The 144,179-nt window shown below is 39.9% G+C and overlaps 5 protein-coding genes and 1 long non-coding RNA gene across 8 annotated transcripts; 3 read left to right on the forward strand and 3 right to left on the reverse strand.

Moving 5' to 3' along the window:
* The first annotated feature begins 7,968 nt into the window (after nt 1-7,968).
* On the forward strand, nt 7,969-38,274 carry LOC114003910 (granulocyte-macrophage colony-stimulating factor receptor subunit alpha-like). The gene is made up of 14 exons (XM_027751306.2): nt 7,969-8,057; nt 12,850-12,979; nt 13,071-13,246; nt 13,993-14,132; nt 15,281-15,319; nt 16,077-16,200; nt 26,938-27,067; nt 27,159-27,334; nt 28,648-28,787; nt 33,047-33,085; nt 34,086-34,215; nt 35,411-35,507; nt 36,369-36,450; nt 37,957-38,274. Exons 2-14 carry the CDS (start codon nt 12,852-12,854, stop codon nt 38,029-38,031), a joined length of 1,476 nt encoding a protein of 491 aa, XP_027607107.1. The 5' UTR covers nt 7,969-8,057; nt 12,850-12,851; the 3' UTR covers nt 38,032-38,274.
* A 12,760-nt stretch (nt 38,275-51,034) lies between these two features.
* LOC114003908 (granulocyte-macrophage colony-stimulating factor receptor subunit alpha-like) lies at nt 51,035-63,718 on the forward strand. Its single transcript, XM_027751303.2, has 11 exons — nt 51,035-51,149; nt 51,319-51,455; nt 52,444-52,564; nt 53,851-53,980; nt 54,072-54,247; nt 55,399-55,538; nt 58,061-58,087; nt 58,811-58,940; nt 59,539-59,632; nt 60,289-60,370; nt 63,127-63,718. The coding sequence occupies exons 1-11, from the start codon at nt 51,062-51,064 to the stop codon at nt 63,217-63,219; spliced, it is 1,218 nt and encodes a 405-aa protein (XP_027607104.1). The 5' UTR covers nt 51,035-51,061; the 3' UTR covers nt 63,220-63,718.
* Nucleotides 63,719-64,773: 1,055 nt separating this feature from the next.
* On the reverse strand, nt 64,774-69,336 carry SLC25A6 (solute carrier family 25 member 6). The gene is made up of 4 exons (XM_027751305.2): nt 69,160-69,336; nt 67,739-68,225; nt 66,863-67,003; nt 64,774-66,421 (listed from the first exon to the last, which is right to left on the reverse strand). Exons 1-4 carry the CDS (start codon nt 69,268-69,270, stop codon nt 66,264-66,266), a joined length of 897 nt encoding a protein of 298 aa, XP_027607106.1. The 5' UTR covers nt 69,271-69,336; the 3' UTR covers nt 64,774-66,263.
* Nucleotides 69,337-73,408: 4,072 nt separating this feature from the next.
* ASMTL (acetylserotonin O-methyltransferase like) lies at nt 73,409-98,501 on the reverse strand. 2 transcript variants are annotated; one of them, XM_027751291.2, is made up of 13 exons: nt 98,301-98,495; nt 97,195-97,326; nt 95,384-95,431; nt 94,729-94,793; nt 92,035-92,096; nt 89,873-89,981; nt 86,332-86,758; nt 84,358-84,520; nt 82,426-82,610; nt 80,328-80,457; nt 79,081-79,224; nt 78,418-78,540; nt 73,409-73,659 (listed from the first exon to the last, which is right to left on the reverse strand). In XM_027751291.2, the coding sequence occupies exons 1-13, from the start codon at nt 98,391-98,393 to the stop codon at nt 73,445-73,447; spliced, it is 1,896 nt and encodes a 631-aa protein (XP_027607092.2). In that variant the 5' UTR covers nt 98,394-98,495; the 3' UTR covers nt 73,409-73,444. The 2 variants fall into 2 exon arrangements, with proteins under 2 accessions (XP_027607092.2, XP_027607091.2); XM_027751290.2 differs by lacking the exon at nt 73,409-73,659 and adding an exon at nt 75,517-76,777 and having other exon boundaries at nt 98,301-98,501.
* On the forward strand, nt 98,187-101,499 carry LOC114003906. The gene is made up of 2 exons (XR_003546405.2): nt 98,187-98,430; nt 101,004-101,499. It is a non-coding gene; the product is annotated as an uncharacterized LOC114003906 (long non-coding RNA).
* Nucleotides 101,500-109,807: 8,308 nt separating this feature from the next.
* On the reverse strand, nt 109,808-137,240 carry P2RY8 (P2Y receptor family member 8). 2 transcript variants are annotated; one of them, XM_027751293.2, is made up of 2 exons: nt 137,155-137,240; nt 109,808-111,639 (listed from the first exon to the last, which is right to left on the reverse strand). In XM_027751293.2, exon 2 carries the CDS (start codon nt 111,569-111,571, stop codon nt 110,498-110,500), a length of 1,074 nt encoding a protein of 357 aa, XP_027607094.1. In that variant the 5' UTR covers nt 111,572-111,639; nt 137,155-137,240; the 3' UTR covers nt 109,808-110,497. The 2 variants fall into 2 exon arrangements, with proteins under 2 accessions (XP_027607094.1, XP_039244754.1); XM_039388820.1 differs by having other exon boundaries at nt 137,183-137,224.
* Between the last annotated feature and the right edge of the window lie 6,939 nt (nt 137,241-144,179).

Genomic DNA, 144,179 nt, shown 5'->3' on the forward strand with positions numbered 1-144,179 from the left:
TAGATTATTTCCTGATGAAGTGCTCTAACAAAAAATCCAAGTCCATTCTGCAATAAATCTATTAAGCATGTAGTTTCTTTTAAAATATTATTTCTGTCATTGCATGAATAAAAATTAATCCAGTACAAGTGCCTTTACTTGGTGCAAAGTTTTGCTGCCCAGTATAGGCTTGTGTGACCTGGAGATGTCTGTTCCTATCATGACAGTTGCAAATATATAGAACCAGGTGTTTCCATATTTGAGTCACAGTCTGAAGTAATATCTCAGAAGCATGAGCTTTGGAGAGAGTTTACTGCAATCGTATTTTTTAGAATCACGAAATCACAGAACAGTTTGGGTTGGAAGGACATTTAAACACCAACTAGTCCAACATCCCTGTCATCAGCTTGCTCAGAGTTCCACCCAACCTGGACTTGAACACTGCCAATGAAGGAGTGTCCACAGCTTCCCTGGGCAACCTGTTCACAGAGATTGGGGGTTGCCTTAACACAGGTGCAGGATCTTGCACTTGGCCTTTTTGAACTCCATGAAGTTTGCATGAGCCCACTCCTCAACTCTTTCAAGCTTTCTCTGGATGGCATCCCTTCCCTCTAGTGCATCAGCTGCACCACTCAGACTGGCGTCATCCACAAACTCACTGAGGGTGCATCCCACTGTCCATGACATTACTGAAGAGGTTAAATAAAAAGGTACTACAGAAGAGATTTACATAGAGATAATTTGAAACTGAGTTTGAAACGTGTGGGCAGAAATGCCCAGTGTAGAGAAACCTGTACTTTAGAGTTTAATGCATGGAGTGACCCAATGCTGCTACTTAGAGAAAAATTTTCCTTCCGAAATTAGTGTGTTTTGTCAGTCTTTGGCAGGGGAGGGGGGTAGGGAGAGAATTAAAGCAGAACAAAACATACACAAACCAAAGAGCAAATAAGGAATGACTGAGTGCCATCAAGAAGCAAAATTAAGCCCTCTAAAGCCTTCATGTAGCCTTCATCTTGCATGCAGGCAGTACCTTGCTGTTTCCAGGCTGAGTAATCAGCCTTTGCTTCTGTTACTTGGGAAGATTCTCAAAGTGGCCACATGATGGTAGCCTAGGATCAGAGATAAGCTAGTTAAATTACGAATGTAAAGGAAATAAGGAGAAAAAAATGCTTCTTCTTGTAAACTGAAATAAAAATATATGTCTGGATGGGTCACTGCCATAGAGTGAGGAGCTGAGCTATATTTCAGCTTCAAGGTATTGTAATATTTAGGACAAGACTACCCTGTGTACCTACTGCATAGCCCTATAATGAAATATCCTTACGTATTATAAGCTCTCCACTCTTTCAGAAAAATTTTTATCTCGCAATATTCTGCTCACACTTTCCCTTCCATGTGACGTCAGCATATCATCAGCTGCACTCTCCTACATGTTCCCCTTTTCTTCTAAAGTGCAAAACAGAAGGTTTAAATAAATCTCCTCGCTATGGTCTTAGAATGCCTTATTCATTAGAAAAAACAAATAGCTTTGGCTATATGCCATAAATAAAGGAAAGGAAGGGTTTGTGACAAAATCAGTTGGTTCTGTAATTTGAGAAAACCTCGTGGTATTTGCAAATACCCTGTTCCTTCTCAGGGTATAAACTCTACTTGTAAGATTTGAAGCATAGCTTGGTTGTGTAAAAAGGTAAAGACAGTGTTTGTGTTCTACAGAAAACATCATGGGCCTGAAGCCAGCTTGGGGCTTGCTTGGATAATTCGACTACACAGAACTGAGTATGTATTGGTAGAATTAAAGAAAAAGAAAAAAAGAAGAGGAAAAAAAAGCAAAAAAGGGGGGAAAAAATGAAAAAAAAAGAAAAAAAAAGTGCAAAACCAGTCCTAAATTATATATCACTTGTTTTCTGCTTCTGATACCTCACATAAAAGATGAGTAATTTAAAGTAGATTAAGCTGGAGAGACAAAAAATAAAAATGGAAGATTCTATTTTACTAATAATCTTTTCATTACTATAATTGCAGTGTTCACTCTTATCATTATCTACAAAGAAGACTAAATGCGCAAGTCATATAAAGGTTATACAATTATTCTGGTTTTAAGAAGAGTACAGACTGACCCAAAAATCTGTGGTAAAATATGTTGGCCTTGGATGCCTTTAGACTGGCATGCAACTCCCTTCCCTTTCATTAAGTAAACCAAATCATCCTTCACACGGCACAGCAGCTAAGGAGAACTTTATCATCAGGTTGTCTGGTTTGGTGAAAACATCCATGTTGAGGTCAAACACTGATTATGAGACTCTAATTGACAAGATGAGATGCATATATAGTATCCCAAATCCTCTCCTGAGGTGATCTTGGGCATTTTGTGAATTATCGTATCAATTTTTGTGAACTCCATACAGTTAGTTAAACTGCCTGCACTGAAATTAATAACATATTGTTTACCTTGTATAAATACTGAAGATTTCAACTTTTCCAATCTATATGAAATTTTTTAATAATTAATGAACACCACATGAAAACAAATTCAGGTTTTTATCCCAGCACAGTTTCCTGTATCCTAATTCACTGTATCAGTTATTAGCTTCACTAATACTGGGACTCAGGCTTCCAAAAATAATTCTGTTCTTAGAACAGAACAGGGTCCAGTTTCCAGAATTAGAGAAGTTGAGTAGTCACAAAAGTCTCGGCACTATCTGAGTACTGTAGCAGGGCTCTTTCAATTCCTCTGCAGACCAGTAATCAGAACAAAAAAATTGTTTCTTTTCTCCCATTTCCTGTTTCATGAAGACAATATTTGTACTGAAGATCTACATTGGCCCATAATTCACAAAGTCTTTCAGCCTCCCAACCATAATGCAATTCATCAAAATAAACTTTTGTTGTAATAGTGGACTTCTGTTACTTACCTTCTGTTTATGGACATGCTTGATGCAAATATTCTGTTATGAACTATAAACTAGCATAGCTGTTCTCAGATCAGTGCCACAATTCTTCCACATGTGTGTGCTTCAGCCCCTCACTTCCTTTGGGATGATGTTTCTCTTGCTGAAGGGACTTTTTGAAAGACTAAGTAAGCATGAATTTTGAAGGACTAAGCAAATTCTGTGTCCTCTTACTGGCATCCCTTGGCTTTCTTAGCAGATTAGTTTTCTATCAGGCTCAACGAGGCTCTCTTGGTTTTCTATTTGAAATCACATTAACCTTTCTTCATATTTTTATCTTGTGAAATGTTTTATGCGATATTCAGTTCTAACATGAAGCCACCACTGAGGGAGAAACAAAACCTAAACCATAAAACTCTTCTGATATCCATCTCAGGAGAAACCTTTTACCAAAAGACAAACATACACTTGAAGTGCCAGTTTTTCTGGCGAGTTCACATTAAATCTCACAGAAATCAGTTTGCTGAATGCTTCTTCACACCTCTGAAAGTGAAGCATATGTTTGATTTTGTCTTTGGCTTCTTTCCACTGTTATATTTTCACAGTTATTATGTGTATATTTTTCCATCTGTTCCCATAAGCCTCCAATGAAAAATCCCTTGCGGGTCTTTAATGCAAAATGATACTCTTTAGAAGGAAGGGAATAAACAAGGTGCAACACTTTCTCTTAACTAAGAAGAAACTAATGACTGTCCATATTCAAACTGCATTAGTTCAGCTGTTGTTAACCGCAATATGTGCTCAAACATCATCCATCTCCCTTTTCTGTTTGTTGTACAGGAAGCTAATCAGAAAAATGAAGGAAAATAATTATAAGTCAAGTCTAATTCCTCTGTAGAGTAGCTACTGATTAAAAAATTTGCTCTGTTTCCTTTATTTCTCTCTGTACTAAACATTTTGATCTGTTTCACCAACCAAATTTCCCCTTTACAGTGAACTTTGACCATTTTGCCATTCATTATTGCAGGGAAAGTGTCACAGCCAAGGCAGCTTTACAATCACTGGGTGGTGGAGGAGCACATTTTAAAACTTTTTATCACCTTGAAAACTTACTGAGGACAGATTTCAACCACTTCACTTGGAAATGAATTGCAAGCCTAGAGAGAGCATGAACCTGAAGTAGGCAAATAGCGCAGCAGTTCTCTGAAACACTGACAGGTTGTAACAGTTTGAGCCACATTAGAAATCTAAAATCCAATTTTTAGGCTTCCCCCACTCCTCAACAATTTATCCTAACACCGGAGAGAAACTTTCAGGCCAGAGGCTTCTGTAGGGGAAGGGGGAAATATATACATTTATTTACACAAATAAATACTATACAAACTAAAGGCAACTATATATATATATTACATTACTATCAGTCAGTCCTTTCAAGCCCCTCCTTTAACTTTAGTCCAGGAGCAGCCTTTAAGGCTGATATGTAACACAGTCTTTTGCTGTGGGAGTGTCCTGGGCTCCTGAACACTCCCTCCTCACCAAGTTCCAGCAGTTGTTTGTTGTAGTCCCTCCTCCTCATGAAGTCCGAGAAGGTAGCTTTGAGTCCTTGCTCTCCTGCTGGTGGTGATTCCTCCCTCTCCGTGTCCCACCTCGGTTCATAAGCTGCTGTAGTGTAGCTTAGCTTATCAAGCGTCCACGTCCTGGAATCTTCATTCCTCCACATCAGTTCTCAGCTGTCCCCAGTCAGCTTCAGCAGGCAACTCTCGAGCTCTTGGCTCATCTCCAGTTTCACCTGGGACTCTTCTCCCGAGCGCCGAGCTGATTTATCAGCCCGTCCACTTGGCTCTGCTCAAGTGCTGAGCCTTAAAATCCACCCCCCACCAGCCTAAATGCAGTGGGGGGAAAGAAGCCCCCCTCTACAGCTTCACTGTAGAAAAGGAGGGGGAAGAGAGGGCTTGGCTGCAAAGCCTGCCTCTCTCCTCTTACCTCAGGTGCTGTGAATTCTTCTTCCACAGCACACACTCCAAATGCTGACTCTATCTCTAGCCAAAGGCTGAGTTGGGGGTCGCAGGGCTCCCCTCTCCCCCCCGGAGGGGAAGAGAGGGAGCCCAGCCACCCCCTGGCCTTGTCCACCTACACGCAGCAGACACCAACAGCAAAACAACCAAGGCTGCACTGCCAACAGCTTCTGCTGCTGTGATATATGATTTTGAGCAGAAGCGAACAACATGGACAGTGACTGGCTCTCCAGGGAACACTGTCCTGGCACCCAGTCACCTCTGAGCCCCTCGAACTCTCAAGGGGGGCCAATTTAAAACTATGACACAGGCACAACCAATTCTGCCTGCTGAGGTCCCGGGAATCACAGGTGAGTGTATCCTAAGCCTTTCCTTAGTTTGTGGGAGAAACACTAGAAACATGAGACATACCTGTAGCAGCTGCATCCATTGAGATGTAGTATTGTTCTATGGACCCTCAAAGAGGTTTTGAGGGAAGCCATTCCAGGGACTTGCTTGCCAAAGCATGCCCTTCCAGCACACGTGCTCAGGATGTAAAAACACTGACACAAAAGAGAAAGGTAATGAAATTGGTGCTATTTTTGCAGCACTAGACTACCACCTGATGCTGGTTTTTTTTCTTTATCTCATCAGTGAATACAACTTGAGTAACTTGCATTCTGGATTGTCATGAGAGCACTTGTCTTACAAAGTGTTAAAGCTGATCTGGAGCCAGTTTGGCATCTTGCCACAGATGCTAGAGAGGAAGAGTAGGTTTAACTGAATTTTCTCTAGTCATTGCAATATTTCCTTGGGGCCCAAATGGAAAATGCACATTAATCCCAAGATCACCAGTTAGCTTTTGTTCCAACTGAACATAATGATACAGAATCACATTTCACAACTTGACTGTTCCCTTTCTGTATACTATAGAACAGTAAAAGAGAAACAGTGCTGAAAACTTCAGTTTCTGCAAGACCTACCCATTAGTCTGAAAGACATACCAGTTTGGTCCTTATCTAGAACTCCCATCATTAAAACCATTTTGTTTGTATTTTTGCAATTTAACTTATTTCCTGAGGTTAAGTAGTGATTTTTGGACTTCAGTTACAAACAATCCCTAGATTTTTTCAGGGGACATATAGTGAGGGCAACTTATGTCAAAGTTCACCAGGTACCACATCTTGGAACTAAATTAAATATCAAGGTGTGAATCAAACTTCAGGACAAGTCCTTTATCTGTCATTACTGACAAAGAAAACATCCACAGTGTTATTCTGCATGATCCTGTTTTCATGAGTGATGTCACCTGAAGGTTCATGTGTTCCGTGTTAGACTACCTAGTGATGCCTATAGTTCTGAATCAGGTTCCATATTTTTCCTCCTGGTTGGCACGTAGAGAGTGCATGTCAAGTGTCCAATTGGCTGGGATATTTTATGTATCACTGGTGGGATTTGGATCCTTTTCTGCTCTGGCCTTTCTAAATCCTTCCATTGTTTTTCTTTTTTTTTTTTCCTAGGCAATCTGCCCTTAGCAGGTTTGAGGACATGATGGCAATGTGCTTTGTCAATAGTTCATTAAAAGTGAACGTAGAGTGAACTGACACTTTGTAAAGTAGCAAGCCTGCCAGAGGACTAAAGAACGTAATTAAAAAAATCCAAGAAATCACTGGACCAATACGGTCGTTTTCCTGGATTCATCCCTCTAACAGTGGTAAGTGTTCTGAGAAGTTCTCATGTATTAAACTAGAAAATAAGAGTCACAGGATTGAAGTGTGTCCACTACACAACACCTAATATTTCCTGACATACTGGAAATCTTTGTGGTTGCATACTTAGGCCTTTCCACAGAAGACCAGTTTCATTCTGATACATTTATAGATGCATATGAGAATCAGTTGTTTAGCTTCGAACCTACACAGCATTATTGTCAACAAGCTGGGCGCATTGTGCACACCTTATGGAAAATGAGGTTTCATGTTCACTGAAACAAATCTATCCCAAAAGCATAATTCACTCTAATATTACAGAATTGTCTGCATCAGAAAGTGAGAAAGAGAACAAAAGGCCTTACTTCTGCAGGTCCTGAAATGAAGTGTCTTAACAGGGAATACAGTAGTGTCCTGCTGTTTACTCTGTGAATAAAATTGAGGAATTGAGACCTGAAGAAGAGGAAACATCTCAAGAACCATCCCCCACATATTCCTTCTCTGCTGAGAAGAGCAACAAGAATAAAGGCTGAAGGGAATGAAGCTGTACAAGATACAGACAGACAGAAGGACAGATTTAATTTGATTTACCACTCCTCCAATGAGAAATAACAGATACATACAGCAAGACTAGTACACTCAGTGAAGACTATAAGTAATCAGATTTAAATACTGTTTTCTACTTTAATAACTTCATTTTTGTGTTAAAAATATTTAAAGGTGAGGCAAGCAGAGGACTCTGTACTCAGACTGTACACAAAAAGATAGGTGCAATGCTTCTCGGTTCCAGGACACTAGCACAGAAAAGTGACACTGTTTGTTTGATCACTCAGGGCATTTGCATATGTGAAGAGACTTTTCCTGTTCTGTGCATTGAATTCACCCAGCCCAGAAAAATGTGTATATGTGTCAAGTAGGAAAGTTGTTGAGACTGGTGACATTGGTTTGTTACCCATCTACAGGAAATGAGGCTGGCTAGTGCAAAGCTGGGAACAGCTGTTTGAAGGCCAAAACACTGGGCTTATACTCCTGTGCAGGGAGGTGATCCAAAGCAATTAGCAGAAAACAGTGGCGTGGCTTTAAGCAAAGGTACCTGATCTATACTTGAGGCATAAGGAAGACTCATATATTCATCTAGTTTTCAGGTGGTGCCCTGTACAAATATCTATATGAAAAATGTGTGAGAGAAATGAGTGAAAATTATGTGAATGAAGTCATGAAAAGTCCTTCTATTCTGACCTTTTTGTCTGTCTGTAGCTCCTTGTTGTCTCCCCATTGTGTTACAGAAGTAACACCACATGGTAAGGGAAATGAGTAAGATGTAGGCGGGATTTTTGCACTCTGTAACATGAGTTCAGAAGAACTCAATCACGAAATCATACTCTCAAAGCGTGCAAAAATATACCACTAGGACAAATTCATAGTTTCTGCCTTTTTTGTGCTCTGTTACTGTAACGGCCACAGGGAAAGAGGTTTTCAAGGAGAAGGTAAGTTTACTTTTGTCTTTGTCTATTTTTCTTTTCTATATTCTTTTCTATTTTTCTTTTCCTCCAAAGCAGCTAGGCAAAGAAATACTTAACTTTGTTATTTCTGCTAGTTTTAATGTTAAAATAACTGTCAGGTGCGAACGGACACTACCTGCAAATGCATGCTTTTGTCTTAGCCAATACAGTCTGAAAATAATAGTACAAATATATTTTAAAATTAGCAGTTCCCAGTGTTACTAGCCTTATCCATATAGAAGCATTTTTCTTATGTTAAGACCTGCATTACAGTGTTGAAGAATGCCTAGGTCACTTTTTCTTGAAAACAGTCAGACTGGAAATGTTTGGATTTTAGAACTTTATATCCATAGAGAAAATTACTATGCAGAATGAGTCCCTTTTAGGAGTACTGTATTTTGGCAAGAGCAGAATGGGAACATGACAGTGTCCTTTCTCCTTTACAATTTTAATAGTGAAGTAGAAGATTTCACATACACACAGTTCTCTGAAAATGTCACAGGCATGTAGGCATAATTTTACCTTCATAGCACAACCAACATGTAAGCAATAATTCCATTTTATATATTCCCACTGACAAAAATAGTTTTCGAATTCTTTCAGAGCCAAAGCTGGGAAATAAATCTCAGAGGTTTAGTCTTAATTACTATACCTAACACAGATTTTCCCTTAAAAAAAATTAGTCATATAAAAAGAAGTGTATGTTTTGCAGGTTTTTTTATTTACAAACCTTCCTTTTCATTAATTACAAAAATCATAGCAGTATAAAAACATTATGAAATCCATGGTTATATGTTACTCATAATCAAAAGGCTATTGGACAAGTTTTTATCCTTATCTAACCACCTTTGTAATCAACTTGGATGAGAATAGCCACTGCAGTAGGATTTCAGCTTCTGAATTCCTAACATGACCTGTGGACATGTGTCAGAATTCAAGCTTCTGTGAGAAGTAACTGAGAGTGACTTGTGCTGTAGCATAGAGTCCAGCAGTAGCCGATTTCCATAGAAACCTTATAAGCTACAGTAAGGAAGGAAACAACTTCACACAGAAATACTCTAAGTTTCCTTAAGATTTTGATCAATAATCTGCACAGGAATTATTTGAGATGTGAAAGAAAGTTTGAAACACCTCTGGGGAAAACAATACAATTCCCAGTTCCTCCATCGCACCTGTTTTTCTAAAGAGAAAAAGCACTTGATATTTGCACAGGTATAAGAAAGAGAAGAAAAAGGTATTTTCAATAAAAAATTTGCAGTTATCAGTTGAGGAAATAATAGTTGCAGCATTTCTGTTTAGTACTTAAATATGGATTCCAGATGATGTAAAAAAGAAAAGGAATTAATCATCTTGGATTTACCTGACCCAAGTGGATAGCTCAGAGTTAGAGATTCCTCTGGGAAGGTTGCCCTGGACTATCTTTTCAGCAAATGGCAGAAAATAAATATAGTGCAACCTACATTTCTCTTGTTCTGGACTAGGTTGAATAAACCATGTCTTAAGTAGCTGCGTTTTCTCAGACAATGTTAAGGCCATATGGAATTACTGGTTCTCCTGTGAGCATATCTATACAGCTTTTGGATAAGTTTAGGTAAGATGAACTCCACCCCATTCCACCTGACAGCATCTTCAGAGTTAGGTTAAAAGCTTAAAATATTTTAATTTCCTTTTATTCATTTCCAATAGCAAGCATGTTATTTACAATCCATAAAAAATTATCTGTTCCTTTATGTCCAAGAGTCAAGAGAAATTTATGTGGTTTTTATTTAAGAATTACTGAATAAAAGTAGAAATTCTCTTTTGCTCAAGACCCAAAGGTGCGATCCTGTCCTCCCATATTAATAATATTGTCTCCCACAAAGGATTGCAGAGCCAAATTTTCTTTGCTTTGATATTTTTCTGAAGCTAATACTCCTACATTTTTCTAACGTCTGCACAAGTGATGGAGATATATTGACTCAAGAGGTGTAAATAAATAAAAGTATTCTGTGTGCTCAAAACAGTGGGTTTTTATGCAGTTGGGTGCAGTCATCACATTTCACTCAGTTGAGTAGCTTGCTTCTTTCATGGAAAGAATGTCAAGAAACATTTCAAATATAGCTAAAGATAGTAAAATATGGGAAAATAAGTTATCCATGTATGAAACAAAGGATACTTCTGAGGATATTAGCATACTTCTATATGCATTTATTATCATCATCAAATAGTATAGGAGACAATTCAGAAAGAAAAGTACAATACAGAGAAACTGTTCTTTGCATCACAGCTCACAGAAAAGGATAATGAGAGTACAATCCTTCCAAATAAGTGACAAATATTGGTTTTGTCAAAGAGGAGTGGTTCAGCAAAAGGACACTAAATAAATTTAGCTAGACCTCAGATATAAGCTGGAAACAGAAAAATGTCAGTCTCTCTTTGAAATAATGTGAGATAAATGTGTCATGAAGACTTAGTTCTATTTCAGGTGTTGCTAAAAATAAAACTGTAATGCTGACACTGTGAGTGAATACAGTAGGCTCAAAAATAAACATTACAGGAAGGATAACCATACTTATCTGTTCTGCTACACTTTCTTTGGCATAACCACAGAAATGTGAATAAATAAAAAAATGAAAAATAAATGCCCTCAAAACTTGGGAAAAAATGTCCTGTCAACAAATGGTGTAGAGAGACTCGTACATATCTGAGTGATCTTCACAGCATGTGCCTAATGTTGGTAAGAACATGACACTGTGCAGATGATCAGGACTGTTTTGTAGACAGAGTAATGTTCTGGCTGTAGAACTTGGGCTTATTAAAGAACTTCTGAGAATATCTCTATATATGCTTTTCTTGAATATAAAAACCTGAGGTCATCGCTGAAGAGTCCAAGGATGTAGTTTTATTTGCTTTTTCCTTGACCACAATGCCATTTTAGGAGTTCCTTTCACCCTGTTTCTTTGTTGCTGGTAATTCAACTGCTTGTTGATCTACAGGTGAACCAGGTTGTGAACTGATTTGAAATTAGAATAACCCTTTTTTCTTTAGATTTGCAGCACTGGTAAAGGCTTAAGGAAGCCCATCTCTCTAAGACCTTTGGACAGCACCTGCAAGCGTACTTCAGGCTGCTGCATTTGCCTGGCAATTTCTTGATAGAAAGGAAATTTATTTGTTTTGTAAATGAGGAAGTGAAGTACACAGACTTGATTGACCTAGGGTCATAAACTGAATCTGTGGCAGACCAGAGAACTGATCAAAGCTCTCCATCACCTCACCACAGTACCGTAATAACTGTACTCTCAAAAGTAGTTTGTTATGTATATGAACTCACACATAAACTGGATATAAACAACTCTATGCTGAGAGTTTTGATACATTTAGTGACTAGATAAGGGTCAATATTTCTTACAGTAGCAGAAATAGCTTAGATAGCTCTTCTCTGGGTCTTTGTTGCTTAACCCACACTGTCATCTCAGATGAGCTTGCTCCACTGTTTGTGGTAAAGGATGTTAAGCCAGGTTAAAAAAAAAAGTGCTGGGAGGAGCATTAGTTTTAATGGTGATCACATATTCAATACTACTCACTACAAGGCTCCACAAGGAGTGGCACTAGCACAGCCAAGGATGCAGGATGGAATCAGGACAGAGCCATGGAGGATGGGGAAGGACAGGAAATGCTTAAGCCAACAATGCTGTTGAAAGAAATGCTGCTGAACCAAGTTTCAACCTTCCTCTTGGAAGGGAGGAAATTTTCCAGAAATCCAGGAGTACTCTGACAGTTTTCTTGTCTCTTGAAAAATTCCTCTTTATTTCCAAAGGTGTAAAAATTGGATGTGGATTTCTAGGGCTGACTGGAAAGGTGCGTGTAAAGGTGGTACATGTGGTGCTTAAACTCAATGAAAAGTGATTGGACTTGGGAAGCTATGACCCAGTCCTTCAATTCACATTGATAGTTCTCAAGAAGGGTACCGAATGATTATCATTTCCTGTTGGAGATCTCACCTTTCGGTAGGGAAAAAACACATGAGAAATGCATTCAGGTTGTGAGTAGGTAACCTGAATAGTCTTTTAACTTAAGCAAGCTATCAACTTCTGCTTCAATTTCGTCTTGATTTTACACTAGTTATATGAATATTCAGGCCTCCTTCTATCAAGTTCAGTGCAAACAAAATTCACCCTACTCTTGAATCCAAACTACTGAAGCAGATTAGCAATCATTTCCAATTCATGATTTAAAAATATGCCATTCTGTCTTTGAAATCATAACACTTCTGCAGGTACTAGCTTCAGGAAGCAGTCTCAGGGTTAGGTTGTAATCAACCAGCTGCCGCACAGAAGAAAGCAGTGGACACCTTTTTTTAAATCAGTAGTGCTTTGTAAGTCAACCAAGAGTCGGAGCACTTAAGCACAGGAGAGAGAAATTGCCTTGCTCATAGTTGTAGAATTTATATTCCATTGTAGACTGGGCATTAGTTAAACAGGGGATCTAAACAAAGGACACCATGGTGACTGTCTTTGTTATTAGCTTCCACTAAATCACAGTGCTTGAATTTATTAAAGACTTGATTAAATCCCAGTCACATCTGGAACAATGGTAGATAATCCTCATTGCTCAACAGAAATAAAATAGTTGCCATCTTCAAGTAAGTACAAAACTACAAGACCCAAACAATATGCAGTTGGATTTACTAAGCAGGTAGCTAAAAATTATTAAATGAGCCTGCAGAGATTTGCGTTACTTGAGCACTTATACAGTCTTTCTGCAGAGTGGACATGGGATATTCTTTCTGTGTTTGCAGAAATGAATGGGACAGCCATTGAAAATTTTGTCTGTGTCATTTTTAATGTGTCCTTCATGAACTGCACGTGGCATGTGGGCAGGACTGCTACAAGAGATACCCAGTATTTTCTGTACTGGAGGCCCTCAGAGTAAGTAGGTCTGTTTGAATCTAGGGAATTTTCTTTCTGGTCTGATATGTTACATTGTCAATATTTAGCTGATACGATATTTCATGTAAAGGAAAGAAGATGTCACAGGGTGCCAGAATTACATCAAAGATAATTGGGGAAGGAACACAGGATGTCGATTCCAAAATGTGACAATAGCATATAAGTATGCTTATTTCCTGGTAAATGGATCTAGAAGTGGACAAAACATTCAGTCATATGAGAAGAAGATTATGCTATACAAAATTGGTAAGGATTTTTTATTATTATTATTTTATTTCTAGTTTTATGCTAAAAGAATGAGGAATTCATGCCTGGGAAAAAGCATATGTTTTTAAAATACTGCTCCTCATAACAGGTGTTTTTTTCCTTTTCTCCAGCCCTGATGTCTGAAAAGTCTAAAGTATAAAAATGAACAAAAACTAAGGAGTATAGAGACAATCATGGGTTGGAGAATCATGAGCATTTCAGTACAATATTTATTCTGTGAAAGAAAGGCATCATCTTTTGGGATTAACTAGTTAAGGATGCCTGAGTGGGACTATCTAGATGTTGGTCTTATTATCTCATAATTCTGTGCATCTACAAATAAAAAAGAACCAGTTACCTTAACAATGTGAGCAAAAGCCTTCATTTTTTTTTAAATGGAAGAATGTTGTTGATAAAAAAATATTATTTCTATTTTATATGAACACAGTATTAAAAAAGACTAAGAAAAACAAACACATACAGATTATATGTTGAATTCAGTAAAATCTAATAAATGGCTTGTGTTTTTTAATTTTACTTACTGTTGTTGCTGATGCTCCAGTCTCCTCAACTGGAGTGCTAAACCAGGGAGTCATGCTTCAAAATATGGGGAGAATATAGTAATTCTGCTAAAGCTGCATTATATCTATTTAGACCAGTTGCTTGAACATCTACCTATATTTTTAAAAAGGCAGAGTGAAGAGAGCTATTATTAATCAATAGTATTTCTGATTATATTATCGTAGAAAAACTCACCCCTCCATTAAATGTCACTGTGAACTGTAGAGAAGCTTCTCATACATGTAATATTCAGTGGCAACCACCTCACACAAGTCATGTGAAAAGAAGCAGTTGTTTCAAATATGAAATTGTCATAGAAAACAAGGTAAGAATAATTATGACTTTTAATAGTATTTTATTATGTCTGTATTCCCACACATAGCACCATACAACCAGTACTGTGTTCTCTTCGCCTACGTAACTAATCTCTTGTTTTTATGTGTAGTGCCTCTCTTACACATGAGCTGAGGACTGCTATTACTCACAAAGAGGGGCAGCAAACTGAAGGAATGCTTTCAGTCCACTGCACAGTTGGTGCTTAAAACAACTGGGCAAGGAATTCCCCATACTGAGGGAGAATACCTATTCTAGCTCATATAAGAGAATGGAGTCTTAGATATCTCCACCTGGGTGCCTGTACTTTTCATTTTGTCTTTTGTGTATCCAACCTTGCCTTCTTCTCCTATTGCCTCCATTTACTGACACCAGCCTGTGTTGCTGAAGGACTTTAGGAGTTTATGTTTCTCTAGAGTAAGCCTGCAGCATACATAATCAAGATGGTTGCACCACAGCTGTCACAATCAGATGTAAGAGGCAGTCACAGAGCATCTGTTCATTGTGGGGTTTTAGTAAGTTCTGAGTTCTTTGGTTTTTAACTTAAAGTGGCTTTCCAGGTCTCAGCTGTATACAGATGTCATTATAAATTTCAGTACCTGCAAGTATTTTGAAGTATTACATCATTAAAAGAAAAAAAAAAAAACAAACTTCAAAATATTTGTGGAAATATTTGTGAGTTTGTTGTTCCAACAGTAAAAAATAAAAAATTTAAAAAAAAATTTAAAAAAAAGGAGACGTAACATAGCTAAACTAAATGTTTAAGAGTATAAAAGCCACACAGGCAAAAAAACTAATGGTAATAATATTGTCTGAGTTTACTAGTAAGTTTTAGATACTTTGTTTTGTACAAGTAAAACATAAAATTTTAATTGGTTCTAAACCTGAGCCTTTTTTGTTTAGTGCTTTGATACTCAATTCTGTAATCAAATTTAAGAAGTACAATATTTCAAAGCAACTGTGGTGAGGAAAAATCATGTAGTGGAAGAATAGCTTAACTTTGTGGTCTTTAAAAGAAGGCATTTAAGATATTAGATACAAGTTTTTTTCATGAAAATCAAATATTCATGAGAGAGGGCTCGTTATTATACGGTAGCAAAATAAATAATCTTAAAAATTAAACTTTTCTCTTTTTGCTAGGCTGATCCTGAGAAAAACTTCAACACCACATCTAAAACAGTAAGTCTATATTAATCTAACATTTATTCTTTTTTGAAACTTCTTCTATATTACAGAATCCTCCAAACAAATTGGTTTGGTTTCACATTATCAGTTTCAGTGTACTACATATGTTCTTTATTGATAAGTTTTCTAAATCCAAAATTTTAAACTATCGTTTATAAAACATGGTACAAAAACACCTGCAAATGTGGAACTTCATATTACTTCACAAAATCTTCTATTTTACATTCTTTTGTACTTCCTAGAATATTCAGATATATATGTATAAATATGGATCATGATTCTGTGTAACAGATACACAAAATGTGGCAAATTTCTTCTTTATTAATGGCATCTGGAAGGGATTGAGATGGAAGAGGCAAAAAAATATCACCTGAAAGATTAAGCCAGTATATAGATGGACTTAAAAAAAATCAGGTTTTCACATCTGTATAATCTGGATGTCAAACTCTACTTCAGTTTCAAAAACATCCACAGTAAGGGAATGTCAGATCTCTAAAAAATTTTTCCCCTAAAGTCCTATTGTTTAGCATAGCCTAGGGATCCAGGGAAGCACATAGCAAATTTCATCTTCATATTATCAATAACAAAAATGTTTAAACAAAAGGAATTAGGATGAAACAATCTAACTTATTAAGGGATATTTTTCTATTTGTTATTTCACTCTAGTCTGTCCACAGAGACATAAGTGAAATTTTCTCATAATAATATAAAAATAATAAAAAATTCTCAGTCCAGTTGTTTTGCATTGCAGCACTCCTACCTCTACGAGAACTTCCGCGCAGAAAAAAGGTACAGCGTCAAAATCAGAGCAACTGACACAGGCATTTGTTTAGTGAGCCCAAGTTGGGGAGAGTGGAGTACACCTGTGGAGTTTGGTAAGAATGAAAATCACTTCCTTGACCAAGTTCGTTTAACCCTTGTCTGCCTCATTTATTACTTCATCCTTACAGATGGAAGCACATTGATAATTGCCCATTAATTTGCTAGGGCAAAGAGAGGTGGAGAACTGGCATGTCTCTTAATATGAGGGAGTTTTCCAAGCATTCTGGTGTGACAGTGCTTCTTGCAAGGGGTTAGTGAATAAAGCAGACCATTTTGAGGTCTGTTGTCACTTCTTCCATCTCTTGGATTTTTCAATACTCTGTAGGGCTCAGCTCCTCAGGTCTCATGTTACTGCAGATAGTCCACATACTGTTAACCATCCTATTCCTTCACATGCTACAGAGCAATGAGGTGCTAAAGTCATCACTTCATACAGTGCTTGACTCCTGCAAAGCAGATTGCAAATAGCTGTGCAATCATTCCTGTCCTGTGATGCTAACCAACACTTTGATGATTGTTTGACTTTCAGGAAAACAACAATTTACATCTACTTCATCATATACTTTATTTCTGATACCGGGGCTGGCAGCAAGTCTTGCACTTTTTCTCTGCACAGTGTAAGCCTCATTTCTTGCACAAAATTTTTATTCTGAAGTTAAAATAACACCTTTTCCCCCAGTGGAAAATTTCTGGCTTCTTTTTAAAGGAAGTGAGGGAGGGGGGGAAATCAACACTGAACTATACTAGGAATCATGACCTGTTGGATGTTCCTCAAGTGGGTTTTATATTTCTGATTCCCAACATTCTTATCGACTTGTTTAATATAAGACAATGCTTTCCAATACTAGGACAAAGCTTTACCTTGGTGTCACTTTCCTGACATCAGACCCTCCAATGTAGATGTGTGGTCCATGAAATTGTTTTCATGTTTTGACGATATAACCCTTCCATATACTTAAAAACCCAACTTCTTATGAGGCTTTAGTAAGTCATAAAATAAATTATTGTCATCCAAATTCTGAACAATGAAATTATAACATTGTATTCAGCCTACATAACGTTTAGCTACTTTTGACTTAGAGGAATACTACTTTTGTCTGAGAGGAATAAAATAATACCTCGGGAGCATTATTATAGAGTATGTGTTCATATGTTTGCACACTAAGTCTTTTCTTCACCAACACTTTATGTCACTGTAGAAGGGTTTATTTGAAAAAAACATCTGCTACAGTACCACAGCCAAGAGACCCATTCCATGAGGCCTGTCCAGTGGATTTCCAGGTACGTTTTCTTTCCATTTGTCTGAAACTTAAAAATTGAGGTCAAGTTCAGTCTTGAAGGTATGACCTAAGTGTCAGAAAGATGCACACAAGCAAGAATCATTTTTCTTTCTTCTTCTTGTTCCTGTGGTATGGAAAGAGAAGGTCCATATGCAAATAAATATTCTGTTTTACCTTTTCCATTATGAAAAAATTGTCATTCGTCTACATGGAGCACTGGAGAAAATACAGTTTCACCCTGCCCTCCCTATAAACCATAAGCTATCACTTGAATAGTGCTGACCCTAAGCTTCTCAGTGCAATAATAATGCAGAATCAGACAGGGAAAGAAGGGACAAAGAATTCTACAATCATTTTGCCGTAGAAGGTGTTGAACCCCATGTTAGTATTTGGTAATAATGCTAGAGGAGGAAAAGTTTCTACGGTATGGTAAGCAAGAAAGTAGAACAGAGAGTTCAGAGGTGCTTACTTAGGTAGAAAGCTGGAAGGACTAGTGAGAAGGAACAAATACACAAACATTGCAGGAACTGCCCATCTAGACAGCATGTTCCAGTTTGTTTTAAGTTGGCTACAGGCAGGTCTGGAAACTCAAATTTGTCCACAGGGACACACTGAAGTACTGGTGAGCCTTTATAAATCCTTTTAAGTCCTTTTCCTTCATCGTGTTAACTCTTCTATGTTTTAAAATAGGAGTTTTCTGTCTTTTGCGTTTGTAGTGGGTTGACGCTGGCTGGACGCCAGGTACCTACCAAAGCCACTCTCTCACTTCCCTCTGTAACTGGACAGAGGAGAGAAAATGTAATATAGGGTTCATGAGTTCAGAGAAGGACCAGGAGAGATCACTCACTGATTACCATCATGGGCAAAACAGACCCAAAGAGGGGATATTAATTAAATTTATTACTAACAGAATCAGAGCTGGAGAATGGGAAGTAAAATAAATCTTAAAAAATCCTTTCCCCTGCCCCTACCTCCTTCCCAATTTCGACCTCATCCCCCCACAGTGGTGCAGAGAGATGGGTAATGGGGGTTATGGTCAGTTCATCACAGGGTGTTCCTGCCGCTGCTCAGGGAGAGGAGTCATGGAGGACACCCCCTGCTCCAGCGGGGGGTCCCTCCCACAGGAGACAGTCATTCACTAATTTCTCCAACACAAGTCCATCCCAGGAGCAACAGTTCTTCACAAACAGCTGCAACATGGGTCACTTTTCCACAGGGTACAGTCCTTCAGGCACAGGCTGCTCCAGTGTGGGTCCCCCACAGGGCCACAAGTCCTGCCAGGAAAACCTGCTCCAGTGTGGGTTCCTCTCCCCACAGGTCAGCAGGTCCCTACCAGAACCCTGCTCCAGCACAGGCCTCCCACGGGGTTACAGCCTCCTTTGGGCATCCACCTGCCATGGTGTGGGTCTCCTCCATGGGCTGCAGGTGGATCTCTGCACCCCCGTGGTCCTCCATGGGCTGCAGGGGGACAGCCCTGGTCTGCACCACAGGCTGCAGGGGACCCTCAGCTCCGGTACCTGGAGCACCTCCTCCTTCTCCTTCTGCACTGACCTTGGTGTCTGCATTGTTGTTCACATGTTCTCATTCTGCTCTTCTTTTGCTGAAATTTCATTTTTGCAATAACTTTTTCCCCTTCTTAAAAATGTTATCACAGAGGTGTTACTATCATGCCAGATTGTCTTGGCCTTGGGCAGCAGTGGGTCCATTCGGGAGCCAGCTGGCATTGGCTCTACTGGACATGGGGGGAGCTTCTAGCAGCTTCTCACAGAAGCCACCCCTGTAGACTCCCTGCTACCAAAACCTGGCCACAAAAATACAAAACCAATACAGAGTTGAAAAATCTTTTGTTCCTCTTTGGTGAGCTCAACATGGGGAGAAGATCTAGACGTGTCTATTTCGGTGTTCTCATTGACAGAGTCCTACTACAGCTTTTATATAATAACAACTCTTTGAATGACAGGAGATTCATAAATCATGACTTTGTGGCTAATCTCATGCCTGAAACACTAATGAAATGTTTTATTCTTCCTTTAATAGGCAGAATATGAGAATCTGTTAATAAACCATGAAACTGAAGAAATAATAGAGATTGAAGAAGTGATGTAATGGAATGCAAGTGAAACGAGCAACTTGATATTTTTCAAGCACATATATGTTGTTGGCAGAAGTTAACAGGCTTTTCATATTCTCTTACTCTTGCAAGCAGTGAGAATAGCATTGTCTGTAGAGACAATTCCCCAAGAGCCTGTCTTTAAAAGCCTCTTTGTATTTGATTGCATTTTCCATAAACATTTTGAGGTTTTGGACTACTTCTGTTTCTTCTTATGATAAATACTGCAGTGTTTCAGCAAAAATATTTCAGTACTGCCTTGGAAGTTATTATACTGTTTTCCAACATCATTCAAAAGAAGAACAACGAAACTTAAGGGGTTTATTCAAGATCCCCAGGGGTTCAATGTCTTGAAAAAGGTACAGCTGTATTGATACTGTGATCAGGAATAAAAATTTGTCAGCTGTATGAAAACTTACTGAAAACTAGCCAAGATTAAACCTCTTAAGAAAGATCATTTCCTCATACAAAATGGTATTATTAAAGAGCTCATGATAGTTTTCTAAGTCTACTTGTTGCCTTTAATCTGTGTTGCTACATCCCTCAGCACAGCATGTTGCTCACTGACATTTATAAAACCAAAAATTTCCTTCCATTCTTAATCCCTTCATATCTGTGTTAGATGAAAAAATTACTTAATATGTGATTTCTAACAGGTAGCAGATAATTATGTGTATATGTGTGGAGTGGGAAGTGTTGGAAATGGAACTTTCAAACTCTCCAGCGGAAGCCTGCTACTTGCTAGCTGCAAATAGTACAGGCTAGTTGAGTGGGTTTATAACACCTGGATGAAATAGAAGCATCACATCTTGAATCTTCCAATTAATAAGGAGATGTGAGAAAAACCCATCAGTTTTGACCTTCCATTTGAATAAAGTTGAATATGAGTCAGCAGTGCCCTGGCAGCCAGGAGGGCCAACTGTGTCCTGGGGGGCATCAGGCAAAGCATCACCAGCCAGTCGAGGGAGGGGATTGTCCCACTCTGCTCTGCACTGATGTGGCCTCACCTTGGTGTAGCTTGGGGCACCACAATAGTAAAAAGACATAAAGAACCCAATGGAGGTCTATTGAGATGTAGAAGGGCTTAGAGGCGAAGCCATACTGGGAGCAGCTGAGGTCACTTGGTCTGTTCAGCCTGGAGAAGGGGGGGGAGACCTCATTGCAGTTACGACTTCCTCGTGAGGGGAAATAGACAGGCACTGACCTCTTCTCTGTGGCGACCAGCGATAGGACCCAAGGAACTGCATGAAGCTGTGTCAGGGGAGGTTTAGGTTAGATTTTAGGAAAGGGTTCTTCACCCAGAGGGAGGTTGGGCACTGGAACAAGCTCCTGAGGGAAGTGGTCACAGCACCAAGTCTGCCAGAGATCAAGAAGCTGGACAATACCCTCAGGCACATGGTGTGATTCCAGGGGCTGTCCTCTTCAAGATCAAGAGCTGGACTTGATGATCCCTGTGGGTCCCTTTCAACTCAGGATATTCTCTGATTCTCAATTCCATCAGGTCTCAGGATGGTTAAAGTCATCTCAAGTAGCTGAAATACTCTCACGGTAAATAAAGTCCTCTCAGGGTGATAAAATTCCACTAGACAAGATTACCTTCAAGGTAATCTTTGAAACGAAATTTTTCTATGGTTCTGTGTTTCTAAATAAGTTTTCAATAAAAATTTCTTTTGAATATCCTTTGGAAGAAGAATCAGAGGAGGATCCTTCTACTTAAGCTCTAACTGCCAAAAGATAAAAGTACCTGCATCAGAAGTGGACAACTAAGGCCAAAGCTTACTTTAATCTAAGGGCAATTAAATAGATATAGTCTACTGGATTCTCTCCATCCTACTTCACTCAGTGTTGATCATGGCCATTGGTGCATGCCTTACATCCCCACTGCTTTCACTATGAAAGCTGCAGAGACTGCAAAGCCATTAAGAAAACTTGTTCATTACCAGCACCCATAATTACCATTATGAGAAAACCATAAATCATATCCATGAAACAGTGCAGGTGGGAGTAGGTGGGGGACTAAGGTGTCATTTTCCCATCCCTGGTCAAAGACCCAATATAAAAATCTATGGGAAAGGATGGTCAGATTTTACAACCTTTTAATCAAGTGGCTTGAATGTTCACCCATATAGAAGTCCTTTTTCTCTGGTCTCCTATAGCTGTTCCTCTGTTCTGTGGATAAAAACATTTGCCAAAAACTAGAAAGTTCTTGCTGCAAGGACTAAACTGAAGCTCTTGTCTACCATTCGTGCTTTTGTGACACACACAAAAGCTGTAACCAGCATAACAAAATACCCGTCAGTTCTTTTGAACACTCCTACTGTTGTTGGAGCAATAAATTATTCTTCAAGCTTTTGTGACTTTTAAGAAAGGTTGAGTTTAATTCTGCTCCTGCAGTGATTTTACTCCCAGTAGGGCCAAAAGTCTGTAAACAGCCCTAGCGTCTCCACCTAGGTTTCTCCTGTCTTCTTCTTTCTCTTCTCATTTCACTTCCAGCTTCTGGATCATAGAGAGGCTACTCGACACTACTTTTCTGGCCTCTGAAAGATAACAGACTTTGGTAACACCAGCAGTAACACCAGCTTTGCTTGGGAATTTTTAATTTTTTTTTAATTTGTTTGCATTTTTGAAAGCTGCAGGTAAAGACTTGCTTTAAATATAGAGAAGCAAAGAAATCCCCTAAATAGAACAGTTCCCTTTTCTGCAGTAATACCACTGTCTTTTTTTATGGGCTGTTTGGATTGTTCTACTGCAGTATATTCCAGTTTAAAAGCAAAGTACCCAAATCCTTAAAACCCAGTCTTCTTCATTTTGTTGCAGAGATATAAAATCTGAGAGAGCACACAAAATGCAATGTTACCATCACACAAAATTGAGTGTTTTCTTCCAAAGAGAAGAACACAGCACACTGTAGGGTTTTTCATTCTTTGTGATCAGAAGTCCTTTCTTCTGTCTTTACAGCACAGTAAGTGCTCAAAAAATACCTACATGGATAAGCATGGAATTTCTTTAATCTGTAAGTACATTGAAACTTTGGACAATGGACTGCTTTTTCCTCTGAATTACTGTCATAGGCCCAGCTTATGTCTTAGCTTTCACTTGCTTTTTCTGTTGACATCTATAATATGATAGGGATAGTCATAGTGATTCTTACCAAAAAGAGTTGCTTCTTTGACTAAATCTACTTTTTGGTAGAATATCCATCTATTTGCTCTTAATTCCCACTCTTAGCTTCATAACTGTGCTTCAGAAAAACTTTATCACATTTTTATTCTCTACTAGCACACGAAGAGAGTGAATGTCAATGAACTGGTCCTTATAAAGCCACCATTGCCTTAGACTTTTACCTCTGAAACCACAAAAGATCAGGTCAGGCTCTGTTGATTCTCTCATGATTCTCTCATCTCTATGGATGACTGGAGTTTTTTAAGTTCTGGATGTTCAAAGTGAGTTGTTCATCTCCTCAATCAACAAAATAGTCATTAACAGACATGATCAAATGCACAAACACAATCATACGGTGTCATTTAACAGGTTGATTTTTGATTCATGCCTGGCTCTATTAGCACATTCCTCGCTCTTTTAGTACTGCATGTGAGCAGGTACTTTTTCCTCTTTTTTTTTTTTTTGATAGAAAATAGTTTTGAAGTAAAAAAGTTTCTAATATGAATAGACTTGTGCAGTGGGTTGAACCTGGACAGATGCCAGGTACCCACTAAAGCCACTCTCTCGCTCCCCTCTGCAACTAGACAGAGGAGAGAAAAAAAAAAACAGCAAAGGATTCATGACTTGAGATAAGAGCTGGGAGAGGTCAGTGATTGATTACCTTCATGGGTAAAACAGAATCAAAGTGGGGATATTAATTAAATTTATTACTAACAGAATAAAAGCCAGAGAGTGAGAAATAAAACAATCTTAAAAACACCTTCCCCCACCCCCTCCTTCCTTGCATGTTCTCCCTCCTCCCCCCCAGCGGTGCAGGAGGATAAGGAATGGGGGTTATAGTCAGTTGTTGTTTCTGGGGTGCAGTCCTTCATGAATGAGCTGTACCCGCATGGGTCCCTCACAGGGGCTACAAGTCCTATCCGAGAAAAACCTGCTCCAGCTTGGGCTTCCTTCTCCATGGGCTGCAGGTCTCTGGCAGGACCCTGCTCTATCCTGGGCCTCCCACGGTGTCACAGCCTCCTTCATGCATCCACCTACTCCAGCATGGGTTCCTCCATGGGCTGCAGGTGGGTCTCTGCACCCCGATGGTCCTCCATGGGCTGCAGGGGCACAGCTGCTCCACCATGGTCTGCACCACAGGCTGCAGGGGCCTCAGCTCTGGAGTCTGGAGCACCTCCTGCCCCTCCTTCTGCACTGACCTTGGTGTCTACTTTGTTATTCCCATGTTCTCACTCTGCTCTTCCCTGACTGGAATTCTTTCTGTGCAACTTTCTGTTCTTAAATATGTTATCACAGAGGTGTTACTATCACTCTTGATTGTCTTGGCCTTGGCCAGTGGCAAGAAGCATGTCCTGGAGCTGGCTGGCAATTGCTCCACTGGACAGGGAAAGTTTCTAGCAACTTCTAACAAAAGCCACTCCTGTAGCCCCCTGCCCCGCTACCAAAACCCAGCCCCAGGAACCCACCACAACTTGCTTTGCTACACTTGTTCCCTTCATAATATATGAGCTGTGGAGAAGAAAGCAGGTCAGATATCCACTATATGGTGTTGGCTGGTCTCAGTGACAGCTCAGTATAATTAATATTTACAATTAATGTAAGAGAACGAACCTGGAAAAGAACTGCCCACTTATAGCTCTTCAGTCATCAATCCACACTCTAGTTGGAATCAAGGAAGCAGAAATACTCATTAGACTCATTTCTGGGTCTCTAGAAAGTAGGCCTTTTTGTCCCCAAGGAAAGTCAGCACTGCACTATCTTTAGCTTCCTCTCTTGGAAATATCTCTATCTCAGTTAGGTATGAATAGCTGACATATATGAACTATATGTTCAGTGGGATAGGAATGACTGGGGGATTTTTAAAAAAAAGCAATTCCTGGAGCATCCTGAAAGGGTGCTGGGCAGCAGGTGAATTTTTCCAAATATAGTAGCCAAGAAATGGGAGTGGTAGAGAAGTACATGGGTTGTTCTCTCTCCTATATTTCTAACTCCGAGCAGAACGGATCTGCCTGTTTTTAAGAGGAAAATCTTGACATACCTTGCTGTTTGAAAATGTCATGTTTTCTAGTGATGCTTCAATTTCAACATGTGAAGAAATAAAATTACTTTACATGGATTATAAATCTCCATATTTAGCAAATTACATTGCCTTCTGTGAAGCAAAGCCTTTTGAGGTATAAGGGAACTTTTGACATTTTATATTGTTTATAATAACCTTCTTCTTTAGAAGATGCACAGCTGTGACATGAGAAGGTAACAAACGCTCAGCATCAGGGCCTTGAGTAGCTATTTGCATTTGGATGCTTACTACCTGCAATTTCTGTCTGTTTTAGTGGTTTGTGGTTTGGCTTTTTTCATACTTGGAGAAATGGACTGAGGGCAAACCCACATCACAGTTTTTGATAGTGATATATATTATTTGAAGATTTCTGTCAAGGTTTAACCAGCACAAATTCATACCCAAGATTTGAAATCCTCTTTTTCCACTTAAAGAACTTTTGTAATTTGCATTGTCATCTTCCTGAGTGCCCCCACAGACCTGACTATTGCCACCCAGTCCTCCAGAGCTTCCCTGCTCAGAGCCCTGGACGCCCTCTCAGACCCTCTGGTCCATCAGCAACACCACAGAAGGGACAGTCTCCAGCTCCTCACAGCCCTGCCCCATCCAGCCATGGGCCCCACCGAGCCAGGCACACCTGCAGGCCCATGACCCACCCCAGTCCTAAAGGAGGTGCCTGATTGCAGGGGTTGGGGCTGCCCTGGGTCCCCTTGATCTGGATTGGGGGTGGGATGGGATGGGGCTGCTAGGTCTTGTCCTGGTGCCCTCCATGGGGAACCCCCATCCCCCACCCCCCATCCCCCAGAGATGTCTTATATTGAGAGATGCTTTGTACTTCTTCAGTATTGCTTAAAGCTAGAGAGAAATACACGTAAAAGAAAATATTTTTATGCACTTGCTGGATTCTCAAGCAGCAGCATACTCTGTAAAACAGAAAGGAAAATTTAACAAGCTAACTGCTTGTTAGTGTTATATGCAATCATGAGTTAAGCATTTACATAAATTTGCTATGAATCAGGAGGGAAGTGATGAACATTGTATTTTGCAACACTTCCGATGCTAAGACAGTTCCCCAAACACAAGGGAGGAAGACAGCCCTTTTTGTAGCTATACAGCCCTTTAAAATACAGTCTTTCCATCTTCTCTGAACCTGAAGACTATGACAGAAAGATAAATGAAATAAAGACATTTTGAAATAGAAGGTAGGTCTACCTTTTTCTTTCCAACTGTTCTGTTTGCTGAGGTATTCACTGAGACTTTAGGAAGTCCGGGACTGGAGAGGATATCCTAGGCAAATATATAACAAGGTGTCAGAGGAGTATATGGAGTGAAGTTGAATGGAGGGGGTTTTTTTGCAAATAAAGTACCTGCTGCCTGTTAAGAAAGGTCCTAGACACAATTTTTATTTTTTTACTGGATTTGATACTGGATTTGTAGAAGTTAGACAGTGCTCCTAGATCATAGAATTATGATCATGGAATGATTTGGGTTGGAAAGAACCTTGAAGATCATCTAGTTCCAATCCCACCATGGGCAGAGACACCTTCCACTAGATCAGGTTGCTCAATGCCCCAAGTGGCCTTGAACGCTCCCAAGGATGGTGCAACAAGTTCTCTGGGCAACCTGTTCCAGCACCTCACTGCCCTCACAGTGAAGGTTTTCTTCCTTGTATCTAATCTATACCCTCGAAAGCAAAGAACTAATACCCTCAGCAAACTTATATACTGGGTAACTTGAGTTGAATGATACTGATGTGACCCATTTTGATGTTTTCTTTTTGCAGCTGTTTACCCACCTGCCTGACATCTATTAATCCTAAACTTTGTATACAGCAGACAGGTAACCAATCTTTAGACCTTAATATAGTATCCACCAAATGTACGTCTGTAAGGTTTATGCATTGCTCCTGAGATCACCAGCTTTACAAATCAGCACACAAATTGTTTTGTTGCATCTATAATCATATCTTTGGAGGATTTATCCATAAAAAATTCTTCATTGAGTCTGTCAGTGAAAATATCCTTCAGTGTTAGTACCCAGAATGAAATATGTCATTCCTAACCCAAGTAATAACTAACTGGACTTGCAGGTGTCTAACACAGCTAAGCATGTGCCATGATCCTCCAGACTGGAGGAATCACATTAGTTTTCCTCATCACAGATATTCCTCTATTTGCAGGCATGAATGGGTCAGCCATTGAAAATTTCTCCTGTGTGATTTATAACATTTGCCTCATGAACTGCACTTGGCAGGCAGGAAGGGGTGCTCCAGCAGATACACAGTATTTTCTCTACTGGCAGAACTCAAGGTAAGTAGGTCTGCTTGAGTCAGGGAAGCCTGAGTTCTCATTCAACACATCACACTACCCGTGTTTAATGAAAATACCTTGCTTTATACAGAGATGATGGACAGATGGAATGTGAGCTTTACATTAAAGACGAAAACGGCAGAAACATGGGATGTAGATTCCAAAATGTGAGGATAGAGATTGAAAAAGCTTACTTCCTGGTTAATGGGTCTAGCAAAAACTCCCTGATCCAGTTCTATGATGAGTACATTGAACTGTATAAAATTGGTAAGTAAATAATTTATTTTGTCTTTATTTTCAATATTGCATGAGAAGAGTAGAGTATTTATCCTTGAGAAGGAACCATGAACCCTCTCTCACCTAGAGATGAAAGTAATAGACTGTGGCATCTTCAAGAAAAGCTATTCCCCAAGCAAAAGAGCAATGAGGGAAATTAAGCAAGAAAGCTCCACAGCTGAAATCTGCCTCAGATTCTTTAGCAATCTACCCTTATTGGTTTTAGGTTTTTCTCAAGGAAGGTTCACAAGACTTAAAAAACTGTACTTTCCCCTGATGTCCTTCCAGTGATGGCCAAATATTTTTCAACAGAGGAGACTTTTTAGAAGTTTATCTGAGCACAGATTTCTGCTTTTCATTGCCAGTGGGGATGACACAGAGTGGCATCATAGCCCTGATTAAATTAATTAATACAGATACAACAGAGCTTTCACATGTAGTGCTCTACTTGAAAGTATCCTGTGCAATTACTTCTACTGTGGTAAAGTCTCATTGGCATTGTCACATTGGTTTTGGTATTGTCTTCAAAATGTAATGTCACTCACAGCAGATGAAACAAGACTGTTCTTTGACCAAGTAGCCCATCACAAATAGGCCAGGCCTATCCCTAAAGATTGATGTGAAGTAGTAATCTAGCTGAAATTAAGCTTTCCTGCACCAGCCTTTTGTCACCCTTTCTGCTGTGAGTGACTGTCTTTTGCTGTTCCAATAATCAAGTCCTTGGCAATGATCAAAATATAAAGGTCCTCATATTTTTGCTTGTGAAGTTAGGGGAGATACATGAAAAAGTTGCCTAAATTATTAAAACTGAAGTGTCTTTCTTAAATTTGTATGGCTATTTCTTTTGCAAGGGGAGTAAACTGTATAGTTCACAACATCAAGAAACCAACACCGTCATGTGACAGAAGTATTGTTGTGAGGAGGCTTAAAGACAAAAAAGTGTATTGAATGTCTTACTTCTTACTTACTCTGGGTTAGCAGCAGCTAGTTCATCCACAGTTATAAACATTCTTTCAGAAAAAAGACAGTACTCTACTTTATTCATCTAGAAAATGAAAGGGGTTTGTATCTTTGCATGCTCCTATATAATCTTCCCTGGCTTAATTTCTTTTTTTTTTTTTTCTGATCCTGTGGACATGATTTAGAAAACATTGGTCTTCCAACTATTTCTGACAAGTCCTAAGAAAAATAGATACAAATGAGTATCTTTCTTCATAGAGGTGTTACTTGTAATTTTACTCTCATCAGAGCAAAAAGGGGTCAAGCGATTTTAATTATTTGGATTCTTGGTTGTGTCATTTCAGAAAAGCTCATGCCTCCATCAAATATCACTGTCAACTGTGATGGAAATAAAAATGATTGCATAATTCAATGGCAACGACCCCAAATAAGTCACTCTAACAAAGACAAGTGTTTTGAATATGAAATCAACATAAAGTATAAGGTAAGAGGAATTTCTTCACCTATGTTTAACATTAATTCATATGTTTGCATTTACCAGTACATATGGATGAAAAGAAAATAATTTTCTCTTGTATGGTGCAGTCTTCCTCACATGCAGCACCATATTCCTTGGTGGCTGTGCCTCTTGAGGATCCTGTTATGCCATACTGTCACCTTTTATTCTTTTTTTATTCCTGCTCTCTTGAGTGAGATATTGCTGGAGATATACTACGTAACGGAGACAGTCCCAGAGGAGAAACTTGGTTAATCAAGAGTTGAACATATCACAGCTTTATCTGTGACAACACTGAGAAAAAGCACTTCTTTCAGTAAAACCTGTTGGAATTGCCCTGGATTGGAGTCTTTCCAGTAGTGACTGCATAGCTGTGAAAGGGCAGAGCTGGGCTTTAAATAGTGAAAAGAGAAATATACATTCACTTAACAAGTTTGAGTTGATGGAGGTGAATTTCTCTATATATGAAATGCAAATAGCTTACCCAGACATAAGCATCACACTCGTTGAAGATTCATAATCCTAAATAAAAGGAAAATAAATGTGAGAGAAAGTAGAAAGGCAGTGTGATTAAGCACGGGTTACTGGGGGAATGATATAAGCTACAGAAATTCAAGACCTTGACCTTATAAGTCTTTTTGCAACAATAGGGAAGGAATGAGCTTGCTGTGTTCCGCTGCTAGAGTATATGTAAACAGCTGTAACTGTGGTATAATTGCGGCAAAAGACCACAGGGTGGCAGATAGTGACTACAAAGGAAAAACCTTCCTGAACTACTGCCAGATTTGGTCACTTAGTGGCTCATTGAAGGCCTTCCCTAGATTTCTGAAATTTGGAATTTCTTAGTCTGGATTGAGCTTGCTTTTTCATGATAAGTTTTCTTGCAAGCCCAACTAACTGCAATGAAACAGCAATATTCCTCTGAATTACTTGGCTATTGCAACAAAGAAACCTTATTGAAAACTCCATGTGGCACTGGAATAAAAGTCAATTGCAAAAAAGCAATACACACTTTTTAACATCTTTTTAATATGACTTATATTCATTTTATAAAGAATATTGAATTTCACACCTTGTCTGAACTTCTGAGCTTTTTTTAATAATAAGTAGCAGTTTTCACTTTATTAATTATGTCAAGGTCCAACAATTACTCCAGCAATTGAGCAGCATAGGCTCCCTTGAGACTATAAGATGCAGCTATAATCATGTCTTTGGAGGATTTATCCATAAAAAATTCTTCTGCAAAATTTATTGCTTTACCACTGCCTGGTCTAAACTTGTATTTCTTTACCAATACACTATGACCAACAAATGTTGTACTACAGTCGGCCTTTAAACTTTATTTTTCACAATTGAAGTTATTTGCATTGGGAGCAAATGCACACACAAAAAAAGGATAACTCCATGAGTAATATCATTTCAATCGTATTTTCTCATGTCTGAAAAAATGTTTCTTCTTCAGGTATGGAGGTTTTTTTAAGGCTTTATAGATCAGGATATCTGAGAAACCCAAAGGCAAACCTCACCAGTGAACTGAGCTAAAAAGTCACCAAATACCTCCCCCACGTCCTTTGTAACTAGTTTCCCCCAACTCTGTAAGCAACAGGCCTGCTTTCTTCTTAACCTTTCTTAATGTCAATGAACTCATAAAAAACTTTCTTGTGTTCACCTTCCTCACTACTCTTAACTCCAGCTGAGCTTTTTCTTTCTTGACTCTATTTCTATATAAGCAGATGATATCTTTGTATTTCTCCCAAATCCATTCTCCTTTTGTATAAATTCCTTTTTGTCTCTGAGCTCAGACTCAAGCTTCATGTCCTGCAATGCTCACCTGGCACACTTGATTGATTTTCTGCACACGGAAACGGACCACTCAGGTGTGTCCAGAGTAGGACAATGAAGCTGGTTAAGAGCCTGAATCACAAGTTTTATGAGGAGCAGCTGAGGGAACTGGGGTTGTTTAGCCTGGAGAAAAGGAGGCTCAGGAGGAAGAATGCCTTCTACACCTGCCTGTAAAGATGTTGTAGCGGGGTTGATCTTTTCTCCCAAGGAACAAGTAACAGGACAAGAGGAAATGGTCTCAAGTTGCACTAGAGGAGGTTTAGACTGGATATTAGGAAAATTTCTTCACTGAAAGGGTGGTCAGGCATTTGAGCAGGGAAGTGATGGATTCACCATGCCTGGAAGTGTTCAAAAAAAAACATGTGGCTGTATGTTTGGTCCAGGTGGCAGGATAAAACTGACCTCTGCCAGTCGCAATGCTTTCCCTTGAGTACCAAGGCCTGCGGCTGTATTTTTCTCAAGCTGCCTGAAGAGGGTCCAATCTGCTTCCTTTTCTCGATCAGGAGATCTGAAACAAAGACCTACTACATTAACATCTGTGCTGGTCTGTGCTCTGTTGCCTACTCACAAGTTATCTTACTGGTTCATCATTCGAGACAGAGCTCTATGCATACACAGCACTCCTTTATACACAGCAGAAGGATCAGGTTACCAAGCCTGTTTTCAAGGACACTATTGCCCCCCTTGGTGAAATGTATCCCATGTCTGCTCAGTAGCCCCTGTTTCTCAAAAAGGGTCCCAAGGTTGTAGAAGACAAAACCCTGCCTATAACACCAGTTACTCAGCCAGGTGTTGACTTGCTGGATAACTGGAATTCTGCTCAAGCCTTTTCGTCTCACTAGAAGGACTGAGGAGACACCATCTGGACTTTCTGCTCTTCACCATCCCCCCAGTGATCTACAATCACCCTTGAAACCTTTCAGATTGCCCCTAGGCATATCATTGGTGTCCTCACAGAAGAGCAGCAAGAGGTTCAACAGCCAGACAAGTCTGGCTGTCCTTATGCAGCATCCTGGATCCTAGCCCCTGGTAAGCAATAGACCTCCATCAGGTCAGGTCTGTTGATCAGTGGCATCATTCCCTGTAGGAGTTCTTTTTAACTATCATACACATTTTCTCTATTTTTTTAATTGTGGTGTCTCTCTTCTAAAGTTTGCAAAAGACCAATTGTCCTTCTGGAACTGCATTTTGTTATACTTTCACCTAGACTGATCCCTGTGCATAAGGTAGCTTGTTTGCAAGTACTAGAAGCTGTCATGGACAGCAGCTTGCCTTATAAAATCTTAGAATAGTTTAGGATGGAAGGGACATTAAATATCATCTAATTCCAAACCCCTGCCATGGGCAGAGGCACCTTCCACTCGACCAGGTTGCTCAGAGCTCCATGCAGCCTGGCCTTGAAAACTTCCAGGAATGGGGCATCCACAACTTCTTTGGGCAACCTGTTCCAGTGCCTCGCCACCCTCACAGTAAATACTTGCTTCCTAATATCTAATCTAAACCTACGATCCTTCAGCTTAAGGCCAAACCTCCACGTGCTATCACTACATACCTTGCGAAAAGTCTTCTCCAGCCTTCCTGAGGGACCCTTTAGGTACTAGAAGGCACTGTAAGGTCTCCCTGGAGCCTTCTCATCTCCAAGCTGAACAGCCTCATGTTCAGATGCCACATGAGCATGCATGCAATTATTTCATAAAACAAGTCTGGATAAATTTAGTTTTGTTTTAAAATGGAGTATTTCAAAATAATTACAAAAATACATAACTCTGGTAGTCTAATGGAGATTATAATATCTGCAGTCATTTGTTGTGTGTGGTCACCACATTACACACCAGTTATTATGGCTATTCAGAAAAAATGAGCATATTCTATTCTACTTGTCAAAAATGTAGTTGGAGGGCAGCCTAAAATAACTGTGAATCCATGTCAGTTCCCAAATATTTTCATCCAAAAGAAAACAATATTTACATAGTATTTGCAATTACATATAGTGACATTTATTGTATAATTAAAAAATTAGAAGCAAACTTAAAAGTTTATTTCACAGATTTTTATCTTCTTTTTTTTCCTGGTGTGTGTAAGAATAAGGTTACAGTTTTCATTCAGGTCTGATTTGCTTGTGTTTGAGTTTAATCACCAATCTGAAACAAGATTTGTATCTCAACTGCAATGGCAAGGAAAACAAATATTTTTTCATAGCAGAAGTAGTTACTATATAAACTTGGCATTGTGGATTAGTTAGATATTAGATACTAAATGTTGGATAAATTACTAGTTCTTCTGAACAAATTGTCAGGTAGACAAGAAAGAGAATGCAGAAAAACAGGACAGTAGATAAAAATTACTTATTATCAAAACACAAAATAAGCAATGATAATGTTTTTCCTTTTTTTCTAAATTTACAGGATAATCCTGAAGGAAAGCCCAAATATGCTTTTAAACAAGTGAGTCTGCTTGTTCTATTAATCAGTAATACATATTTGTTTCATAGTCAACTGTGAAAAGTAAATAGTATGCAAATGCCTTTAAATCAGTATGTGTTCAGTGCCCTATGCTTTATGGGATCCTTATTTATAGATTTCATGAATGTGTCAAACTGCTAAATCATCATGATATACATCATTTGTTGTACATTCAAGGGCAGAACTTTATTGTTTTTCTGTAAGTATTTTCAAAAAAACTTCTATTTTACATTATTTTCTCTACTCTCCCTCTCAAATATTTGGAACAGAATTTGAAGTTACACATCACAGAGGAGAAAACAGAAAACAGCTCCTAAGAATTTCATTTTGTTTATGAAAAGCATAGACCACAAAAGCCCTTTGGGTGGAAGGTGTCTGCAACTATGCTGAACCTCCTGCTAATCAGTGCAGCTTTAACATCCCATCTCTGTCCTGAGAGCCTCCAAGAGCAAGAGTGTTTCAGTAAATTGTAATAACACTAAGTATTGCAGTCCTCTACTTACTTACAGGTTTGGCAGGAAAGTTATGCTTTTCCTGAAAAGTCATAATGCAAAGACCAAGGCAGGTGAGGTACAATGCAGACAGCTTATTCCTCAAATCACTCAATGGTAGCATGAATGGCAGTATTGAAAGAACACAGTTCAAGATGTTTTTCTGTCTCTGTCTTTGTGCTCAGGGAAATTATCAATAAATCAAACTATATCATAAGAAACCACAGGATATACTTTTACAGTGTAAAAGATAAAAAGGTTCTAAATGTAAAAAGTTTAGTGAGTGTCAGGTTGCTTTTGAGATACACAGTTGCGTATATATATACATAATAAACATGAATACATTTATTTTTTGCTGTGGAACAGCAGTCTACTTTAACATACAATGCTTTCATAGTCTCTTAAGAGTTTCACTGGTAAATGGTAAGTGCATATTTTCAATACCTAGGCATGGAACAAAGAAAAGTAACTCAGTTTTGCTTTGTTTTTAGGAAGGGGGAAATAGTCACACATTTCCAAGGTCCAACACAAGAAAGAAATATCTCTTGAAAATGAGAACAGCTGGCAGTGCCTGCCTTGTGAACCCAGCCTGGGGGGAATGGAGTGCACCTCTTGAGTTTGGTAAGAACAAATCCGTGTCCTGGGCTACTCTTCCCCCAGTGATATCCTGTCTACCTCACACATTGCTGTGCACCTGCAGACACACATATATATAAAAGGATTGGCTAACATTTTGCTTCAATCTACACTACAGAGAGGAGTAGGAAGAGACTTAACAGATCTCTTAACATTCTAACATAGGAAATAATATAAAAAATTTACACGGAGCTGAAATGCATACCTGCTTACTGCAGGGGATGGACAAACAGGCTCAATGTTAGTCCCTCCCAGCAGACATTTCTGCTATATGTTAAATTACAGAGTTCATTTTTATACCAAGCCAAACCTTTCAGACTGATATTCACCAATAAGTCACCACAGTACATGTTTAACAAGAAGTTCAACAAGACCAAGTATAAAGTACTGCACCTGGGTCGGGGCAACCCCTGGTATCAATACAGACTGGGGGATGGAGGAACTGACAGCAGCCCTGCTGAGAAGGACTTTGGGATGCTGGTGGGTGAAAAGCCGGATGTGAGCCAGCAATGTGCACTTGCAACCCAAAAAGCCAATCGTATCCTGGGCTGCATCAAAAGCAGTGTGGCCAGCAGGTCGGGGGAGGGGATTCTGCCCCTCTACTCTGCTCTCATGAGACCCCATCTGGAGTGCTGCATCCAGCTCTGGCAGCCTCAGTATAAAAAGTATGTGAACTTGTTGAAGTGAATCTAGAGGATGGTCACAAGAAGGATCAGAGGGCTGGAGCACCTTTCACAGTCTGAGAGGGTTCTGGTTGTTCAGCCTGGAAAACAGAAGGCTCCAGGGAGGCCTTGTTGCAGCCTTCCAGCACCTAAAGGGCCTACAAGAAAGCTGGGAAGGGACTTTGTGCAAGGACATGTTACAATAGCTCAAGGGGGAGGGGCTTCAAACTGAAAGAGGGTAGATTTAGGTTAGATATTAGGAAGAAATTCTTCACTATGAGGGTGATGAGGCCTGGGCAACCTTCTCTCTGGAGAAGGTTGCCCAGAGAAGCTGTGGAACTGCTCAAGGACAGGATGGGGCTCTAAGTAACTTGTTATAGTGAAAGGTGTCCCTGCCCATGGCAGGGAGGTTGGAACTAGATGATCTCTAAAGGTCACTTCCAATCCAAACTATTCTGTGATTCTATGATCTATTCCTCTTTATTAATAATAATAATTTATGACTGTTTCTCCTTCAGGAAATGAGGAAATTATTTCTTCTTCAGTGTGGATTTTACTCGTTGTAGCATTTGTAACACCATTAATGGCAATCATTGCAATTTTGTTCTTAAAAAGGTAAACTTAATTTATGGATTTATTTTATTTCATATGGGCGTGTGGAACATCTGAAGTTCTTAAACAAATAAGGTAGAGATGTCTCTGTAGTATAGGTAAACTAGTTTTCATTCCCACTGTAATAGAAATTGATTCAAATGAGTAATCCTAATGCAAGTGCTATGATGGTAATGCCCAAAGTCTCTCCCTAGCTGATCCACACAACTTTTTCCAGGGCACATTTTGTCAATGTGGCAAGGAGAGCAATTGTATGCAATTATTTCTATTAACATTACATCTGCTCTGAATATTTGCAATGCAGACTGCCTATACCACAGGTTTTTTGATTTCTTGAACTAATGAATTTGTTGCAAACACAGGTTGATTTTATTTACCAGGAAAGATTTCGCACTGTTTATTAGAATTGTCATAGCACACTCAATGTGTCTGGAAGCACATATGCTAAGCAGACTGTCTCTTGAAATAAACTACTTAAGTGAAGAAAAAAGGATATTCTGTGGTATGATGGACTCTGCATAGAAATATACAGTAATTCAGAGAAGATACGGCTTTCCCAACTTGTTATAATTTTTACACCCACTTTTCACTGTTTGTAGTGACTTAAATAGTGGGACAAATTCTTTTTCATTTTCAAAGAAGAAACTAACTACTAGCAAATCTTTAACCAAGAATGAATCTTTTACTGTCCAAATTATTAGTGTATTCTTGATATGTGTTCATTCTCTGCTGAGATTATGTATATTTTTCAGTTCATTTCTAAAACAGAAGAGGAAGAGAAGAACTTGCTAAAGTTAAAGGGTGCAATGGTTTTGTCATATTACGGTTATTTCGCTTTTGTATTCAATACTCTTTGATTTCCAGGACTGGCTGTTGGAAAGCAGCATTTCCACAAATCCCAGGGCCAAAACCTGCTTTTTTTGGACTGCCTGATACAAATCCAGAAGTATGTTCTCTCTTTCTATTTTTATATTTAATGTGTGAAATACATACAAAATTCTACTGGATGAATTTTTAAATTGTAAGGGACTTATTACAGAGTATAACTCTTCTTTTTGCCGTATTCTGAAGAAGTACAAGAGAAAATCAGCAGGCAAGTTTGTTAAGGGAAGTTAAATGTTGTGCTCTTCCAGAACCATGGGGTTTCTCCCATTCCAGTCTCACAGGTGCAGAGACTGACACTTCCACTGGAAGATTCAGGCAGCAGGAAGAGCTGTGTGTTTCCCCAACACGAGGCACAAACATGTACAATGACACAATAGAGCAGTGATGCAGCCAGCCACAAAGACCAGCACAGGAGGCTCTACCAACATCACGTCAACATCACGGGCAGTCTCATAAATAGGGGCCCAGACGTCACAGTCCTCCTGCTACTCTCCAGCTGAGCAGGGCTGAAGTTTGCCAGTGAGATGAGCATGCACTCTCACTCTCTTAATTTACAAGCACCATACATTTGCAAGTTCCTCACATCCAGTCCCTGTGTCTGAGCCCTGTGTTTAGCCCCCAGGTCACCAGCCGTCACCTTGAATCTCTCTTACTTACACATGCAGGATAGAAAGCAAGGTAACGAAGAAAACAGTTCAAAATAGGGTTTCATAAGGAAACAGTAGACTGCGGTGGTCATACACAGCATTTGACCACACCAGCACACTGACCAGCTGTTCATTTGCACCTTTTTTTTGTCCACTATTTTATCATGTTACTCATGCCCTGTTCGATTAGCTAAACTTCAGGCCATGGGTACCTATCTACTTTCACACCTTAGTGAAGTTTATCCATTTTAATTAGTTAATTTAGCTAAATTAACTAGTTAATTTAACAAATCCTTAATTCATAGAATCATTTAGATTGGAAAAGACCTTTAAGATCATCAAGTCCAACTGTTATCCCAACATTGACAAGCCCACCACTGAACCATGTCCCCAGATTCCACATCTACATGTCTTTTAAATACCTCCAGGGAGGATGACTCCACCAATACTCTGGAAAGCCTGTTCCAATGCCTGGCAACTCTTTCAGTGAAGAATTTTTTTCCTAATATCCAGTGAAAACCTGCCCTACCAGAATTTATGGCCACTTGCTCTTGTCCTATCTCTTGTTACTTGTTACTTGGAAGAAAAGATCAGCCACCACTCCACTACTCCTTTCAGGTTGTTGAGGAGAGCGAATTTGTTTGAAATCGATAATCTACATGGTGCATTATAGAAAAGCGTGTTCTCCCACCCACTTCCAGACCCGCAAAACACCCATGTGTCAGCATTACAAAGTTGCTGAAATTTCAATGTTATGACCAGCTAAGGAGAACTTTTCACCTAAGAAACAAAGATGTGAAATACTTTATAGCAATATGCAACAACAGTTGAAATTCTCTCAGAATTGTACAGGCTAACCTAATCATATATATAAATGCACATATGCATAAAACTGATGGAAGTTTTTATTTTCCTTTCAGCTGATGGAGAGCAAAATTCAGTCAACAACATCTCCAAATGAAGAGATAATAGTAGTTGCTGACATAGCAAGATAACCAAGAAAAATAAGAGTCTAAAATTGCATTTCTTAGACAACTGTATATTCCTATAGAAAGTCTGGAATAATATATACAGGCTTTCTTCGCTTTCTTTTCTTTTTCTTGTGAAAAACAGTGAGGCAGCCATGAGAGAATGATACTTCACATGCAACCTTTTTAAATGCCATTGTATTTGCTTTTAATTTTGGCTAACTTTAATTGTTTAAGTAAGTTGTCCTTATTGGATACCTTCCATTTTGTGAATATGAAAAATAATTGGTTTATCTCATATTAAAAGCATTAAGAACACAATTTTAAAAAATTCTGGTGCCTGAATGCCATTGTTCTACTGTCAAAAATGGCCCAATTCATACCTGAAGTTTCCTGGGAGCTCTTAAATTATGGGCAACTGGAAAAATGCGAACACAAGCTGAGACACTGAGTAGTGGCCTGCAATCAATGGGATTCTCAAGGGACAGGAATATATCTAAAACCCTAACTATTCCTAGAGTTTAAGTGTGTTACAAATTAAGAGATCAGCCACCTGCTTCTGTAGGTACTTAGCTCTTTATGTTCTTACTGTTCACTTGCTTTTTACTACCTTATTATTTTAATATTGTGTGCATGACTCAGTTAATCTCGGTTTTCTTTTGTTCAACTTGAGAGCTTTACTTCTGGGCCAAACATGAGGTATTCAGAGACACAGGGTCAGGACAAGGTGTTGTGAAAACAGCCCATGCTGTTGTTGAATGCAGTAACTGGTGACGAGTGATGCTTTTCAAGGATCAATGCATAGTGCTTAGCACTAGATTTCACCCCTCTAGAACCTCAATGACAGTGACAAGCTGTGTAAGTTCAGCAGTAGGGCACCAGGAACAAGGATTTTTCAGCCTGGAGAAGAGAAGCTAAGGGGTCTAACACTATCTTTCACTGTGTGTAGAGAAGACATAACAGGCTTGTCTGGGAGTTGCACAGTGTGAGGATGAGAGGGAACAGTCAAAAGTTGCAGCAAGAGAAAGTTGAATTTGATATAAGGAAAAAGAATTATTTAAAGGTGAGAGTTGGATGGTCTCTGGAATAAGTGTCCGAAGAGGCTGTGAAATCTCCATCCTTCAATATATTTGAAATACAACTGGACAGTTTCTGACAAACTTCCTTATAGGGGAAATGATTTATTATTAGATTTCTTTTATTCCTTTTGTTCCATAAAAAATCTTTCTTGGCCTTACTTACTGTGCTTTTGTATTTATCCTGTCAGAATTCACATGCTTTCCTGTTTTCCTTCTTTTGAAAGGGCTTCAACTTCTAGAGAAATGCCTTCTTATTTTGTACAGAGCCTCCTTCACACTGTTACTTTCCTAAGGATCAAGAAGATTTTTCTTTTTAAAGAGATAAAACCACACAGTATTTAATCTGTTTGTATTATGAACGGGACACAAAATTCAACATTTGATTTAATTGTGCAGGAAGATACTGGAGAGGGCATAACCATGTCTTTATCACAATAGTGCCTTCACATGTGATGCTCTGGGTCCATATCACTGCTTTTGTAGAAGCAAAGAATATTAGGTAACATTTGTGTTGCAATAACATACTATTGGCACCTGTTGAAAATCTAATTTCTACATCCCCTATGAAGCGTAGTGATGGGCAGGCAACATAAGCCCTTGTAAGAGCTAAGTAGTCAATAGAGACCACAAGGTCAGCATGGAAGACAAGAAGCAGATATTTTCACTTCCTGGGGTGTCTCCTGATACCCTTGAGAGAGATCAGAAGCACAGCAATAAACTCTATTTTACAGGTATATTTGATTTCTGGGTTTCTTTATTGTAGAAAGAAGCATATCCCAGCAAAGAACTCAGAATCTGAGCAGGTAATAGTAGAGCACAGACAAAACTTCCAATTTCAGTTAAAGTCTAATTCTATACAAGGCTAAGCCTTGGTCTGGAGCCATACCAAAAGAGTCTTTATTGTCTGACTCCCCAGTTTGGATGGTTGCTCAGTGAACTATTTACTTGTTCCTACCTGAGAAGGTAATGATGGAAGCGCACCATGACTTCTAAGGATGTCTTAAGGTGCAAAGAGAAAATGCTCAGCAATTCGCCTCCTTAAATGAATTAACCTTTGAGCACTTCCATTCACAGGAAAAAGAACTTTATCCTCTGAGTAGCCTCACTAGTTTTAACAACATATATCTTAGTGCTTCTTTTAGTCTCTGAAATTCAGATTTTGAGGGTCGGGACTAGGATGCTCTTCCTGGAATGGGGTAAAACAACTCAAACAATGTCCTATTTGCAAAGCTATCGGTGAATGGAGAAGGGGGTGTCATGCTGCTTTTGGTGTTGAATAATGCTGAAACCTGTCTGACTCATCATTTTCATAACTGGGTGAGAAATCACTGACAATCATTTTTATGCTTTGATATATAAATGCTTTGAGAATCAAAGGCTTAGATTTTTATACTATACATTTGAACCTTGCTATTTGATTATTAGACTGCTTTTATAATGATACTAGACATTTGATTATTAGACTAAACACTCCCAGGACTACTTTCTTGCACAGAAGCCAATTGCCATGTAAGAGTCTAGATACATTTTATTAAACCTCTAACTAAGGCAGCCACTTACAAACTACCTTTAGAAATTAGCCCTGGCCTGAGCTAACCTCTGGACTATATCCAGGAGTTGTTCAGGACATTACTTGCAAATCCTGGCCAAACTAATGCTGGGAACAGTTGTTTCTGGACATATTCCAGTGCTGGGGAGCCTTCCAGTTACCAGCGCAGCCAGGACTGCACTCTCTCCAGCTTATACTGTAGCTGAACGCAAACAGCTCTTGGCACACCTAGTGCCTTTGACACAGTTAATGATTACCTTTCGGTCAAAGAATTGCCTGAGAAGCTTTTTGCAGCAGATCAGAACAACAAGGCAAATTTCTTAAAGAGGCTGAATTCCTGCTGGACACACTTGTAAACCCTCTTTGTCTTTCTCAGTGTGCAGCAATGGTCAGACTTGAAATGCTCACAATAACTTTCTAAAAGAGTGGTGGGTTTGTGATAGACTGCACTAGTTTATATAACCTTTCTCAATGTCTTTCCTCATGGGCAAAATTGCCAGAGTGTGGCATAGTTTGACACCAGTCCACCAAAACCTAGCCATGAGCTATGAACGACCATTCACTGGCTCTCTGTAAGGAAGGGAATAGTAAAAGTACAATAAAGGCAGTATCGAGACACTCAGGAGATGGCATTATGAACTTGTTAAATAGAACCTAAACAAACTCCTCATTTGTTTCCTGTTTTCTCCTGGGAAGTATAACATACTTAACTGATTTTGGAAAGGTGCTACACCCACGTTCAAAAAAAAGGCCAGAAGTTCAATCCAGAGAACTGCATGCCTATAAACCTGGAAAACTCATGGCTTGAGTCCTCCTGGAGCATATATCTGTCACATTAAGTAGATGGTCTCTGGGAATAGTCAGTATGATTTCATCAAGGGTATATGCCTGTAAAAAGTGGGTTACCACAGGGGTCTATCCTGGGGTCTATCCAGTTTAATGCCTTTATCAGTGACTTGGAGGAGGTGATGGATTGCCATCGTGTTTGCACATAACACTAAATTGGAGTGACCAGCTGATTTGCTCAGGATGAGGGCTGCAATCCAGATAGACACAGACAAGCTGAAGGAATAGTCAAAAGAAACCTTGAAACCATTTGCTCACTTGAATTTACATTGTCTGGAAGAGGAAAAAATTAAAAAAAATATTTTAAAATTATTTTACAAATAATTCAAAAAATATTTTATATAAATATAAACCCCCCCACTGTTTTGAAAAATTATGTACATTTCCTAGAACTCTGTGCTTTACAGCAGCCCTTGTTTCTTATAAAACAGCTTCACACAACATTTGGCAACTTCCTGAAGGATGTGCACACAATTCTTCCATCTACTGCTTTTTTATGAAAGGTTGGTAACATTTCTGAAGATTTTGTTACCCTGGTGTTTTTCTCAGACTTCTCCAAATGTTGCAAATGCTAATGCTAAACTGAGACATTATTATTAACAGATTTTTCAGACCATGTAGAGCAAAAGTTGTGTCTTTCACTCATGACAAGCTATTCATGAATTGGCTAGCAACATCTACATCAGTAGCATGGAGCACCACCTGCAAGAGATCCCAGCAGACCACTCTATGCTGGTGGACCAAGACCTCTGGTGTTCAAAGGGGCTGTGTTGGAGAACTGGAGAGGTCTCTGTCCCCAAAAAACTATTCTAGTGTGAGTTTCAACCACTCATATTGACAATACTGAACTAGAATAAAACACAGAACAGCATATTAAACAAAACCAAAATAATTGCTCGTTCATCATAAGTACCAGGCCGTAGACTGCGGCAGTTCACATCCTCCTGAAATGACTCTTCCCAGAAGAAGGTGAGACCTATTAAAGGAGAACACAAAAGACTCCATATGTCCCAAAGGAAGCTGGTACCCAGGAGGGTCAGAGCCAGGACCTGAGGGTAGCCATGAGCCCAGCAGGGCTGTGCTCTCCCTGACCAGGGCCCATTCACACCACCCCATGAGGGAGAGAACGGGCAGCCAAATGCTGAGAAGGAGAGAGTGGGTATCGGTGCACTCAGAGCCCTGATGAATTAAGACAGGCTAGAGTTCAAAATCAGAGAATCACAGAATGATTAAGGTCGAAGAAGACCTCCAAGATTACTTAGTCCAACCCTTGGCCGAACACCACCTTGTCAAGTAAACCATGGCACTAAGTACCACATACAGTCATTTCTTGAACACTTTCAGGGATAGTGATTTCATCACTTCCCTGGGTAGCCCATTCCAATACTTGACAACCCTTGCAGTTGAAGAAATTCTTCCTCTTGTCCAACCTGAACCTTCCCTGGTGCAGCTTGAGGCTATGTCCTCTGTCCTGTAGTTACCTGGGAGAAGAGGTTGACCCCCACCTTGCTATAACCTCCTTTCAAGTAGTTGTAGAGAGCAATAAGATCTCCTCTAAGCTTCCTCTACTCCAGGTTAAACAACTTCGACTCCCTCAGCTGTTCCTCATATGGCTTAGAAATGGATCAGTTAATACTAACTCAGCCACTGTTTGGGCAGGCTGAAGGTCTTAGTCAGATGATACTTTAATATTACCCTCATGTTACCTAGAACTTCACCAAACATGCCACCACAACAGCATGCAAATCCTTTCAGTCATACAGACACATTTACATCACAAATATATGTGTCACAGAAGGATGGCACTTTCGAAAATTACTGAAGGTAGTGGCAGTCACTGAGGTGGTATCCAAGTAGAGCATTGATGAATAGGCCATTTCAGACCACACTGAAGTGTGACTACACATGTACTGTGTTCTTTTTAGGCTACACAAAATAAGTAAATTAAATCCTTTAATGAGTAGAAGATTTGAAACATGCCTGTTCTGTTCCTAAGGTACTGAATAGGTGGCAAGAACTGAGTCAATGTGATTTTAGAGACAAAATTTTGCAGCTCAGCCCTGCCTCATGTGTGGTCTGCCTATAGTGCTACTCATTTCACTTATCTAGTTTTTTTCATCCATAACCTCAAATAGAAAAATAGAAAATAATATTAACATGCCCTTCGGACGGGAATCACAGGGTAAACATGAGCAAGTCTGAGCAGTGTGGACTGAAAAGCAAAGACATTTAAAATTTGAAAAGTCTGTGAAGTAGTTTGCTATTGGTGGATATGAACACATCCACTAGCAAAAAAAAAACAAACACCCCCTACAGTTTTGGTTCAAGGATAACAGGGTTAAGAATAGTTCTTTCTGTAACAGACTATTAAGGACCTTGCCTCACCCCTAAAAAGCCCAGGGAATTCTTCACCTTCCTGTTATTGTACCTGTGTTGGGAGTAGAAGGGTTAACTCAAATCACTCTTGCATCTGAGAGTATCTGAGCATCTGAGAACAGCAGGAAGTAAAAGAATCTATTGCATGAAGATTACATAACTGGATATCAAATCTCATGTAAAACAAATAGGGAAGTGGCTAACTCTCAGCATGACCCAAAGCCACATCTAAATTTGCTGGAAGTTAAAGCAAAAAAATGTGGTTTAGACTCTCATATTTATATGACTGTAAATTCTTTGGCAAACTTGACATGGATATTTTCTTTTCATTTCTGTAGTCAGACTCTTTTGGACCTAACTCATGATATTGTAGCCTAAGATGAACCAAATAAAAATAACCCATAATCAAGTAGTGAGAAAGTTCAGCAATTTGGATCTGGCATTTTCCTTACCATTTCTTTGCCTACAAATAAGCAAGACAGAACTTTCTTTGCTATGCTAAGGATTGATCTTCCTCAAAGGAGAACCCGGGCTGGTGCAGGGGCCAGAATCAACATATATGGGCAGTAAGGTCCTGACAGAAATAAGTGACCATGTTATAAACACTTTAAACACAGACTAGTCACACAACACTGCTGTTGTTTACAGAAGATATTACTTACGAAAATATGTTTATTTGTAGAAGTGGTATTTCTATGAGCATATTCATATACTATGATTCCATTGAGCATTTATGTATTTCTGTATAAATGAGTTTACATATTGTGATTATTAATGCTTAGTACATCTGACATAACAGGAAGGAAGTTTGTTGCACGGTCAGTATATGTGAAATCGTTAACATCTGCAAATCAGGAAATTTAGGGAAGCTCAAGAGCAGTAAGGGAAATGACAAACTGCGTCACTTTCTAACTTGCAGCATTTGTTATTTAATACTACCATGCAGTAAAAAAAAATTAATTGGCAGAGCAAAACACTTACTGATTCCTGCATGTGACTACAACTACAGGTTTAAGCGTCCTTGTTGCTGTGAACCAAAATCAAACAAGATAAACGAGGAGAGTTTTTTCAAAAGGAGGTATGTCTCTCTTTTTTGTCTATTGGTTTTCTTGTGCCACAGAAGATTTTGTGCAGATGTTTGCCGAGGGCTAAGTCAGGTACAATCATGTTATCCCAAGTAAAAAATATGGATTAGCTTCCTTTCTGCTTAAGAAAGTCTAAGGAAAATTTGGGGGATGCTTTAGCCTATTTGATTAAAAATATAAATGTGTATATAAAAAATTTCTGAAGATTTCTTCAAGATTCAAGCAAGACTATGAAATGTTTATGATGTCTGTTGCATTATTTGACATTTTTTATCTCACATCTATTTTTCAATAACTGAAAGAAATGCTATTTTCTGTACCCCTTCTATAAATTAATCTAACTAGAAATATGTGGATTTATATTTCCTGGGGAAAAAAATAAATCACAGAACCTTGGGATGGTTGAGGCTGGAAGGCACTTCTGGAGATTGTCCCAGCCCTTGCTCAGAGAAGGGTCAGCTACAACAAGTTGCTCAGGGCTTTGTTCAGTCAGTATCTCCAATACTGGAGACTCCATAACTTCCCTGGAAAACTTGTTCAAGTGCTTGACTACCCTCACAGTAAAAAGTGCTTTCTTCTGTTTAAATCAAATTTCCATTATTTATGTTTTTGCCCATTGCCTCTTGTCCAGTCACTTGGCATGACTGAGCAGAGTCTGGCTCCATCTTTCTCATTCCCCACAGTTGGGTATTTGTATACATGGATAACATATCCCTGAGCCTTCATCTCTACAGGCTGAACAGTCTCAGATTTCTCAGCCTCTTCCCATATGTCAGAGCCCTTAATCATCTTTGAGGTTCTTTGCTGGACTCTCTCCAGTAGCTCTGTATCTTTCTTCTACTGGGGATCCCAGATCAAGACCAGGCACTCCAGGAACATCTCCCTTGACCTGCTGGCAACACTCTGTCTCATGCAGCTCAGGGTGCCTTTGGTCTTCACTTCTGCAACAGCACAGTGTTGGCTCATGGTCAGCTTGTGCTGTCTCTGCAAAAGCTGCTTTCCAGCAGGTTATCCTCAGGCTCTCCTGGTGCCAGGGGTTGTTCCTCCCTAAGTGTAGGACTCAGCACTTTCCTCTGCTGAATTTTATTATATTCTTGTCATCCCATTTCTCCAGCTTGTCCAGGTCCCTCAGAAGAAAAATAGTGGTATATTACCCACTTCTTCCAGTTTTGTACAATCTAGAAACTGAACAAGTTGTATTTAAGTAGGAATTTGAGAGTAATATTTCATGGCTTGGCATGCATTGTAAGGTTTTTATCCCAGTTCCATGCATTCTGGTAGGCTTAGCAAGCATATGGTACTCTCCATATGTCTGCAATGTGTAAGTATTAGTTTATCATCACATCACCCGATGAGTAAAATCCAAAGTTTTATTTCTGAAAGTGTGTTATGGGCAGTAGTAATTCTCCCAGAGCCACTCAATCAAATTAGTCACTGTCTCAGGTAACATTTCCTAGTAGCATTCTGCACTAACAGCCTAAGAGCAAAGACAATAAACTGTACAGACTAAGAGAGTTAGAACTGATAATGCTAAGTCAGTATTTAGTGGATGCTTTCTGTGCTATAGACTATGTGACTGTATTTTCCATCTGACACATTGATTAGGTGGATGAATTAGGTTTATAGCAAACCTCTCTCTGGGAGAGAGCTAGACAGTGAGCTAAGAGTTTAGTATAGAAATCAGGTGTTTGAGTCTCCTCTGGGACCCTTCACTATGTAGAAGGGTAGACACATGCTCGTGAAGTTGGCCAGGGGAGAAAAAGGAAAGAAGCAAAGCAGTAAAAAGCATACAGTTTGTGGGGTTTCATCCTAACAGATTCTATTTTACGTCCTATTTTAATGAAATATGAGGAAATTCTGCTTCCACAAGAATATATATGTTTCTTCTAGTCTGATCCTTCACGTAATCAGTTTGAAATAAGTATGTGTTCCTTCCAGCACCTTCAATACTGAGGTCTATTCAGAGCAGAGAGAATTTTACCACACCTGTCTGCAGAAGACCAGTCTGAGAGAGGGTGGAGGTTCTGGAGGTAGAAAGTTCCTACAGATATGGTGCTGGAGCCACTTGCTTGGTTATTGTGCAGAAGGTATGGACTGGTCATGTAAATGCCTTAGAGCTCACCACAACTCCTGTATCTCTTATCCTGCCTGCAGGCAGAGAAAAGCCAGAGAACCTGGCTATGTGTTGGTGCATTCAGGTAGAGTGATAGAGAGAACATAGGCACAAACCAACTAAACAAACTAATCCTATCCTGAGTGATTTGTTTTAAAAGTAGATCAAATGTGAAACACAAATCCTTTGGGAAGCAAACTCCTTTAGTGCTGTGATCAATGGAAATTATCATTTCTTATGAGGAAAGTGAATGCTTACAGGCCCTGCTATTCCCACTGCAAGTCCAATGAAATGTCCAGAGTGTGGAGACAATGGTGTCAGCAAACACTCCTCTGAGCAGACAGGGCTGCAGATGATTCCTGTGGCAGTGCCCTAGATGAGGGTTTCCATGAGAAAGCATGAAGAGTACTTGCAGTATGGGGCTGTTGTCACATGTAGGAGAGAGGGAGATTCTGAAAGCACAGGAGTCATGAGAGCAGAGAGAGAGACAACAAGAAGAATGAAGCCAAGAAAATAAAGAAAAGGTGAGCAGACAGTTGACTGAGAACAGGAAAACTTAAAAAAGAATGCAAGAAAGGAAGGAGGAAAGGTTGAGTGACTGAACAGATGGGCCAAAGCGGAGAAAAATATGCTTAAGGGGCAGACTAGAAGGACAACAGGTCTTGAGTTTCCCATGGGCATTAGTGTGGAGGTCCCTGAGAGCATGGGAAAGTGGAAATAACTATTGAGACCAATATCTCACACAGCATTTCACAGCCAGTCCTCCATACCATTTGTACTGAAGATTCTTCAGTATCAGTTCCCAGCAGTCATGGCCACATCCTTACTGTAGTATGACGATTTACAAATACTGATGTTGTGAAAGATAAACAGAGAAGAATCAGGTTACAGTGAAGAGTCTATCTCTGTTGCAACCTCAACATGATGTTCCGGCCTGGCTTGAATCCTGGAAACCATGACGGACATGTACTATCAAGCTAATTTCCAGGAAATGTGACGTGCCTCCTGGAAATATTCATGAAGCCAAGACAACTTCCTTGGAACGTCTGGATGAGTTTTTGCTTTCACCACAAGTGGAGTCAGTCTGAAAACAGCACTCTGAAATTACCATAAAAATTAATAGAGAAGGGTGGATGAGTAATGAAATATTACTATGTTTCCATTTTTCCTTAATTTGTAAGAATTTACCTTACAGTCTTAGAATTATCCTTAGTAATACCTGTAATCAAGAAAATTGCTATTAGGAAGTTTCACTACTAGGCAATGCTAAAACAAACAAAAAAATAACCAGAGTTTCTTCTGCATGTAAAAAAACCCAACAGAAAAACAAATGCTGTCAATGGAGAAACCTTCCCTAAAGTTTTAACCTCCTCTGAGAAAAGAAAATGGTACATAAGATGAGAAGTGTTTGACAAGAACTGATGACAGTGTTTGACTAGTTTTGCTCAGGCCTCCATATGAAAGAATGTGGAATCACCTTTTGCAGATATTCACACATCCTTAGTAATTTAAATTACCTACAGTGATCTGTAATATCTGACTCCTCAGTTTCTGACACAAAAATTTGAAGTAGTTGTTCTGGATAGATGTAAACCTTTAAGAACAGTGGAAGTTATGTAGTTTGAAAAGTGGAGAAACATTTGTGATATCAAACAGGGAAAAATACGGTGATGCTTTGACCTAGGCTGACCACCAGCTGCCCACCAAACTTCTCTCTCACTCCTCCTCTTGTTTATTCTCTACTTCCCATCAGCAGAAAATATTCAGCTACTCCCTGGGACAAAGGGCCTCAGTGCACAAAGCAGTTGTTTTGGAAGACAAATGCATGAATAATGAATGCCTCCTCCCACTCCAATCCTTCTTTCTCCCAGGTTTTATTGCTGAGCATGATGCCATATGATATTGAATATCCCTTTGGTCAGTTGGGATCATCTGTCCTGGCCATGTTCCCTCCCAGCCTCTTGCCCACCCCTGTTCTACTGGCCTTTGCAGAGTGAGTGGGATGGGGTTGGAGAGACAACCCTGATGCTGTGCCAGCACTGCTCAGCAACAGCCAAAATACTGGTGTGTTATCAGGACCATTCTACCTACTTATACAAAGCACAGCACTGTATGGGCTGCTCTGGGGAAAGTTAACTCCAGCCTAGCCAGAACCAAGTGTTTCTTAAGCTACAAATCACAACACATGAAAGCACAGCCATGAACTACCTTGTTGGACCAGGCAGCAGTGCCAACCCTCTCCTACGCTCACACAGCCTGGAAAGGGAGGTGTAACTTCCTTCACATAGCCCATACTCTGTGTAGCCAGAGACAATAATCACACACTGTGAGATAAGAAAATAAAAAAAGTAGGCAAAAGAAAAGTGACCAGATTTAAGGTTTGGTTGCTGCTTAAAAAAATGCCTTTTGGAAAAATACTTCCACATCAAAGAAACTCATCAGAGGGAAACAGAAAATGAAATGCATAAAAAAATAGGAAGATACTAAAAAGGTTAAAAAAACTTCTATATAGCAATAGTCAAAGGCTTTAAAAAAAGCAGTGAAAAATTATTTATGTGTTCAAGAAACAGGGAATGGAATTCAACCATATGTCCATTGACTACAATTAGAACTTAAACAACTTATGCTTTTGTAAATACTTACTTGTAGATACATTTACATGTCTTAAGGTCTGTTTCATTTTCAAGACATAAAGGAGGCAAGTCAAGATGGAAAAGAAACACGGAAAAATATGTTGTCTTTTGCAGTATTCCTCATTGAAAAGGGTCATTGACATACACTATCTCTTTTCAGGAAATTGGACTGAAAAACACACAAGACAGAAGTAGGCTTCAGAAAATGCAGATAACTTCCAGAAAGAAAGTTGTAGGTCCAGAGGAGCAGAAATACCAAGAATAAAAGTGTATCCAGTTTGCAATTATGTAAATCTTTGTTCAAATGAACTGTACATGAAGACTTGAGAGTCACATTCTCTAAAATAGCTCTAAGCAGGTTCAGCATTTTTTCTTAGCCTCTCAAGCAGATTTTAAAGCCCAAGTTCAATTGTATACCACTATAGTTATATTAGAATAAAATTATTGTGGGCATAGTTCTATGGGCTAACATAATTTTTTTGATTACAAAGCAGACATTCTCCAAGTTTAATAATGTCCACGGTAAGATTCAACAATTTCTGGACACAGAAAAACTAGTAACAAAGAAAGTGTAGAAAAAAGTATCTTATTTAATAATGGGATATAGTAAACTACACCTAAAAAATGGTACTCTTTACTATATTCAGTTTTCCGTGAAAAGAGGTGAAAAGTGAGAGACCATATATAAAAATGAAAAATTCATTCAGATTTATCAGGGACTGACAGAAGCATCATCAGATTTATGACAAATGTTGCTATTCAGGATATTCAGGACACTGCAAAAGCAGCTGAATCCAGGGCTATCCAGTGCCTTTGTAAAGGTCCATCAGAATTCCTGCTCGTAAGGTACTTTTCTAAATGGAAAGCTGTTCCATCTCATCTGGGATCAGAAAAGAAAAGAAAAGAAGATGATAGAAGCAAGTACTGACATTGATAAATAACATATACAAAACCAGTGCTATGTTCACAAAAGAGTTTTATTCTTTGTCGAAAGAATATTTTCTAGGGGTGGATTAGACAGCATCTTTGACTCTTCCCAAAAAAAAAAAAAAAAGTTTTGTAGAAACCAAAGTGCTCTTTATCATAATTTTCTATTTTTTCTTTTCTTTTCTTTTCTTTTCTTTCTTTTCTTTTCTTTTCTTTTCTTTTCTTTTCTTTTCTTTTCTTTTCTTTTCTTTTCTTTTCTTTTCTTTTCTTTTTTCTTTTCTTTTCTTTTCTTTTCTTTTCTTTTCTTTTCTTTTCTTTTCTTTTCTTTTCTTTTCTTTTCTTTTCTTCTCTTTTCTTTTCTTTTCTTTTCTTTTCTTCTCTTTTCTTTTCTTCTCTTTTCTTCTCTTTTTTTTCTGAAGGTTTCATTATTTCTTTCCAGAGAAGAAAATATGTTTGATAGTTTTGGACTCATTTGCATGATTTGGTGGTGTGTGGTGCTCTTTCATCCCTTGCACGCTGACATCCAGTGTATGGAGTGTAAGTATGTTTTTGCAAATATAACCCAAGAAATAAGGTTTAATTCTTTATTTATCAGAGATATTTGCAATTAAACTGGCAATTATCATCTTGAGCCTGACAGATACTATCCTCTGCATTCAAAAAGGAATAGCATATCCTTATAGAACTTATGCTGTATCACTTCCAGCAGAAGCACAAAAATCACCTATTACAAATGTGAATGTGGACTGGAGAAAAACGGAACTGTCCTGGGAGAGCAGCAAGAATTTTTCTATGTATAAATGTACCATCATGAACTGGGACATGGAAAGCATAGAGAAAGAGGTAAACTTGCTATTCATTGCGATAAATAATTGCACCTTTTTCTTTAACTTTTATCAATTTCACTTACTTTGAAACAGCTGCAGATAATATCTGAGGTGTGGTTTTTTACAGTCCACAGCTTGATATGTCAGGGGCTGTGGAAAGCCATCAGCAATGCCAGGATGAATTTACTGCAAGAGGAGCATCCCATGCATACGACAGACCTGAAGTTCTGGCATCAAAGTGGAAAGGAAGTGATAGCCTGGACTGTGCCTACATTGAATCATGAGCAGGGATCTAGCTGCTGAAAAAAAGGGGCTCTAAGACTAAGTGAGACTTCTAGCAAATTTAGAGAGACAGAGCGAGAGACCCTTCAGATAAAAAATTAATTCTGCAAACACTGCCATGGCTTTTCATTATCTCAAATTCTTCACTTGTTTCCCAGTGGACTGGATCATGCTTGTAGCACAGGTTATGTTATAAACCCACATTATCCAAGGAGAAAAATAGGAAGCTTGACAGAAAAAGAGAGAGGTGGCTTATTTAGCCCAGGAAAGCAGATGTGTTAACTAGAAATTCATATTATGAAGTTCATCACATCTTTATTGAATATTATAAGTATAATGCCATAGACACCTTTCTGACTGCTGGGCAGGTCAGATGAGGATTTCTATTTTGCTTAATCCTATGATTAAATTTCTTTGTGGCTCCCTTATTCATTAATCATCTTCTGTTATGCCACTGGAGCATTATTAGCCTTCTATAATAGTCGCACACTACTGTAGTATCCAACTCCTGAGCTGCAAAGCTTTTTGTGTTGTTATGTTATCAATCCCTCAGTTCCTTTCTACATCACCCTGGAGTGCTAAAGGAGGGAGTTAGCTCTTGAGCCTAAAACATATATCATATACATGGAGTTGAGTTCCTGAGTTGCACTTCCACAGCCAGCATCATCTAACACCAAAAGAGGAAAAGCAGAGAAATAAAACATCAACATGTTCTTTTTCAGGTGAACAGTCCACTATGCAGGTTTCCAAAGGAACTGTACATGCCTCTGCACAAAGGGGTATTCTTTATCATTGAAGTGCCAAACACAAACATCTCAAAAAAATGCACCTTTCTCCCTGGAGGTAATGTCTGGCCAAGGTTTTCTCCATTTGCAATCTTTTAAATCTTTTAATTGTCTTAGAAAACAGTTCCTTACACAGTAGGAACTGCTATATTTTCTATTTTTTTTTTTTTTGCAGACCTGTAAAAATTATTTGCTCCGTAATGAATGTCTCAACCATTCCTCAAGAGATGCATTACCAGAAGTGTATCCATAATTGCGTTATTCTCTTTTATACTAAGGCTCCAAAAGGCCAATAACTTACAGGGGTTTAAGGGTAGATTCAAATAACTGTTCTGGCTGTTAAAAATTAAGATATTAGTGCTTATTTGTTTATTAAACGCTTTCTTGCTGGGCTGTTGATGAATTTGTTGTAACCCATTTTGCCCCTCCTCCTCAGCTCAAAGTTCTCCACTAAAATTCCCTTGTCAACAGCGTTCCTGAAGCTGCGTGTACGCAGGGTATCTCAGATGAGATTAGCAGCTTGCTCATGTCTAAACAGAGAAAACACTCCCTGCTCATCTCTTCCTGTAGACTCGGCAGAGGAAACACCAATGGTGACCCTCAAAATACAAGGCAGGACACACAGAATTTGTTGCTTTTGGTGTTCCTCCCCCGCTGGCCCTACCTTCCAAAGCGTTCGGGCTCCTCAGAGGATTCCCCCGTGCTTCCACAAGGGTGCCCTACACAATGGGCACTAGAGGAGGTTGGAGTCAGTAGCAGAGGAAGCCTCCCCCCTTTCACTGAATTTGGGGCATACCACAGAAAGAAGCAGAAAACTGGTTGAAGAGAAGAGAGAAGGAGGCTGAGCATGCTCACACAGCCTGGCCACAAGCAAACTTCCAAAGAAACATTCCCACTTCAATGTACTCCAGAAAAGGAACAGAACAAGTCATTGTCACACACGTGAGGGTGGAAAGATCTAAAAAGGAAGTTGCTTGATTGGAGAGCAGGAAGAAGTCCAAATTTGCTTTTAAAAGTCTCAGCTTTTTTAGTCCTCTCTGTAAAGACTTTCAGGAGCGGATTCCTGAGCATTAATTGCAAAAGGAGAAATACTTCTCTCTGTAGCAACACGACGGTAGAAGGCAATGTGCCTTCTTTTCTGTGTGTGAATGCTTTGCTTATTGACAAGTTTCACAGTTAAGAGGCAGTTAAAATATAGTGATAATTCTCTTAGTTTTCACTCCTGACCCAAGTAATAACTAGTTGGACTTGCAGGCATCTAACATACCTAAGCATGTGCCATGATCCTCCAGATTGGAGGAGTCATAGGATTTTTCCTCATCACAGATATTCCTCTGTTTGCAGGTATGAATGAGTCGGCCATTGAAAATTTCTCCTGTGTGATTTATAACATTTGCCTCATGAACTGCACTTGGCAGGCAGGAAGGGGTGCTCCAGCAGATACACAGTATTTTCTCTACTGGCAGAACTCAAGGTAAGTAGGTCTGCTTGAGTCAGGGAAGCCTGAGTTCTCATTCAACACATCACACTACCCGTGTTTAATGAAAATACCTTGCTTTATACAGAGATGATGGGCAGATGGAATGTGAGCTTTACATTAAAGATGAAAACGGCAGAAACGTGGGATGTAGATTCCAAAATGTGAGGATAGAGATTGAAAAAGCTTACTTCCTAGTTAATGGGTCTAGCAAAGACTCCCTGATCCAGTTCTATGATGAGTACATTGAACTGTATAAAATTGGTAAGTAAATGAACATTTTTGTTTTATTACTGTTTTATAAAATAAGGAAGTGGTGAATTTTTCTCTGGAAATAAGATTAAAACAAAGTCTGGAGGCCATTGCAGGATCCTGCACTGCAGGACAGACTTTGCTCCCTACAGCTGACAGAATATAGTTCCAAAAATTAACTAAAACAAGCGAAGGTAGAGGCAGCCTGAAACAACTGCTCAGAGAAGTGGTGTGAACATATCCATGGATTCCAATTAATGAAACACAATGGTTAGACTTTCAAGGCTACCTTTCTGATGGGTTTATTTTGCCATCCCTTAATCCCACACCTCCCTGGGACCCACAAGAGCTACATGTCCTAAAACCAGAGTGAGGGTTCAACTTGCAAATTAAGGCTGTGTCAGATCAATATGTGCAAACTGGGTGTTTAAGCTCCAATAAAGATCTGGGGTGGGATTTAGTTGCCTAAAAACACGCCTCTAGTGCCATTTGAGACACACTCAGATACTTGAGGCATCCACGAGGCTTGCAGATGTGGCCTGGGACCCATGAGATACCAGAGTCCTTCTGAGTGTCCTGTGTGGTCTGAAATGCAATACAAGTGACTCCTGACTGTAGCTGATGGGGCTGTGAAGCTCAGAGCTATCTAGACAAGCACATCTGCTCCATGGTGTGCCAAAGAGCTTTGCAGCCATCAGGGCACTACTGGAGAGGTCTCCACTGACTGTAGTGGTTAGACACTTAGGTCACACTCAGTCTATAGGCACTCAAATTCCAATGCCTTGCTCTTCTACATAAAAAATACTACAGGTACAAAAACTTCCATCCTTCTTTCTATGGAGACTTGCACTGTCAATATGAAATTGGAAAACAGATGTAGAAGAAAAGTGACACTGTGATTGTACTACTGAATTACACAAAATCCTTCATATTAATTTTCACATGAACTTCAGTTACTTCAGATGTCCAGGAACTGCAGTGATATATTCCCAAGTTTTGGTATGGTATTTTGCTGCTGTTTATCAAATAACTTTTGCTAGAATCAGTGGCACACAGCTGTACATCGGTTGCCTCACCTTGACATGTATTTTGCTATGAAGGTATGAGTTGTAGCAGATTACTGACCATGCCTACATTAGTTATTCCTTTTTTTTTTCCCCCAGAAATACTCGCTGCTCCATTAAATGTCACTGCCCATTGTACTGGAGATCCAGTGGGTTGCATAATTACATGGCATCCACCCCTTACAAGTCACGTGGAAAAAGTAAAGTGTTTTCAGTATGAAATTAACATACAAAATAAGGTAAAAATTTCTTTGTTTGTCTGTGCCACTGTACATACACACATGTATCTATAATATGCAAACTTCTGATTCCTTTAATTATTAACTTCTCTCTCATGACCTGTGGTGTCCTCCTGCTCCAGCTCTGCTAGTCTCACATCCCATCTCTCATAATCTTTTTTCAGACTTCTCAGAGATGCGAAGTAGAAAAGCAGAGGAGAACAGGGAAATATTATGAGGGATCTCTGTCTTGAGAATGCTTGAGAAAGACTTGAGAATACCTGTGATGCTGTCCTGCATAAGCACATGTCACAGGAGGAACGACTGTGTGACCTGCAACAAGGGCACTGGCTTGGTGGCAGCCTCCAGCCTGTGCCCAGGTCCTGAGCTCCTCATGCTCACCCTGGTTCATAGAATAATTATTAAGGTTGGAAAAGACCTTCAAGATCATCAGTTGCTAACATAGCACCACCATAATCACCACTACACTATATCACTAAGTGCCATATCCATATGCCTTTTGAACACTTCCAGGGATGGTGACTCATCTGCTTCCCTGGGCAGCCTGCTCCAATGCCTGACCACCCTTTCAGTGAAGAATTATTTCCTCATATCCAAACTAAACCTCCCCTGGTGCAACTTGAGGCCGTTTCTTCTCCTCCTAATGTTTGTTACCAGGGATAAGAGACCTATCCCCACTCTGCCACAAGTAGTTGTAGAGAGAGAGAGAAGGTCTCCCCTGAGTCTGCTTTTCTCCAGGCTAGGGTATGTCTGGTTTCCACCACATACGACAGAGCAGAGAGGCTGAGGTGTCAAATCCTTCTCCACAAATCTCAGTGTCTAAAGGACCTGATTTTAACATCTCTAAGGACAAAGGCCGGGAAGTTTTTTTTGAGTCCAGGAGTTTGACAAGGAGACAAGAAATAGCACTCTTCCTCCTCATTGCTGGGATACCTGTTTTACCAGTATGTGATTTCCACACGTGGATAACACCTGTGTTGGGGTAAATTAGTGCTCCCACCTATCCCACTTCCCAGCTGCAGCTCATAAGCTTACAGCAGTGGCAATTCTCAGGAACAAGACCATTGCAGGAAAGATCAGCTAAGAGTTAAACATAAATATGCAACTGAAATAAAATACATAAATATAAAACTGAAATAAAGCAATACACCATTAAATCTTATTCGTTGATTCAAAACAAGGCCTACAGCTTGCAGGCTGCAGCTATTTCAAGGAGCAATTGCAGTACACATAGCTTTCCAGCTTGGTAGGTATAATGTCACAGGAAGATCTTGTGTGAAATACGTAGAATTTTTTACATAAAGATACAGGCCACAACATATGATTAAAGCAATATTATCAAAAAATTTATTTGAAAGAAATACATGTTACCTCTTCTTTCCTGTGCCCCAGTCAGAAAGGATGGGGTTCAGTGTAGATTTCTACATTTGGGTGTGAAATTCATCTTGCAGAGACACCTTAATGTAGGTGTCTGCAAAGGAGCACAAATATCCCCTGAGATAGGGCTCCGTGCTGTGGAAGGGCTCATTCCCCTTGAGGTGCTAGAGTTATTGAAGGTATCAGAAGTATCTACATGGAGATGGCAGATAAAACTCACACCTTTCAGGAGGGGTTGATAGAGGTAAATGTCACTAAATTAAAGCTTAAGTAACTCATTTACACTGCCCACTCACAGCACAGGCTGATTGACTTCCATCATGTCCTAAGCTGAAAGAGCTCAGCTGACAATAAATGATGGGGAAATACTAGTCTGCATTATAATTCAAGACACACAGTGGGTGTGTATTCCGTAACGAGACATTCCTTCCAGTTACACCTTTCTGACTTTTCCATAGTGTTAGCTATCCTCCTGATATTTCATGTGACAGTTGTTTCCAGGACCTCAGCCTTTCAATGTTTTCTGAGATCATTGCTAAAAATCACTGCTGTTGAAACTGTTCACTCATTTTTGAACCTTATCTTTTTTTTCCCCCCAAATTTTCAGGTTCTTTGATCCAGGTAAAAGTTTGATTCCAGTTAATTAAATTTTGATTGTATAGGATGTGTAAGTACCTCTTCACAGTAGTTGGGGGAAAGCCCTTGAGCCTGGATAACACAGACTTTGACCGGAAGGAGGGTAAATTTGCTATTCACATAATTTTTCTGCCCCATGTTATCAAACTCTTGTGAAATCACAGCTTCCAGACCTGCTGTGTGTGTAGGATGGTGTGATTGCTTGCGTAATTTGGATATACTTCTGCTGGATGAGAATGTACAGTCTAAATATGCCCTTAGTGCCAAATACAGCTTCTCACATCTAATGATAACTAATTCATGTTCCCTTCCTTTTCTAAAAGGAAATGTAGGAAGCCAACATTCTGAATAAAATGCTGTTATTCTGGGACATTACTGGAGAAGACTATCCAGTTTTTCAGTTTAAAATTACTTATGTTCTTTAAAGGCAAGAAAAAGAGAACCAGAAAGGAATATTTTATTATTTGATAAGAAAATAATAAAAATGAAGATTTGTCTTTGTTTTGCAGGATGAGCCCAAAGAAGAGAAAAAGGTTGTAAGTATTCTTGCCATATACAAATTTGTGGTTTTGCTCACTTAAGCATAAAAATACTATTACAAAAAATACACTTACTTCTAGAACTATAGGGTTTGCATCTGTGTCTAAGGACAGTTAGACAAAGTGAGTACAACAATCTTCAAAACCTGTGGAAGTTAATGCATACTGTCAGTCTTTCCCTGACAAATGAGTGGTCCTCTGACCCTTGGAAAGGCTTGACAGATTCTAGACTTTGTATAAAGTATCATGAGGCCAGATAATACATATCTGTTGTTGTACTGTCTTAAAAACATTAGGTCTCTTTAGCAAAAACAGACACCATGCAGAGAACATTTGCATGTTTTATCCCCATGAAGGCTGCAAGGGGATTTCACAGGGTTCTTCTGCAGTTTCTGCTTTGTGTCTTTCTGATTTTTTTAGGATCCATAAACAAGAACAGGAAAAAAAAGTGTCCTTAAAGCATAATAAAATAAATTAAAGACCCAATAAACTTCAAAAATCTAGTTTTAACCTTCAAAAAAGAGAAAGTTTTGATGGCAGGATAAACATTTAACTAGTACATACCTAAAAAATCATACAAATTATTTTTTTCTAGAAACTGTATAACGAAATCAAACCCCAAATTTTGTTAATATTTTGTTAATATGAATTTTAATCATATTAAAATTAATTTTTAAAAATTAATTTTAATTTTTGTTAATCTGATTACTTTGCTTCTAGGTAAGGAATGATAGATACGAATTCCAAAATTACAATGAGAAAAACCGATACATTCTGAAAATCAGAGCACGTGGAACAAAATGTCTCGTAAGCTCAAAGTGGGGGGAATGGAGTGAACCCATTGAGTTTGGTAAGATTATGAAATACTATTTTTTTTTCAGTATTACCATGTTTGCTTCCCTTTCTCCCTCACAGTCAAAGGAATGAATAAAATCTTAATTCTTACCCTTACATGGAAGGAACTGGGTGGAAATTATTAGTGAGGAAGAGTACTCTGGCAGCAGAACCTTTGGTTAGCTGGGACTGTGAAGGCAGCAGTTACTCAGATGCCAGGGCTACAGGAACAGATGAAAATAGACCCACTCTTGCCTTTGGCCTGAAGTGATGAGGATGCCTCTGAGTTCTTTTAAGTTTTTAGGGTTGAATATCACCTTCCTTCTGCTTCTCTCTTGTTACCCTTTCCACTAATTTTGCTCAGTTATTTGTTCTGTAACTCTGTTTATTTTTCTTCTTTTCTGGATTATTTTTTAATTTCTCTACATTTTAAATATTTGAAATGGTTTAAAATGCACCAAGTCAACCTGAATTTTTGTCAAAGTTCTGTAAGAAAGTCAAGTTGAAGTCCTTTGAATAATTAAGAATAAATTGTGAAACTTGCATTCATTACTGACAGTCTCCTCAGCAGATTTTTGGTATGCTGAGATATTTCTCTCTCTTGGATGTTTCAGGTCAAGGGAAAGATTACTTTATTTTTGTGATTTTATTTCTAATAGCACTTGGAACAATATCAGTGACAGTGCTCCTGTATTGTCTTTTCAAAAGGTAAATCAACCTTTTTTTCTGTAGATACTACTGATAGAGTATTATCTCTATGAAACACATTCCTTCAATCTCCTACTTTACTACCTGCAAACTTAAATAATCTGAATTATCAATGTCAAAATGTATTATCGCCAGTATTGTTGTGGATGGCCCTTCGGCACACAAAATCACTACAAGTGAAAAATGGGGAAAGGATATTGAAGTTACTAAGTGGATCCTGGATTCCACCAGATCCTACAAAAGCTATTGTGTTCTTACTTTTAAGCATTTAATATCCAGGTTGCTTTGAAGCCACTGGCTGCATACAGTACCAGACAGGAGGGAATCCGGACAAATTAACGTATTGTTATTTTGATAAAATTTCTCACTCAGTGGTTAAAGACAGTTATGTCATGTGATTTATTCAAAGTCATTGATTAATGAAGTATTTACTGTGACTCTCATCACAAAATAAATTTTAGTTACCCAAGTGATAAGTATACTAATAGTTACCCACCAGTTAACCCACTCAAAATATTTCTTTTCACTTAATTTGTAGAGCAATAGCTATTCAATCTTGAAAGTAAAGAATGTCCTTAAATTACAAAACACAATGTTTGTGTAAGTTATATTACCAGTATTTTAAATTTCTCCACAATGCCATTTTCTATCCAAAGGTATTGCAGTTTCAAGAACATACTTCCTCCTATACCACAACCGAGAGACAAATTTAATGCATTAACCAATGAAGATATCCAGGTATGGTTTCTTTTCAATTCAGTCAAATTTGTTAACTCTAATCCACAATAGGCCAAAGACTAGAACTGACATATAAAGATAAGTGTTACAATGAAGACCAGTGCCTGTCATGCAAGGTACGCTGCTTTGAAACCTGAAATGCTCTATGCCAGTGCTGAGACAAATGATTATTCTGTAGGTATTTGCAGCCATATTTTAAGACCTGAGTTTTCACTTTTATGGAGAACAGTAATTTCTGTGCGTACAAGCTCTACGAGTTTGCTGTTCATACTTTGAAAATAACCCAAGAAAACATCTTCCATTAGCATTTTCAAATATCAATCACATAATACATAATACAATGTGAATATGTATTTTATAAGCCTGACCAACCCCATGTAAAAATCCTGTCACACTGAATAATGAAAATCAACAGGGCTGGGAAGACTCAACAGCTTAACTAGTCTTCCTCTTGCACCAGCATAGGATTAGCAATTTCAGTGCTTTGTACAAACTGTATTTGACCAATATACTGTAGCATCCCTATGTACCCTATTCTATATTTTTAACTATCCTCACTTTTAAAAAGCTTTTTAATAGCCTGTTTTACTGCACTTAAAATCCATTACTTTTTATCCTTATTCCTTTCCTGTTTACAGTTATCTTACACACTTGCACACTGTTAACAGCAAGTAACTCTTCCTGTCTTTCTACACGTCATGACAACCAGGCTTCAAACCATTGATGCTTCTCAAATTGTCCATTTGAGCAGTGGTTGTATGGTGATTGCATTGTGAGGGAATGCTTCGTCTCAGCTGGCTAAAGCAAAGTCAATAAATCAGGCTAGTCATTTACTGCCTACAACAATTCAGTGGCAACACCATGCTTTCCAATGAGGCTTTCAAAAGTGGCACAGAAATTTTCCTTCAACTGTTTACAAAGAATCCTCAAAGCTCTGACTACTAAAACTCTCTAGTTTTGGTAACTATATACCAGCACATTGTCCTATTTAATTTGTCTTTGGTGCTACCACCTTTGACTTTCACAGAAAGCAGGTAGGAATGTGACATGGATAGGTTTCCTCATACACATTAAGTCATAAATACCTGGTATCTCACTTCATACCAGGCTTCCAGAGCATAAGCCATCCACAGTCCATCACATTAAATAATAAGAGCAAGTACAGTAGCAAGCAGTCTTTCAAAAATTACAGACTCTCCAGATTGTTTGCTTTTCCTAAACTTGAGGGGCTTCCAAATTTCTGTGCATATACTACCAGACTTAATCAAATCACTCCATTACAGCCCAAAGGCCTTTGTCGATGTGGTTTCTAAATGCTGGCACAGGCTCTTCCATGCAGGCAACAATTTAACAGCAGCAGTTGCCAGAGTTCAAGTGAAGCCCTCAGGTTGCCTCATACCTGTCAACAGGCACTGTGAAGGTAATTCATACGATTATGACATGTTTAAACAGCTTCTGGACTCCTCTTTGCCCATTTTGATCTAGTCTTAAAGTCTAATTTTATTATACTTCTTCCCTTCAAACTCAGGTATCTTTTTTTAACACTGATTGAATGCTGCAATTCTTCAAAGCAGAAAATAAAGTACAAAAACGGTATTTTCAAGATCTCTCCTCTACTGAACACCAGAACACTCTCTCCCTGACATTTAGTGCTAATGGATTTATGAGTTATTTTGAAATCTATAACTTGCTAATCACGCCTCTTTAAAGCTTGCATTTCTTTGTTTTGTCCTTAGTCAATGACCTTTCACATTTTCTTTTTTTCTTATGTTTCACTATACTTTTCCCTAGATCACTGAAATATCTCTATTTACAAAATCCTAATTTTCTGCACTGAGTTCGCATTTGTATTCTTAAAATGTTCATGTTAAAAAACTACCAATTTTCTTATTTACTGTAAGATCTTACCAACCAAATCACTCAGTGCAGACACCTTGCATTCATCTAATCCATTTTATTTTACTCATCTTACTACCAAAGCCTGATGACATTTCAGTCACTCTCCCCAGATACTTTTTTCACCCTCACTCAGAAGTCTAACACTTAAGTTTTCCTCTTTTCCCAGATCAAATTCATTTGTGCATTTTCCTCAGAGTAGCCAAGTAGCACAAAACACCATGACCCTGAAGCCCTGCAGTGCTTAACCAATCCCTCAGATTTCCTAGAAAAAAATTTCCCACGAAGACATCCTGGTTTGATGTTGTCACATACCAGCAGCTTGTCTTTCCTTTTTTTTTAACTTTTCCCCCCAGTACTATCCCTCCTTTTTTTTTTTTTTTTTTTTTAAATCATACTTATCTCCCTTCAATACTTTCAGCTCTGAGTGCTGTATCAGTACTATGATTTTAACTAGCAACATCCACTCTCCCAGAACTCCACGTTAACCGAGGTTAAAATGTGTAACAGCAACCAAAGTATTTTCTCTAGAAGTCTAGCTAATGCTTACATATCAAAAACTCAGGCAATACCCACTGAATAAATTCCTTCTATTGTCTCAGTTAAGGTTGTCCAGCATTTAGATAAAATTCTATTCTTTGTCCTTCTGCTGACAAACAGCTAGTACTGATTGTACACATTAAAAGTAAAACAATCCCTAACTGTCCTTAAAACCACTTTCTCCCACTTTGCAAGCATCTCTTTAAGTAATGAAAGAGCAAGAAGAGGCACCTTTGGTACTGGTGTATCTAGTGTTGTCTGATTATCGACAGAGTGACTCTCTAGCCTACCGCATATTACAGACTTTTCTTTCTCTTTAGACAGAATATGTAAATCTACCATCAAAAAGTCATACCGAGGAAATAACTACAGTTGAAGAGATGACCCAACTTTCCAAGAAGAAAATACACTGATGCCCCCAATACAAAAGCATAGATCCTGCTGACAAGTACTTCAAACCAGCCTATAAAAGAATATAATTGCCTATAACACTGTTTGTTCCATAAAAATCCACTTAAATGCAGCAGGTGAAACAAGGGGAGAAAAATCTGTGAAATTTATTCTTCGCCCTTTGTTTGAAACCAAAATGGCCAGCAGCCACACTTTTCTGTAAGTGTCTACTTCGAAGACATGCTTAAACCTGGCTAGGATGTTCTTCACAATGTGAGACAAGGCCTCTTATCCAGAAGAAACTCACTTCCCGTCTTCATTGCTAGGAAGCTTCTTTCCTCTGACTATAAAGGTTTCCTGGAAGATGACAGGCCTGTTTAAGAATGCCACAGTAATTTTATGATCGTACAGTTTTTATATGCTCAGGGGTTTTTTTAGCAGAAACTATTCAAAATGTGTTTAAAATTGGCCCTTTAATCTTCCAACCAGCAATACCAAAGACAAAAATGGCAAATAAAATTACACCTGTCAAATGTAACTATTAATACTGGTCTGCCAGTCAGCCATTTCATGAGCTCAGTACTGCCACTGCAAATACAGACCTCTGCAACACTCCGATCTTCTGCAGGATTAGCATGTACTTAAATCACAGACAGCATTTAAAGCCTTCAAAAACATCTAGTCTTAACAGTTGTGAGGACTGAAATAAAATCTGTAATAAAGGTTTAATAGCTGCATTTTAGAATCCCTTCAAAGGGTGCAAATTCAGTTTCCAACACCTTTCAAAAATAATATAGGTTTTAGATGCCAGAACTTTTACAAATTCTGGCTGTTTTCCTGTAAATATTTTTCAAAATGAATGCATTGCACAGTGTCTCAATAAGGCAGAAAACAAATGCTTTTTTTAAAAGTCTCATTTATTGTTTGCCTCTTATGTTCCTAAACTTCATGGCACATTGGAAATTGCTGCTGCATGACTGAGAGAAGCCATATATTAAAAAAACCAAACCAGCACAAATTAGTACATGCTGAATGCACAGCATAGGGAAATTGCAGTTCACGTTAAAACCACCTACACTTGCACTTTTTTTTCTATTTCTTGTAGTTAAAACCTAGTTCTGGAGAAAAGATGGTGAGAAAGTCCTATCCCTTTCAGGGGCTGCTCAAGTAACTGCCATGTTTGGTTCCTCTCACCAAGTTTGGGCCAGCATACACTCACAGTGACGCATCCCACCATTATCTCTGCCATTTCAAGCCACTGATACAGAAAATAAACCTAAGCAATGTGTTTACATAGACAAAATGTCTTCCCCTCTCCCTCCCATCAATATAATTACAAGTGAAACAGTAAGTTGATTGGCAAGGTCAAGATCAAATGACCTGCCTGCACCAAAGGGAACTGCGATTACCTAACAGGGATGAAACAGGTACATAAATTTTGGCACTGGCCTGTGTACAGAGGAACTGTGTAATGTCCTTACATTCATACACATGTTGAGAGCAGCACTTGTGCAACAGTGAAAAGAAAAAGGTAAGTCCTTTTGAGAGGAAGGTAATAACCAGCCAAAGCCAAGTAGTTAATTTAAATACTTCATCTTGAATACCAACCTCAGAAGGCACAGAAAGAACTCAAGACAGCTCAGTCAGCCTTCAGTGATTCATACAACGACACGCTTTTTCCAGATATAGGGAAAGTTCTTAAAACACAAAGATTAACACCTTGTTTTCCTTTACTAGTCCTCCTATTGTGTTTTTGCAGATTACAAAGTATAAAAGATTATATACATATGTAGAACGGCACATAGGTATTACACTACCTCAAATAGCAGTATGAGAAATTACTCAGTCTGCTTTTGTTCTTCTGACCATCCCAAGACACCAATCAGTTAATACAGAAAGCTGACCTACCTTGATCTATTACTTTACAGCAATACAGAAACACACACATTCCCTCCCACACACCCCATCAATGTCATCTCCTAGAATGAGCCTCATTTCAGATTAAATTCAACCTTCCACAGAGGTACTGATTGACCACTGCCACAGATGAGGCCAAACAGTATCCTGAACGGCACAATCAACATTTCCAAACAGCAGCAATACAATACATAGGTCACTCAGAAGTTGAAGGCATTTACTGGGTTCCTGGGTTTTTGCATGAATGCTATGTTGCTTTGTAATACTGATTTAATAACAAAAAATTATTTTAAGCTCTTTCACCAAGGGCTAGAGCATTACTTTTTGACAGTTCTTGGGTCTTTGGGTTTTGCTAGCACAACTGACACCCCCCCCATTTTAAATCTATGAGAAGTTGCAAATCAATTTCTAAGAATCATGCAAAAAGCCACTTGCAGCAGCCCATTGTAGACCATCAGGCACAAAGAATGGGACTGGTCTCTATCAGTACAACCCATGCTTCCCCATCCTTCCCCATAAAATTCTCACATTCAGGTTTTTTTTTTAAAAGCTTAATTCTATTACAGAGTGCAGTGTAAATGTATCAGAGGAACCATTATCTGAAACAAGTTTTCAAACAAAAGAGGCTTTCCCAAAGGTTTTATGTAATAATTTCAACACAGACAGAGTAAGTATGTTTATTGTTTTACAGCAAAATGCCCCAATTTAAGAACAAAACTGCTAGATGTTCAGCTGTGCAAAATGGTACATAGTGCTTCAGTACAAGTGGAAAAGAACATGATTTGTTAGCAAATGCTTTCAAATACAATTTTATGGTCCTAGAAGATAGGACTTGAAACTGAGGACTGATCCGCAGGCAAACAATTTTTCTCTGCCTAAATTGGACCTAGCCACTTTGGACCCAGAACCAACACCACTCATTTTTGATTGCTGAAAAGAAAAATCAGCACACTGAATTGCCAGATTCAGTGTCTTCATGCATGTTACAGTGAAATGGATCAGTCCTCTATGTCAGTTTCTAGCCCCATCTACAAGTATCATCTGGCTCCGATAAATAAGACTCACAGGAATTTCTTGAAGGTCAATGGTCCGTAATGGTAGTTATTCTACATGATCTGCTCAATTTGATTTCCAATTCTAGTTAGGTTGTTTAAATGACTTTCTTGAATTCATCGTACAGCACAAGCACAAAAGCACCCCCCATGCCTCTGAGAACATTGGACCATGCACCCTTGAAGAACGCCTTTCCTCCCTCATCCCTGGCAATCTTCCGCCAGCAGTCAATCGTTCCAGAGTACATGATATCAGCTGCAGGAAAAGAGCAAAGAGTGATTCTTAACTCCTATAATTTTATCTCAGATGTTTTTAACAACTCTCCTGTTTCACTTAACTACTTTGTGATGTCCCAAACCACACTTTAAGACTGTAATACGATTCTTAGCACAGCCAATAGCAAAGCTTCCTCTCTGCTTGCCTAGTTAATAAAAGCTGCCACAAAGCAAAAACGTTAAGCTTTCATTTTGGCAACTATTCCAACCCCTAATTACCGTAATTTAATTTGTCAACACAAACAGGCAGCCCATTTGCCTATTTCATTTTCAATAAAGAGAAGTCCTCAGCATAATTCAGGACAAACACAAGTTGAACCTTACTGCACTTCCTCATTTCATGTAAGTGTCAAGGCTATAAGTAAAATAGAACTCCATCTTGTTAATGCTGCTTGAAAAACTACACAGAGTTACAGCCTACCTCCTTTGCGTCCTGACTGCATCATCATTCTACGCCGCACTGTATCAAAAGGATAGGACACCACACCGGCCACAGCAGTCACCGTCTGGGCAATCATCCAACTGATAACAATGTGAGTATTTCTGGGATCTGGGAGCATGCCTGCAATAAAAAAAAGAAGTAATTAGCTTTTTATCTTGCACATCCTCCTCCAGTTTACTCACTGCATGACAGCTACTTTACTAGACGAACTAGTAGGAAACTAGATGCCCTAGTTACAAAACATTGTAGAGCCATACTTGAAAACTGCAACTTCATAAACTTTAAACACATTGAAGCAACATAAAAACCACCTAAAGAAATTCAGGATTTTCTTCAGTTATCAAAACAGCTTAACATTTAAGAACAAGGATTCTTTTCAGACTGGCATGAGAAAGTCTCAACTATTCATTACTCTCTTTAAAAAGAAACGTCAACGTAAATTAAGTCACCGTCCCTGTGGATTACGTTACCACAAACTAGCATCAATGGCTTACATGCCCAAATGTCCAGCTTAACCAAGTGTTTTACAAAAGCATTGCTCAATCCCATTCTGCTAAACACTCTTGAACTGGTCCAATGTAACTACAGGAATGCATTGAACAAAAAAGAACTTTTTCTGTGTATCATTATCAACATACTTTGCTGGCATCAGGAGCAACTCCTTACAAAACCAATACTTGAAAGTAGGTTGCTGCCATCAACACATGCCCAAGTTTTGCCTTCAACACTGCAGTGTCACTGATGCTGGCACCAATATCCCCTTCTACCTTAATGTAGTTATTACAGTGTGTAACATCCCAGAACAGGCAATACAATTGTGAAAAGAGGTTTACTGGACCTCCTCTGAAGTATTACCTTTTGCTGTATCATAGATCCCGAAGTAGGCAGCTCTATAGATGATGATGCCTTGGACAGAGACATTGAACCCTTGGTACAAGCCTCGCACACCATCAGACTTGGTAATTTTGACTAGACAGTCCCCGAGACCAGAGAATTCTCTGTCTGCACCAGCTTTTCCAACATCAGCAGCCAAACGGGTTCTTGCAAAATCCAAGGGGTAGACAAAGCAGAGGGAAGTGGCTCCAGCTGCACCACCAGATGCCAGGTTACCAGCAAAATATCTCCAGAACTGAGTGTGCTTGTCTACACCTCCCAAGAACACCTGCTTATACTTATCCTTGAAGGCAAAGTTGAGAGCTTGAGTTGGGAAGTATCTGATGACATTAGCCAAGTTTCCTCGCCAGAAAGACAGCACTCCTTGTTCCTTTGGAATACGTACTACACAATCGATGATACCCTTGTACTGCTTATCAGCAGCAATCTGTTTGCTTGCATGTTGCACCTGCAAATAAAAGTATGTATATTGACCACATGCCTTGACTGGCCTATGCCATAGCTGGGCTTAAGCCTGCTTCTATTATACAAAAAAGCTGTTAATTCTGAATGGCTTAGGGTTGTGTTATTGTTAAGAAAAAGGCTTAAAATTGCTTCCTAACTTCCTCAGACCTCAGGACTTACCAAAATAGGGACAAGTGGGGGTTGACCTCTTATCCCAGCAACTAGCAACAGGACAAGAGAATATAGCCTCCAGCTGCACCAGAGGAGATTTAGGTTGGACATGAGGAATAATTTCTTCACAGAAAGGGTGATTAGACATTGGAATGGGCTGCCCAGGGAAGTGGTGGACTCACCGTCCATAGAGGTGTTTAAGGACAGACTGGACGCGGCACTCAGAACAGGCCTACCTAGAGGCGAGAGCCCTTACTGACAGAGGGACGGGGGGGCACGGGCGGGCAGGCAGGAGCCCGCGTTCGGCCAGCGGCAACGCGAAGGTCACCCCAATCACCTTGGGCGCCGCCGGGTCACGCCGGGCCCCGCGCGCCGGCCGCGCCCCGCCCGCGGGCCAATGCGCTGCGCGGGCGCGCGTCACGTGAGGGCCGCCAAGATGGCGGCGGGAGCGGCCGCCCTCCACTCCCCGCCGTGCCCTCGGCGCCGGCAGCGAGGGCGGCAGGAAGTGACACCAGCGGCGGCCGCCCCCCTAGGCCGGGCCCGCCCGCCGCGCCGAGCCCCGCACGGCGGAACCGGCTTCGACTTCCCCGCCACCGTCCACGTGACCTTCCCGCCAGCCGCCACCGCCTCTCCCGCGCCCTTTGTCCCGCGGCGGCCGCGGCCCCCACCAACCCTCCGCCCGAACCTGTGCCCTCGCCGGGCCCGGCGCCTGACGGGGACGGTGACGGGCTCTGCCCGCGCTCGCCGCTCTCGCCCGCGCCGCTGACCTGGAGCAAGAGCTTGACCCGCTCGATGGGCGCCACCGCGGTCTTGCTGATGGCGGCGGCGACGCCGCCCGCCAAGAAGTCCTTGAGGAAGGAGATGGCCTGGTCCGCCATGTTCGCGCGCGCAGCCGGGAGTCAGTGCCGCTGTCCCTCAAGCCGAAAGGGCGGGAGCGCCGCGCGCGTGGCCTTAATGCCGGGCCCGCCGGCCACGCCCCGCACCGCCCCATTGGCCAGCCCGTTGTGGGGGCGGGGCCTACGGAGGGCCCGCCCCGCGCCCCCCGGCCCCGCCGCGCCAGTGTCGCAGCGCCGCGTCACAGGCGGCGGGCCTGCCTCGCCACCGCCCGGGAAGTGCCGCCTCCGCCCCGGCCCGGCCCCCGCGGGGCAGCGCGGCGGTCACCTCACTGCTCACACTTTTACCTATACTTTTCCAAGCTCTCTCCACGCTCGTTTGGTGCCGCCGTCGGTAGCGCCCGCACCAGCCTGCAGAGCCCAGCGGCTCTGTGTTGCCCCATCTGGTGCGTTGCCCCGCACCGCCCAGCACGAAGGCCCTGCAGAGAGGTCTGGACAGGCCGGATCGATGAGCCGAGACCAACAGTCTGAGGTTAACAAGACTAAGTGCCGGGTCCTGCACTTAGGTCACAACCACCTCGTGCATTGCTAATGGATTCGGAGAATGGCTGGAAAGCGGCCTAGTGTAGGGCTGGGCTGGGGCTGCTGGTCGACAGCAGCTGAACATGAGCCAGCAGTGTGCCCAGGTGGACAAGGTGGCCAGTAGCATCCTGGCTTGTGTCACAAATAGTGTGGCCAGCAGGACCAGGGAAGTGATTGTCCCCCTGCCACATCGCAAATCCTGTGTTCAGTTCTGGGCCCCTCACTACAAGAAAGACATTGAGGTGCAGGAGCGTGTCCAGAGAAGGGCAACAAGACTGGTGAAGGGTCTGGAGCACAAGTCTTATGAGGAGGGCTGAGGGAGCTGAGGTTGTTTAGCCTGAAGAAAGGGAGGCTCAGGGATGACCTAGTTGCTCTCTACTATCTGAAATGAGGTTGTAACCAGGTGGGAGTCAGCCTATTCTCCCAGGGAACAGTAGATTGGACAAGAGGACACTGTCTTAAGGTTCCCAGGGGAGCTTTAGATAGAACATTAGGAAGAATTTCTTCACAGAAAGCGTGATTAGACATTTGAATGGACTGCCCAAGGAGGTGTTGGAGTCACCATGCCTGGAGGTGTTTGACTGGATGTGGCACTTAGTGCCTTGGTCTAGTTAACATGGTGGTGTTTGGTCATAGGTTGGACTTGATGATCTCAGAGGTCTTTTCTAACATAACTGATTCTGAGAGTCAGTGAAGCTGAGTGTGAGGCAGTAAAGCACTGGGTTTGGGGCGTGGGTCTGTGAGCCCAGACAGTAGTCAATGAGTGAGACAACCAAGTGAACCAGGAGGCTTCTTCAGTGGTGACTGCTGGAAGCCAGTGTAGGATGAAGGCACAGCTTTCTGCATGGGGTCACAGAGGACAGCAGTAGCTGTCAGGTGGAGGGGAGCAGATTTGGGGCACTGCCAGGGCACCAGTGGGTTTCACTTCATGCTCACCACCCTCTGGGTAATGCTGATCAATGGCATATCCTTGCTTCCAAGTTCTGTTCCCACCTCCTCCTTACCACTGCAGTGCCAAATGTCACACCATGGGGCTTTTCTTTCCTTCACAGAACTCATCCAAGACAATAAAATGCCAAAGAACTTAACCACAGTTTCCTAGAGGGACAGTGGGAAAGTGTGGTTCCAGCTTCTTGTGTTGGTGCTCAAATCTAGATGCTGTGAAAACTTCCTCTGCAGGCTGCCAGTGTAAGCTCTCATGGCAGGGCCCCAGCCCCTACCAAGACAGTAGTTTCATCAGTAACTTTGCTAATTTTATTGTATGCTGAAAGTGATATTTTGTACCTAATGGTCAAACATGTCTGAAATTATACCCATTCTTTCTAAAAGTATTGAAATTGTTCTAGCTGGACGGCATTAGTTCACACACACCTTTTGTTACTGCTTTCACTTTTAATGGCTGTTTCCTACCAAAGTAAATAAAGCCAAACCTTTTTTTTAAACAGATGACTGGTGAACCAAAAAGCTGCAGTAGCTGAGGTGCCAGAAACCACTGCTTACACATGTATGTACTTTGCAGGATTTCAAAATGAGAGCCTCTCTCTCGGAGGACATGTTGTGAGAACAGCATGTGCCAGGCATAGCCTACTGCAGTATGCTGTGTATGTCACTATACTTTTTTTTTTTTTTTTTACACAACAAAAGATCCAAAGTAAATTGTGTGCTGTTCTATATTCTACATCATAATACAGATAGAGTGAAGTGACTCCTGTGCTCACACAGGGTTAGGCACATACAGATTTACAGGACCATATTCTGGACGTAATTTATGAAAGGCTCTGGTGAATATATTCAGAGAGGCACCCAGAACTTAGTGTGGTATTTTTCCTTTTAAAAAAACTTATAACTGAATGTTAGTACTCTTTTTAGCACAACACAATGTCTGCAAGGCTAGGATTTTTTTCCCCACAAAATTTTCTATTGATTAAAAAAGAACTTCATACTCTGAAACTCTTGAGTATTGTCAATTCTTCAACTTTTGTGAAAAACAAAATTAAAATGCATGTACCTTGTGATAGGAAACTGTTCAGTCAATAGCTGCCCTGTCCTGTTCACCTTGGGAGCACATCTGCATCTGACTGGGGAAAATCCTTTTCTCTCCATCGCTATGATTTTTAATTTCTGCACCTTTTTTTTCTCTTTTCTTTATCTAATCTTGTATTCTGCTATCCACTTTTATAAGAGCTCACAAATCAAGTAGGGCTGAAAAGGAGCAGGATGATGTTCTTGAATCAAATGATGTGTCCCCACATATAATCTCATTACAATCACAGATGAAACTTGTGCTTTTATACAACTGCCTTTTTCCAGAAACCTCACACAAAGCAGAGGCTCACAGGTCAAGCACAGAGGGTAATAATGAATGGGGTAACATCAGGCTGGCAATCTGTCACTAGTGGGGTTCCACAGGGCTCCATCTTAGGCCCTGTGCTCTTCAACATCTTCATAAATGACTGGGGTGCAGGACTGGAAGGGATACTAAGCAAGTCTGCAGATGACACAAAACTGGGAAGAGCTGCTGACTCCCTCAAAGACAGGGAGGCCCTGCAGAGAGACCTCAACAAATCAGAGGGCTGGGCAATCGCCAACCATGTGAAGTTCAACAAGGGGAAGTGCTGGATTCTCAGACTGGGAGGGGGTGACCCTGAATGTACATACAGACTGAGGAAAGACATACTGGAAAGCAGTGCCATGGAAGGGGACCTGAGGGTCCTGGTCAATGGCAAATTGAATATGAGTCAGCAGTGCCCTGGCAGCCAGGAGGGCCAACTGTGTCCTGGGGGGCATCAGGAAAAACATCACCAGCCATTCGAGGGAGGGGGCTGCCCCGCTCTGTTCTGCACTGGTGTGGCCTCACCTTGAATATTGTATGTAGTTCTGGGTGCCACAATATAAAAAAGACATTAGGCTATTAGAGAGTGTCCAAAGGAAATGGAAATGGTGAAGGACCTTGAGGGGAAGCTGTGTGAGGAGTGGCTGAGGCACTTGGTCCTTTCAGCCTGGAGAAGAGAAGACTGAGGGGAGACCTCATTGCAGTTACAACTTCCTTGTGAGGGGAAGAGGAGGGGCAGACACTGATCTCTTCTCTGGAGTGACCAGTGACAGAACCCGAGGGATTGGCCTGAAGTTGTGTCAGGGGAGGTTTAGGTTGGATATTAGAAAAAGGTTCTTTACCCAGAGGGTGTTTGGGCACTGGAACAGGCTCTCCAGGGAAGTGGTCACAGCACCAAACCTGACAGAGTTCAAGAGGTGTCTGGACGATACTCTCAGGCACATGGTGACTCTTCAGGATGGTCCTGTGCAAGGGTAAGGGTTGGACTCGATGATCCTTGTGGGTCCCTTCCAACTCAGCATATTCTGTGATTCTGTGTGATTGTCTTGACTCTCTCAAGAAGCTGGTGCCAGCATTTGTGTGCTACAGCTGTTGTGCAGCAACAGTATCACTACCAGAATCTTCTGGCATCATTTTACTGAAGTAAAAAATAAATTAAATCTCTCCCCCTTTTTAAAAGTAACATCAGAAAGCTGACATAACATTTCTTGTTTATGACATTGATAGGGGTTGAATGTACTTGCATAATTACAAAACATCAAACATGAGTAGAAGACATCCAGATTTTACTAAATCCATTTTTTTCTAGGTCTTAACACAGAGAATGACATCTAACAAATTTCCTGTAATTCTGATTTTGACATTTGTGAATCCATGTTGTTCCAGCAAGGCTTGATATTCAGAGCCACTTCTCTCCTTTCCCTCTGTCTGCACAAGCATGTTCAAAGACTGCAGCAGAGCTGTGCTCCTCTTCTTCTTCTCATCATCCAACACCATTTCAGCCAGCAAAATTGCACAGCCTAATTAAAAAAAAACACACAGAACAGTTCTAATCTATTATCAGGCAGGAAAATTTCTGCTACCATATGTAGGGATACAAACTGCAAGACACAGGTGACTTCCTTTATCATTTATGGATTTGCTCTACTATTAAATGAATTATCCACTCCTCTCACAAATCCCAGGAGATTCCCTTTCAGAGTATGGAGTGATCACACACAAGTCGAAGTTGTGAGTCCATTCTCAGGGGAAAAGGGGGACGACTTCTGTAGATTGGGCATGAGGGTTATGGAAAACTGAGACTGGGATATACTGCTGCTTCACATTCATATTGAAATGGTGCCAAGCAGACAAAGCAGTGGATGGCGAACATTATAGAAACAGAGAAGTCAATGTTTCTGTACAATATGTTGTGTATATTATTTCTGTAGGAACTGAATTCTTTGTGGTGGGACTGACCTAAGGATGAGAACAGAACTTAAGTGCTCCTGTTTACACAGAGTCTTTTCCTTCATCTTCGGACCTGTGAGGGGAAAGGGAAGCCAAGAGAGGGCTACTGACAAAACAAGCATTGCTTTACTTATTTGTCTTGCATCTTATGTGGTGGTTTCTTTTGTCACAGTGGGAGTAGGAGGCCACCAACTAAGATCAAAATAGCAGCAGTTTACAGTAATTTTATTACTAAGTGATGCATAACATTCATATCTTTCTGCCCTTTAAGACAATCTCCTCAGAGCCATTCCTATTCATACACCTCAGATATTTAACAATTGACTAGAAAGTTTAAAACCTAACCCCCTCATTCTTCATGTCTTGAAAATCTTCCTCAGTTATGTGTATTGCTTAGGAAATATTTTCAGTGTCAGACCACTAAATCCACCCCTTCTACCAGTCAGCAAAAGATATCAGCTTTCTCCACAGCAACTGAAAAACTCATTTTGAATATTAATGAGAAAAGATGAGCTTATAGTTTCTCAGGTGACTGGACTATACCAAATGATTATAGAACATCTGAGACTGAAACAGACCACAGGAGACCTCCAGTCCAATCTCCTATTCCAAGCAGGGCAGCTCTACAGTCAGCTCAGGTTGTTCAGGGCTTTGTTCTCATATCCTGAAGCCTCCAAGGACAGAAATTCCACAGCCTCTCTGGGCCACCTGCTCCAATGCTTAATTATCCTGAGAGTGCAAAGCTGTGGTGCATTACCACAGACACCATGCCCAAGGGACTAATGCTTAATGTGTATGGAGTGTTGTGCTTTAATCATAAAGTACACTGAGGTTGTGTGGTAACCAAGAACATTCTATTCAAATTTTACAGTCAGATACATAGTACTTAGGGGCACAGTTTTAAAGTCTGTGAGAGTTATAGGCAGGCTAACTTTAGGATTGAAACTTTCTGACTCAAACAGCTTATAGTAGCTTAAAGAACAGCATTATGACTAAGTATGAGATGAGAAACATCTGACTGCTGGAATGAGCCTCAGTATACAACCCTATTAAGCTACTGGCAAGCTTCATGTCAACATGTAAAAGAAACACTTTAAATTTATTCAGTTGTTGAATATTTGGCCTTATCTTTAAATGTCTGTACAGATGAGATTAGTCAAATTTCCATTTAAAAAAACCCTTTTGCTAAGAATTAAAAACCTCAGTGTGGTAGAAGTCTGACATTTCCCTGATTTTGGACAGCTGAAATGCTAAGTAGTAGGCATGTTTCTTCTGATGATTTGAATCACTGTAGCATGTTTCCTTTACTCAGTGCTCAAAGAGCAAAGTAACTCTTGACTTAGTAACATCCAGGCAGATGCAACTCTTGACCTTGCTCATCAGCTCGCTCTCTTTCGCTGAGGTTGGTGGGTCAGTATTGGCACAGCCTCTTTCAAACTGATTTATTGGGATTATTGCTGTACAAGTGTGACAGGCAACAAACTCACAACTGATAAAGAAGAAAGCTAGTTTGAAAGTACAGCTTTAATTTCCAGAGAGGCTTCCACTACAAAGTATATGTTAAATAGAAAACATAAATATCAATGAAGTATCAGGAAAAAAAATAAACATTAGGAGAGATGACAATAGTAACAAATTACTTGAAGAGATAAGATACAGCATATACTTCTCCAATTAGTGACTGAAGCATGAAGAAACTTATTTTTAATTTTCATAAGAGGTTTTATACATAAATCCTAAAACTCATCTCAAGTAATGAGATAGAAAACATATACAGCCATTCAACCATATTCAGAAATCCCCAAAAGTGATAGTAAGCAATAGGAACAGCACTGAGCTGCAACTTGTATGCGTACAGAGTGTGGCTGGAGGTCAGAGGCCACTGAAGTTCCTTTGTGATGTTATAGCTGCTGTAGGAACACATTTGAGTTTTGTCCTGTTTTCACTTTTGCTTGCAGAAAGAATGCTTAAAATGGTGTCCTTAAGATGTTTTTGAGTAAAGTCCCACAGAACAGTGATAAAAAGGGGATTAATATCCCCAATTTCAGACAGATAGCACAATATTAATTTTTTTCATTTCTGATAAAAATGAGCAGTAACCACTGAACACACTGCAGAAGGAGAATTCTATTTTAAGGTCCAAAAAAACTAAGGTATTAATTATGGCTCAATACAAGCTTGAAGTTTTAACTTGACATGATATACAGATATGTCAAGTCTAAGCTTAATACAGTCTGAAAACTTGCCAAGAGAACTGGACATTAAGGTATTTCATACACAGGAGTTTTGGCCTGCCCCAGATACCTTTTAAAATGCATAGAACTCACTCCTGCAGGAGCTGCAGTCCAACTTTTTGTAATAACTCTGCTTCAGATAAAGGGTCAAAATAATCCTAAACTAGTAACAGGTGTTGGTTGATGATGCATATATTGCACAAGTGGATGAAAATCCCAGTGTGCTTCTGGGCATACTACAGTGACAGACTCTTTTTGAAGCATAGAACAGCATCTAATAAGTTTCCTGTGATCTTAATTTGTACATCTGTGAAGCTGTACTTCTCCAGTAGCTGTTTATATTCTGAGCCACTTCTCTGCTTGCCTTCAGTAATACTGAGGGACTGTAGCACAGCTCTAGAAGGGTGTGTCTTCTGTTCATCAAGCACAGTTTCTGCCACTAGCAAGGCACTTCCTGCAATTCCAAAACAACCAAAAGTGGTTCAGTGTAAGTATTTTTAGCTTCAAGTTTTTAGGGTTTTGTTCAGAGACAGTTCTAGGAGTCCCTCAGGCTAATTTTTTAACGGAAATCAGTGAAAGAACTTTACTTTCAGTAATCTCTTCCTGGAGGCAACCGTGTTATTGTTAAAAAGAAGGGAGAGTTTAGAGCACTGTCTCCACTTCAGTAAAGTTCATGTCACTGCCTGACTCTTGAACTCAGCCTTGCTTTCATTTGAACCAAACAACTCCCGTAAGTATCTGTCATACACAAATCTTTGCACAAAAAGATTAATACAGTTACCCCCAATTTTCTTTAATTTATAATCAGGATTATACTTTATGGCCTAGATCTTATTTTGAATGTTCTCCTCTGAAACGAACTTCGGGGCTACAGTTGGATTAAGGAATCAGATGATCTTAGCAGTCAGGCTTTTCTGCTTTCTGTCTTCTCCTTTGATCTTTAGTACTGCCTGAATATGAGTCAGCAATGTGCTCTGGCAATCAGTCCAAAGGGCCAACTGTGTCCTGGGATGCATCAAGCACAGTATTGCCAATCACTACACAGGTGATTGCCTCAGTCTACTCTGCGCTGGTGCAGCCTCACCTCAAATACTGTGTGCAGTTTTGGCTGCCTCAATGTAGGAAGGACAAACTATTAGAGGGTATCCACAGGGAAGTGACCAAGACAGTGAAAGGCCTCAAGGGCAAAGTTTATGAGGTGCAACTGGTTCAGCCTGGAGAAGGAATGGCTGAAGGGTGACCTCATCACTATCTAAAACTTCCTCAAGGTCGGCAGTGGAGGGGGAGGTGCCAATCTCCTCTCTCTGGCAACCATTGACAGGACAGGAGGAAATGGAATGAAGCTGCATCAGGCTAAGTTCAGTTTGGACATTAGGAAGAGGTTCTTCACCCAGAACATGTCTGGGCACTGGAACAGGCTCCCCAGGAAGTGGTCATGACACCAAACCTGACAGAGTTCAAGGAACGTCTGGATGATGCTCTTAGTCATATGATCTAGTTTTAGTCCTGCAAGAAGCAGGGAATTAGACTAGATGATCCTTATGGGTCCCTTCCAGCTTTAACTGGAATTATTGAATTGAACTATTCTATGATTCTATGATTCAAATGCAGGAGAAAGTCAGAGAGGCTACATACTTCTCATGGTATGTGTGCATAAAGTAGTACTGAGCTCCATCCAGCTGACCATATTCTGGGCACTGCTGAGACAGCAAAATGACAGCAAAACCACTGCTTCTTGATTAACCTAAAGGAACTTTAGTTAGACCATTTTTGTGTCTAGAAATAAGCACATGCTTAGTTATTTGGTGATACAGTGCTTAGTAAGAAAGACTGGGCCTGTCAGAGATTGGGGAGATGAAGATGTGAAGCCTGCAACTATAGTAAAAGCTTATTTATATATAATTTTACTTGCAGTTTTGTTTCCTTCTTTTTCTTAGTACATATTACCATAATGCAAGCCTAGACATTCAAGAAAAGGCTACTACGACTGAACAGAGAAATATGTTTTTTTAATATGAACTTATTATAACTCATTAAAGATACATTAACATTCCCCTTTAATTCCACAAGATGAAAAAAAACCCCAAAACTTACCTGGTCTGCAAAGAGCTGATATCTTGCTTAACAGCACATGTATCTTTTCATCAGGCCAGTCATGAAGAATACGTGAAAGGATGTAAAGATCTGCTTCTGGAAGCTTATCCTTGAAGAAGTCACCTGTTGGAAAGCAAAGTTAGTACATTCCTACAGAAACCACAGAATATATTCCTACAAAATGAAATTAAAATATTGCAGAGGAACTAGGAGCTGCAGCAGAGGTAAAGAAAGTAACAAGAACGAACAGGTACAGGTATGCTCTGATATGCAGATAAGGAAAGCCTAGTTAAAGAGAAGATCAGATCACAGGTAAGAATTCTGTAACATAAGAATGGAGAGTAAGCCTAAAGCAAGGAAGGAGACAAAGTTCTTTGCAGCCACCATGTTGATCTTGCCTAGAAATGAAATGCCTGAGGACATGCAACCTCTGCTCCCAGAGCTAATCAAAAAATGACTCATTCATACTTATTTATCCACATTCTCCACTCACAGCAGGTTTGTTTTTATCCTCACAGACTTGAAAAATACAATGTCCCCTTTTACGGTGGGTGAATCTGCAGTGCCTTGTACTAAGATACATTTTTGGAGCAGCAGCAAAAGAGCCTGTTCTGTGCTTCAGGATTAACAGAAATCATTCAAAAAATCATGCACTACATTTACCTGATACAAATGTCACTGGAGCTGTGTGTTGTCCTGAAGGCTGAAAGTAAGAGATGTTTGCAATGACTTCTGGAAGGTCAAATACAGTGACCTTGAGATTTGGGTATATTTGTACTAATTCATGAGCCAGAGCTCCAGTGCAACCTGTTAAAAGTTTAAAAAAGTCAAATCAAGTATTTTCTCCCAGCATTTTCAGGCATTTTTAAGGACAAGGCTGTATATAAAATAGAGACATCAAATCAGAACTAGAGGCAGACAGTCAGCTCCACAATTAAACATGGGCAATAGGACTTCCTGGTGGTTAGAACAATGTTTTAAAGCTTGGAGAATGCAGGCATGACTCCTTACTGATACAGAATTGCTAATATGACCTTTGATACCCGTACCTCAGAGTTTTTTCGGGGAGCAAAAAGCTGTAAATGAAATGGCAAGGGCTTCTAATTTGTTGACAAAGAGCACTAGAACTGTTTAGAATTTAAAAAGCACCAGGATATGAAGTTTGACAAACACTCTCCAGTGTAGCAAAGGATAAGATCACGAGGTGTTGGAGTATCTGCAAAAGTGGCAAAGGTGGCACCAGTATTGTTTTAATTCCTCTAACATGCTGTCCACCTCCCCAGGCATAAAGTGTTCTTCCTTCAGTGGATCTTTCCCTATGTAATAACACTCCCTCTGTGCAGCTCCAAGCACAGGGCAAAAAAAGGCTGTTAACAAGAAGAGTTTCTTCAGGTGTGCCATTGGTCTTCAACATTTTGGTGGACATCTTAGATATTATTAAAATAATCAACAAAAGAAACCAAAAAGAATCAAAACCTTTTGTTCTAGCAGCGATGTGTTTCAAGTTTGACACCCCAATAAGAGTGGTTCACTACTTTCATTACTTTTGAAGATCTTGGATGTGTCAAAGGAGAGCAACAACACAGCTTAAAATGGCACTCCCAGCCCAATGCTCTATCACTTGAGCCACAAACTATCTTATTTTCTGTGTTGAGCTGTGTCAGTATGTAACTGATTGAGACAAGCATTCACTTATTTCAAACTACTCAAATACCATTTAGGTAACTCTGCTTTCAATTAGGCTGCACTCGGTTCCTTCATTCTGACATTACAATACCAGGAAAATAACAGTAGTTAATATTACTGCAGTTCTAGTAAAAAAATGATACATATGTTTTAAGTAATAAAATGTGGAACTGAAATCAAGCTTTTCCTTTTAATTTGTATACAAATACAATTACAAGAAATACCTCCTAAATCACAAGCAGATTTGAACCGCGAAAGATCAAATGCTGTAGCCACGTCTCTTGCTGTCAGGCGAGCAATGCTGTGCATGGCAGCCATAAAACGGTGCTTTCCCTCCTGGCTGTGATAATAGTCCTAAAAAGAAAAAAAAACCTGAAATTGATTTTCATTGTTTATCTAAAACTATGTACAACCAAGACAGTAGGTACACACTGTGAACATTAGAATTCTAAAAATAAAAGATCAGTTAAAAGTGCCACTGAATAATTGCTAATGAAAGTCCTTTGTTGTTTTACTGTAGTGAAAAGCAGACTTTTGCATCCCCTCAAGAATTCTGATCACAGACATCTTTTGCAGTGTGTCTCACAAGACAAACTTGTCTGGTTTGAACCAGGTCTTGGTGAACTCCCAGAGGCTGTTAAATTCAACACTTCTACCCATGGGAGCGGGGGCATCATAGCAGGAAAAAGAGGTAATCTGAAAAGTGCCTTTTGAAGAAGTAGTGTGTCTTTCACATATAATTACTAACACATTTGTTCCACAGTAAGATGTCTCCAGATTTTAAACTGTTTGAAAGGGCAGATTTAGGAGACTGAAAGACAACCTCAGGTATTCCTTCTTCTTGACATACTCAAAAATTGCTTTCATTTAATTCTGACATTTATTCTCCCATCATGGGAAAATAACCAGATAACTGGACTATAATGTAAATCTGAAACATTAAAGCTCATACAATTTTTGTTGGCTTTTTTTTTTTAATTAGGGAAGAAGCAAGCATTCAGTATCAAAATCTCATTACACGATACATATGCATGAATCCCTTTATGTCTCACTTTCATACAGATTTCACCAGTTATGGCTGGTTTTGTGGCTACAGTGGAACAGAACAACCTCTAGGCTGTGGTGTGCACAGTGCCATAGGCAGCTCATGCATTTCTGCTCAGACATACTATCCTGTACATATAGAGAGCCCAGGTCCAGACTGGTCACAGGCATCACTCAAGTGAAGGCAAGTTGGTAATCCAGGTGTGTAACAAAGGATGAGATCCAGTTCACATTCATTAAATCACTCAATTATTATATAAATTTAGGCATCTACTGCAGCAGCTATCCTAAAACAAAGTATATTAATTCTCTTTGAAGGACCCTTTGAATGATTCCTAAAGGAGTTTCTGTTCACCAGTAATCTAAATACTAACATTAGGTTAACAAGACCTTCCTAAGTCTCCAAAAGCTCTTATTTCCTTCCATCAACTGTACATGAGGGATGTAGACATCTCCTTTAGGAGGCTGGTTTCATCACCATCTAGAAGTTAAATACAAATTAAGAACCTCAGGATGTAGTCTGAAGTACACAATTTAAGCCAGCGCTGCTGTCAGAGATGAACTCCTGACATTCTCCTGCTCACGCTAACAGCTCCCTCCTTAAACAGGCACAAATATTTATGCCTCTCCACCTGCTTCACCAGTTGGGTAACTGACAAGTTAGGCTAATTATAACCCTAAGTGATTCTCCAGTCTGAACACATGCACCTGGGCTAGTATTGGAAAAGGAATGCCAGAGAGATGGAAACAGTTGGTGGAAAGGATTACAATTTTATCAGCAACATACAGCAGCTTGAAGCACATACAAAACTACAAACCATCATAAAGGAGATTAGATCCCTTCTCCAGTGCATCGACAGAAAACAGCTTTGACTACACAGTCAGAACAGCCCAAATGGGATGCACATCAGTATCAAGTGACTGGCACCCAATATGAAAGGAGTGCATGTGTGATAAGGTACTAATTGGTTTTATAAAAAGAACACAAATGTAAATTAAACAAGCTTAGAGGTTGTTCTGTGAGTGTGTCTGTGGGATGGGCAACACTTCAGACAGAATTTTTGTCAGTGCTTGAATTTCCCAGTATGTTCTGTAACTGCTCTACCACTTCATAGCCTAAAGTTGAAGGGAACAGAAGCCTGGGACTCATGAGTTGCTCTGTGTTTCTACCATTTCTGAGACTGACAAACTTCCTGAGACAGCACAGTCTCCATTTGCCCCTAGATCAGTTCTGGGCTCCTCACAGCTGGCTTTGATACTAATTAGAGTTTTTATTACCTTAAATAAATCCTCTTCTTTCTTTCCAAAGGCTCGATGGTTCTGCCTGCTACCTTCTTTGATAGCAGACTCCAAGTTTGTGAAGAGAGGCCAAAGGTGATCATTAGAGTGAATAATGTAGCCATGAAGTGAGTATTCACCATCTGAGGTCAGGAAGGTATTTGCTGAGTCTGTATTACCGTAACCTTATGGGAAGAAAACAATTGTAACCAGCTTTGTTTCGGTACTTTACAACTGTCACTTAAAATCTGAAAGCATGTTTTCCTGCTAGCAAATCCTGATCTTATGAGCTATTAATAGAAATTTTGCATAAAAAGTAAAGAATTCCCAAACTCTTGTCACTCTGAAAGGAGCAAGTACTTAGTTCCTAAAAAGAATTTAGATGCTGAAAAATATAGATACACACTAACTTATTATTTTTATTTTAAATCTGAGTACCTCAGATCCCTAATATTCAAGGGAGAGTGTTAGAAGTTCCTCATCCTTGATTGCATTTTTGTTTAGATTATGGCTTCTTCTTCCCTAAATTCAAGCTTTCTCCAGTATGTTTTGCCTTTGTCTTGACCTTTAACCAAGTTAAAAAGACTCCTTTATCTCCTTTTCTTGGCACTCAACCATTTCATGTCTTACTATGTACATGATATATATGGAAACTTAAAAATACATAGTGTGGACTGAAAAAGTTATTCCTAATACTGACTCTCTCACCTACATAGACTTTCAAGGACTGTTACAGTTAAGGGAACTAAAATTTAGATTGTTGTTCATGAAAGGACACATTCCAGAGCTCTCATTAAAATCCCGATTCTCTGCTGAAGACTGACTGCACTGCTGCAGCAGGGAACGGAATTGGACCATTACTTTAGATAGAAACATAAAAGTCTTTTCCACCAAAGTGCTTCTAAGATTATCAAGTCCAACCTTTAACCCAGCACTGTCAAATTCACCACTAAACTGTGAACCCAAGTGCCACATCTACATGCCTTATAAATAGCTCCAGGGGTGGTGACTCAACCACTTCCCTGGGCAGCCTGTTCCAATGCTTGACAACTCTTTCAGAGAATAAATTTTTCCTAGTATTCAATCTAAATCTCCTCCAGCACAATTCAAGGCCATTTCCTCTTACCCTGTTGCTTGTTACTTTTGAGAAAAGACCAACTCTGACCTTGCTACAGTCTTCTTTCAGGTGGTTGTAGAGAGTGATAGGGCCTCCTCTAAGCCTCCTTTTCTCCAGGCTAAACAATCCCAGCTCCCATCTCATAAGACTTGTACCCCAGACCCTTCATCACCTCTGTTACCTTTCTCTAGACACACTCCAGCACCTCAGTGTCCTTCTTGTCATGATGGGCTCAAAACTGAACACAAGATTTGCAGTGTGGCCTCACCAGTGCTGATTCAAGGGGAGGATCCCTGCCCTGGTCCTGCTGGCCACACTATTTCTGATAGAATCCAGGACACCATTGGCCTTCTTGGCCACCTGGGCACACCGCTGGCTCATATCTATCTGCTGTTGATCAGCACCCCCAGGTCCTTTTCCCCTGGGCAGCTTTAAAGCCACTCTTCCCCCAGCCTGTAGTGCTGCAGGGGGTTGTTGTGACCAAAGTGCAGATGACACATCTGAGCTATTACACTGCTCCCTGGGACTGTCCACTAACCTTTTCTTAGATACTTGCTCAGTACTATGTCCAGAGAGCAAACACAATCTAAGGTTTCCACAAAGGACACCTGAATGTGTTTGTTGCATAAAGCTTGCCCCAACACGGACCAATTCCAGCTACTGATAATGAAAGCAAAGGAGCAACATCTGTTCCCCCTTCCTCCAAATCCAAGTTACCCACAATATCAAGTTAGACTTGATAGACCTTCAAAGCATCTCTTCTGGTCCTATAGTCTTTCAGTTACATGGAGTTGCAGGGAGGATAAATTAGTCACCTTGTGGTGTCTTCTCCAGTAATCCAAGAGCAGCACACGCATCAAGGAGTCTTTCTGTTCCACACACAGAGGTTCCAATCTCATTTGCAATATCCACAGCCTTCAGTGGACCTTTATGTTTCAGATGATCAAATATCTTCAGCTTAGAGGCTACAAGCAGAGCCTACATGTAGGTAAAAAAATTGCTATAGTGTGTTGAGTTTAAAAGACTGCAACCAAGAAACAAAAGAATCTGCCTACAATTATTCTACGCAACTACTGTTCTTAAAGTGCAACACAGCTTAACAAACTCCTAAAAATTGCTTCTTTCCCTCTCAGAGGGTTTCAGTATCTTAGCTGATAACAGATTTTTTAGCAAAAGCGTTTAGGAGAGAAGGGAACTCAAAATATTCTGGGATGCAACCTAAAGATTTTGCACGAAGATCACTTCTTTATTCAGATATCTAGCAGACTCTCATCTATACGACTGTTCCATAAGGTCAAACATTCTTAAGCACATGAATCAATACCACAAGATCAAATTAAATTTGATTTACCCAAAACATATAGAACTGAAACTCTCCACAAAAACAGTGTAACAGAGTCAGTTGCTATGATATGGGTCCTTGTTTTAATAAAATTAAGGGAAAAAAACCCAAACAACTTCACCACACAGCTGCACTACATCACAGCTTAACAGGATACATACATATGGAATGGGGATGAGAGAACAGATAGTGCCTCATGGTGAAGAAAAGCCCATGGGCAATAATGGTCTAAGCTGAAAACCTTAGCTGAACTTGTAAAGATATACTAACCAAACCAGAGAGGAAAGTTAATGACATGTAATAATATATACCTCTTTGTTTGAAATTTGCGATTTTGCAGTTTCAGGATTCTAAAGTAGTTAAAACACCTAAACCCAAGAAATTTATATAGTGCTCAAGAGTGAAGGCACACAGCAACCATAGAATGCATTTCTTTGCAACTGCGAGCGACTATAATGTACTTAAAAATTAATGGTAATCAAGGAAATGGATTGACCTTCTGCTTAATAGAAATTAAACAGAGGAAAAGATTAACTTCCCTCTTACCCCTCAAACTCGTTATATCTTTAGTTCCAAGTTTGCATTTCATTGCCACTTTAGCACTTTCTTTTAGCACTTGCTTTTCCAAAAGCACAAGTGACTTGATGGAGAACAGTAATCTATTAGAATGATCATTGTTCATTTCTTCTTCCCCTTCTTCACTATTGTCTTCACTACACTGAAACTGTGAGTAGAAAACCTGGGGTACTTAAAATGTCCAGCTATACAGTTCTCATCATGCTTGGCTGCTACATAGAGCATGTGACTCTTCATGAGCTCTTATGAGTATGCAACCATCACATACAGTACGGATATTATCAGTTAAACACATCTGGAACACAAAGTAGGTTGTTAAAAAACAATATCCTTAAGAGGCAATAAAAAAATTAAGATCTTCCACAGAATTCTAATGCTAAGCATTTAAAGTCAGAAAGGAAATATAATATACACAATTCTTGTCACAGTTTTAAGGCAGGTAAGTTAGCCATATTAAATGCTTTCTTTGCAGAGTATATAAATTTCAGCTTGGTTGTGCTCTTTTGATCAGTTAAAAAAAAAACCAAAAAAAACCACCAAAACCAAACAACAACAACAACAAAAAAAAAACCAAAACCAAAAAACAAAACCTCACAAAACATCTTTTCCCTCTCATCTTGAGAGAGAAAATTATCAAATGGGTAACTGAAATTTCATAGAACAGACAGAACAGATAAAAGCAAATACAAAACCCCACCCAACAATGTTTCAGCTATCTTAGACTCTCTAGAACTTCAGTGGTCCTTTTTTTCTAATTATTAATACATTCATACCCCAGCTCAAGTATTTCATATTACCTGGTACATATTGAAGCCCAATGAAACAATCATATCAGACAGCAATGTAATGAATAGTCTTATTTTTTCTTTACCTTTGAAGCCCTAAAACCATCCATCAGCTCTAGAATTTTAGATGGAACTTCTGGTGCTCTTTGTGACACTCCATTCTGATTTTCCAAAGGTACTGTAAAACCAGTTCTGACACCAGAACTGTTTTCAGAAGTGTAAACACCTCCTGCGGAATGCTTCCCACTGCTGTCCAACTTACTGGCACCTTTGTGCTCTGTGAAATTTGAAGATTCACTTTCTCCATCACTTAGGTTCTCAAAAGTGTCCACAGAAGGGATAGAGTCATACTTTTTATGTTGTACATTATGCTTAGAGGGTGGATAGTACAATTCTGCTAGCTTTTTGCAGAAGTGATTCAGAGGAAATCCCATCACATTCAAGAAGTCTCCATGGACATACTCAACCAACATTCCACCAAGGGCCTGGATACCGTATCCACCCGCCTTGTCCCTGGGGAAGAGAAAGGAAAACCAACATATATCTAATTAGGATTAAGAGCAAAGGTAAGACAGAACACAAAAAATCCACCAGTACTGCAGAAGCTGGAATAAAGATTATACAATATATAATGATATTATATATAACAGTGTACTCATGTTAGAGGCAGATTAAATCTACTAGCTAGGCTCAACACTTCAATTTATAAATCACAAGATAAATATAAAGATCAGTATTTCTGCTAAGGGTGAGTAGCCAAAGGTCTTCATGCTTCAGACAGCCCAAATGCCACAGTCCCCTAATCAGGAGGTAACACCAGCTGATTGTATTGCCATAGGTTACCCAGCATTCCCCAAGACCCGGCTACCAAAAAGGTAACAGCAAGAGTCACTGAGACCAACACTGCCACTGGGTCACCCAGATGCATGCTGACCCTCACCCTATTCCACAAGGCTGAAAAGCCTTTAGGAATATGTCAGGTCCCAAAGTAGCTCACAAAGAAGATGGCATCCTAGAACTAAAATGACCTTAGAATGCATCTTGCAGTTCTCAAATCACAGCAATACCTAAAATGAGGATCAGGAAGACAGGACTCTGTTGTGAAGGAGCAACCCATTCAAACAAATTCCACTACATTCCATTCAGCCCTATCCAACTCCTGCACAACCATCCAAGATACGAGTAGAATTGTGGTTCACAACACTGTGCTCTTAGCTGTCATGGTAATGCTGGTAATTTGGCACAGGAACGTACGTGCACAGAAGGTAACCTTGGAAATCTAATTTGTCTTTAGGTGTAATTATGCAAATTCCACAGTGTGGATTGGAAATACATACAAGCAGATAAGCTGCAATAGACCCAACAATTTTACTATTTGCATAGAAGGAAGAAGGCAGTTAAAAGTATGTTTCCTACATAACAACACAATCTGAAAGCCTACGTCAGCAAGCTTTGAAACCAAAGGTCAGTCACTCTTGGATCTATTAACTTAAGGTAGCATGGAATTACATAAACTGCTTGTGAAAGGAAGTTACTACACAAAGAATAATTGCAAATTTTTCGTCTTAGATTTGATGAGAAACAGTTCTTTACATTTTTAGAACTTATTTCCAAATTCCCTTTCTAATAGTCTCCTAAAAGAAACAGAAGAATCGGTATCTCAGCAAATGCGATTTTTGAATTGCTATAAGTTAGGGAACAGGGATTTTCCTTTTATCTGGCATTTTAAGCACCACTGTATAGCTTTGTCATTGTTTAAATTATTCTTTTATAATATTCTTAAGACTTACACCAACTAAATTAGGAATATTATAATGACTAAAATGTCTTTTCATTTTTAAATTAAGTCACAGACCAGTAGGGTGAAGTCATTTTTGTATATGCTCGCAGGGAGGCAAAAAACATTGTGACCATCAAAAGCAGTAGTATCATATCCCACCAAGACCATTAACACAACTGGCCACATATTATTTATTTTTCTACAGAACTTTATATTCTGGCATTGGATCCTGAGTAGGACATTTACATTCTACATTTTATTACTTCACATTTAAGGCTGAAACTGTAGAGTTCCACCCTCTGTAATCACCTCTTTCCAAGAGTGCAGTCCTTTGGTTTCGCTGCCATAAATAGAAAAGCTACCAAAAAACACACCAGATCCTCACACTGGAAGTTGTCAGGGGAGAAAGTTGTTCACAAGGGAAAGATTACAAAATAAAAAGCTGGGTCAAAGAGGCTGGCAGAAACTAAGTCTACTCATTACACAAGCCTAAAACAGTTAGGATTGCTATGGTCCAGCCTTCTTTCTACAGTGAGCCAGAAAAGAAGAAACAGACCCAAGAGGACACAAAATTTAGCAGTTCCTTCACAGAGTCAGAACAAATGCTTCCTATCTTCTTGATTTTATAAACTAAGATAAATTGTCTTCTGCCTCAGAGAGTAATGAAATATATTCTCTGAACCTTTGGTCCTTCAGAAACCCTTGCTGTCACACACCCTGTTTAGCAGAATTAACAGAATGACCCAGTGCTGCTCATGAGCCATTTTGTTGCAGCAAAGCACTGCTAAAGTACATTTTCTTCCAGAGGAAATAGTCAGAATATTCAAAAATAATTTTCAACCTGACATTCGTCCTGAAAATCCATGGTCATTTCTGTTTCAAACTACTACTTTATGATGTGCTGCACACTAAAGATCACCTTTCAAAAACCCCAGGAATTTCTGTTACAAGCTGTAGTCTTGCCAAAACATTCTTCTCTGCATAATCCAGTTTAGCATCAGTCTATTTAATAAGCTGAGACCCTTGCATGCTCAGAAAGTATGCCTCATTTACAAATAAGCACTGAAATAAATCCTAAGTCTACACTGGTTTCTCTTTCCCCAGTAAAACATCACTGTATTGTTTCATAGCACAAATGAATTTAAAAAACACTACAGTTTAAATCCTTCCACGGTCAGAATTCAAATTACAGAGACTAAAGGTCATCTCAGATCACCTGATATGCAGTCCATAATGCTAACTACGCCTTCACTAGGCTTCAGCTAAGACAAAAAAAAGGCAAATTTCTTAAAGTCACAAATATTCCCTTGTTGTCTCCAAACAAGTACTTGTCTTTTTTTTTTTTTAACAATCTAGTCAACTTCATCTTCGTAGTAGTAGTTAGGCATTCTGTTCTCATCCTGTTTCTTCTGTGGAATCACTGTTGTCTAGTATATTTGTATATGTTGTCTACATATATAAGTAACTAGTATATTACAAGGGTAGCAGCAACACAAGCTAAGAGATAATTATGGCTTAGTTGTATTGTCTCAGGTATTGAAGATCCTGAATGCCTCTGCTGACAGAGAATTAATTGTATATTGCATGAGTGCTTGCTCTAATCCAGAGTATTTCCAGTCTTCACTTTTCAAATGCATTAAGGCTCTAAGAAGGTATCTCATTTTCCCTGAAGAAGTGACAGCTCTAGAGAGGAACAAGAACAACATACTCACCTTGCATCACCCATGCTATCATTTATTGTACACATAAAGCAATTTTTCACAGGACCAAACACTTTATGCTGGTGGCTTAATAACATACCCTAAGACCTATTCTCAAATGTCATGTGATAGCAGAGTCTTACTTACATTGGCTCCCCACTATGAATGTACTCCCATAGGAGCTCTTCAGACAGCTCAGAAAATTTTACTTTAGTCTCTTCATAAAAATCAGTAATTTCCATCTCTAGCTTACTGTCTACAGAAAAGAAAAGAAACAGGAATTGTAATTTAGAGAGAATAACATCTAAGTTTTATTTGGTAAACATTTGACAATTTTGCTTGGGGAAAAACTTAAAGATACTACACAGATGTATGACATGACTAACAACGTTCTTGAGGGACAGTGGACTCATAACTTCCCCAAAACAGTAAAAGCTTGCATTTCCAAGCTCTGCAGTCCTGTCTTGGGACTAACAGATTGCTCTCCCTTTGTGGAATATGTTCTTTAATAATGCTTATACAGAGCTACTTATGGACCGCTGGCACACACATCTGGCACTGGGTACAAAGAAGGCTACAACTAGCCTTCTAACTTTATGACTGTTGTCAAAGAACTCTTAACAACACATCATAGTTCAATATGTAGCTGTCATAAGAGTGGGAATGCGCAGCTGCACCTGCACTGCAGACTCAGGCATCCAGCAATCCCATCAGTAACCACCACTGACACTTTCCTATCATCTCTCAGGAAATGACAAGATTATTTCAGACCTCTCTATCTAGAAGTGGTTGAGGGAAGGTGCAATAAAGTACTGAACACGTGGGTAGGGACCCTGCTGCACCTGGTACACTGAATCTGGTATCGTTCCAGGCGAAGGCTTTTCCAAAACACGTTCAAAAGGAAACAACCTTGCACAAATGAGTGTGCACATTACAGGTTATTAGTTCTCTCTGCTCTTTTCTACAAACACCAAAATCAGCATCTCCTGTTACCACTGTCTTGATAGGAGTGGAAATTCTTGAGGAAGAGTATGAAAGATCTACAGTACAGAACAAGGGGAGAATACTAACCAACTTCTAATGGTGTTAGTGTGGAAAAAAACCCCAAACATTTAATAAACCAGATAAAATAAGAAAATTGTTGCATGTGAAGACAGATCTTTCAGTATTGATAAAAAAACCTCAATCAGCTTAAGATAAAAATTTCATCTGTAATATATATGTGGTACTTAACAAGAGCATTTTAATTATAAACTAAAACTGAAAATGTATTCTAGAAAATCCTTCCACTGATGGCATCACTTGGGAAATATGCAGATTTACAGTATTTTTATTCATCTGAATATGATGAGGCTTAAATTTGCAAATTTTAAATGAGATGTGCTGTTATAGCATCAGTACTACAGTTGTGTGCACTTTAACTTTCTTCCTACAGTAAACAATTAAAGGTAATATTATTGTTGCTGGATTGCTCCCTGGAACCCTTTGATAATGTGTTTTATTTCTTTTGCAGCAGTTCTCTTTCTACTGTACTAGCATATTAGTATTTTACAAGAGTTAAAAGCAACGACTCCAGAAAATACTAAAACCTGTAAATACTTTATCTTCAGAAAGACTGTGTTGAGTGAATTGTCAGAAAAATGATCCCTGCAAAAGCTCAACAAAAGGAATATTGGCATAATTATTACACAGTGCTCCCCAACCACTCCTCAAATTATATTAATGGTACAGTTCACATAAAAATCACTTGCTTACTCTATAAATTATCTGATAAAGAACACTGATGTACTGCTCCCTACAGTTCCTTAACCGTCTGAGCCATTAAGCCATTACTCTACTCATGCCCTAAAAATGGCTCTGAAGTTGCCCTTATTTACTGAAAATTGAAGTAACTACAGATAACAGTAACCACTTGTATTTATCAACCAGTGTAAACAGAACACAGGAATCAAGTTACTATGGATCAGTTTCTGCTCAGTCTCACACTTGGTAGTGCCTTACTTGAATTTCATTTAGAATATTCCCACAATTTACACTGGTCTTTCAATTAGTTTCACAGCCTTCAGAGACAGTATTTCTAAAGTCTATAGTGTTTTGTAATCCTCCTTCCGGTGTGAAAACTCAATACAGCAAGAAGATTGGCTTTTGTGGGGAGGTTTTATTTCTATTTTGATAAGGTAATTCTTGAGTAGAAAACCAATTCAGACTGTAAATGAAACATTTTCATCCTTTTTTTTTTCACTTGCATGAGTCATTATGAGAATAACTTCTAATGCAAATACCGAGCTTTAATAAAATGAAACACATACCTTTACTGTGGCAGTGTATAACAGCCACTCCTGTGAAGACGCTGTGCTCTTTCCCATTCAACCTGTCAGGGAAAAGATGTGCATTAAGCAACAGTCTTATGAAATGTTCTATGTGATCACATTGCTACAGCCTGAGAAACAGACCATTATATTAATCTACCACTCAGGTGGGGGTTGGTCTCTTCTCCCAGGCAGCTATCAGTAAGACAAGAGGGCATGGTCTTAAGCTCTGCCAGGGGAGGTTTAGGTTAGATATTAGGAAGAAGTTCATTACAGAGAGGGTAATCAGACATTGGAATGGGCTTCCCAGGGAAGTGGTGGATTCTCTGTCCCTGGAGGTTTTTAAGATGAGACTGGATGTGGCACTTTGTGCCATGGTCTAGTAACCACGGCGATAGTGGATCAAGGGTTGGACTTGATGATCTCAGAGGTCCCTTCCAACCCATCCGATTCTATGATTCTGTGATAATGGGTCTGACATGCACCCTGAACAAATATATTTTATTTTAGTCATTTCAATATAGGTGAAAAGATATGGGAGAAACAAAACCAAGCAACCAAAAAAAAACCAAAAAACAACCCACTATCAAAAGCTTCAGTTATTTCAAGTATCCAAAATATCACTTGTACTGTACTGGAAAAGTAGTCCATGCTATCAGTTTATTCACTGTGCATCAGGAAAGTGACTATTTCAAATGCATTAGAAAAGACCAGTTGGCACAAATACTGCTTTTACAGCCATCTTCACTAAAAGCTGGCAGTACATAGCTAGATGATGCAACTTAGACTAAGCAAGTGATAGGGAACTAGAGCATATGTTCTCATTGCATCCAGACTGGCCCTCAGAAATCCCACGGCAAGCCAGAGAGCAGAGAATCCAAATTCCATTTCCCCTCACTCCCTCTTGTAGTGGCTCTGGAGTGCCACGCTGTGGCTGATTAGTTTTGAGGACTTCATTAATCTACTGTGTCAGCAATCACTCACTCTCATGGCTGGGATTCACGGACGAAGATTTGGGAAAGGTCAGCAATAGAAGTATAATAAATAGCAAGCAAACGTGAATCTTTGAAGAGACTATTTAAGGAATAGCCTCAATGATTAGCCAGAATATTTTTGGATGTGATCAGAAGCATCTCACACTCTTTGTGTCCCCTAAAGATTCCACACTGAATTGTAAGATGAAACAGTGTGTGCAAATTTTCATCTGACACCTCGGATATATGCAAAGATGTATCATCGTCTGCATTTTTTCCTGGAGTTCCAAAAAGCTAAACATTAAATGCATTTTATATCGATTGATCTAAACTTACAACAAACAAAACAAAACCCCAAACATTTGCATATGTTAGAAGTAGATTAGGCTCTGGGGGAAAAAAAAAAATTAATTAGCTGGACATGGCATAATTTCAAGCAAAAACAGTTGTGAAAAATCTCTTGCCAGACAAGACTCCTTTGTGAATCTCCTAATAATGACACAGGTTGCTAGCCCTTCTTTGTTTTAAAAAACTACTTTTAAATTTGAACATGCCACAAAGGATCAAACATTCAACAATGAAAAAAATTAAAAATCTATATACACTTACAGAACAAAACTCAAGGAACCATCAAGACACTTGTATTCACTTTTTAGATGTCTGAGTTATAATGTAAACTGATGAAACAAGCAGTGCACCTTTTCTTCCTCTACTCCCCAATAAAACAGAAGCATGATCTGAGGATTCCTCACATCTCATCCTTCAGAAAGGTGACTAGAATTAGTTAGTTAGTGTTTCTTTAAAAAAAAAAAAACCTGCTATAAAACAACATTAAGCTTGTAGTAGGAAAAAAGCAGAAACCTCAAAAAAACCCCACCAGCCTATCAACTATGGAGAACATTGATGGAAAGAGATTTTTCCTCCTCAATTAAACTACACAATTTAAAGAAACTGTCCGTGAACTCATATGATCATGTACTTTCTTGTATGTGTAATATTAATTGCAGCCATCCGGTACCTGAAGGGAGCCTACAAGGAAGATGGAGAGGGACTTTTTACTAGAGCCTGTAGTGACAGGACAAGGGGGAGTAAGTTCAAACTAAAAGAGAGCAGGCTTAGATTAGATATAAGGAGGAAGTTCTATGCTATGAGGGTGGTGAGGAACTGGAACAGGTTGCCCAGAGAAGCTGTGGCTGCCCCATCCTGGAAGTGTTCAGAGCCAGGCTGGATGGAACTCTGAGCAACCTGGTCTGGTGAAAGGTGTCCCTGCCCATGGCAGGGGGGTTTGAACTAGATGATCTTTAAGGTCCCTTCCAACCCAAGATACGCTATCATTATTCCATTAAATCTCAAGCCTCAAACCACTGCTATGATGGTTCCATCCTCCTTCCCACCGTGATTTCTCTCCCTATCTCCCCATCCTGTACCAGCTGAAGCATACAGAATCTTGTGATAAGTGATTCTGAAAATCAATCCAAGTGAAAACAAAACAGTTCATTATGTCTCTGATCAGCTTCCTACAGTGGAGGGGCAAGAGCAAGCAGCCGTAGGTAACATAAAAGCAGGTCTAACTTTTTCAGTGGAAGAACTGGTTTACTCTACTTAAAAACCACTGAAAAATGTGTGTCCGTGGAGATTCTCATATACATCAAGGAATCTGTACAACTTCTTTGAAAACAGTTTAATATACATATTTGGAATCTTACTTAAAACTACAGACCTTGACAGCATCCTATAGGCATCTTGCTTATCAACTGGTTTCTCCAAGATCTGCTCATCCACAGACTAAAACAGAAAGACAGAGTGAATGTGCTGCTTTTTATTACTTTTCAGAAACTGAGGTCAGAAATTATGTTTAAACCGTGGTTTCAGTCAGGGCTTCAAACATGAGTCTACTGAGTAGAGCAAGAAGCACAGATATTTTGGAAGAACAGGTAATTTAGGGTCAAGCACATAATGAGTGTCACACTCTATCCCCTCCAGTGGTGGCAACTCTCAAACAAAAGGGCAATCCAACTTTTTCTGCCCTTAACCATGCACCATCTCTGTGGAGATGACAGGTATAAAATGATGCCTTCTACAAGGCACAACACTGAACAGTTTACACGATCTGGACTTCGACAGCCAACAGTTGCCTGAGAACAGCACATTTCCATTACATATTAGAGGATTCAAGGCAATACTTATGCAGTACTAGTGTTTGCAAAACCAGCAGCAAGGCCTCTGGCTCTCAAGATTTCAAAAACTACCTTGTTGGGAAAAAAGATTCATCCAGAAACACAAACTTCCCAGTGAAGGCAGCTTTCAAACTTTAAAGATGCAAGTATTTCCTATACTTGTCATAAAATAATGCTAAACCACAGAAGACTTCTTACCACAATAGTGTCTGCTCCTATGACAACATCAGGTGTTCTCATATGCTTCTGCAAAGGCATAAAGAAAGAAGATGATAATAATAATTCGTCAGAATAGATAGAAATCTCTTAAAATTTACAGTGAGAAAACATCAGTTTACTGGTTTACAAGGAGGGCTCTACACTGATCTGAAAACGAGACAATTTCTTCATTTGCACTGTGTGGAAAATAGCAATCACTCATATGGCCATAAAAGTGAAGCTTGAGTAGCCTATTCTCACATCACAAATTTGCTCAAATACATTGCTAATGAACAACTGCATCCAGGAAATAACAAAGGCATTCTCAAAGGTCAACCTGATCTTCAAGGTGGCAGACAATTCCTTTAAAGGAAGTGCCCTTATGGAAGCCAGTGTATGGAAGAGTACGGAAGCCAGAGAATACAGCCCTCTGGGATCACATTTCCAAGTCAAGTTTTATTGAAAAATAAAAACCATTTTCTCCAGCTACATCTCTCTTATCTCTTTGAAAAGGGAACATATACAGTCCATTTTCTGGTATTGAGAGGTAGCATTATATAAAAATTCCTTGTAGCTTTTTCTTGACTTTAAACTGCATCTGTCCTTAACAGCTGAGTTTTGATTTACTTGCATGTTATCAGGTACATGGTTATTATTTAACACATCATGACAGGAAACCTATCTGTAACTGTGACCATTACATTAAAACATTTGTAGGGAGGCAATTCTTCTATAGAAATGCTGTTGATATGCTTTAAATTGCTAAATGATGTCTAAAATTAGTGGTACTAATTCCTGTATGAAGAAGTATTTTGAAATCCATTGAACAAGCATTATCCCCAGCACAGTGTTTTGTAATGAAAGTCCAAAATAAGTCATTTAGTGAGGCTGGGTTTAAAATCCACTCTCCTAATGTTGTATCATTGTCTGAAAAGCAGTTGACAGAAAACTGGGTAACAATTTACTTTAGAGATCATGCAATATTTGCTTTGAAGAATGGTGACCTCTGGCAACACAGTTAGTTTAAAGTGTTCAATATTCCTTTCCTGACACCAGTATAGCATCAACAAACATACCTCTCTCTTTCAAAGTTTTATTATTAAGAAATTATTATGGTGCATTTTATGGGATTTAATCAGCTAGACTTCAAAATAGGTCCTGGTAGACAACAGCCTTATGGCTCAAACACAGTGATAACAGTCAAGGTCATAAGTCAAATACATCATTGACAGTTTAAGCTGCATCACTGGTTGATAAAATTTAGGATACAAAACTAGGTTCTTGTCTACAGAACCTGAAGGCACATCGACTTCTCCCTTCTTGAAATGCAACTGAGTGTTTCTTTGTCCAGAATAGAATTTGTCTTTTTTTCTGCTTTCTTCTGGTATTTCTACACTCACAAATTCTGAGCTATTGTTGTCACTACTGTTCAGTGAATGCTACAGCAAAGCATTGGATTCATTTCAGGGTTTTTCCATAGTCTGTCTTCGCAATCAACAAACACCTGGAATTAGGTCAGCCACACACCTGACTTTTCAAAGGAACTATCTCCCAAACAAGAGGAGTTTTGCTGCTAATGAAAGATGCAGGCTACTGCAGTTTGTGCAAAGCCTGAACTGCAGGCATGAGAGTTTTGATTAGGCAAATTAATTTCAGAAAGCTGTCTTTCACAAATGACAGAAAAATAGCTATTCACCTTCGGTGGAGAAAAAGGACTCAGAGGTCACTTAAGCAGTGCATGCAAAATGAGTCACAGGAACACACACCACCTAAAGACAAAAATCTCATTGCCAAAATAGCTAGTAACTTACTACATGCATTCTGTTTGCTACTTCAAGAGCTTTCTGTCTTGCTGTTTCCACAGCATACTCAAAAGGGGCTGCAAAAGATGACTTTTCAAGTGTCTCCTTAAACCAGGATGGAACCACCTCAAACCGCAGGCCCTGTAACAGAGGAAAGTGATGCAATCAATCTGGTCTCGTTATTAAATATTGCTCACAAGGCATATCAAGCAAGTGGCAAATTTGACTTCTTGCTCTTTCCACTTTAACACACCTCCCCCGGCAAACCCATAGGGGAAGAACACAGTGCTTCTACCACAGTGTTTAGCACACACATATAATTTGCAAACAGCCTAAAAAAAAACCACACAAAAGAGCAGTCAGAAGGAACTTCTAAACCAGTGTGCTTATTTGATCTTACTCTTATTTATTAGAAGCTAATTGCATTAGTAATTTCATCAGTCTTTTCCTATAAGAACTAACAGTATAAAACTGATATGCTTCATAAACAGAGTATTCTACTAGTGGATTTTTTTTTAATTGAATCTATCCACAGCACTTGTGCAAAGTCTTATAGGAGCTTTACCAGCCTTTACATGTCCTTATACATGTGATGGAGAGAAAACAAAACCAGCCGGTTTCTGTATGGTTTTGTCAAAAAAAAAACCAAAAACCAAAAACCTCAATTTTTTGTTTCCAGGTTACACTTGCGAATTTACTACACCCAGCAGGCACCTTAGGTTTCTAACAACTGAGTACATGCCTGAACCTCAGCACTTCTCCAAATATTCGTACTGTGAAGTTATTTTTTCCATTCAAGTTCAATTTCTCAGTTGAATTATTAAGAATAATAACACTAAGCAATCTAAATTGGATGGGTAATACCGAAGTGCTATTCAAAAGCCTCCCGCGGCCTGCCTAGCGAGGCAGGGGGTGAACGACGAGCTACGGATTTCTTTGCGCTCCACAGATGCTTTACGGAAAGGACACGGCTACCTTGCTCCCCCCGGCCCGCTCCCACCGATCCCATGGAGCAGGGAGCGGGCGGGCCCCGCAGGCCCGGCCCGGCGGCTGGAGGCGGCCGCTGCCCGCACACCGCGGCCCGGGCGAGGCGAGCGCTGCCCGGCCGCACTCACCATGTTGGTGAGGATCTCCCGGCGGCGCGGCGAGGCGCTGGCCAGCACCACCCGCTTGCTGGCCAGCTTCCCCAGCACTGGGCTCAACACCATGGCTGCCGCCGATCCTCAGCCTCCCGCTGCGCGCCGGGTAGGGGCGGGGAGGCGCCGACGGTCTTATGTGGCGGCGGGGTCGGGGGGCGGAGCCGGGCCGGGGAGTGAAGGGGAAAGGGGAAGCTCGGGGCTACGGCTTTGGCGGCCGCGGTCGCCCGGCGGTGGGAAAGTACCTCGGCGGTCGCCCCGCCGTGAGGGGAAGGGTGTTCGCCTGGGAGGCTGCAGCTGCGCCGGTCATCAGCTGCGCACTAACTGGCGTGGGCTTAAACCACAGAATCACGGAAACAACTGGGTTGGAAAATACCTCAGAGGATATCCAGTCCAACCTATGAACGAGCACTACCATATCAACTAGACCATAGCACCACATCCAGTCTTTCCTTAAATACCTCCTGGACAGTGACTCCACCACTTCCCTGGGCTGCCCATTCCAATTTCTAATCACTCTTTCTGTGAAGGAATTCTTCCCAATGTTAAACCTAAACCTCCCCCGGCACAGCGTAAGACTGCGTTCTCTTGTCCTCTCTACTGTTGCCTGGGATAAGAGGCTAACCTCCACCTGGCTACAACCTCCTTTCAGGTAGCTGTAGAGCGCAATAAGGTCTCTCTCCCCTGAGCTTCCTCCTCTGCAGGGGAAACAACCCCAGCTCCCTCAGCCACTCCTTACAGCACATGTGCTCCAGACCCTTCACTACCTTCCTTGCCCTGCTCCCGAACCTCAGTGTCCTTCCTGAATTGGGGGCCCAGAATTGAAAACAGTACTCAAGGTGTGGGTCACCAGTGCTCACCACAGGAGCCCTGTTTTATATCCCATCTCCTCCTCTCCACTAATGCTGGCATGAAGTATTTTGCAAAGAGGTGCTATCACGCATTTCTTAGGTCAGAAAGAACCTCGACATAAGAAGGACATGGAACTCTTGGAGCAAGTCCAGCGGAAGCCATGAAGTTGATCAGGGGGCTGGAGCACCTCCCCTACAAAGACAGGCTGAGAAAGCTGGGGCTGTTCAGCCTGGAGAAGGGAAGGTTGTGTGGAGACCTCACATCAGCCTTCCGTATCTGAAGGGGGCCTGCAGGGAAGCCAGTGAGGGACTTTTCACAAGGGTCTGTAGTGATAGGACAAGGAGTAATGGGTACAAACTGGAAGAGAGGAGATTTAGACTAGATATTAGGAAGAAGTCTTTTTACTGTGAGGGTGGTAAGATGCTGGAACAAGTTGCCCAGGTAGGTTGTGGATGCCCCAACTCTGGCAGTGTTCAAGGCCAGGTTGAATAAGGCCTTGAACAATGTGGGGTAGTGGGAGGTGACCCTGCCAAGGCATGGAGGGGTTGGGACTAGATGATCTTTAAGGTTTCTTCCAACCCTTAACATTCTATGATTCTATTATTATCATTGCCTGTCATATTATTATAAAATTTTAATTATATCCTTTTGAGTGATTACGCCCTTTTTAGCCAGTAGAAAAAGTAGTAGAAAAAGAACATAAAAACTGAGATTTGTTTCCCATAACTTGCAAATAATGTGATGGTGCATATTTTCTCCATTGGCTAGGAAAAAAGTGAAATGTGTCCTCTAGCATTAAAAATATATCCAGTCATTAAAGCAGAGGTTTGCATTGAATAATTGGATCTCATGACACCTGTATCATGGACCATGTGTCTCATTGATGGAGCCAGGCTCTTCTCGGCGATACCAAGAAATAGGACAAGAGGCAATGGGCAGAAAGTGATGCTCAGGAATTTCCACCTGAATATAAGGAAAAACTTTATTGTGCAGGTGACTGCATGGAACAGGCTGCCCAGAGAGGCTGTGGAGTCTCTCTCACCGGAAATATTCAAGAACTATCTGGACACAATCCTGTGCAATGTGCTCTAGGATGGCCCTGCTTGAGCAGGGAGGTTGAAGCAGATGGTCCTTCTTAACCTTACCCACTTTGTGATTCCATGGGTTGTGTTAGGGCTTGCCAAATCTGACAGCCCAATGGAGGTGAGGCTGCTGTGGCCCCAGCTGCCCCCAGCACCAAGGCTGAGCATGTATTGCACTGCCAGCAGGCAGACATGCACACACACTGTCTATGGTTATCTTAGAGCATGTCAGAACAAATTCACTGTTCATTTTTCAGGGCTGTGAACTGTGAAACTGCTCCTTGCTAATAAGGAGGTTTGAAAGATGCTACAGAGATGAAAACCAGAGTATCTTTCATATGATACTAATATAATTTTTAATGGAATAAAAAGACAAGGATCTCATCAGGTAACAGAAATCTGTTTCCTGGCACACATAGGGCAAAGATGTGGAGTTGTTCCTCTTGAAAAAATATTCCAATCCTGCAAGTTTAACTTAAGTGTAAATCCTAATACATATACACCTTCAACATTACTGCAATACTGACCCTTTCCTGAGAAAGGGAAATTGCAATTGTGTGGATGTTTCTAGAATTTGGGGCGCATTTCTTACCCAGAGTCATCTTTCTATACTACACCTTGTTTTGTATGGGATATAAGCAAGCATGGTAAACTAAAATCAGACACTCCAGAGAAATAAGACAATAGTGCAAAGTTTTCCATCTCAAACCAACAGGCTCAATTTTCTTCTTTTCCTCATTTTGTTCAGTCTTCCAGTATAGTTCCACTGGTGTGAAGCTGCAACGAAGCAATGAAATTGTGACTCCATCCCAACCCATGTAAATGTATAAAGAAGAGACTGGACATGACAGAACACCTTCTGTTCCTGCCAGCGTGTTTTGACAGACAGGAACAAACGCAGATCTGTCTCCAGTCACCAGTACAGCCTTTAGAGATGCAACATAACTTCCCTGTCTTAGGTGTGGCATCCCATTAACTGAAGAGTAAGACAAGCAAGATTTGTTTCCCTCGGTTGAATTCTGCTTGTATGCTGCTCCTCTGCTTTGCACAACAGACTTTCTGAAAGTAAAATAAATAGATAAACCAATAAATAAATGAAAGAGAAATATGTACACTCACATTTCCCAAAAATATTTTAGGAACTTTTAAATTTGTTTCTCAAATATAAACAATTCATGAACAATTTTCCATGAAAGTTCAGACAATACCCGAAAATGGAAACCAATAAAAGAGGTTTTTCATGTGAAGAAAATGAGGTATGACTCTTCGATTATTATTTTTAAAGAGTGGTAATTACTAAATTTGTTATTCTGTTAAACTTACATGATAGTGATTTTATTTATTTAAAAGACAAACCCACAAACCTATTGAAATACATGTTTTCATTTACGTTATTTATATCTTATTTATGCTGGTCTAAATGTCAAACCAAGCAACCTTGTGTGAAAAGCTAAACCACATCACATAAACTGCTCCAGGTGGGAGAGGTTTGGAAAGCAGTGTTTACTAACTGCTCCATAGCAGCCTTGCAAGAGTCAGACATAGAAAGTGTGAGGCTGCAGTGAGATGACCAAGGTGAAGATCAATGACACCAGCTGTTATCAGAGAAGTTTCTGTTGTAGCTGACTTTGCTAGTCAAAGATTAGCTTGTTCAAGGTTGGTTATGAAATTGTTGACTTTTTCAAATATCCAAGGTATTTTGAACAAAAGCAAAATAACAGTTAGAGCTCTGAACTGCAGAGACCTCTCCTCAGTATTTTTGTTCTGGACTTCTCTGCGTTTCTGCCTATGCATTTACTCTGTGACCATCACAGTAACCCCTTCAAGCATGTAAAGAACACTATGATCATCAAATATTTATCCCTACCTTTATATGTATTGCAATGAGTGTATGTATTTCAACCAGGGTGTATTATTTGTCTGAGCCACCTGTGCAAGGACAGGATCAATTTGTTTGGGGAACAGTGCCTGTCCATTGTGAAGAAGTTGGTGAATCCTAGGGACTTAGCTATAAAGTTGCTATGAAGGGAATGAGCATTTCACCTTTCACAGGGCAGCTTGGCTTTTCTAGGATAGCCTCATTAATTCAAAGAGCTCAGACTTACGTCTTTCAAGGAGCCTTTTTCTGCCATTGAAAATGTATCTGCCCGGTTCTGCAGATTCTGCCACAGGAAAGGTGTTGCAAAGTGGAGAAGCCTAGAGCCTTGAAAAAATCTCAGTGTGAAGACAACTAAATCCTAGCGAGAGGAGCACAGAATGACAGGGTTGTTGTCCAAGAGGACGAGCTGCCAGGTCCACAGCAGCAATGTAGGGTAGAAGAAAAAAAAAAAAGAACGCTTCCTTCCTGCCAGTTTCCACCTGATATCAAATGTGTGCTGTAGCCTCTCCCAGGTTAAAATGTGCTGCAAGCACATCCCAATTTACATGACGTAGCAGCAGCATTACATACATTATATATGCTTCCAGTGCTGACTTTCCCAGCTGCTGCCACAGCCAATGTCTGCTGCTGAGATCAACTTTAGATCTGCAGCTTGCCCTCTCTGGGCTGTTAGTGCAGGGCCAATGAGCAGCCTCAGAGGGGAAGATTGGGCAGTGGCTAATAAGCCTGTAATCAGTGGGACAGGAGGGTAAGTGTTTGCTGACAAAATCCCTAGATATCTGTGTGTTTGTGTGTTTGAGGGGCAGTGGATTATATTGAATCCATGGACCTCTCTTAAATAAGTGACATGGCTGATTTGTGCTCTGCAGGCAGTTTCACCTCTAACCGCGGCATTTCTCTGGTCTCTCTCCCATTAACACTCACATAATCTCTAGACAAAAAGAAATAGCATAGCAGACTATAAAGACCACTGTTGGTGAATTGTTTATATTTTAAAAAATATTTAAAAATCCGTAAAATATTTTTGAGGAAAGTGTGCATGTACATAATGTATATATTATATAGCATGCATATGCTATATATGTGTGTGTGCTTATAAAAAATGTGTGTACAGATATGTGATGTAAGATGCAAACATAGAGTTGCCTAAGTGTGAAAAACAATTCTTCCTTCCGCTTATACGATATAACAATAACTGAAAAGATAACGGTATAAAGCTAGAGAAAATGAAAATAAGATGCATAAAAGAAAATATTTATTGTCTCAACTGGAATCCCAGCTCTTCTGGAAGATAACTTCCGAGGTTCCTAGGCCGAGGACATTTGTGGAGCTCTTATGTTTATTATCTAAATCTCCACCAGAGGGCAGTGCATACCGTCATTTTCCTACGTATTTGATCGCTAAGTTTCAAGCAGCTGTAAAAAGCTGTAACTTTTAAGAACTAAAGGCCATACACCACAGACGCTCAAATTCCTAGTTTTAATTATAAAGATTACATAATATAACTGTCTATCCGTGCCTGTATGTACATGTATGTGCTGGGTCCTGCACTTTGGCCACAACAACCCCATGCAGCGCTACAGGCTGGGGACAGAGTGGCTGGAAAGCAGCCAGACAGAAAGGGACCTGGGAGTTTGGGTTGACAGGAAGCTGAACATGAGCCAGCAGTGTACCCGGGTGGCCAAGAAGGCCAATGGCATCCTGGCCTGTATCAGGAACAGTGTGGCCAGCAAGTCCAGGGAAGTGATTCTTCCCCTGTGCTCGGCGCTGGTGAGGCCACACCTGGAGTACTGTGTCCAGTTCTGGGCCCCTCAGTTCAGGAAGGGTATTGAGGTCCTGGAGCAGGTCCAGAGAAGAGCAACAAGGCTGGTGAAGGGACTCGAGCACAAGTCCTATGAGGAGAGACTGAGAGAGCTGGAGTTCAGCCTGGAGAAGAGGAGGCTCAGGGGAGACCTCATCACTCTCTACAACTACCTGAAAGGAGGTCTCTTCTCCCAGGCAACCAGCAGTAAGACAAAGGGACACGGTCTTAACCTCTGGCAGGGGACGTTAAGGTTAGATATTAGGAAGAAATTTTTTACAGAGAGAGTAATCAGGCATTGGAATGGGCTGCCCAGGGAAGTGGATTCTCCGTCCCTGGAGGTTTTTAAGATGAGACTGGATATGGCACTTAGTACCATGGTCTAGTAACCACAATGGTGTTGGACCAAGGGTTGGACTTAATGATTTCGGAGGTCTTTTCCAACCCAGTTGATTCTATGATTCTTGGATTTAGGGACAATCAGAGCTGATATTAATGACAATAGGTCTAGCAATATCTTGAAAGAGATATGCTGATATTGGAGCTACAAAGAGCTATCATAAGCATGCTAATAGGTGATAATATATGTTTACCACAGAGGTTAAGGCCACTGTAAATTTTCATGGTTTTAAGAACAGGAATAATTCTACCCTGTGACCCAAATAGCTTTATTGGATGTGGAAATAAAAACTTAGATAGTGTCAGAATAAAGTCTTTATTTTTGTCTTCTATCCTCTCAGTCTGATAACATTTATCAATTTAAGAAAATTATATGCTGTATTGTATCTTATTTTTGTACTTGTTTAAAGGTTTAGTTTTAGCAGCAATATGTGGGAACAATTGCCTCATTAAAAATGCTCAAACATATGGACATTTTGTGTGTAAGTGTACAGAGTAGTTTGCATTACCCCATGCAAATAGGGTGAGATACTGATGCATTCTGCATTTACTATGGAATGCAAGGTGAAATAGGAGAAGATAAAAATATCAGCCTGTTGACAATAATGACGAACTGGGGAAACCAAACCATCAGTGTTGCAGTGCTGAAACTTTTTGAGAGAGGCAAAGCCATTGCACTCAGTATAGAGCTTCTAATTGAGAAGGTGAACAGACTCTTCGTAGAGGTAATTGAGAGGAAGAGGCTTCCAGTCATTTAACTTATATATTATCCTTTATTTTCTGAACCTATATGAATCTGGGGAAGTGAGAAAGACCTGTGGCCTATTTAAATGTTTGCTGAGGTCCCCAGGAATATTATTTCCCAGGTCATGAGCCTACATCAGATAAACAACCTGCTGTTGCAAGCACGAAGATGGCAAAATACAATTCAGCTGTCAAGAAGAAAGTGATAACAGTCCTGGGATACCAACATTGCTTCTGTGGTGTGGGACCATGGCACAGAGATCTACCAACACCTGGATGTCTGCATGCAACCAATAATCAAAGCAAATGTCACGTAAATTTAGGGAACAGAGGAGGAAGTCAACATGAATGTTGCCAAGCAATAAGATGCTTAGGGCAACACTTGGTATCTATTTTGATCAGATAAGTTTCACCTTTTGTGCATGGCAGGCTCGCGTTTCCAGAGATCTGAGTCCCTCTATGAGATGTTTGTTCTGTATCTAGGTAGTGGTTTATATGTCTGTTAATCAGATTCCTTTCCTTACAGCAGAGATCTGGAGATTTGCTGCAGCTTCCAGCTTTTATGTTGAAAAGGCTCCATGTTTCTAAAATGAAACTGACTGTTTATGAAGAAAATTATTTACAGACATTCTCTAACTGCAGAGAGACTAATACAGAGACTAACTTTCTGTCTCTCTTTGCAGACTGCCAGTTAGAGTATTTCTCTGTCCAGCTACCACAGATGTTACTTCTGCAACCCCCCTCCCATCTCTTGCTTGAATCTGCTTATACCTCCCTTAAGTCTGTTGTCTTTTCTCCTTTGACAAAGCTGCTCAGGTATACAGCAGAGGAGCAAAACCTTTACATTTCTACAGATTTAAGGGACTCAACAAAACTATTCTCCATTTTTATGGTGCTTCACCATATCTAACAACAGCAGTTTAGGTTTTGGAACATAACAGGAAAAGCTTCAAAGGACAATTAGCCTTGGTAGCTCCCAGCAGGACACCATGTGCACTTGACTTTCTGTATATGAGTAATTGTGGCATGCCAAAGCCGGGTCATGTGGTAAAGAAACCGGGGAAAGAGAACCATCAGTGTCTCTGTGCTGAAAATTTCTGCAGAAGGAAAAGAAAAAGACTGACTGCAGGACATCATCATGAGCTAAGACAGGCAAGAAGGGAGTTGAGGTATTTATGCTCAAAGTTAGAAAGGTATTCTGTCTGGCAGCTCTGAACTTCTTGTTTTATAATTAAAGAGGCTTGAGAGTCTTCTTGTTTGATAACATATTCCACCTGCTTAGACTTTAAGGAAAAATATTAGAAGACTTGCAAGAAGACTGAATCTCATTAGTTAATATGTTATTCTGAAGTTACTGCTTGGGCAAAGACAGTGAAACTCATCCAAATCAGCTTTTCCACTTCATTGAGGATTTTGTAGACCTTTTTCTTACCTACCTTACATTGTCTCTTTTCTGAGGTGAACAGTCTTAAACTATTTAACTTGTAAGATTTTATATTACTTTCTTAGATCATCTCATATGCCCTTATCTTGATCTTTTCCAGTCCTTGTAGATCCTACCTAGACAATATTGAATATGATGTGCAGTTTTGGGCACCACAGTTTAAGAAAGATATTAAGCTATTAGAGACCATCCAAAGAAGGGCAATGAAGATGGTGAAGGGCTTTGAGGGGAAGTCGTATGGGGAGCGACTGAGATCACTTGGTCTGTTCAGCCTGGAGAAGAGGAGACTGAGGGAAACCTCATTGCAGTCTCAGCGAGGGTAAGCAGGGGGGCAGACACTGATCTCTTCTCTCTAGTGATCAGTGACTGGATCTGAGGGACTGTCCTGAAGCTGTGTCAGAGGAGATTTAGGTTAGATATTAGGAAAAGATTCTCCACCCAGTGTGTGGCTGGATACTGGAACAAGTTCCCCAGGGAAGTGGTCACAGCACCAAGCTTGACAGAGTTCAATAAGCATTTGGACAACACTCTCAGGTACAGGGTGTGATTCCAGGTGCTGTCCTATACAGGGCCAGGAGTTGGACTCAATGATCCTCGTTAGTCCCTTCCAACTTGAGATATTCTGTGATTCTAGGACTACCAACCCTGACTGTCCCTGCCCAGTTTCCCCCAGTGCCCTGCTCTGGGCCGGGGGTGTGATGGGCTCTGACTGCCAGACCACTTCAGAAATGCATTGAAATTTAAAAATATATGTATTTGGTGCACCTCTTGGGCACAGAGAAGGATTTAAGTTACTCATTCAAGTATTGATACCTTTAAAATTTGTGTGAAGGGTCTATGACAATATCAAGTTTTAAAAAAAAAAAGAAAAATATGAACACATATGCAAAGAAAAAAATCAATCTTCATACATGGGAAAAATAACAGACTTAAAACAATATAGAAATCTAAAAAAATCACAATAACAATGTGAAATTTTATTCCATGACTTGGGTTCTCTACCCTTTTCTGTTTGGAAGTTTTTCACACATGGCAGGTGAAAACAAGGGAATGAATCTTAAATCACATCCTTTTTATTTATTGTTATTATTATTATTATATGTACGCAAAAGTTCAAGCACATTCATAGATTAAACTTCTAGACAATTAAAAAAAACCCAAAACCACAAAAACCCCTCCAACCTCCAAAACAAACAGAAGCATTCTTGTCTTCTCAGTAAAATTACATTAACTACAGAGGCAAGCAAGTAAGCATGTTACCTGGGGCCCATATTCTCCAAAGTGAAGCTAACATGGACATGAACTTCTCAATAACCTCACAAATTACAATCTACATTCATGTGTGTATATATATGTATATATCTATGTGTGTGTGTGTGTGTGTGTGAATGTCAACTCACACCCACTGTCCAAGGAAGGTAGAAGTCATTGTTCTTATGATGCCCCAGAAGAATGTGTTTCCAGGATCAAAGAACAGTATATTGGGCCACTTTTAAAGATAATTTATTCTCTTCCTCTCTAATAAAAACCCTCCAAGCCTTCACAGTATACACCATCAGACTCAAAAGATTGCTGTTGTTGGTTCATTTTTATAGTCCTTTCTCAAGGAACAGTCTCACTGACCCAAATGGGAATTTTGCCTAATCTGAGCTAACTAGAGGCTAGTTGGTGAAATGGCATGAAGACGTACCTGAATCTGTACCCGAGGCATCCTCCCTATTTTTTTTAAACATTGTCAGAAGAGAGATGAAGGGCTATGTTGAGCTGTGTGAGGATGGAGAGAAAAACATTTTCAGTCAGTTGTGACCATCTATTTTCTCTTGCGAAAGGAGCAATTCAGTATTTTTAAAAATATAACTGTTGACGTCCAAAGTGCAAGGTTTCTCCCTTTTGGCTCTATTTGGTGTCAGTTACAGTTCAGGCACATTGAAGAACATTTTAGGAGAGACTATACGCTCACAGATCAGGTTCAAGATAAAACAGAGCCTGCATTAGAGGTAGGAGAAGTAATGGTTTTCATTGTAAAAATATTTGCATGCTAAAAAAAAAAAAGGGAGAGAGATTTCAGTATAACCTCCAAGAAAGTTTCTGCTGCAGCAAAAATGCTGAAAACAATTAAACACTTTTGGCAGTGAGAAAGCTGGAATTCTGTGAAAGTGGATGGTGAAGGGTATCTTCCAGGCAAATTGATGGGAAGGTTTAGACAGCTTACATATCATTGAGGCTGGCCTTGTAGGCAGAAAATGTGAAGATAATTAAAACTATCACTTGAAATGCCACAAAACATTGAATGTTCCCACTGGCTTTACTAAGTCAGGTAAAGTAATACTAGGTACACTCATGTTTATTCTTCTCCAAAAACTGATGATACTTTAGCAGAAGGTAGGACATACAAATATGTCATGGTGCATTTTGTGGTTTTCTGACATCTGTCATGAACAAATTCATGGTGATCAGTGGTGGAAAATTGCATTTTAATTATGTTATACTCAAAGAAAAATGACAGATTTTAAGGACCCTGCGTGTTGCAGTGCAGCAAAAGGATACTGTATAGCTTTGTCTCACTTGTGAGGGGAAACTCGTCCAGCACTCTCAGATATATTTTGGCTCTCCACTATCAACAAGGGCCAGAGGTAGGTAAAAAGCTGTAAATATGGCAGGAAAAACTTTGCCTTTGTCTGTCCCCAGTGTATGGTCCGCAGTTGTCTTTCCAAGCACACAAGCAGTTGTTGAGATGTGAGAAAAATTAAAAGAAAAACATGTCATGGTATATGCAAACAAGCTGGAGAAGGATATTTCAGAGAAGCATTCCAGATACAGGACTGCACAATCCACCTGCCATAACCTATTATCAGAGTATGTGGTACAGCTCCCATTCTCATGCCTTACTTTCCTTTGTCTCCTCTTCTTTCTGTTTGCCTGCCTGAAAGCCGTCTGTTTTGGACATCTGCCCATAGGGATGGAGGTTCAGTTGATTTCTGCTGGTACAAAATCACTCTCCAGTCTGTGGTTGAATTCTCGTTTATCCAGCTGAAAATCTGGTTGATAATCCACACCATAACTATAAGGAAGATAAAATCATTGCCCATGCATTATATAAAGCTAAAATCTCTGCTAAGAGGGATGGCTCTTCTACATATAGCTTAGAGTACATGTTAATGTGAGAAAATCTTTGTTTTTTTTAAAAAACTGCTCCCCACAGTCCTGAGAAATTAATAACTTCAAGAAATTAAGATATAATCCATTCAGCAGCTGAAGTAGTTGCAAACATTGTTAGTTCTAGCTTTTCTTTCATTGCAAGAGATATTTTGCTGTATAAAATTGAAATAAATAGTATGAGTCAATCTATCCTTTTCAAATGTCAGTGTGGTTTGGTTCTGCTAAACTGTTGGGTGAGTGTTGTTGTGAATTCACAGTGGCTATGCATTATGAATTAATGGTAAAATGACATGCTACTTTTATTCATTCTTTTATAGAAATACAACAAGAGAGAAAGCAATACATAAAAAAACCCCAAAAACCAAAACAAACAAAAAGCCCCCCAATAACCCAAAGCCGAGCATGTTGCTTAGAAAAACAACCCCCTTGCCCCAAACCCAGCTTCAGTGTATGCTGTAATTCATGTACAGTAATAGTTCACATTCACAGAGAATCACAAGTCTTTGGTTAAACCCTATTGTACAACCTGAGAGTAACTTTTGTCCTAAATTTATCCCTTGGTCTCGTGTGGTAGGGCTACTTCCAAGCCAACTCCTAATTATTAATGTTGAGTTTGCTTCAGTGCCTTCTTGAATAAACTCAATTCCTTTAAGGCTTCCATTTCTTACCAGAAAACACTGGAGTAGAATGTGCAATGTAAGTACAGATTGAGTTCTGTCACAAAAGCCAGGTATTTTGAGAGTAGCCATTCAAAAGGAAATATCTTCTTTGTTTACTCATGAATCTCACATGTCTTTCTTCTGGGGATGTCTAAAGCTAAAAAACACTTTCCTGCCTTTGCAAATAGACTTTTACTCCCTCTAACCCATCCATAGGTCCACTTGACATTGACCTGGCTGACATGGTCCTGCCAGAGAATAAACTTTCCCTTCTGGTTTCTAAGCTGTCGCTGAGCAGTACCTTTGGGCGAAACAATTGCATGAATTTCTGGTAAAATTCTTTGGATGCAAAATAATAAATGAAGGGATCTATGCAGTTGTTGAAGCAGCTGAGGCACAAGGTGAGCTTGTAGGCAGGGTACAAACTGCTCTCATAAAATAGGCGGATGATCATATGTGCAAGTAGGATAAAGTTGTTGGGGGCAAAGCAAGTGATGAACACCAGAAGGACAATTGTCGCCAGGTAGATGGATCTAGTCTTCTGCTTATTACCATATCTGTTCGATGTCTGAATTAGCTTCCGAATGATGCCAATGTAGCATCCAACTGTTACAACAAAAGGGATCAGGAAGAGGACAACAAATAGGGTGAGGAGAAAGACTACCCAGGCTTCAAAGTTGGGCAGCATATCCCATTTTAGGACATCAAAACAGGTTATAATCCCCAATTCTTTCACTTCATAGGTCAGATCTGTGCTTTCTAATGGGTACAAGGCTAGTAGCAAGAAAATCCACATAGCTAGACAGGCAGCAAAGGCATATCTTTTTCTTCTCCACTTGATCAGCTTCATGGGGTATACCACACCCATGTACCGCTCAATGCTGATAAAGGTCATGGTCAGTATGGAAGAATACATGTTGGAGTAGAACATCACAGTCACAAGGCTGCAAAGAGTCTTGCCAAAGCTCCAGTGATTGCTTTGAAAGTGATAAGAAATCTGGAAAGGAAAGCAGCTGGCCAGCATGAGATCCGTGATGCTTAGGTTGATCATGAAGATAACAGAAGGTGTTTTGGGTTTAATGTGCCAGCAGAGCACCCAAAGGGAGAACAAGTTGCCAGGGATGCTGATCAGAGCCACCACTGTATACACAACTGGGAGAGTGATGGAGACAGTTTTATTCTGGAGCATTGCCAGCGTCAAAGCATCCAGGTGGGATCCGTTTTTAATCATTATTCACAAGGGGGTTGTTGATTCCTGTAAGTCAGCTGGATCATATCATGAACACTTGGCTTCAAAACCTAAAGGAGAAATGTTAAGTGAAAAAAGCAATACATCAACACAGAAATTAAGAATATAATCCTTCTATTAATGAACTAAGTAGTTTGTCAGATATTCTCTGAATGTACTGAATCTATTAAAATTACCTTCTGAAAACTCTCTCCTCCCTCCAAATAATGGTAGTGTTTTACCAGTCTCACTTCTTCTTGTTTTTGAATGGCTACTTTTTCCCTGCTGAATGTCTTTCTACTCCTTAGAATCATAGAATTATTAAGGCTGGAAAAGACATCCAAGCTCATCAAGTCCAACATTTGTCCAAATACCACCACATCAATTAAACCATATGACTAAGTGCCAAGTCCAGTCATTTCTTGGACACTTCCAGGGATAGCGACTTCACCACCTCCCTGGGCAGCCTGTTCCAATGCTTGACCACCCTTCCAGTGAAGAAGTTCTTCCTGATGTCCAACTCGAACCTCCCCTGGTGCAACTCAGGGTCATTTCCTCTTATCATGTCACTTGTTACTTAGGAGAAGAGACTGAAGCCCATCTCAGAACAACCTCCTTTCAGGTAGTTGTAGAGAGTGATAAGGTCTACTGTGAGCCTTCTCTTCTCCAGACTCAACAACCCCAGTTCCCCCAGCCACTCCTAATAAGACTTGTGCTCCAGACCCTTCACCAGCTTTGTGGCCCTTCTCTGGACAGAGTCTAGCACCTCAGTGTCTTTCCTGTAATGAGGGGCTCAAAACTAGACATGGTACTCCAGGTGCAGCCTTAACAGTGCTGAGTACAGGGGCGTGATCACTGCCCTGGTCCTGCTGGCCACACTATTCCTGATACAGGCCAGGATGCCATTGGCCTTCTTGGCCACCTGGGCATACTGCTGGCTCATGTTCAGCCAGCATCTCCAGATCCTTCTCCACTGGGCAGGTTCCCAGCCGCTCTGCCCCAAGCCTGTAGTGCTCCGTGGGGTTGTTGTGACCCAAGTGCAAGACTCTGCATTTCACCTTATTGAACCTCATACCATTGATCTTGGCCCATCAATCCTGCCTGTCCAGACCCCTTTGCAGTCTATTCATTATCACACCTCTTATGTTACTGTAACATAAAGAAAATCACCTATCACAAACTGAAATTAAATTGAACGCTAGGCCACAGATTTTCCATGAGCTAAGTCCATCCTATCTACTCTAGATGTTACGACCTTGATTTTTGTGGTACACAATATCTTCTGACTTTTTCTCCCCAACTAAACAGTGATCAATTCAAAGTAAGTGCTGAAGTTTTCTTTTTTCGTTGTTTTGTTTTCAGCTTAGGGAAAGGAAAACTGTGGGAAGATGGCTGGGGATAAAAATGAGAGGAAAGTTAGAAGTTATATTCACATCCTAACAGAAGTTATAACAGTATGGAAAATATGGGGTAAAATGCAGCTGCTACTCCCTGGATGGAATGTGGTTAGCAGCTCCACGATGATTCCCCATACAACAGTAAGCACCTGCTAAGGGGGATGGAACAGAGGGTGGAGCAGAGGGGAGACCCCACAGCCAGGCTCTGTGATGAAATCTCTCTCCTCAGATGAACTTGGTTCATTAAAGCCTAATTGTAATATTAACTCACACCTCCATCCCAAAGTTACCCACCTCCAAGGTATGGCCACCCCTCACTGGGCGTGCACTCTATAATTTTTTTGAAAACAAAGTGGGAGAATTTTACACCAATCAGCAACAAAGGTATTTATGACTGAAGTCACTCAAGCTCCACCTAAATATAAAGAAATAGTATAAAAGTAAATCTAGAATGGGGGGAAAGTTAGGAAGGCTCCATTGTAATTGCTGGGATTAGTCGAAGGGCTGAACCTGTCTTCTCCCCCACAGGGACATGTATTGGGTAAGGGCTGTACTCTGTGTGTGCTGAATACTTTATTTGGGGTAAGAACTTGTCTCAGTATTTCTTTAAATACATTTTTGCAGTCAGATGCCATCACCAGCCATCTTCAAACCTTAACCTGTCACAATTTTATATTAATAAAGTGTGTTATTCTGTAAACTGTTAGTGTGAGCCCTTGACAAACACCAGCAGTTGCCAGCAGTCAGTAACACACTCAAATAAAGTGGGAAGATCTGCTGAGGGGTCTCCCTTATGCTGTTGGTGTGTTTCCCTGAGTAAGTCAGTTGAAGCACCCTCTGATTCAGCAGGACTGATCAGTGAAGCGTCCCATAAGAGGACACTGACCGACTGGTCAGGCACAAGGGTCTCCACTTTCCTGGGGCATTGACAGGCAAATACTAACGGTCGAGGAAATTTCCCCGCAGTAAGGGTCAAGAGAATCTCCCCTCTTCACACAACAGGAACATGCAATCCATTATTCTTGGTATATTTATAATATAAACAGAATATAAAGAAAAAAAACCCGTGAGAACAAGGGACAGATTGCAGTTGTTTGGACTCATTTACAGGCTGAAAGGACCAGGCTTAAGAAGGAACAAGCCCTCTGCTAATAAAAAGAAAAGCTATTGACTTTCAGTTTCTGCAAGATGTAAGTTTTTTAAAAACGTTCTGTTTGCAGCTGTCTTATTTGCACCACCTGTAATTCTCCAAAATTAGTTTCAGTTTTGCAGCCTGCAAAGCAAACCCATGCTTTCACTGTCTGGCTTATGTAGATCTTTCTTGGCAGATGTAATAGATTATGGTTAACTTATTTATTTTAAGCAGCGTAGTAGCATTCAGCAGTTGCAGGCAAGAACTCATGCCTTAATGTGCTACATGTGTGCCTACTTTCATTAAGCTGCAAGTACAGGGATGCAGTTTCACAAAAGTACAGGCTTGAAAAAGTGAAGAAATGGCAGTGAATGTCCAGAAAGGCAGAGGATAGATCTAGAGTAAGTTTTGTGAAGAGTGGCAATAGGGGTCTGAAGAGGTGCCAGGCCAAGTCAACTGATAACTGTGGGCACATGTATTATGTTTAATAACAGGCAGAGAGAAGGTTCAGACACACGATCCTGCTTGTGGACTCTGATCGCCTGCACTGTTTAATCCAAGTATCTGACTGCAAGACACACCTGCTGCAGGAGGTCAGATTAAAAAACATAGGTGCCAGTTAGTTGGTGTCACTTAACCTCAGATCTAGTTAAAAAAGACCTTTAATTTGTGTGGTCATAGGTCATGAGTAGAGTAACAGGTCAGTCCCTCAAAGAGGTCAGCCCTTGGTGCTGGCGAACTCTAGAGCTGGAAATAACCATTCTGATAAAAATTGTTTTTTTCTGACAGAGGTTCTTACTGAATAACTTGCTAGACCTTTCACAAAAGAACTGTTGATGGTTCCTGAGACTTGGCAAATGTGAAGTCTCTAGTGAAGGCTGTAGTGCAGTAGGGAGGCACTCAACTCAAAACCACCTGAGTACAAATCTAGAAAATCACAGTGCAGCAGCAAGCAGCTCAGTGGCAGCTTATTTGGGGTTCTTTCTTGATCTGATCAACTTGACGCAGTGCTTCAAATGTCAGCGAAAAATATTTGGTAGTGGTGAGAGTTGGTATCAAGCAAGTGATGCTAACTAATGTTGCCAGTCTTTCAGGAGCTTCTAGCTGAGCTGTTGGAAGCCTAGGAAGAGGAACATGAAAATAGGATTGCAAAGTAGTCAGAGATGTGCTACTAATACATCACACACTGACACCAAGCAAACTTGGTCTAAGTAATGAAGTGATCATCAGATGTTCACAACTGCAAAAAGCCCTCTGAGCCAAATCCATTGCAAAGGAGATTCAGTTCTTGTCAGGAGAGCTATATCAAGAATGAAACTAATTCTTCATTTTTTCAGGAGAACTTGAAAAAGCACTCGCTGTCACATAGCTCTTGGAAAAAAATCCTTAATGCTCTCTATTTCAACTTTCCATAGCAAATACCTATTCATGAACTCTATAGCCTCAAAAATCCTTCTCTAGTGGTACCTCTGTGTGCCTAAGAACCCAAAACTTCTTGAAACAATCAGAAAAAATTTATCTAAATCAGAGTATGTACAGAGCTCTAATAATACGCTTTTGCAAGTGAAAGATATTTGCTATCACAGACCCCTAGTTACTATTCCTATAGAAATTGTAGGTACTTGGGAAGGTAGCAGCATAGGTGAAAATTTCCATTATATCTGTCTCACTGGTAATTAAAGCTATTGAATAAGTCTTACATTTTGTTTTGTGTTAGGCCTAATCACAAACAAATTTTCTTCTATACTTGCTTTTTCTGAGAATACATCTTGATAAGAAGGAGATAAAAAATGCACACATAGATGCTGCAGAATACAAAACAGAGTCAGCATTCATGGCCTGGCTAAAGGCAAGTTCTATGCACTTGTGAAATGTTACGTCGGTAAAAACTAAGTACCTCCAAGTGTAGGCACTTCTTGAATTGGAGTTAAAAGACACAAGACTTTGTGGTTAGATGCCTACAAGAGCTCTCCAAAAAAAGAAAAACCTTGGCATGGTTTTCACTGATAAAGATGCCCATCACAAGGAGCAAAAGAAGAATGTTGTGGCAATTCCTTAAGAGTCTTCTTCTACAGGGGAGAAGAGGGCATGCAAAGCACACAAGATTGATGTTGCAAGTCGTTCTTGAGGGCAAACAGCCTCCTGGGGAAATGTGGAGTACAGAAAATTCTCCTTCCAACTTTATCTTTCCTTTTGGCATATTCTCTCAGACTCTAATCCTGAATTCCTTGCTCAGGAAAGTCTGGGCTAGAAGAAATTCCTGCTCTGATTCACCCTTACTTGTGATGATTTGCTTTTTAAATGGCTGGGTGCGCTGGTTTTGGCTGGAGTAGAGTTAATTTTCTTCCTCATGGCTGGTATGGGACTATGTTTTGGATTTGTGCTGAACATAAGGTCGATAACGTAGAGATGTTTTTGTTATTGCCGAATAGTGCTTACACAGAGCCAAGGCCTTTTCTGCTTTTCATACTGCTGCACTGGCGAGGGGACTGGGGATGCATAGGAGATTGAGAGGAGTCACGCTGGCACAGGCAACCCAAACTGACCAAAGGGATATTCCAGACCATATGATATCATGCTCAGTATGTAAAGTGGGGGGAAGAGGAGGAAGGAGGGGACATTTGGAGTAATGGCATTTGTCTTCCCAAGTCACCATTACTGCTCTCCTGGAAATGGCTGAACACCTGCCTGCCCATAGGAAGTAGTGAATTAATTCCTTATTTTGCTTTGCTTGTGTGCACAGCTTTTGATTTCCCTGTTAAACTGTCTTTATCTCAACCCATGAGTTTTCTGGATTTTACTGTTCTGATTTTCTCCCCAATCCTGCTGGTGGGGGAGGAACTGAGCTGCTGTGTGGGGCTTGGCTGCCGGCTGGGGTTGACCCAGGACACCAGGTTAAGCTGCTGGAACCACAGTGTACCATTTCAATGTACTTTACCTCTCCCACTGTTGTGTTTATAGGGGTTTAGTTAATGCTATATTTACATTTTGTTCAGGATAACTTTATGTCTTTCCCTCACTGCAACCACAGTCTCTGTCTGTCTCTTGTGGTTTAATTAGAAAATGTCATACATCAAGACAGAGAAGAATATCACTTTAAAGGTTTAGAGTCCCCTTATGTTTTATGAGTTTTTTCCTTTCAATTTCAGGTTTCCAACACAATTCAAATCACTGAAGCTTACATAGATTCTCTTGAAGACCAACTTTGCTGCAGGATAATTTAAAAATATCCACCTTCAGCTAAGATTTCATATGCATAATCTGTAAAAGTATAGTTCTGTTGCATAAATATCCCTGTCAGAAATACTTTTATATATTGCTTTTATTTTTTTGGGAGAGCTCTATTTAAACTGCAACAAATGAACATACAAGTAGACTGAAACAAAAACTCAATAAGGATTCTTCAAGTGACGCAATCCAGTCTTATTGACAGTTACAGCAGTCCTCAAGCTTCTGACACAGAAAGAGAAATCTTAAGCTTTTCTGCTTGCTTCATTTCTGAATCATTTAGTGGATGGATGTATTTTAGTTTCATATTAGGTACTAAGCACCTGCAGCCTCTGGAGTAACACACACAAAATCCATGTAGGATTTTTTTGCTACTCTTTGTGCTCACTGGTCATTTCACTCTGCACAGAAAGCTCACTTGGAAATTTAGTAGCACTAGGTTTTTATCCAATCTGTAAACAAAGGTGACAGCTGCTTAGTGCTTTTTTGACTGGAATAGTGATTCCTTTCCCTTCGATTGGCAAAAGATGACAAATAAAACATTAAAAGATGTACTGAAAATCACACAGTAAAAATTTGCAAGAGAACTGTGTTATTTCTTTGCTACGGAAGAGTAACAGTAGAGATGTGTCTTCTTTCTTTTTGGAGAACTACTAAAAAAACTGATACGTTTTCTTTCTTACGTCTATTATCTTCCTGTTTTCAATGTCAAGTGCACCTGTGAAAAAGACTGAAAAGCCAGTGAGCCAAATGAAAACAAGAATTGCCAACTTATGAAAAGTTTTGTGATTTGTTTTGTGATTTGAGATGGAAAAATAAATGTCAAAATGTATCATGAAGCAGAAAGCCTTTCAAAACTTATTCTTTTTCATAATTTTTAGTTCACTACCTGTCAAAGTGGAATTGCATAGGGAAAAATGGTCTTATTTCATTAATTATTTGATATTGTTACACTTTCGGAAAGACACCCTTCTAGCTGAAGAGTGTAGGATGGTATGTTTCAGATTACAGGTAAAATAAACTGAAATGCAATTTCAATTCAATTGAAAACAGATTCCGAATGAAGCAAAGTGAAAGCACAGATTTTACTGTAAGCACTTAGAAAATCATATTAATAGTTTTTAATCAATGCAAGTGTGGCCGAAGAATGTATTTTGTTTTTTCTCAAAAGGCCGCTTTTTAGAATTTTTAAACTTATTTTATTTCTCATTTACTCAGTTTAATACTATTACAAATCAGTAACAAGAGTTAAAGGGTTAGGATAGTTTATGACTACCTAACTGTAGTTAAAACTGGTTAAAACTTAGGGATTGTCAGTGTGCAGTGTTCCTGCTGGGTATTCAACCCCTCCTGGACTGTCTTAATTACTAGTAAGATGAAAGAATATTACATAAGCACAGAAAACAGATGCTTAATTTCTATGGTAGACTGAGTATGAGGAGAAGAAGGAGCCAGGAAGGCAAGGAGTCAGGAGCCAGTCATCTCAAGCTGTGAGAAAAGTGAAAAACACTTTGATATTTAGATAGAATAAGGGGTTTTAATATGAGGAACAAGAAGGAAAAGTGCCCTTCTGTAACACATCTCAGTTATTGTTCCTAAAGCATTGTTGGTGCTTTTCAGAGAAACACTTCAGCGAATGTTCAAGTTCATCAAACTGAGGAATGTAAATGAGTTCATCTCTGGTTGTGTGTTTCTTAAACTGAACATGGGCCTTACCAAAAGAAACTGCAGATTTTGCCTTGATGATTCTTTCTCATCCTTGCAATGAACTTTCATGCAAATTTTAGCTTGTAGGATTACATCTCTACATCTCTAACAGCCACGAGTTTGGTTCACTCAGTCAAAGATGTGAACCCAAGTCTTCTAAGAAACTTCTTTGCATTTGGGCTTCCCTGTCCTTTTTGCTGATTTTTTTTTTCTTCCCGTTGTTTTGTTCTGAGTAACATTATTGCAAAGATCTGAAAGTGTTGCAGAGCCTGTAATTATATTGTCACAAAGGCATTATTTGATGCTAGGCTTTACCTTATCTTCTTTTAAGAATAAATACATTTTGGAAATATGACTTCTACCCTCTGTGCACTTGCATGTGCAAATATTTCTGAGGAAACAAAATGAATCTGAAAACATCTAACTAGCTGCAATATTCCTGACCTTCTGTGCCATTTAGCTTTAGAAAAACAAAAGTATTGTCTATTTGTTATTTTTCACCAAAGATTATTCAGAAAAAGGACATAAGAAAACCATATGTATATCTTCACTGCAAAAGATAGCATATTTTTTACAATGAAAGACTTACATTATAGCTACTATATTAATCAAAAACTCTTGTGGAGACAAACTTCAGTCTTTATCTTAGCGTACCCAGTCAAAGTAAACCTTATGGTGGTTACAGCTCTAACCTCAAATAGTCAGGACAAGGTAAAACAAGAGTGTCTTCTCTCCACAAAGATTTCACATTGAGAGGTAAAAAACCCTGTATTTTTTCAGCAAGAAAATATAGAGGCATTACCAGCTTTAATGTAGTGGAGGATACATGCCTCCATCTGTTAGCTGTATCAATCTAGACAAAAGCAACTTTATTCAAAAGTGAAGGAAAATAATCCTAGCATTTCTACTTATTAGGAAGTGCTTCTGTTCTCCAGCTTGAGAGAGTGCAGGTGGGCAGATTCCAAGTTTGAATCAAAAAGGTATTATTAAGTATGAAGTCTAAATATACAGATGACAGGCAAAGAAATTCCACAAGGAAATATGTACTAAATCTTCAGAACTAGGTAAAGCAGTAAAATTAACTGTACATAGCTACCTTTAAATTTCCTGGACTGCGCAGTGTTTGTCCTGGACTGTGCAGTTTTGCTGATAGTTGAATTTTAATTCATTCGAACCTCCACCTTTTCTAACCATAAATCAGCAATGTCAGGATGCTATGCTGGTGTTAGCAACGTTCATCCTAATTTAGATAAGATTTGCATAAACACAGCTGCTATCGTCTGTGTTAATAAGCCAGTTCAGTGTGAAACTCATCAATGTGACATTTAAAAAGTTTGTTTCTGCAGCAGTCAGGTTTTTGGAAATAGTAAGTCTGTGGGCCAGTATTGACAAATACTGCAATCTCTGCATCTGAAGTGTGGTTTTATGATTCAAGTGATAGTTACATTACAAAATGAAGCAGTTTGCACTTTTCTTTATCAGTGCCCAAGAGAGTTTTTAAAAATTTTGTGAGCAAAACTTGAGGTCAATTGAAACCAATAACTCCACTGATAGATTTTCTAAACTGGTTTAAATTTCAGAGTAAGCATCCTAAACTGGGTTTAAAGAGGTTCCAGTTTATGGGTTAATAGCTAAAATATTATATATATGTTGATCTTTCCTACATACACAGATTTAGTAAGCTTAATTTTTTCAAGGCTGATATTTTAGAAAGGATTAACAAAGCTAAGGCAACATAAGAGTTCAACATAAGAGCTGAGAAATTCATTCTATAGGACTTACAGTCCTCTGTGATCATTGCTCATGTGCATACAGTCATATCCCAGCGGCACAACATAGCTTGCTTCTTGGTGAAACAATGCAATCTTGCACATATCGTGGAGGAAGAGCATGCACGCAGTTCCTGAAATATTACTGACGCCTGGCAGGGAACCTTCACTTCAGTGGATCACAGTCTTTGTCAGATGGTCGACAAACAGCTTGCAAAGCTCCTTTTAACTACTCTGGCAGACATCCTGTGTGGTGTGGAGTTATCCTGTGCCAGAGGGTCCTCCTGCAGGTACCTTGCCCTTGAGTTATGGCAAGATGATGAAGATTTATGTTTTTATGGAACTTTGACCATGGAAATTGCCAGATCAATTGAAATTTAAATAACACATGAACTGATTTCCTTTACAACTTTAAATTTTTAAATATTATCTGTGTCCAGGACTGATAGACAGTGGCTTCCGGTCAGCAATCACTTCCCACTACAAGTAATTGCCTCACACAGCTGTTGTGAAAGTCAGAGGAAAAGGTGTAGTTGATCATTTCCTTTCTGACCTCAAATTCCAGGAAAAGAATTTAGGTACAAGGTGCTTGTGGTAGACAATTTGACAGATTCCTAAGAGAGAATCCCTCAATATTCAGAAAACTTGGTGGTCTTACATTGAATCTGCATGGTCCAACAGGCATTTTACAATAAAAAATATATATATAAAAACACGTGTGTATATGTATATATATAAATATATATATCCTATTTGAAATCTGTACTTTCTATCTTTTCATCTCTCTTTTCTGTGAAACTCTTTTTGACTGTTTTCTCTCCTGTTCAGTCCACAAAGGAATTGAGGTAGAGCTGCATGTGTGCTCTTGAAGATTATCTTTTTAGATTAAAAGAAAAAAAAAAAAGGCAGAAGAAGAAAAAAAGAAAAATACCTCAGATGTTGTTTTTTCTCATATTTGCACTAAAGATATGACAATCTGTAGCTGTGGATTGATTTAGCATATGATGAAATCCATAAACAGAATGGACCACCAAGTTTTGCAGGTGTAGTTGAAAGGATAATTTGGCATGGTATTTGGGAAATATTCTGAGCAAAGAATGTAGGGTAATTCTAACATTTGTATAAAATACTGTGACCAGAAATTGGAAACAGTATTGTTAGGGGTGTATCAAAAAACTTGGTTGAGCATGTAAGCTGTCATCAGATGGGCCTTCTTCTACTACTTCCACTAGTAGGCCTTAGTATGTTCAAAATCTCTTTCTATCTCCTAAATAAATAGACTTGCCCCAAAAGATCCCCTTATGGATATTTGCTAGATCCATAACAACTGGTGACATGTAAATACAGGATGAATTATTGTTCCTCTTGTTAAGTAAGATCTATGTGAACCTTCAAAATTTTTTCCACATCAGTAGTACGAAGTTGCAAGATTTGGGTATAGCTGGCACCTTTCCTGCCTGGTCTTTTCTACATCTGTGGATTTATCATCCATAGAAATCCAAGTGTCTATTTTAGGGTGAGTTGTAAAGTGGGAATACCACTGACTGTACTAGGCAGATCTCCAGTGACTGTAACATTCTCATACGTAGTCACTTCCACAGTAAATGCAGGTGTTTGAAGCTGATTCCAGCCCATTTTAAACATCCTGTTGATTCAGATCCTGGTTTCCTGGAGGCCCATAATTGCCTGAATTCTGTCCAAATCTGAACCAGTCCCCTAAAGCATGATTGACCCCTTTCACACTTGAACCACTCAGCTGCTACTTTAAAATGACTAGGTCAACTTCTGTGTGAAAACGAATTGGCACAGAATAGCACCACGTGCGTTGTTGTACCTGTACCTGTCTTCTTCCACCTGTGTGTCAAAACCTACAGTCAGTTTTATGTGACCATAAAAGTGTTTGTGTAGCAAGGAATCTCACATCAGCAGTAATGAAAACAGTCTTTGAAAAATGTGAGACATGGGGCTCTTGTAGGAGCTAAACTGATATGCACTTGGCAGCTTGAAGTTGAATAAGACTGTATCCAGTACTGACCTCTGGGGAGCACCCCAAGCTGCAGTCCTCCAACTAGGCTGTGTTCTGAGGCAATTTTGATGACTGGTACAGTTATGCTCTGATAAGATATGAATAACAATAGAGCAGTAGGAGACAGCTCTTTGGAGTCAAAATTTGGGTTGTTATGAGCGCTAGAGATCTCTAAGTGATGTGCTCTGAAATATTGCCAGATTTCTGCAGTTTTAGTGTGTAACTTGACAATAGATGCATAGGAAAATGACACAGATGTACTTAAGAATAAAGGAAATTTTTGGTGCAAATGGCACCTATTCAGGAAAATATGGTGTGACCTAAACTAAAACAAACCAGGCTTCTGTTACTAAAAATTAAGGTTACAGTTTTTAAACTAAAATGTAGAGAGCTGACTGGCACAAGAAAGCATATAGTTCAGGATGACACATATTTAGTGGTGGGAATGTTATTAAATCCTCTATAGTCTTAAAAAAAAGGACAGGAAAAGGTATTAAGTCCAGGAAGGAACCAGACAAACAGTGTCTACATGTGAAGTGTATGAAGCACATCAAGTAAAACAGTCAGCCACAAAAAAAACCCAGGTACATAAAAACGCAGTTACATAAAAGGAGTAAAAATGCTGAGGCTGATTGCTCTGGTTTTCAGCTGGGAATCTGACCTAGTTTAGGTATCTGAGAAGTCTGATGAAAGAAAGTGAGTGTTAAGAATGGTATGACCAGGGCACATGCTGATACAGCCCAGCCAAAACAGGCCGTGTCGCTGGAGAATCAGTACTGTTGCATTACGGGAAGCTTTGTGTCACATCCAGTCAACAATTCAGCTGCATCAACACATGAAACAAAATTTCCATGGGCTGAAGGATGTGACTGGAGGACTGCATCATCAATCAAATAATGAGGATGGTAAATGCGGCAGTGATGTGCTTGGGATAGAAAAATCAGCTGTGAGAGCAAACAATACAGAAATAACAAAACCCTTCAAGTACCCCTAACCAAACTGGAAAAATACACTCTGGTGTGATGTATGTGTTCAGGCGTCACAAATGTGATTCCTTGTTCACAGGAATTCCTTGTTCAGGTGTTCAAGATCTGATGGGGAGCTCCTCACAAGATGAAGATTAAGCAGTTTTTGACTGAGACCTTTGCCATCCCGAGTCTCTGCAGCAGCAGGAGCACTGACATGGGGTTTCCTGCTTCCCCATCAGGACAGGGAAGAGCTTTGGCCTGTAGCCTATTGCAAATAAATTTCTACAACTTCAGCTGCTTAACTAGAAAAACCCTGAACCTCATGGGAACTGATGGGGAGAAATCAGCTATCACAAACCAAATCTGCATCAAGGAACCTTCTTGTGAGCTAATAGTGCAGAGAAACATGTTCCAGTGATCAAAAATTTTCTGTGGAGCTGGTTAATCTATTAGCATCAAGAGAACATAAAAATACAACTTGTTGGCCCCAAGTAAGCACATAATATATGAAAATATCTGATGAGAAATGAGACCTGGCAGAAAATGGCAAGCTTGAATACTGGGCTCTCTTGAGGTCTTCCCTATTGAAAGGTTCAGGTTCCCTTTTTTACTCTCTTGTAGTGCCATAGATCTCAAAGGAGAAATGCTGCTGGGAGCTCCTTCACACGCTTTGGCAGTGCCTGAAATGGGATTGCAGCCACCACAGCAGCCACCTTCTCTTCTGAAACCCCAAGGATGCCCTCGGCTTCCTGGGAGTAGGGATGGGACAGTGGTTTTGAAAATGCAACCTGCTCCCCTGCCCACTGTGAAGGAAGATCAGCACCACCTACTTTCTCACTTCTCTTTCTGAAAATAGTGGAGGTTATTTAATTTTTGCTATTACTTGGTTCCCAGCTCTGTTTTGGAACTCATTGCTCGTGCTTGCTCTTGGGAAGTTCAGGGGCTCAGGGCCATCTTGTGGTTTTCCACAGAGCTGCCAAGGCTATGCTTTCCCTAGCCCTGCTGAAATCATCTGGAATCCGAGGACACTTTCTGCATGTGCACGTGGTGGCCAGACAGCATCTCCATGTGGAATCAGCTTGGCAGTGGAGGGGCCTGCTGGGGCATGTGAGATGGAGTCACCCCTGCCTGTGACAGTCACTTAGCAGTACAGCCCACAGGGGTTGTAATGTGGTTTGGCCAGCAAATGGTGGAAAAGGCCAGTGTTTTGAAACTCATTCAGGGATCTGAAGGAAACAGGCCTGAGTCCTTTTTTATTTTAATATCTCAGCAAGACTTTTATAAAAAACATAAAGGCAATGTACCCTTCAGGACAGCAGATTTAGAATCCTTTCTTTTTCTCGGTGTGTTTCTCTGTCTCACTTTGCCAGATCGTCATACACATATACAGAGAGAGAGGAAGAAAAGGAAAGCAGAGTTTTAAGCTTTAAAATAAATCCATTTTCTTGAGGATTGTGGTTTAATAAAGGTTGTGTATTCCATTTCCATAAAAGAGGCTGGAAAGGCAAAATAAATTCTCCAAACCCCTTCTAGCCCCATCCATCCATGCAGATGAGCAAACTATAGTGCCCTAACATCTCAGATACTAAAGATAAGAGTGCAGTGATAAAATATGTTTCGTCACATTATGTGGGGAAAGTTTTGTACAAGTTGGGACTAGCTGCTCAGTGCAGGTTCCTCTTTCAATTCTCTGAAACTCTTGAAAAAAAAAATTAAACACACAAAAAAAACAAATTTTAAAAGCAATTTCCTCAGTTCAAACCTCCCTGCGCTCCCACACCATCTCTGTAGATGCTTCTAGGATGTACTATAAACTACACGTAGAAGTTTCTTGTGTTTGTACTGCTTAGGCTGATAGTTTTTAGAGAATTCTGTTACAGCATGATATGAGCTAACCTACACAAACCCCCAAGGCTTGTTATTTAGTTTTGTTTACCTGTTTCTTTACTGTAAAAGAAATCTATCAATTTTTTTTACCAGCACTAGTTGAAAGACATCTAGCAATTCACCAGCTCAGACCTATCCATTCTTTTTAAGAGTTATACAGTTACAACAGGAAATATTTTGAAATGGTCACACTAATCACAAGACAGACTACTTTTTAGTATGAGCATGTATTTATATAGTCTCCTATTTTTAGGTCATATCACATGCCAAGTCCTTGCATTGCCATTTGTATTAATAGTAGTTATTACTCTTTTTTTTCTAGTTTCTTTACACACCTGGTACAAAACAACATTTGGAATATATGCTTATTTTGGCTTTAGTCCCCAAGAGGAATTAGGCATCCAAATATTTTTGAGAAATCACCCTTTAGCAGTAGCATTCCTGACTATTTTCCATGCACTCTTCTGCAAAAGCAAAAGCAAAAGCAAAAGCAAGCTTGTCTCCTGCTGCCAAAACTGTAGATGTAAAGGATGCAACAATACTTTGACCAGGAGATCAGTATGTCAGTGACCTCTCTGCAATGGCAGATAGCCAAAGCACTATGATTTTCTACAGTAGAGTAAGGAGCCACCTTATTGAACATGCCTGTGTAAAAGGATGGCTCTGGCACTCCAAGAGCACTTCGAAAGTGCTGGGATGAAAAGGACTGGGGACAACATCCACAGCAAGTTTCCTTATTATCACTCCTGCTGAAAGCCATGTCAATAAGGAGATGAAAATGTTATCAACTTCTTTGTATCTCTTTGTGGAAAAGCCTCCTTGCAATTACAAGAGGTAGATGATTAAGAATCAGGATGCTTTTGAGAGTTGTTAAGACTGTAGGTGTGTTCTCAAGGATGATAAGCAGATGTTCTTAAATGCCAGTGCTCTCCTTTCACTTGCTCGATGCCTTTTGAACAGTCACTTTTCTACTCTAATTTTTTTTTAAAAATAATACTAATATCTTTGCACTGCTTAGTTACCTTGCTGGTGATGGCTCAAGAAATATTAGTATCTTGCTTTGTAATGTGTACGGAGAGCATTAAAAGTGGCTTTTGAAATTGCAGGCACAGCACCTGCTTTTATTAAACTCTAAGATGAAAACTGTCTCTGTAATACACTACCCATTTACTTAGAAAATTCTTTTCTGGAATGCCTCAAAAAGTTAGATATGTTCTGTATTCAGTTTTACAGAAAGTATTAATCCAATTAACTAATATTAGTTCCCTGAAATCAATGGACTTGTTCTCATGGTTTATAACGTTTTTCCCAGACAAGACATCAAGATCTCTTATGCTACAATTTCTGCAAAAATTCCAATGACTTCTTAAAACAATGAAGTACACTTGATGAAGTTGTCCAAAAGTTATGTCAGAAAGTTCTTTAATAAGTTTTTGTGCCATATTTTTGAATGTTGATATTCAAGCAACTGCATATGTCAAAATTGTGTTCAGATATTTTTCTTTTTAAATTGAGCAGTTCCTTGTACCTTAAATTGTGTTACCCCAATAATGAAACTTCACAAATGGATTATCAAAATAAAAATTTATGTCTTTATGGGTAGTGGATTTTTTTCTGTATGGAACAGAATAGTGCAATAATATCCTAAGAGGAAAAATCTCCATGAATTGTGAGGAAAAATAAGATTTTCTGGCTCTCAAATGACTGAAAAAAATATGACAAAATTGGGGTACTACTTTGTATACTAGATTTCTACTGTCTTGTTCTTGTCACTAGTGAAGCCACAGTTCAGCAGAAAACCAGTTAAAAGAGTTTCTTTAGAAATTGGGTGTAAAAGGAGATTGTGGTTAGTTTTGCTCAATCACGAAAAAAAATACAGAGACATGGGAGAGCAGCAACTACCTAGAAGCAGTTAATACAGAATGTAAATCCACAGAGACATCCCAGTGCACCCACCATCCACACCTCCTCTGCCCCAGGTCGTAGAAACATAAGTAGACAGAGGCACCTGCCTGCCCAGGAGTCTCCATGGCCCTCGCCGAGAAGCCCATACCTCAGTGGCTCACAATTAGGCATTTTATCACGACATCCAGAGAACCAGGACTCTGAGCAGCAAGCAAGCTAGACAACAGGAAATGCCTTGGTCCCTGAGAAACCTTCAGCTTTTAACACTTTGCTGAGGGTTTCAAGGAGACCTCTAGCTACAACCATGTATTTCAAATGAAATTTCTCCTGCAGTTAGATGCTTGTCTCATAAAAAATGGATAGATCTGAACCAGAAACAACAGTACTGTTCATACTTCCCAAATCATACTCAATGGGGATGGGGGAGATATGAATTTATTACTATCTTCAGAGTAGTGAGATTTAAATCTACAACCTCCACCAAGCAATAAGGTTTTCTATTAGTCACTTCATATAAAACTTATAAATTGCATAGAAATAGGTAATGCAGTTTGGATATCTTCTCCTCTTTTTCACCCATGGACTTTATGTTCCAGTTGCACCATGAAAACTGGAGCAAATTCAGGTGCAAGAGTAAAGATAAGTTGTAGAAAAATAGCTTTAACATGGTCGTTAATGCATTGCTGCAAGAATTTTCAGTTCCAATCAGATTGGGTAAACATCCCAAATTTGTAAGGAGTGCCCTAAATATCAACAGGATTAAAGGGCTCATGCCATCGCCACCTTTCTTCTGGCTTTATCCCATGCAGGATATACTCCAGTAAGTCTCCAATAAGGGTTTTGACTCTTTATGGTGTACTTGGTCCTCAAGTTGACAGAGCACAAGGAAGAGTCTTCCCCTGCCCACCCCTCCCCTGCCCAATTGTGAATCATTTCAGCCCTTCGGTTTGAGTTGGGTATTAAGACACATGGGCTTCTAAGCACTTAGTGACTGGGATTCATAGTTTTGATACTGGGCACTCTTAGCAAGAGCAGTTGAAGACTTCAGCCTTGAGTTGCAGCACTTACAGTGGTGACAAGAGAGTTTTTAGGCTCCTAAAGGTCTTTTTAAATGCTAGCATTAAGGTCTGATGTTGAAAATTCTGCCCGTGATGAAAACTTTTCTCCTTTAGTGTGTGAGGTTGGGATGAAGAATCTCCTTTTCTCCTAGCTAAATCACCCCTTGGTGAGTGTAGTTCCACCTTGAATGGATTTCCTTAACTCTCTATTTTGAGACTCAGTGGCAGTCAAGTAAAACCACTTGCCTGCTTTTACAGCAATCTCAATGATTTTTCTCTAGGTCAAAAATCCTGGCAGGTCTTCCATAATGTACTGCCACTCAACCAGCTAATCAGTCTTCCAGATCATAGAGTGAAAATGTCTGCAGACATTTTAACTTTTTCCTTGCCAAACTCCTTGAGAACAAATATCCTGTCCCAGCAGACTAGGAAAGGCATTCAGCAGAGAAAAGCTACTTGGCTCAACTCTGCATTTTTGTACCATTCTCCCAAACAGAGTAGTCAGGATGTAAGGACCTGTGGGAATGAATGAGGTTGAGTCTGGCAGATGGGTATGATGCCTTCACTGCACATCACCTGGCTGAGTGTTCATGTGTCTTTCCCACTGGACAGACAGGAGTGAAGTAGGGCTGCATGCCTGATTTCTTGGGTTGTTTTTGCAGCAGATGATTAGGTCATTTTTAGTGTTGTGTGGTGGAAATCTGATGCAACCTGTGATGTAGGCTTGTCAAAATAAAACTCTATTAAAAGGATGAATGAGAAGACCATAAGATTCTCAGTGGTAACAGCCTGACACCCTCTCTCTCCCCCTTCCTACCAAATTGTTGTCAACACTTTAACCCTGTCTTGCTTTTCTGATTAAAAGCTGCCTGAAAATTTGCTTGGCTTTTATACTCCCAGTTGGTTGGGAAGATCCATAGATATACTTAATCATAGGCTGTAAACAAAGAAGAAAAGCACAAGTAGAGATTCTATATTAAAGAGTTAAGAGGAAGGGAGGAGAAATAAGGAAGTAGTGGTTGAAACAGTCTACTTTTAAGCACAGAAAAAAAAAGTTTAAAAAACTTGATAACATTTTAAACGGAGTGTATAAACAACACAGAAGAGCCCCAGACTAGGTGTTTGCTTTTATTCTTGGGGGTGGAGGTGTTCAGAACTAGTGGAAACTATAACGAGAATTTCAGAAGTGGAGATACTGCACCTTTAGCAAAAAAACACAAGCTCAGTTTTCTCACCACCCAGAATGAAACATGAAGTGAAGGGATTATTTCTAATAAAGAGTAAAGAGGTTGGTTTCCAAACCTTTCCAATGTAGGATAGCACCATTTTTTTTACCCAGTTATTTAATTTGAGATTGATTAGATCAAAAGTATATAAAACAGAGCAAGCACATTAAAGTAATTTCCCTTGAGTTTTGCCACAAAAGACAGCTGAATTGTCAATGTCAAAAAGATAAATACAAAATGATTTGCAAAGAACATTTACATACTATATAATTCTGATCTGAGAGTGCTATGGTGGCTTTGAATAAATGATACTGTATTTTGCTGTCTCTCCATTGGAGAAATACTCTTGACATTTGTCACCATTGACATTAGTGATTCAGCAGCAGTACAATCGATGTAGCCCTAATATATAAAAAAAAAATATAATGCTAGAGTCACTGTGTCTTGAGATGTGTTCAAAAAAGTGCTGTCATTTGCAACTGTCCATATTTAGGACATTGTCAAAATCTATGATACCATTTTTCACCAATGTGAGTGGTTGTGGAAAGGATTTAGATTGGGGATGGTTTAGTATTTATTTATTTATTTATATAGATATTTACCAGCATCACTGTGAGTTATCTATTTTCAATGCCTTTGATGGCTACACATCAAGAGACTTAAGCTACAGCACAGATCTCAAAAAAGGAAATAAGCACCTACAAGTTTCTATAGCACATTTCTCTGGAGGAGGAGAAGAGCACTGAGGCATTAGTGTTGACACAGAAAGCACAGTCTGAGTCTATTTCAGGGAAGACTTGTTGCTCTTCTTCACAGAAGAAAATAATGGCCCTGGGCTGCAGAAACGGGAGGCAAGGATGAGGACTTGGTGGAGAACGGTGGGGACAATGTGCATCAAGATGCTGGGCTAGGCAATGCTTTCTATGAGCCAGTCAACAAATACTTTTCACAGAAACAGTGTAAGCTGCTTGGACTTAAAAGTAAAAGACACTGGTATTTCAGTACATCTTCTCACTAGACAAATGAAATCTGTGGGTGAGCATGTGGCCTCATCTGTAGGAGAAAGATGTGATATGGGAGAATCCAGAAGTAGGTGTGGAAATCCTGGGTGACTGTCATCCAGAAGAGGTATCAAACACTTCCACTTGTTCATTTCATCATTAATATAGAAGCAAGAATATAAACAAAACCCAAAGAACTACTGAACCCAGCTGCTGTTGAGCTTTGTTTGAAAAGGATCTCTGGTCTATATTCATGGGCCTGTATTTCCCCTCTCTCCCTCAATAAATGTGAATTGACTGATAAAGGGTGAAGGTCACAAGATTAGCTAAGTCTCTGGGCATGGCATAAATTATTTGGCCAACTGGATGAAAGCTTGGAATGCAGACATTTATCATTCCACCTAATGTTTTTGAATTCCTTTCCCTGATTACTGCAACTGCATATGGTTTTCTGTATTTCATGGCCATAATAACTCAAAAGAATGTTGTAGATGTGTACAATGGCAATAATGATAATCTTCATCATATACTAATCTATTGTAAGTCACAGAACTGTAGTAAGAAAATAGATTAGTGTTTTCTACTGCCCACAGAGCCACTGGAGCCACACTTGTTGGTATGAACTCCCCTTATGGGAGAACAACACTGTGAGTCTCATCCTAACTGGTTAAAACGCCTTTCACCCATCCCTTTTTCAGCCTGGGATCAAAGCAATGAAGGTGTAGCTCAGAGTAGAAGGCAGAGCATTTCACATGGTTACAAATATCGGTTTATACCAAGTCCTTCTTGACTCAACATGTGACAGACCCAATTTATGAATGGACCAACAGACTGTGAATACATTTATCTTCCATTGAAGGGAACAGGAAGTGAGAGCATTTACCATTCAGCTCTCTTGGACCCACAGGTGGACACAAAATATCTTTGATATAGAAACATGGCTTTATTTCTAACATCTGGCACTCTAAATTTCTGGTCCTTGTGAACATAACCCTACTTATTTTCTTCAGATTTACTAGAAAAGTTCAAGCTGATGATATATGGAAGGTGAGAACTTTTTTACTTTGCTGGGATAGGTGTGGGTAGGGGAGCATTTACAGGTCCTCTGGCATGTTAGTGCAAACAATGAAATGGTTGGCAATGGCAAGCTGCAACATGACAGTTTTTATTTCAAACTTGAGGAAGTCAAATCTCCAAGTGTTCACATGCTCTTTTGAAGTAGACAAAGATATTCAGTTTTGGGCCCCTTACTACAAGAAAGACACTGAGGTGCTGCAGAGTGTCCAGAAAAGGGCAACAAAGCTGGTGAGGAGTTTGGAGCACAAGTCTTATTAGGAGTGGCTTGTTGACTTTGGAGAAAGGAGGGCTCAGGAGTGACCTTATTGCTCTCTACCACTACCTGAAATGAGGTTGTAGCGAGATGGGGGTCGGTCTCTTTTGCCAAGTAACCAGTGCTAGGACAAGAGGGAATGGCCTCAAGTTGTACCAGGGAAGGTTTAGACTGGATACTGAAAGGGTTGTCAAGCACTGGAGCTGGCTGCTCAGGAAAGTGGCTGAATCACCATCCTTGGAAGTTATTTAAAAGTCAGATGTGGCATGTGGGGGACATGGTTTAGTGGCAAACTTGGCAGTGCTGGGTTAAAGGTTGGACTTGATGACCTTAAGGGTCTTTTCCAATCAAAAAAATTCTATTATACTGTATTTCTGACTGTTTATTTTTCCTTCTACACTAGTCCCAAAGACAAATTAGAGCAATCAGAAGAGTAGGCACAACTAAAGGAGCTAATATTTCTGTAGTACAATTTGTGTGTCTCTGCTCTCCTATTGCTAAACGGCATAGGAATAACCTTTACACATGCTGGTGTTCCCCATATAACAAAGTGATTTCCATGCATTGCTGTGAGAGACTGCAAATTTTGTTTTTGCAAACTTTGTTGCTGCAGCAGCAAAAACTGGTAGGTGCTGAGAATCCACCCAACTCACACATTTACAAGCCCAGCACAGACCAACCATCTATGTTATTGATACCTATATTGGTTATGATCTCTGCCCCTCTCATGTGGGGGTAATCATGTATTCAGCCCACAAACACTAGCAGGAATAGACGTGTGAGTTAAGCATACCTATCAGCCTGTAACATGTAAAACTCTGCCATGTCCTGTTAGTTTCTCAAAGAAGTGGTCTTGATGGAAAACTTATCATTTAAAAAGCTGGAAAAAAAGCTTTCACAAGTATATATGATTATAAATCTCAAATGTTTAACATATATTGAACCTGAAACACCTAAGTGATGCGTTTGTGATGCTATTTTATCCACCAAGGCCAGATTTTAAGATTATGTGTCTGCACAGCTGAGAATTGCTGAGGTTGCAAAAACCAGATGTAGCAGGAAACTTCATTCTTCATTCTCTTAGAGGTGTTAAAGATATCTTTATGCCCCATGGGAGAAATGTGCAACTAAGAAGGCACATCTTCATGTCAAAAAGTGGGTTCCAGATTTTCTTTGACAAGGTTGTACAGATTTAGGTCACTAATTGGGTTGATAAAGAGATGTTGTATACAATGTGCAAAGCAATGTTTAGCTCAGCTTAAAGGCTTGATCTTGCTTCTGCTTAACTCAGCCTCACATTCATGTGCCATCAGCCAATTTCTGTTAGCTGCAATCATGGATAGGCTGCAAACTTTTTAAATAACTAGGTATTTCTAAAGACCCAAATAGTTCTGATCAGTGCACTGAGTATGTCAGCACTATGTAACTGAGATCATGAGCTTTGTAGAAACTTGGGATTGAGGGGAGGGAAAGGTGTCCCTTATGAAAATGTCTGTTCATTCCTTTTTGAAATACTCACAATGCTCATATACCTCAAGAAGGTTACTGTTCTAGCAGCCTGAACAAATAAACAGTTGAAGAGCCTGGGATCCAGAATTTCATCAGCAGTTTCCACTGGTTGCTTTGCAGTTTAATGATCCTACTAGTGAAATGGTGAAAGTCAACAAGCTGTCAAGAAACTCTACAAGTCACAGTAGAGTCACTCTGGAAAATGGACAAGTTTTGAGCTTTTCTGCTTTATCTTTTTTGGAACTAATGCCCTCCCAGCAATTTTGAAAAGGCAAAATACCCCATTAGAAAAATTTTGGCTTTTTTCTCATTGTTCAGTGAGTGACACTGTGCCCTATGTACAGTGCATTGTTCAAACTCTCAACCTAAATACTAAATAAATAACTGATTTTGGGGCATTTTTCTGTCATCCAGTGTTGTAGCTTCAGAACAACCTGCAAAATTCTTCTTTACAGCCTTCCTCTAATATGAAGATTATTTAACCCCATATTACAAACAGAAAAGTGAGGAATGGAGACCCCAAGTTGCCTAGGACCTGATTTCTAAGCACATTTGGCATTACATAAAATGTTTCTGATTCAAAGCCACATTTCTATTGATTTGTGAGTGCTCAATACTTCTGCAAGTCAGATCCAGGTGTCTTTTAATAAACACTTGAAAATTAGGAACTCAGAGCTGGTGCCTGTTTCTGAAAACTTACACCTCTTGAAGTCAGACCTGAAACAGAATTTCAAACTCTGTAAGATGAGCATCACATGAGTGGAAGGATTAAGCCACCAATGAAGGCTTAAGTGTCTCAGAATGGGATCTGAAATAGTCAGAAAAATTATAAGAAACAGTGTGAAGTCAGCACTATTCACTTGCTGCACACGTAGATCATCCAGAGCAGGTGATGGATAAGCCTTGAAAATGTGAAAACTCGAGGGAAAAAAAAATCTTAATGAGTCTCATAGAACATCCTCTCTCTCACAGAAAAACTACTGGAAGACCTGAGCCTTGAATCTCTTTGTCAAACTTCCTTTTATTAAAATTCTGTGTTACCTTTTCTTTCTGGGGACTAAATATGATTTGCCACAATGTTTTAAGATGGTTGGTACAAGACAAACACTTCCCTTCCCTCTCTGAATGATAAAGTAGGGGTTAATGTCAGGAAATAGATGCCCTAAGGTGCCTCCCAAGTCTGACCATGGGACTTATTATCTGAGGGGGAGATTAACCACCAGGCTTCTGGGTACTGCCCATATTTCACATCAAAGATGCACAATAAGAAATTATCAATATAACAATTCAGGGAAAGATGAAAATGGCATGCATGAGGGCAAGAGATTCTCTAGCCTAGTGACAGTCACCAAGTATAAGGTAGTGGACATGATCTGGAATCTACTCTTTAGATTGGCCTTTAGAGTTATCCAGCGACTACTGTGAAATACTGTCTTTGAAGACAAGGCTGGACATGAGGTCTTTGTCTTTCTGGTTGAATGGTATTTCAGGAATCTGCTCCTCTTTTGTCCCCTTCTTTTTGCTCTTCCAGCTTCTACTGGCCAGGTGCAGTTCAGCTCAGACCATACCTGCTAGCATACTACCTAGCTAGCAAGGAAGGAGGTGGATAAGCCTTTAAATACTTTTCAAAGACAGTGCTGAATATGCATGTTCTTTCTCCTGGGAGAATGCTCTAGAGGAGGAGTTACACTGTTCCCTACTCCTTAACCTCTTGAAAAGAAAGCACTTGTATTTCTAAAGAAGAAATATAGTCTTACTGATGTGCTTTAAGCGTGCTCCTCACTGGCACCAGGACAGCTCTCTCAGTCCTGTCAAAATCCAGGTGTTCTACTATGGCAATTGGATATCTGCTCCATACTTTTCCTTGAGTATCTTAAGTACTGCTATGTCATATTATAAGAAGCAACTATTATGGTATAATTCCCCAGCAGTCAGAGGCTGCATTAGAATTTTTTCCTGTTTGTAGTTGAAGCTCTGAAGTTCTATCCCAGCCCCATTTCAGGTATTTATCATGTATTTTTCTATTATGAAGGTGACCTTTTCTCAGCATCACACACATTTTTCTCAGCATCTACTTTCAGGTAGAATCAGTGGCAGAATCTTATTTCCCAGAAATCACTCAGTTACTGCAATCACGAGGCTACTTTGCCTTTTCCTGTAGCCCTACATCTGAGTCAGAATGTGTCCTCCAGCAGCAAGTAGATGAGAGCTGAACAAGGAGACAGGCATGGTCTCCCTCTAAATGGGCTGTTCATTGATTTTTTTGTGCTGAATTATTATTCTGTAATATTTACACTTAGGACTCTGAGGAATATACCACATGAAGAAGGGAGATTTTACTACATGAAAAGCATGTCAATATTAGTAAATTAAACACTGTCAGAACAAGGGCCCAGGCCATGAAACTCAATTGCTTGGGCTGTTACAGTTCTGGCACAGTTTTGTCTCACACCAACTAATGCTCCCTCAAACAGGTCTGGACCACACACAACTTCTTGTATAGTTTAGGACTTATGACAGACAAAAGACCATTCCCAAAAAGGAGTCTGGATGCAGCCATCGTGTTTCAGAGGCTGAAAAGTTATTACAGTTGTGTCAAATAAGGTAAAGATCAGGATATGACTGGTCCCAGTAAATGGATGTAGTGCAAAATTACTGCTGGTTAAAAGCATTTTCTGTCTAGACCATTAGAGAGTGTGGACATACCTGCTCTGTCTTTAGATTTATTTTTTAGATTACTGAGAGATGGATATTTCAGGGTTTTCTCCCAAATATTTAAGGAAAAGAGCTGAAAGGATCACACCTTGCTGTCCTCTGCAAACCTGCTTTCATCATCAGTAGCATTTAACCCAAAGTCTGTCTTCTTTCTGTTAACTGCTGTCCAGAAACCACCCTGTGTCTTCATATACCTCAAGTTTGTACTACCAGTTTTCCACTTGCCTTTTTTTTTTTTGTCTTTTCTTCACCATTTCTGTGCTTACATATCCAGAGTTTCCAATCCTACCTCTCACCACTGCTGGTGTTCCAGGAGGATATCCCTTTGACCCCCGCACTGCTTGACTGTCACAAGGTGAAGTGACAAAAATACAAAAAAGGTTTATTCTCACAGCTTTCAGCTACTGAACCATTGTAGCCCTGAACTGAGGTCCACTTGGTGTATCCAGGATCCTGGGCTAACAGGACTTCAATAGGGCACAATTTAGGAAGTCTCAAAGACCAATCATATTTTTGAGAAGCTGGGGAGGGAGGGGGAGGCAGGAAAAGAAAAAGTCTTAACAAGATTATTCCTTTCTTTGTGCTCACTCACCTACTCAAAGCAGAAGCTTGTGTTCCTGAATATTCCCTTATTGCCTCAGCAATTGCCTTAAACAGCTAAACTCTGTGTGTAACATCCTGCCAAAGAAAATGCAAAACTTTTCATCTTAAATGTTGATCGGACTTACAGGCAGCTCCCTAAGGAATTTGTCTCACCATGTCATTGCTGATGTTTCCGTACTGCAGCAGATCAGATTTCCTCTATGAGTAAGAGCTACAGAAAGGAACAGAAAACAGTTCTGTTAAAAAGTTTTTTAAGAATCAGTTATTAAAATAAATAAATAAATAGATAGATAGATAGAAGGAACACATTTAAAGATAATTACGAACACTGAGAAGCACTGATAACACTGTCTGTCATAGCTTTAAATATGTGGTTCACTAGCTGTAAAACAGCTTGAGCGGGACTACTCAAGATTCAAAGTATACACATCTGAAGATAAAGATAAAAGAGCACATACTTTTTGTTGGCTTGATATTTTCCCTTCTTATTTTTGCAGATGTGAATCAGGTGCAGTGTATCCCTAACTTGGTAGTAAGTAACCCTAGCTACTTCTTCATGATCATACCAGTGAGTAATTTCTGTTCTTATTTCAAGACTTAATGAGCAGTTTGGAGAGCAAGGATTTTCAATTCACCACCTTCTGAGCCTGAATTCATCATGTGGGAGTGTGAAAATGTGACAAAAACGTGTGACTCTTGACCAAATTTATAGATCCCTTGCCCCTGTCTGAACAACACTTGGACCCTCATTGGTCTCTGTGCAAAAAGGCAGAATCTCTCTGTTGGGATATCAATGAGACCTAAACCCCAGCATTTAAAAAACTGAACTGTTGCTTGAAGCATACATAGCTCACTCTCTCTCTGTGAAACACTGAAAAATAAGACTTTTGATGGAAAATTTCCATAAGGACACAAGGCTTCCAATCAAAATACATGAAAAGAAACTGGATCAAACTGACATTACGAGATTCAAAGATGTAGAAAATGAATCCTGTGGAATGTTTCTGATTGATTAGCACCTAAATTTAGACAAAAATTGGATTATATTGCCCACTTTAAATCTATTTTAAAATAACAACCCTAACTCTAAGGCTGAGTCCCTCTCAGGTTTCCTGTGTGTAAATAGCAAGCCCAGGAGAAACACCAACTTGACCTTCCCATTTGACAGCTGGCAGTAAGAATAATCAAGCCCAAACAACAATCCCAAATTTACTTATGAAGTGAGCTCATTTCATTCAGGAATTTTGAAGGCAGTAGTCAAGGGCCTAACCCCCCCATTTCCATAGTCATTTTTCATAGGAAAGCTACATGTTCAAGCTCCTTTTGCACACTATGAAGAACATGAAAACAGTGTTAATAAATATGCCTGGTAAGAAAACCATCCTTCTGTACAATTGAAGTCTTTGCAAACATTAGTTGCCAGCAGTGAAGCCCCTGATCTTCTGCTTCAAAACACCTATTTATCTGGAAACTGTGCGAATGTGAAGTAATTTTATTAGGCAGCAATACATGTGCAAAACATCAGCACATCTTTTAAATGCACTGTGACATAGTCTTGATGTGTCTTTATTTTTGAGCAGGACAGAGGAGGCTACCATAAGATAACTTCTTGAGGCTGGGTTGTGTCTTCTGGGTTTCTCCCCTCTAGCCACTTGCCCAGAATAGAGCAGTTACTGTGGGAGACCAAACTTACCATACAACTTTCTAGTACTGGGTTATTTTCAATCCTGTTACACATAACTGGTACATATAACATATGCCTCCCTCTGACAGAGAGACGAGGAGTGCACCCTCTTCCCACATCAAAGATACTGATGCTGAAACAGAGCACTGAGAGTAAACATTTTAAATCACCTAAGCTGGCGTTTTCTGTGCTTACAGTCATCAGTGAGAGCAAATTTATCCACATAGACAGATGCATCAGAGTTGAACCCAAACCCACACAGAAAGACAGTAGGTGAATACACATTTTCAATAAATGTACCTGAAGGAATGTTAAAAACTGAAGTAGAAGCAGTGGGCAAGCTGCTAGTTGGTGACAGTGGGATGCCTGGGTTCAGTTTACTCTTTGCATACAGAGCTGTTGAGCCGTGCCTATACACTAACTGGGAAATGTGACTGCAAGATGGGTAGGCACACCTCAGCCAGCTTTCCTCTAGCAAGCTGCAGCATGGGCTGCAAGTATTTAGCAGCTAAGGCCATACAGACCTGTAGGGAACAGCTAAGTGCTTGGCATCAATGTTCAAACTGAGATGACTAAGGCTGATGCAAATACTTCTACCCATGTCACAGCCTCTTCCCTAGCAGAACGGTGACATGCTCTCTAGTTATGTCTAAACTGAAATACAGCTGTTTGCAAGGGAAGACCTGGGTTTCTTGATCAGATTGTCTGCACTAGGGAGCTGTGAATACCAGGGCACAAATATGGTGTCAACTGGGATTCATCTGAGTTCCCCACCTGTAAAAGCAGTGACAAAGCTTCCAGTGGCTCATTGAGTCTGTTAAGGGTGAAATTCATCGGAGAGGTCCAAGTGCTACCATAGCAGCAATCTCACAAGTACAGTGGAAGTGATTTAGAAATGATGGATGGAAATTATGTGTCTGAATCAAACAAATGCTTTAAAAAATCCTAACTAGATTCTCCCAAACACTATGTATAAAATCCAGAAAATGTTTATACCAGACATTCAAGGAGCCAATATCCAAACACTAAAACTGATTATAAGTAAAGACTTAAAAAAACCCAAAAATGCCAAAGATCTGAGTATCCAGTGTATGACTTCAACCAGGGACCAGCACAGCACACACAATTTCACTTTCTGTATGGTGACCTAGTGACAGAACATTATTACAATAACTGCCCCACAGATGGCTATTTTATACTTGTTTCTGATCTATTAGAAAACAAAACTTCACACAAATAGTCTCTTTCCCTATCTATTAAGAGACAACAAATGCAGTATGCAAGAGTGCAGTGTTATGAGACTTCCTTCTGGTGCCTGTCTGTCTGAGTTCAGTTGTTATGCATCCAAATATCCCAAGGAAATTATATCACTTTATGATATGGTTCCACAGTCACTTCTGAGTGTATGTTTGGTTACTGCAAACCTCAGGAACAGTCTCAGGATGAATACAGTACATGACTACAATAGCTAAAGATAAAAATCGGGTTCAGATTTACAAATAAAACTGGTCCAAAATTATCTGGCGCTTTTTTTTCTGTTTTTTTTCTGCCCCAATATGGAAAAGACACGCTATGATTTTTACTACCTCCCTCACTAAAGCTAATTATGCACTTAAACCCCTTTATTTTGATAGTGGTTTGTGCAGAGTGAACTCCTTAAAACTAGTGGTAAGAGTTTTCTTTCTCTTATACTGCAGTATTGCTGTAATAATTCTGACTTCTAAATATGTGCAACATACTTTCTTAATTATCATTGCTCTATTATTAAGTCAAACAGTTCTTCCTTTATTCCTACAGCTCACAGTCATCTTGCACAAAGACACACATGTATTTCTTGGATTGCAAGGAACTTTGTTCTCCCTTCAGATGTAAATAATAGGAGGGAGAAAAAATCAGTCTTGACTGAGTCTGACTCCACTGAAAACCAATTTTGAATAAACAATGAAGAAGTGAAAAGCTGTACTCCTTACCTTGTCTGGGATGTGCAGTGCACCTTGAAAGCCTCTTAAATGACAGAGAAGAATTAGAAATAGTTGAAAGTTTGTACTCATCCAACCAGAGGGCTCAGGAAATGACTGTGTATTTTGCAACGATTAGCTCCTCCCTCACTTCTAAGTCTTCACTTTTTCAAGTACAGCAAAAAAAATCCGTCTAATGCCATGCCCTACACATGATTTCTGTTTTACACTAAGAATATGCCGGTGGCCAGAGGAGATGACCCTGATCACCTCCATGGAAGAGAAAAATTGCAGTGTCTTCTGCGTAACTGTGACCAAGTACATTTTACTGTTGAGTGATGCTTATGTAATGAAGTGTAGAAATGATTAACGGGTTTCGCTTCTAACTCTCATTTATAGAAGAGGCTTAGACCAATATTGTCAACATGATTTCAGAGTTGTGGTGCCCAATAGAGCAAGGTAAAAAAAAACCAAGGCTATTTAAAGGAGTGGCATCCCTTGCAATCTGGACAGGCATTTGATATATGGTATATGATACTTTTATACACAGTGGGTCTCTAGGTGAAAGTCAGGAGCCCTGGAGCATCAGGGTTAGGTCCTCTGTGCATAAAACCCCTTTTGTGCCTAAAAATCTGTTTCTCTTGCCTGAATGTACCTGTTCAACTAAAAGGCACTTATGACACTGATCATTATGTAAAACTGTTTACCTGAAAGATATTAAAGGCCAGTTCCTCACAAGACCACAGGCAGGAGCATAGGCTGCCTTTGGGGAGTGGGCACCAGCACACTGAACCCAAGGTGGCACCAGGGCTTCTGAGTCTATGAGAGACTTCATATTTGGGTTTTCTGAGACAGCAATGGGGCTGTCTCACCTAGCTCTGGGCATTTGCACTGCAGATGTCTACACCAGAGCTACCCATTCAAGGCACTTTTGAATGCAGGTGAGGGAGAGAAACTGACCTGTGCAAGCTTCTTTATCTGTGAGTTTTAACATCCAAGTGTTCCTTTTGCTATATAGATATATGCTTCCGTAATTTTTTTATGCAATCAAGACTCTATAAAAACTACAAACAAAATCCTTATTCTCTTGAAGTTGTTTTTTCTAGTAACCAATTCCAGTAATAATGACTCCAGAGGCATGCTCCTGCGAGACACTGATGAGAGTGGTCTGCACTTGAACTTCATCCTTTCACAGTCTACCACAAAAATAATGAGGATACTCAAGATCCTTGGTTTAAGCAGGTGCTTAGTTGCTTTTTTGGAATGAAGGCCAAAACATTGGGATGATTCCTCAAACTACAGCTATTTATGATAGAGCTTCATATGCAGAAACATCAGGGCATTTTATATTAAGCATGGTTGCAGGACAGAGGCTCAAGTTCTTGCATTGAAACCTCTCACTTCCACATAGAAAATTGAACCAACTGTCAGACTTCTTACCATGAGCTCACAGGTAAACAGGAAGGAGTTTCAGTCTCAGAGTCTCAAAGAGTGCAAAATATATTGAATCAGACCTCCTAAAAACTAATGGGATTTGGTTTGCTTCCTAATTTGTTCTTTTTTTTAACAATATTCTTTCTGTTTAAATATGGAAGGTTAGAAATAGAGTGCTTTTTTTCTTATTTTTTGATCCTTAAGGCTACAAATAGTTAAAATTTCACAACTTTTAATGCACTATCATTTTAAAGAAGCTATTACCTCTAAAACTGTGGAAAGAAACTTTCAGAATGAAAAAAATTAGCATTTACTTTTGATAAAAACCGTGACATTTTAAAATCCTGGAGTATTATATGATGAAGTATATGCAGTAATTAATGCTGTGGTACAATACACTGTTGTATATCATATTATAATTAAAAGAAAATTATCTAGTAATTAAAAATAATAATTACTACTACATGGTAATCAATTTGATGGCACTCAGTTGTTCATGTTAAAATTTCTTTAGAAAGCATTTAGGTGCTAAGAAAACATCCCTCTGAAGACTAGTCATGTCTTTCAGAATGACTATGAGCAATGGTGTGAATTTTTACAGATGAGTTTCCTTTGAGTGAAGTTCTAGCCCTCTGTAAGTCCACACTCAGCTTCTTATTGAGCTCAGCAGGGACAGGAGTTCACCTTTATAGTCTTCCCTGGAGCTATCTCAAGCAGTCTATGAGTATTTGGGTCACTGCCTTTGTTGGTAAGAATCGGCATGACTGTATTCTCCTGGGAGACAGGGACACAACTTTTTTTTAAGACACTTGAGACTAGTCTGGTGATATTTTAGACTTTTTTTTAAAGTGATGTTAGAAAGCTCCTCAGTATCTCTCCAGTGCAGAGATCTTCCTCTAGGGTCAATCTGCACCAGCCTTGAGGGCGACCTGAATGTGGCTCTGGTTCCTGGAGCTCAGAGGAAGCAGATGTAGATGGGGATTTGATTTGCACAAGGCCCTGAGGGCTCCCCAGCCTCAGGACATACCAACCCTTTGCATAAAAGTAGAGATGAGTGTCCTGGTTATGCCCCAGAACCAAACTGTCTCACGACTTTCAGCCTTTTAACATCTCCTCTCCCTCCAAACACACTCACACATGCCCCTTGGTTTCTATATAAAACTGGAGGCACCCTCCAAACACACTCACACATGCCCCTTGGTTTCTATACAAAACTGGAGGCATTTTGCAAAACAGACTCCCGACATGTATTTTTCTTGCAGCCTGAGCAAGGGTTCCTGTGCTGTATGAAAGCAAAGTAGGAACGGGTGAGACCTTATTGCAAGCATGGGGTGAGAAGAAGTCTGGGAAGGAAGAGAGGGAGAGTGATGGCGGGTGGCAGAGAGGAGTTAATATTCTTGATGTGCAAGGGGGATGAAGAAGCAAGAGAGCAGGGAAAAAGGGAAAGAGCCCTTAAGTAGGATGAAACCTGCAAATGTGGAATAACAGGGCTCATCAGATGCACTGTGGCATGCATCAGAGCGCAAGTTCAGATGCAGCATTTGTCTTTCCTGTTCTATGTTGTACAAAATACTGAACTACCCTCCGTGCAGAATGAATCTGCAGTCTGGTGACTAGTGACTGTTCCTGGGAGGGAAGGGATGCTTGTATTGAGAACCAACAGGCACCTCAGTTTCCTGCAGCTGAAACTAAAACCCACTTTGTGAAGCACCAGAGCTCTGCCTCCAGGTCTATGAATGCCACCTACAGCATTCCCTGTGAACCTAGTACTGACATTTTTAGAAAGAATAATCCCATGTACTTGGGATGAAACTAAAAAATTAATTGTCACAAAACAAAGTTATTTCTTTATTCACTGAAAACTATTGAAATTTACATCCCTGATCCTCGGCATGTTGGGGTTTTTAAGGTTTTAATCACTCTGTCGTTGCCGTTTTGATCACTGCCTCCATTGCAGCAGTTCACAAGCTGACTCCGAATAAATCCACCTGCACAGCGTGAAACAGCCAGTGCCTTAGCTTGAATTGACTCAGCTTTGAGAAACCAATAACTACTTTTGAAATTGTTTAGAAAA

The sequence above is a fragment of the Pipra filicauda genome, unplaced genomic scaffold (assembly GCF_003945595.2).
Source record: "Pipra filicauda isolate LSUMZ 115617 unplaced genomic scaffold, ASM394559v2 scaffold68_size4259465_pilon, whole genome shotgun sequence".
Lineage (NCBI taxonomy): Eukaryota > Metazoa > Chordata > Aves > Passeriformes > Pipridae > Pipra > Pipra filicauda.

Excerpts from the sequence above, each read along its gene's own strand:
- LOC114003910 (XM_027751306.2), top strand. The coding sequence starts at position 12,852 with ATGAATGGGACAGCCATTGAAAATTTTGTCTGTGTCATTTTTAATGTG. Across the intron at positions 28,788-33,046 it reads AAATCAACATAAAGTATAAG|GATAATCCTGAAGGAAAGCC; the intron begins GTAAGAGGAATT and ends CTAAATTTACAG. Across the intron at positions 35,508-36,368 it reads GCAATTTTGTTCTTAAAAAG|GACTGGCTGTTGGAAAGCAG; the intron begins GTAAACTTAATT and ends TTTGATTTCCAG.
- LOC114003908 (XM_027751303.2), top strand. The coding sequence starts at position 51,062 with ATGTTTGATAGTTTTGGACTCATTTGCATGATTTGGTGGTGTGTGGTG. Across the intron at positions 51,150-51,318 it reads TGACATCCAGTGTATGGAGT|CAGAAGCACAAAAATCACCT; the intron begins GTAAGTATGTTT and ends TATCACTTCCAG. Across the intron at positions 58,088-58,810 it reads CCAAAGAAGAGAAAAAGGTT|GTAAGGAATGATAGATACGA; the intron begins GTAAGTATTCTT and ends CTTTGCTTCTAG.
- SLC25A6 (XM_027751305.2), bottom strand. The coding sequence starts at position 69,270 with ATGGCGGACCAGGCCATCTCCTTCCTCAAGGACTTCTTGGCGGGCGGC. Across the intron at positions 68,226-69,159 it reads GGGTCAAGCTCTTGCTCCAG|GTGCAACATGCAAGCAAACA; the intron begins GTCAGCGGCGCG and ends TTTTATTTGCAG. Across the intron at positions 66,422-66,862 it reads GCAGTCAGGACGCAAAGGAG|CTGATATCATGTACTCTGGA; the intron begins GTAGGCTGTAAC and ends CTTTTCCTGCAG.
- ASMTL (XM_027751290.2), bottom strand. The coding sequence starts at position 98,393 with ATGGTGTTGAGCCCAGTGCTGGGGAAGCTGGCCAGCAAGCGGGTGGTG. Across the intron at positions 79,225-80,327 it reads ATCTGCTTGTGATTTAGGAG|GTTGCACTGGAGCTCTGGCT; the intron begins GTATTTCTTGTA and ends AACTTTTAACAG. Across the intron at positions 76,778-78,417 it reads ATCAGCTCTTTGCAGACCAG|GAAGTGCCTTGCTAGTGGCA; the intron begins GTAAGTTTTGGG and ends TTGGAATTGCAG.
- P2RY8 (XM_027751293.2), bottom strand. The coding sequence starts at position 111,571 with ATGATTAAAAACGGATCCCACCTGGATGCTTTGACGCTGGCAATGCTC.